Consider the following 144179-nt stretch of genomic DNA (forward strand, 5'->3'; position numbering starts at 1 on the left):
AAAAGCATGCATTCACCGACATGTGCGTGCAGCATTTCCAAATGTATTCGAACTCGCCGAGAAAAAACGTCATTTCAGTACATGTGGTACTTTGTATGCACAAATATACATATGTATATACAAACGTTGCGCGGATATGTAACCACGTACATGCGTACCGGCATAGCTATATACGAAAATATATGATTTTAAGTGACTTTTGTGAAAACAATCCACATTCGCACATATGCACGCCATGGCCCGGCAGAGCAGTTGACTCCACATTCGTCAGCGCGGACACTCGCGGATCCTTTGGCTCAACCAAAAGGTGTTCAAGCGAAAGATGCAATTAACGAAATATTCATATTTGTGTTTGTTCAATAATTTTTTGCCACATTTAAGCGCGCTAATTAAAAAATATAAATGCATGGTGTCGTTGGGAGTATTCACATTGCCACACATACACATATACATACGAGTACATATATGTATATATATATATAGCTGTGTATACATATGTATGTATGTACTGCTGCCGATCATGTGAAAAAGGGTTTAATTAAAAATACATAAAAATCGCTTAAATGAAAAAAATGCAGTTGAAAACGCACCTTTGGCCACAATAAACCGTATACCCGGCTTAATAAAGTATACGCAGACACACACACACAGAAAAGCACGCACATATTAAATTTCAACAAAGGCCTCCCTCAACGTAGGAAAAAATCGACAAATTACATAAAAATCAACTTTTAATAGATTGCAAATATTTGTAAATTTTTACATGAACTATTAACGTTGACAAATAGCCAACGCACACAATTAAATGCATGACAACAATAACACGACCGGCAACTACGGGAGCGGAGCAAAAGCGACAATGAGAAATTCGAAATGTGAAAGCAATGTTCTACCACCACCGAAGTACTGCCAGCAGGCACCCTTGCCCATATTCGGCCTTCCAACCGTTCATTCATCCAATGGGCATCGACTTCGGCATTCATTGTCACTGTGCGTGGCTCCCCTCAAAGCAGTGCGGTTTATTTGGCCAACAAGCCATTCGGAAGCGAAAACCCAAACAAAGAAAGAATTGTCAAATAGATAGGCAAACAACATGGAAATTCGATAGGAAGCCATGTAAACATTACCAAAAAGCAAATGCAAATGCAAATGCGACCCAAGATCTTCGACCGGGAAAAAATCAAGGAGCGAAGTGGAGAACATGTTCTTGATATATTTTAGATCACCAGGACTGCCTTGCAATTGCTTCTCAGTAATAAGATGCAGGAAGGCAACTGAAGCGAAGACTTCAGCGCATTGACATGCGTTTGTTTACATAAAGACAGCTGTCTTTTGTCGTGCTTGATTATGGTTTGTTGTCACTCTTTCATTCGCCGATATCACCAAAAAAGCAAATCTTAAGTAATGAATGAATGATATGCAGTGCATACTACTATTATAACGGTGTTTTAAAATGATTTTCGTATCGTTTTATTCAATCTAGATTTATCTTACTATTAGTACTAGATCCGGCCACGTGTTGCTGTGGTATACATTTTATACTATTATTCATATAATAAACTATTCAATACAGTGAAAACTTTATTTACGACTAAAGGCGAAAACGTTTTTCTAGGTATAAAAATCCAAGGGATTGTACTTGAGATTTAATTTTGAATATGTTCATAATTTAGGGCTGCATTCTCAATGTCTGGTTTTCTGCCATTCTGTCTAGTTAATAGAGTTGCCCGCTTAATACATCGTCCATTTAATAGAGATTTCACTGTATTTTTATTTATGAATGGTTTTTACTATCCTATCTCCTAAGTTGGTTCAAACTGTACACAGTGTGCTAAATTTACTAAAATCGGTTCAGTAGTTTAGGAGTCCATTGCGGACAAACAACGTGACACGTAATTTTTTATATAACGATTTATAGTAGTGCATAATATATAAGTATTTTCAGATAGAATTTGTTAAGAACATTATTCACTTATTTCGGCATTTTCATTTTTAAATTGTCAAGATCAAAAAACTCCCTGCTTTCATTCTGGACGACAGTAATTTTCTGTTTTTTATACTTATACGATTTTCACAGAATGGGTGCAAAAAGTGCCGCTACAAAATGGCCGACAAGGGTCCTTCCCAACTGAAAATACCTTCAGATATTTTCCTAAAAGTTCCTGATTTCCTTGGTTTTGTAATGATTTCTTACTTTCAATGCTTACCATTTTGGACAGCTCATTTTCCTTTCAGCTATTTATCTATCTCTATATATACCAGAAGCGGATCCAGAGCAGAATTTTGGGGCGGGAGGGGAGCTATATAATTACTTCTTCTGGTTCCATGATGATTTTTGTGGGTCACTGGAAATAATGTATAACTTTTAACTTTTGTGGGGAAACTCTCCCGTATATCCGCCCCTGATACTTACCGTAAGTATGACTCTCTAATATGCGGATGTTTGTATATGAGGTGTGTTCCAAGAATAACGTGAATTTTCGTTTATTTGAAAAAATATTTATTTATTCGTCTACCTTAACGTTGCCGCCTTCAAAAAGTCCCAATTAGATGTTATGAACTTTTGTCAACATTTCGTCGAAAGACTTCTCAAACTCGATTTTTGGTATAGCCTTTAGCTCTTTCAGGGTTCCCCTTTTTTCTCAGAATTGCTTGTAAAACGACGGCCTTTATGGCTCTCTTTATTTTTGGAAATATGAAAAAGTCACACGGAGCCAGGTCTGGCGAATATAGAGACTGGGGCATCGTTACAGTATTAATTTTAGCCAAGAATTGAAGAAAAAATTCTTTAATCCATTTATTTCAACAAATCCAAATCGCCAAGCTCTTAAAAACACGTCTAACTTAACAGCTGCTACAGACAAAGTAAGTAATGAATACCACTTAAAATTTTATCGTACTTCGGCGACATGTATATCATCAGAATAAAACATAAAATAATTGACAATTGGATCCTTCAGGCAAGAAGAATATTAGTTAAAGTTTAGAACACACCTCGACCTACTCACAAGCACATCACATCACTGACAGCATAGAAAATGCATACATTGAATGATTTTTGATTGAAATGCATTATATGGTTACTCCTTAAGCTGAATATTAAAATATACGTATATGTGTTTGTGTGGCTTGCAAATTGTTAATAAAATCGGACAATTGATATTTGTAAGGATGCATCACATGCCAGAGAAATCAGCAGCAGCACTGAGTATCCATTGTATAAATGCATCAATGTGTTGGTCATCCTTTGACAATCAAGTCGAATGCAAATTGTTATTTATAAAACTTCCAATAGCAAAAAGGATATGAGATCAACATTTAACAACTCGAATAGCCAGTGACAATGCAAAGGCAAGACAACAAACGTTAAAGGACAGGTCAGCTGCCGTAAAATGGATGCTTCTTTTCAGTAGCTACATCAAATTTACTTCTGGTGTCACACGCCATTGTTGTTGGCCCCAATGTTCTTTTACTCGCCAATCTTTAAATTCTTCAATGTTTGCATTTTGTTCTTGAAGACTCTCATTCACTTAATATTGTATACATTTAATATTGAATACATGTTGTATAACTCAGAAGGGGAGCAGAGCATCGAGCAGCATGTTATTTTTTTTAATTTATCTATAACATCTTATTATATGAGTCCTTAAAATGAAAATCAACTGCTCCCCTGTTTTCGAACTAATGAGAAATTCAATAAAACATTATTTAAATTAGTGCAATTTAAAGGTCCCAGAAAATATTTTTAACCATCTACTGAGATATTCTTCGCCGAAAATCTGTTGCCGAAATTTGTAAGAAAATCATTGTTGGAAAACTTTCTGGTGAGCCAGCACAGCTAAGTCGGCGGAAAATAGTGATGCAATGCTAAGAATAATATATTAATATAAGAAATATGGTGTGAAAGCAACAACGCCACTGGCACAACATCAGCTCTGAGCGTGCCATTTAGTGTAACTTTGCAGATATCGACTGAGTTTTGGGAGCGCCGCCATCGTGGGAACTAACATTCAATGAAGGGAAACAAGTTTTAAACACCTCCGACAATCTAATGAAATTTATGAGCACACTTTTCGTTTCAGAAATGTTCCCAAATGTTTCAGAAATGTCCCCAAATGTTTTCCATTGTCTCCTGAAGAGCTTTAGGTATAAAAAGATTTGGGTAGTATTCCGTGTTTAGGAAGTGTTGGCGCACGAGTCTTCAAGCAAAGTATAATTAAAATTCAAAATCTTCTATAATTAATATTAGTTTTTATTAAGTTCGACATTATTCAATGAATGCTTACAATTAATGATTTATTGATTCCATTTATATTTACTAAGCATATTTGGGCTAAGACATTTGTTCACTTAATTTAACACTTTAAAATAAAAAAAAGTTGCAACACACACACCCTTCATCTACTAAACAATTACTTTTACAAATTTTCCTTTACTACAAAAAATAAAAGTCACATCAACACACTTTTTCACATTTGAATGCATAATTTACATTACAAAATTTATTAGTATAATTTAAGGCGCTATAACAAACACAAACACATAATAACTGATAAAAATAACAACCGAAACATACACACCACATACATACATATATACAATAGTAAATACATAATTAGCGACGGACATTCACACGCGTTTTATAAAATTATTCAAAATTTATATTATAAAATTGATTTTTTGGACAAAAAACAAATGCGCCACTTACTCACATACAGTTTTGCTTTTATCTAAGTATATACACCGGTGTGTAGGAACGTCTAAATGCACAAATTTGAAACTTTACAAATACTATTTTGGTCCAAAAGGATATCAACTAAATTATTTGGTACAGACTATTTTAAAATTAATGTGGAAATCTACATATGTACAAATAACTGGTGAACAGAGTTTTATGCCACCTCCAGGTCGGATGACTCATCCGCATCGCTGTTATAGCTATTCGGATCGGTTTTAATGTGGTGACTAAGTTGACTGGCATAATCCTCGGCGGCACATTTCAGATTCGCCACAGCGGCCATTACCGCGCCGTTGGCGTTCACCGAGGCAATACCCGAGGCGACCGAGGCCCCTGCCGGCGTGTTGCTGGCGCCGCCGCACTGCTCCTCCTGCAACTTACGCAGGCGCTCCTGTTCCTCGCGCTTCTGTTTACGCCACTTGGCGCGACGATTTTTGAACCACACCTGGAAAGAAATTAAAAGGAAAACCTTAGAAAACAATACCATCTTTAAGCATTTGCTAGATTTTTAAGTAGAATATCTTAATATAAATATATATATAACTGTATGTATGTGTGGTAGTAATATTTACGTTTTAATATTTTAATTTGCTTACGAAAACCTCAACACCCAAAGCAACGGCTGCACTTGGCTGGCTGCTCGAATGAAAAGAATGTCTTTTATTGAAGCGCATAAATACGAAAATAATATCCGCATGGCAACGAAGCACGCAGCATATGGAATTTCATAAAACAGAAGACCAAAATTCCGGAAGTTACAACAAGAAAAGAAATATGCAACGCGCGGAGAAAAAGGCAAAAGATTTCCATTTATGTAAAAATGAAATACTCCAACAAAAAATGTCTTTTTTATGCTTTTCTTGATTTGAAGTACATCCACATACTATCTATATAAAATATATATTTATATATAACGGCAGCATTTGTTTATGGCATTACAACGATTCTGCTGAAGAATCCGTATGGCTTCAAAAACACTTTCATCCGTTTTTCAAATTAAATTTCAATAAAAAAACTTCAAATGTTGGAGAAGGAAGCAAGCAAAACAGCAAATGAAAAAAATCACGTGAACTCTGGCGGTTATGCATAAATGCCGCGTGACGCTCGCGTTCTATTCATGACATAAATGTGCGTTGAACAAAAAATATTATTTTTAAGAGCAACACAGATTTTATTTTCCTCTTCTGGGTTTACTGTATTTATGTATTTCCATTTCCTGCTGAACCGCTAACACTGTTTTGGCTTCCAACCACGTCGCCTTATCTTTGAATCCCTGACGCACAGCACCACCTTTCATACGAGGTATGTATGTGTGTATGTATATGGTTGCATACATATTTCCAAGTTCGCGCTGTTTGAAGTGTTGCTAAAGTGTGCGCCTTCAGATTTCCTGCTTACGCCCAGCTAAGCTTGACCTTTTGCTGCTCCCAGTTCCCATCATTGCCGCCACCAGCAGCCAGCGCCGTCGCTGCTCTACGCGCGTGAAATACTTTTGTAATATTTAAATTACAATTTTCTTTCTTTAGAGCTTCTTCTCGCATACTTTCATTTGCTTCCCGCCTAATTAGGCGGTTTATTATAATTGTAATTAATTTTTCTTACATTGGCTTTTGCCACTGCCTCCTTCCTCCTGGTATTCTTTAGTGCTGGCGCTGAGTTGGGTTCTTACGTTTACGCGGGATTCTTTTCTGCTTCCTGGGCATGAGTTACCATGCGCAACGTAGAGCTTTCCTTAATACGAATGCACCCGCCCGCGTTGAAGGAAGTTTTCTAGAAGCGTTCAAGCGGAAGTTGCAAATTGGTCTTTTAATTAAGACACAAAAGCGATACAAGAGGCCAACCGGGAGGCAGCGCACAAGAAAAACAAGCACAAAAAAGCAAACAACTCAACAGTAAAGTAAAAGCTCAAGAAAATGGCAAATGAAAATTCACTCTGCTCTCTCTACTCGAGGAGGGCACAAGGTGAGGGGTGTCGTGGGGATGAGTTTCCGCCCGATTTGCCTCATTTAACTGGGCCTTTTTATGTCGAGTAGGTTTGCTCATTCAATTAATTTCCAAGCACTGAAATTTGGATTAACTTTTCTTCATGTTTACCTTTCAAAAATAAATCATTTTCTCATTATATTTGTATTTTTGTATTTGTTTAAACATAACAGGGATGTGTAAATAACTTAAGGGTGAAACACACACAGTACAAATACATCCATTGATACATCAGAGTGCAGAATTGTCAGTCGGTGGCGATTGGTGCTGGCGTATCTTCCTCCATAACCAGCTGCCAGAGAACTTAAGCCATCTCCTGTTTACCGCTGTGTGGGTGGAGCTTCACTTCGCTTAAACGTTGGTGGGTGGTTGCAGGCGCATTGACCGTTTCTACAGTTATCTACTAATACATACACAATATTGCAGTATTGTCTATTTTGGCAGTTTCTTTGTAGTAGTGTACGCTACGGTTTGGTGAATTGAGCGATGCTGTGTTTAGCCTTTACTTGCCACCATTTTCGTTGTTATCTGTCGGGGTATCCGCTCGTCCCACGCTCTCTGATTTCGGCGGGCACAACCGCAACCCTTACAACCTAATGCTTGTTCACGTTCGAAACAATAAAGAAAATAATTTAAAATCAACAAAATGCTCGCAGGTATTTTTCTAACTTTTAATTGAAAAATAAAAGAGACGCTCTGCTGTTATTATTTTTATGTTACTTGTTGATAGTTATTGATGTTGTCACTTTTGTTTATTGTTGTTATCAGCAGAACTGCATTTCTGTGCTCACAAAATAAATTTTCAAAATAAATTTTTGGAAATGCCAAATCAAAGTGCAGCTGAGTGACTTTATGGAAACAACACACTAAAGTTAACTGAGCCTCCATAGAATATAAGCCTTCTTCGCGCGGAATTTAAAAAATGCAATAACTTTACTATTGCTAACAAAAAGATTTCTTTACAAAAGCAAAAACAAATATAATAACCATAACGATTCTTTTAAAGTGCTCTAATCACTAATTAAACTTGACATTTACCGTTAAATCCAGTAGTTTTTCGCTTATCCATTGTACAATTTGCAACCTCGCAGGCGTGTCGTTGCGAATGCTTGTGTTAACGTACATATACTTGTATATACATATGTCCCTGCATATCTATATAACTGAATACCGTCGACACCTTGGCAACCTTTGATGATATCAAAGCGATTGAATTCATTTCAGTATGGCGGTATGTGTGTATGTTGTCTATATAGTGGTGGTTATATTACAATTCCGTTCTACGTATATACATATATTTACAATACGTAGTGTGGTTGCATGCGCGTCTCACCCACAAATTATATAAAATGACGGGAGACTCTCAAAAGTCTTAATCACGCTGTCAATTCGCATTTGTCAATTTAAATGAATTGAAAAAATTGTGAATTTGAGGCACAGATTTATTAAATCACTTGAGCAGTATTTGCCAAATACATATATACATACATATGTATGTATGTACAATTAAGTCAAGCACAAACTGATACACTTATTCATATAAATGTTGGGCACCGATGGACCCTCAGGTCATTTGAGCTTTGGAAATGGTAGGGTGGTGATTTTTTGCTTGCAACGCATGCTCTTAGAAAACTTCTACAAACTGGACGAAGTTGATTTTTGAGACATCAAGAGCCATATAAAAATATAAATTTTGCGACTTTTTTGTTGGTTTTCACAGATGTATATATGTACATATATAGATATTTTCATATATTTGGTTGTCGAAAAAGTATTTTCGTATTTTATCAATAGATGTCGTTGCAGTCGTATATCTCCAGTGATACCAATCACATTGTATCATACCATTTTGTGTTGGAAAGGTGAGCACCCATTTAACCAAAAAAAAATTAATTGGGAGGAAATTGAAAAAAGTTACAGCTGTTCAAAAATTAGTGAAAATAATGAATAAATCCGCTATGTTTTGAAATTTTTGTACAAAAATGGGAAGAATGTGAAGTTTACGGAGACGATGCTCTATCAGTTCGTTTAGCACAGCAATGGTTCGCTCGCTTCGTTCTGGAAATTTCAAAATTTCGATTTTCACTGATGAAAGTTTTACACTGATGGAATATTGTCTCTAGCGGAAAAATGGCAAAAAGTAGTCGATCAAAATGGTACATTTTTGTTTATTTCTTTATTAGTGTCAATAAAAAAAAAATTAAGTTGAAGTTTGATTAGAAATACGAAAAGACTTTTTCGACTACCAAAATTACTTTTTATTATGTATAATATTCCACATTCGCGGCAGTACCGTTATAATAAATCACGCATTGCTCAATGCAACTACCAACAGACTAGTTTGCGAATATCCTTTATTTTATATATAACGCCATGTTGCATTTAAACATTTTTCGCGGATTTTGCTTCTTAACTATGTAAATATTTTGCCACGAACAGCAAAAAATTTAATTATATGTATTACATTATTAAGTACTTTGTCCGCATTAATTTCCCATAAAATAGTGCAAAGTTAAACAAATAAAATAAACACGCACAAAAAATATATATGCAAATATTAATTATAAAATTTGCGGCTAATTAAAAGCGGTAATATTTAAATACTTAAAGTCAGTTGATTTTTCAAATTAAACTGTGCTAAACTAAAAATCTGCCAATAAAACGACTAAGCCATAAATATGTAAATCTTCCACATATGTACCAATATTTACACATATATAAGTACATAGAATATAAAAAATCTCCGTAATAATTGCATATTAAAATGGATCAGCGTTGCAAGGTCAGTTGGCTGCCGCGAACTAATCTCATAATTTTTCCAATCAACAGAATTTTCGCTGTTTTTTCGCCATAACATGTCGCTACACTTTCTGCCATCAACACGTATGTAACTGTGTAACGGTTGTGTGCTATTGACGGCTATAATAAAAAATGCTTGACTAGAATAAAATTTTAATAACCGCAAGCTTCTGGTCAGTAAATAGGTGTAAATATACATACACACATGTGTAAGCACGTGTAACACAAACAGAACATGTGCACATACTACACATATGTACATATGTATGTATATCTAAACACCTCTATGGGTTAGTATATTTAATTCTCCGCATATGGTACATACATGCGTATATTTTTATACAGAGGCTCATGTACGGTTTGGCGCGGCCAAGTGTGTGAGTGTGTTTTGGAATAGCGGTAAGCGGCCATTGTTATGAAAATGTTGGCTTAGTGGTGCAAAATATCCAAACTCAATTTTTCAAATTAAATAAACACGAATGTTAAGCGCTTTATGGCAGCCACGGGCGTTGCGGGTGCAGCACAGTGCATTAAAAATGTACGCTATTATATACATACATACTTATATATGCAAATACAGAGTGTTCTAACTTACAATTTCATATTTTCATACAAATAGGATGATTTATATGTGACTCGTAGGAAAAAATACTGGAAATTATTGTAGAGCTTAATGTTTGTGTAAACTTTTATATAAAACATACTTATCGGTTTCTATAGAGAATAATCATAGCAATTTAAGATATCGGAAGTCAACACATCTTCAGATATTACTCTCTTTAATGGCTCTCCTCACTGAAAGCCCATTTGCATAAAGCTCAATACCTCGATGCGATTTGACAAGCATGAAAAATCTCAGCTGACTCAGTCAATCGCTTTAGAGCCGCCTGCCTTAAGCTGCGCCATTTTTCCCGCGCTTTCCACACGTTTCATCGGCGCTATTTGAATTTTTAAACAATTCACTTAACAGCGAAAACTGCAAAATCAACACGACCACCTCAGAGCTTCAGCGCTGCGGCACGGTTCAATTTGAGCGCTCAATTCCCTAAGAACAAAATACGCACCGCAAGTGATGGTGAGCAAAATGGCCGCAAGCGTTGCCATCTACATATGTACATATGTATGTATGTGCGAGCATTCGTATGTTGCAGCGTGCGTGCATACATATCGGTGTGTGATTCAAATTTTCATATGCCTGTATATGTATGTGTGCGTGTGTATAGGCGGATTTTACAACTCTAAAGCGTATAAATCGCTGATACTCTGCGCCGCTAAGTTTTGTATGCGAAAAGGCGGTGATGCGGCCAAGCGGGTCGGCGCCGCTGACACTGGCGTTGGCTGTGGCGGCAGCAATGGCAACGTGCATGAAATCCATTAAACAAACACACCCAGCAGCGGTTGATTTTTAATTAACTACTCGCCACAGCAAAAAGTAAGCAAGCAGCTTGCGCCGTCGCACAATAACCACACACAGCAACAAAAAACGAGCCAATGGATTCGATAGCGATACACGAACACGTACAAACACATATGCACACCTACATACGTATGTGCCTAGGCCACAAGCAAACAGACAAACATAATCACCATACGCTCACCGACGCTCACCGACGCCAACATGCACACTTAACCATGAATACACCAACCAACTCTGACACTCGTGCACTTTTGCCGATTTTACAGAAACGTTGTTTTAATAAAAATTCAGTGAAACTGCCTCTCGACACCTCGTCGATTTTCAGCCTAGAGATTTTGGGCCGAAAAACAAACTTAGTTACAGCTCCCACACGGGCGTGGGGCAATTTCAGCCACATCAGCACATATTGGTAGCAGCTCTGCCCCAAATGGCATCCGGTGCAAACTAAAGTGGCGCCATGGATTAAAGTTGCTGCCGATGCTGCAGCGATGAGGGTACATATATACTCACTTGAATGTGGCTTTGCATGTATGTTGCAAGTACAGCGTAGATGCATACATGACTGCCTCCAATCTAACGAGTGCAGCGCAAAAAGCTAACCACCAACAATAACAACGCCGAGGCAAAAATTACTGCCAATGTTTTGACTATATTTCGGCATTTTAGGCAAACAAGTCAGGTCGACAGGTTACATAGGTTGCACAGGTGTATGTGTATGTGTGCGCGTTTGAGTTCGTGTGCACACTGTGGTTGTGCTTTGGATGCCTAGTGTTGGTTGCAGTGCGTTGCCGCTTTGGCTGCAAATTGTCACAACTTTGTGCTTGGCTAATCTCAGCAGCTGTCATGCCACCATCTATTCAGACGCAAACAAGTAGTTTCCCCCAAAAATTATATGGAGAATAGCAATTTGCCAGCACTATTGCTGCCTCTTGCACGCAAATACACAGGGAGTACGGTCTAATTAGAAGCTGACGTCGAATAAACGACAACAAAAATGTTTACATGCTTCTTCAACTGTGCTACTTCGGCGCAAGACCCGAGCTCAAACGGTTTCATCTGATTGAAAACGCTAGAAAACTTTACTGCAAAATTGATGTGATTAAAAGTAGAAAACTCAAACTACCGCAATGACACTAGGTAAAATTAATAAATTTACATATGTATGTAAATTCAGAATTTTTAAACTTTTTCAGAAAATACGCAGATCAGCTTTATACATGTCCTTTAACGATAGATCGATTTTCGAAAAAATCAAAAAAAATTAAAACAAGAAAAAAACGTTAACTTCGGCTGCACCGAAGCTAATATACCCTTCATATGTGCATTTCCTTTATTAACTGTGTGTTCAGTTTATATGGAAGCTATATGCTAATGTAATCCGATCTGAACAATTTTTTCGGAGATTATATTATTATCTTAAGCCACGTCAAATGAGAAAGTTTTCTATACAAGCCCATTCAGTTTGTATGGCAGCTATATGTTATAGTTAACCGATCTGAATAATTTCTTCGGAGATTACATTATTATCTTAAAAAATAATCTATACCAAACTTTGTAAATATATCTTGTCAAATGCAAAAGTTTTCGATACAAGAACTTGATTCCGATCGTTCAGTTTGTATGGCAGCTATATGTTATAGTGGTCCGATCGGAACAATTCCGACAAACGATTATTTCTATGAAGAAAACTCATGACGTTTGCAAAATATCGTCAAAACGATATCTTAAAAAAGCCCTTGATTATACGACACATTCAGTTTGATGAGGCAGATATGTTATAGTTCAACATACTGATCATTTACATATACACTTTATTCGGAGATTACATTATTATCTTAGAAAATAATATATACCAAATTTTGTAAATAAATCTTGTCAAATGCAAACGTTTTCGATACAAGATAAAAGATATACTATATGTATATATATATATATATATATACATATATATGTACATATATACATATATACATATACACGTCTTATCCCCAAATCTTCAATTCATGTCATCGTCTGAGGAGCGTGTGTTTATTTGTGTTTTGAAAGGACTAAACGCGCCAGCCTATTGAAACATTCTCCACAACTGCGGCTCAATGTGGATAGGTAGTCCCGATACAAAGGGTATTAATATGTTTAACAAAGTGCACAATCATCTTTTCACAATCTTAATAGACTGTCATATTGTATATGGTATATTTGTGTATGTGTGAGTGTCTTATTAAGCATTATGGGGCAACTTCGGAAAATTTTGTTTTTTACTTCGTTGCTATTAAGTGTGTTGTGTGTATATGTACATGTGTATGTACGTACTAATGCCACTTGTTTATTGTTATAATTTTCCTTTTTTTCTTGTTTTTTTTTCTTATTCAAGCCAACTAAGCAAGGCTTAAGTAGGCCGACAAAAGGACAACAATTAGCAGCAATTGCTTTCTCTGGCCGCATTTAGGTTTTGGGCGATATCTTTTTGAAGTTTGCGCTCGAAAAGGTGTATTTGTGCACACAATTATAAAAAGAAGTAGCACCGAAATTGAAGTAAATGGACCACCATGTCGGCTGTTGTACCAAAAATAATGTTTGTTCAATACTTTTTTACTCGGCATATGTCAGTAAACATCTGTATATACATATATAATATTTATATTCAACAAATTGAATTTATTCTACAACAAATGTTTCTACAACATATGCAACTGTGTGAAAACCCTCATATTTCCTTGTTTCATTACTTTTATGGCGCAAATTAAAATATTGTTTATTTTTGTATGAATTAAATGAAATTAAATGGCAATGAGCTGGAATCAGCAGATTTTCGTTGATTTTAATAACGTAACAAGTGGCCGCCGGCAATGTGTCCACAACCTCAATCTCGCACAGCAAGGACAAAGCATACACGCGCGTTTCTCACACTCTCGCACATACACACACATACACATAACGGAGCATTCATATTTTATGCACAAACCACCACTAAAGCGACAGATCTGTTAACACCCTCACCAACAATTTCGAGCGCCCAACGTGCGTACGTATGTGTGTATGAACGTGTTTACGTTTTATTAAAGCACTTGAGCCACACATTGCGGTTTCACAATAAATGCCACTTGCAGCTGAAATTATTATTTTCATAATTTCGCTTATTTAGATCACTCTATTTCACAAATACACCCTCGCTCGCACACATACAAGCTCTGCAACTCCGATGGGATGTAAGATTAGAAAAATATACATACATACATGTCTTTGGACGTGTGTGTATGAAGCATTGAACAAGTGGATGCGTGAGTGCTTCTAACCTGCCTCCTCGGGGAGTTGCTGTTATTTAAGGTTTCGACTGTTGCCGTTTGTTTTCCTTGCAGCGCATAAACATTTTTATGGAGTAACTTTAAATTATGCCCTCAAGTGTTTAACTAACAGGCCACGAATCAAGCTTTGCCATTTACTATACTTTCAAATTCGATCCGCCGGCAAGTGCAATCCATAGGAAAACATTGACAAAGTGAGTTAATGTTGTTATTGTATTAGCTATTTGTGTTCCCAGCATTCCAGACAGAGTGCATAAATTTACACTTAAGTTAAAAATTTCCTATTTTATGTGGGAGAAATATTTTAAAACAAAATAGAGCGTTGAGTCGAAAAACGTGACAACAATTTTCAGTATCCTTAAGCCGATTCCATGCCAGTCATGAGCCATAAAATTATTTATTAGATATACTATGTATGTACATACATATATACATCAAAGCGTACATACGTATGTACATATGTATGCACATAGATACATATATACATCATCGATTTTTTCTATAAAGGCACGTATGAGGGAAATGTTTTACGGATCATTCTGAACAACTTTGCCTAAGAGACTATGGGTATAAAACCGCTTTCGACCCTGCGACTTCAAGGCAAAGCTTAAACAATTTTAATAATCACTTGTATGGGAGATACATACATATATGCTATAGTTGTACGATCTAACTGATTCCGACAAATGATCAACAGATTATCAAAATGCACCTACGTATTAAATTTCATTCGGATATCTCAAAAACTGACAAACTAATTGTTAGGACCCCTAAAAATTCCGCTTATTTGGTTTCCTGTAAACCAACTCGCTCCAATGTACATATTTAGATAAATATTTGTATATATTGATATATTTGCGTATATATGCCATTTTTAAATTTCTTCAACCAAATTTTAGTATTTACAATTTGTCTCTTATCAAAAACTGTTAATGGATACTACCTCGTATTACTAATACATGTCAAAAAGCGTTCGCTAAGCATATTCCTTCATCGTTACACATACATATAAACACATTTAATACATTTATATGATAATTATGCGAGCATTTTTGTTTCTCTCGCCACTCTGGATTTATTCTTTTAAAATACTTGAGGTTTAAATTAAAATAATAATGATTTGTGAAATCAAAATGAGTAAATAAGAAAACGTAAAATTCCACATATTCACATAAAAGCACAACTACAAATATGCAAATATTCAACAATCTCAAGAAAAATCTCCAAAGCAATTTGCATATTTCCTCATCACAATGGCAACGACGCCTGCTTCACAATGACTTGGCACTAACGGGCCACTCACTAACTGGGCATTTTCGCTGTCAACGTCAGGCAAATTGAGTGGCTAAATGACAAACGTAAGCGGTAGCCATACGCATATGTATGCATGTACATACATATGTATGTGTACCCCCTTTGTCAGCAAGTTACCCATCTGTGTAGTTGTGCATTGCTCCAACCATTTGTTCCATTGCATACTTAAACGGGAGATTTTCAATAATTATTGCCACTTATGTCAATTCCATGGCGCATTGTGTCACTACTGCCTAGGCCCCAATCAGCATACAGCCGCACAAATCTTTTTTACACACACTAGTCGCGACATGTGTGATCAGCGTTCGTGCCGCTGGCAGCTCCTGCCCGAGCGTTGGCCAAGCACCTCGCTGCCTCACGCTTGGAAGGACGGTTGAAATGCCTCTGTTGTTGTTGTTGGTCCGTGGCCGATTCTTTCTTTGCTGTTCGGCTCAAGTGGCAACACTTTTGCTTGAGTAAAATTATGCTAAACAGTAGCAACGGCAGTCACACATAGGCAGTGACTTCACTCAATACAAGTGCATTTAGGATTGTATCTGTGTGTGTGTGTATGTGCGTATATGCGTTTATAAATGATTTGGAGTACTTGTATAAGCAATTACTTCAAGAGCTTCGAAAGACCTAAAGTATGCGCTACTGTAATTTACGCGTTCATACATCCATACATACATATGTATGTATAAACGAATGTATGAGAGCTGTAAAGCTTCATACATATACAATATATGTATATACATATGTATGTATATGACATTGAGTTAATATATCGCTGTAGGTCTGTGTGAATACCTTCACAAAACATCATTTACTTTAATATGTTAATTAATCGTATTGCTGTAGGTTTTGGTGTGTACAGATTCCCATAGATGTATGTATGTATGTATATTTGTGTGAGCGCTAATATACTTATTAGCGTTGATTGCTTCTTTTGTCATCAAGAGATTAGGTTGCTTTGCAAGGTAGACGTATTTCCAGATACAATTTTCGAAAATGTTTTTGTTTTGAGTCAGTTATAGATCGAAAGGTAATTGAGATTTATTAGCAAACGTTAAAAAGCCAGCATACACATACATAATTTATATGTCAGCTCCACTGTGGCCACACAGAAAACAGAAAACACCAGAGACAAGTGAAATCCGAAAGTCATCGGTCGGCAATCAAGCATAAGAATTCAAATTCAACTAATCCTGTCGTTCAAGTGTTTGGCGTGATTTGAATGTTGACTTGAAAACATAAAAAACAGTCGAATCGTTGTTAACTTATTACTGCTCCATGCTCGTTTGTGCCGAAGAGAAGCGCTTTGCAAATATTTGTCTTTGGAAAAAAGTGAAAGAGTGAATGTGAACACAATTTGTTCTCAGCCAACGAGCCTCGACAATCGGAATGCCTTTCGCATTGACAAACAAAAATATTTAACTATGCCTAAATACTCAATACCGAAATACGTATTGCCTATATGTATATATGTATGTATGTGTGTATATTATAGGCTCATATACATATATACATACATATAAACAAGTGAATAGTGAAGGAGGTGAAAAATATTGTAAATATTGGTGCTACTGTGTGGGCTCGAACTGATCAAATATTAGTTGAATTTGTGATAATATCTAAAATCATCTATAATAATTAAAAAAAGAAAACAACAAAAATTGTGAAAAAGCCATTGGATAGAAAGAGGAATATCAATTTGCAGCAGTTAAATGATTTATTTTCATTTAAATAAGGTTTCTTCACGATCACCCATAAGAGTGTGCATTTGCGTACTTGTACTTAAACACATACATACTTACATGTATGTACATATGTGTGTATGAGAGAGCACAAACGCGAAGATCAAAGCAAACAATACAGTTGTGAGATTAGTGGTATTGTGCAGCCCTTCGACAGCGCAGGGAGTCAAACAGTAGCTAACACTTGAAGATTGACTGTGAGAAAATGCCAAGTCATACAGCTTCTACAACTATACAAACATACAAACATACATACGCATATTTTATAAGTAGAAGCAGTTTCGCATACCTTTTTGTTGACATAAAAATGCTTCGATGTCGTATTTCTATTATACCATAAGTAGCATATAACCCACCGAAAAAATATAAAAATTCTAGGAACCCTTGTTTCTAATAGCGGCCGCCTCACTGGAGATAATGATAAACCACCAAGTGTTGCTGACATGAAATCTAATATCTAGAGTAGAAGCGTGACAAAGTAATCTACAAAGACTTTAATTATTTTTTTTCGAAAGTAAGCGATCATTGGAAATATAAAATAATTCTGAGTTTGTTCCCAGGTTTACGTAATCGCCATCTAAAATAGCTTTGATCTCATTCGCACCACTAGTTCGCATCCCGATGCCACATTCATCAAACAACGACCCACTTTAGTGCACTCTCCCACTCCGCCACTTCTTCGAGGCTGTAAGCAAGGAATCGAAGTGACAAAGCTAGCACCGTAAATGCTAATGCGAAAGCTCTTAGCCTGCGGTCAAATAACATTAAACGGCGGCATTACTTTCGCACTTGACAGATTTCCGGGCCACACCCGTTGCCTGCACACCCCCACTACTCGCACACTATCAAAATTTACAAAACAAATTGAAAGTGATAAAATGCCTTTTGGCGTCTACTTAAGCATATCCTTAAATAGCATATGCTATACAAACACATTTGCTTATATATAAGTGTGTGTGCGCATCAAGATATGAGTAGATATGCTGATTACTATTAGATAAACAACACACACAACAAAGCAACTAATACTGGCACAACTTATCCACACTCAAGGTAATAAGCCTAATTACTGCACAAATGTCCACAAACGTGTTGACACGCCAACCGAAGTCAAGGAAACCCCCACCACTGCTCTGCTGGCATGCTATTTATCAGTGCGAGCAAAAGTTAGTCGAATGTGCAAGCCAAACAAATGCACACACAAAACCCTTTCACCGACAATGTGTGCTTATGCGTTGGTATGCGTGTCTATGTGTGTGTGTGTGTGAAGTTGTGGCTGCATGCTACTGCTTATCTAACATTAACTAGTTGTTAACGAAGCTTACAATCTCTGCGCAAATCCCTACAAATGCAGCGCTGAGCTTACGCCGGAGTCACAGCCCTCCGCGAACCCCGCACAAAATTTGGTCGGTGTTAAAACGTATGGTGTTTAAATGCCATTTAAACACACAATCAACAAATACAAATATGTAGATATGTATTATTGCGTACACACACACACACATGCCAGTGTTATAAACTTACAGTATCTCATGTTATATAATACAAATTGAATTGTCAACTCGGCGACCCATGTTTGTTAATTTGTTGACAAATCGTTATATTAATGGATCTATCAAATAGCACAACAACAACACGGCTAAACGTTGAGTGTTGCACGTTCATTTGTATTCCAAATCCATTTGTGGGATTTTCTTCAAATAACAACAACAATTGGCGGTGAGTAACAATGAGCATAATAACAACAGCGCTCACAGCAAAAACTCAGAAGGTTTGCATACATTTTTACGGTTTTGGTTTTAAAATAAACACATCATCCAGGGGTGGTTGAACGCCCTGCAAGCCGCATGGCCTGTTCTGCCACGGCGTTAAGCTATCCCCGCGGGTATAATTTTTGCTACTTTGCTTGTTCGCATCAAGATGATGTTGTTGGTATGTATCACTGTCGGTTTTCGCTTTTAACGCATCTTACACACGCAATTCACTCACTTATCCGCCGCTGTGTGACTGCTTGGCAACTTTTGTGTTCCGCGCAGCTTGTTTTCGCCTGTATTAGCATGCATTAAAGAGCGGGCGTATGGGTGCACTCGGGTGTTTCTGTGTGTGTGTGTGTGTGACGGTTATGCTGTGCATCCTCGGCACTCCATCTGCCAGGTCCCACGTCCAACAGCCGGCAAAGGACTTTGTTTACATTGCAAATCAAAATGCGATCTCTGTAAATTACGGCCAAGTCCAACAATCCCGACATTATTGAAATTAAGTGAAATGATAATTTTCATTTTACCATGTGCCACGTCCTACGTCCGCTCACTCCCACATTTCGAGAGCAGATTTATGCACATATACACACACATATATGTATATGCAATGTATGTGTATGCGTGTAAACGTTTGGCGTCTATCGACTCCTTTGTGGCATGCTATTTGCCATTGTTATTCTTATTATTGTTTTTATTGTAATTGTTGTCGTGGTCGGAAGCCTCTCAATTAAAGCGAACAACTAAATAAACAGAGTGATTTTCTCAAATGACTGCACTCAATTGGTTTCGCGGCGAAAAATCAGCAAACCTCGGCGGAAATTATTTCCCTGCATTTAAATGAGGGGATTCAGACAAACCTCTCAAAGTTAAGTGCTTACTAACATACATATCGCTAGCTCGATTGGGAATTTGGGCTTATATTTGGCAGTTTAGAAATTTTTTGAATATTATGAAATCAAAGCAATTCCGCTTTTTTCTTCACGTATAAAGGAGACATTTTCGAGCGAACAGATCTGGTACAAAATACTAAAAGTGCTAATGAATGATTTATGTGTAGATCTAATTCTATATGGACATTAAGCATGTGGCAGTTTCTTTTAAGAGAAGTAAAGAAGACCATTTGGAAACAATCTTAGCCACAATAATGAGTTTGGTTCTGACTTGGCATCCAATACACCACAAAGAAAGCCGCCAAAGACAAAATCTTAATGTATTGATCCACAAATAGGCCTCTATAAATAATATTTCGTAGTCAGTTATAAAAACTTTTTGAAATTTGGGCGAGTCTAAAGCTGGGCAATAATTACTAAAATTCAAACTCAGCAATTTCAGTATTGAGTAGAGTAAGCAGCGTGGAAAAGTATTAGTTATTAGTTTTCGTAAGCAAAAAATTAGAGCATATAGAAGTTTGAAACTCACCTCCACGCGCTCCTCTTTAAGATCCACTTTCAGCGCCAACTGCTCACGTAATACCACATCGGGATAGTGTGTCTTGTCGAAAGTCGCCTCCAGCTGCTCCAATTGCTCCTCGGTGAAAATGGTGCGATGACGGCGCTTTCGCTTCGGGGGCGGCCCATGACCCAAATGATGCGCCACATGATGATGCGGGTGATGCGGATGGTGCAAGTGATGCGCATGGTGGGGATGTGTGTGCGCTGCCAATGCGGCCGCCGCGGCACCGTGACCGCTGACATGTGCCTGCATTTGCGCTGCAGCCACATGAGCGACCGCGGCGGCGTGCATGTAATTCGGATAGAAGTTCGGGTAAGCAACTGCGGAAGAGTCAAGGAGAAAGCACGAAAAATATATTACATGCATGCATATGAATACGGAATGGGTAGTCAGTCAAATTAAAATATGCGTTGCAAAAATGAGCTGGCATAGGAAATTTGAGCACTGAAGAAACTTTAAATATACAAAAGTGGAGATTTTTATGCTTCTGTCGATGTAACGTGATATTTTTCGTCAAAAGTTGCAGGATAAAGAATCGACGAAAAAGCATCGCCATAAGTGCATTCACATTTATGTACAAATTTTTTCCGCCAAACTTTTTACAATTAAATTTGTGCGCACATTTAAAAGTTTTTTTTGGTTCGTTTATGTAAATCTGAACGGAAAATGCATTCACTTTTAACGTTTGAATAATTTGGCGTTGGTTCAAATTGTAAGCCGTTGTAAGCATACTTTGTATTTGAAAAGTGAAATCCAACGCCTTCTTTCGCCTGGGTAAACGTAAGTCCTTGACTGGATAATTTTAATACGCTTTCTTCGTGGCAGCATGCAAAACAATTTGTGGCATCTTCATAAATTCATTCCTTCATAAGAGCCAATAATATAAAACGTAATATTTTTTTTTCTAAACTTCAGCGATTCCACGTAAATCTGCTACCCAGCAGCATTCCATCTTACCCATAGAAAATCGTTGAAATCATCTTTTGCGGTTCATTGCATATTTACGTGTTATTAACTCAGTCCTTAAATCCTTTTCACTACGAATGCAAAGCGGGACGGAGAGGTTTCGAATTATGTTGCATAGGTACGCTAATGCCTGTACAAGTGTTGCTGTAAAAATACCGTAAACCAGAGCAAATGCCATAATATATTATAAGCTCACACTTTCCTCCCTCTAATTTGCGCTGTGCGGCATGAGAGGTGGTGGGGGGAGGATATTTGTAAGCGCGTTACTTAAGAGTTGTCTGTTAAAAGGAATATTTAAATATGCCTGCAAACTTACACGCGTAGTAAATTGATCACCGCATTACTCAGAGCAGAGACGAGAGCTGAGACCTAAAGCTTTTTATGTCTCTAGCGTTTTCATATTTACAATCGCACTCAAATATACATATTGTTTCCTGCGGCTATATATTCTGCGTTGGATTAAAAGAATTCTCGGAGGCTACAAAACTTGCAAGCTTAGTACTGCTACAGGTACATACAGAATTGGTCAAGAAGCTCAACATAATGTAGACTAGTATTTGAATTTCTTCATAAAAGTGATGGAGAAGTGCTCTTCATCAAAAAAATCGATGCATATTGCTTCTTAAGTTTTAAAATCTGATGTAAATATTTTGTAAAACGTCGTATCTTACAGTTAGTAGTCAAATCTACATACAATATTCGTTAAAATAACTAAAACACTTTCATACAATTATTTCTTCTACTTCTTCTCTTCATCTACATATGACTTTTTTGTGGTATTAGTATAAAACAAATACAGATGCACAAATCTGATTATAAATTTCTGAACATAAAGTTAGTAAATATTATTCTCAGCTCATATACTCACCTAAAAAATCGGATGGAGAGGCGGCGAATCCGCTAGCTGCCGCTGCAGCTAGATGACCTAAATGCAAGCCGGGATGCTGCAACATGGCAGGAACCCTTTGCGGCCGTATAGGACTTGTTGCAGCTGAACTCGAGTTAGAACTAGGTGAGGCGGGGGAATCGGAACGTTTCGTGCCACCGATAACTATATGACTATTGTTGGTTTTGTTGTTGCTGTTGTTAATAATATTACTATTGGCTGTAGATCTTGAACCACCTAATATACTGTCAATTGTAAAGAGTGAAGCCGCTGCTGCCGCCGCTGTAGCCGTACCAGCCGCTGGTCTGTGTGGGCGCTCGTCGTCAATGATGGTGGCGCCTGATTGCGAGCCATCGTCGGAAGAGGGAGTTTGTGATTGCGATTGCTGATGCTGTTGATGTTGATGTTGCTGCAACTGATTTTGTTGTTGTTGTTGCAATACCGATTGCAATCGTTGGCCCAAGTAACCGCATTGTTGCGAGTTTAAAAGCATTGCGGTGGTCAAATATGCGGCATTTGGCGTACTTGACGGTGGAGATCGCGAGCTTTGACGACTTTGACTCATATGTTGTAAGTTAGACGGCTGTTGTTGAAATTGTTGCTGCAACTGGTGTTGTTGTTGTTGTTGCTGCTGGTGATAATGTTGATGCTGAAGCTGGTGCTCGCTGAGCGGACTCCCCGAGCCAACTATGCCGACGGCATAACGCTTCACAGCAACTCCACTGGGCGGAGTGGTCGTCTCAACCATATCGCTGTTGTTATTATGAAGCAAACCTGAATTACTGATGGCAATGGTTGCGTTATGTGATGTCAACGGCAACGATAACGACAATGGGGGTGGTGTTGGTGGAGGCGACGTCGGTGATGGACTCGGTGTACTGACCACTGTTATTTTGAATTTTGGATGCTTGGCGCCTTTTGAATCCAATCCACCGACCAGCTGGGTGGGCGCATTCCACAATGAGGACAGAATTTTGGCGGTTTTTATTTGTACTTGGAACACTAAAAATCTGTATACTTCTTATTTACTGAGTCAGTTTCTATATTTTAAAACTTTTTATCAGCAAAAGCTGAGTTATTTTTGATTTTGTTGTAATTATTCACTTTTTTCATATAATAATCAGCATTGGTCTAATCTGGTAATCAGGTAATCTCTTACACTTTATTAACAAGAGCACACGCACTTACGCGCTCAATAAAACGACACAGTTAATTCACTGATTCTCCACTGAGCACCGTCTACATACACGCGCGTTTCAATTTAGAAAATGAAAGAATGTTCAATTAAATCCAGAAAATTGCGCGTAAATCTTCAGTCAACCAACCCTTCTGACTCGAAATTCGAAACTGTTTTATCTGTTCTTTGGCGGCGTTACAAACACTGGCATCTCGCAGCCAACCATCTATACATACGCGCCACCATAAAAGCGCCTGCTTTCATTCATATGTTAAACCTGTCAAACGGCTTCTAATACCGGACGACATCTTTATATTGCCATCCTCCACACAAAACCAGTTCGAGCACAGCATTTCTGACATTCGGTTAAGCAAAGCCAACCATTGCAACCAATCAGAGCAGCTCGATGTTGTTGTTTTATTCGAGCACAGAGAGTAAATCCGCTAAGGCACACCCATTCGTTAGCTACCATATTGGAAAATTGTTGCAACTCTCTGAAGAGAACGCCACGGAAACAAGAAATAGGGGTGGTTATTATCTTTCCCTCATTCGAAACGGACTATTATCCTATTACACAGTGGCAACAGTGATGTGAAGTTTATAAATGTGGCATAATTTCTGATTGATTGTTTTTCTAACTAAAATTTATGGTGGATCCTTCAGTGCACGAAGTTTGGGAAAGGCGTTTTAATATTATAATTATATGAAGCTTAATAAAGAATTGTAATGGATTTTTTCATATACAAGGTGCGTTCCAAAGTAAACAGGCCTAAAAAAAAAGAACAGAACAAATGGTTTTTTGGGCAAAAGCAATTTATTTTATTCAAAATAATCTCCTTCTGCTTCAAGACAGCTTTTTGCGCGGTCCAAAAGCATGTCGAGTGTTTTAGCTCGTTGGCCGGTATGGCCGTCACTATGCCGGTGCAAGCCTTTTGAGTTTGCCTGGTTAGGCGGTTTGTTGAAAGAATAATGCAACTTTCTTTCTGCTTCCATCAGAAATTTATATATTTTAAATTATTTGAAATCGAGCGATTATTTGTGACATAATAATTGCATTGGTTCCATTAAAAGGATTAATGTGTAAATAAACCACACTGCCTTGCTCTAACTCCACTCCCGTTGGTTATGATACATTTGATCCAATCTCAATTTGTAATCTACATCACTGGTTCACTTACGACAGCTGTCAAATGTTCATAAGCGCATTTATGACTTGCATGACATTATTTGGGGTTGCTTTGGCAGGTTACGCCTACTCGAGCAAACATATCTCTATGTCGCATAAATATAGCTATGCAAGCATATGTATGTATATTCCTTTTAAGTAATTCCTTAAGAGTACAAACAGCCTTACATTCACAGTAAAATGCTCACTGACTCCAACGAGTATTTAATATGAAGATTCTGCAGTGATATCTGTGAGATAACTTTACCTCGAACCAAATTGTCAACCACATCACTCTCGTGGGAGCACCGTTGCACATAATGGGCGGTACAATGCGCTCGGCTGAACAGATACAAGTACAAAGCCGTTGAAAATAACTGCTTGGATATAAATTACTGGTATTTATGTATGTCTGTATGTATGTGTGCTTGTTATAAATTGATATGTATTGGCGCCAGCAGCACTTCTTTGCGGCATTTACAGATACAAATGTATCTTTATATATTTATATGAACGACGTGCGTTCTTCTCGCCATTATCTTGCGCAAGACAACAATAACAAAGCTATACTTAAGATTGCTCAATGGCAGGGTATATATGTTCATGCACATTCTCTTCAGCTCATTGCGATTTCGGATGCTATTTATTCAAACTGAAAGCCCACATTCGTAGGTATATGTGTAGCTATACATGCAGATATTTTAATAGTATACTTTATCTCGTTCGCACCTCTCGGCCCGGCGCTGAAATTGCTTGAGACACAAGATACCCAGCTCGGATCTGGAATACGCTCCACACGTCTTAAGTAGATAATGACTAAATTAATGCTTTTATATTTTTTGGCAATGCATAAACAATATTAAGCGTTGAATCCGCCGAAGTTGAACGTTTCGCCCCTTGATTCTCAACCTATAAGGAAAGTTAGTCGGCATTGATATCAAAACATTCGTGCAGATGGCAAACGTAGATTATTGGCGTGGCAGAAATTCGCAGTATTACTTATGTATGTGCACATTAAGTACAAATAATTTGCAGGAGAACACTAAAATTTCTAAACATAACAGTCTTAACTTTCTTTAACAATTCTATAAATGTTAGTTACATTTAAATATCCAGAGAAAAAAATCATATTTTCAACAGAATTCGTAATACATTCTGAAATTAAGCACGCAGGTTTGCTTAATGTTTAAAATGGATGACTAAATATTTGGATCATATAATACAGCTGTTGACAACTAATTAGAAACGCCACTTATTTTGAAGTAAATGATGTTGTTTTCCAATAAATCCCGTATTGTTAATATGTTTTTACTCATTTTATTGATACTTATTTAAACTTAAACTGTTGTAGTAAATTTCTTTTTAATTCGTTTTTGTTAGGAAGATTTCAACAACAGCATATGGAATCAAAGATTTGAGTGCGACAACTATAATAATTAGAAACGAAAATATTTTATCAGCAAAAAATAATAATATAACAAAAGTTGCTTCTTTTCAGTTAGTATTTTGCTGTTTAGCTTATACTTTAACATTGCTTCACATGTATTGCGAATTGGCATTATAAGACTCTGACAGGGCACCACTGGTGTTGCTTGCCATGTCGTCCTAATTTCATCAAAAAGAACATCCATATTTGGCATATTATTGGTACTTACAGCTTTTTTAAATCACCCCAAAGATGTTCTATAGTGTTCAAGTCTGGGCTGGACGATGGCCACTCCAAATCATTGTTGGAATTTTCATCAAAACACCTTTTTGTCAATTTTGGCGTATGCTTTGGATCGTTATCTTGATGGAATTTCCATATAACGGGTAAAATTTCCTCAGCCCATGGCAACAAGCCTTTTTTTACAATGTAGAGTGTACCAACACCACACTTCACTTCGCGTGAAACAAAGCGGGGATCAAATTCTGATTACCTCGAGAAATACATCACTTTTAAAATGCATATACATTTTTTGGTTTCTGATGATCCGGTAACGAGTTGTAATGTTCACCACTTTTTTCAAAGCGCTTCTGGAGATTCACCGTCACAGGTTTATATATTAATATTTCATTGAAAATTTGTTCTAATATACTTCAAAAGTTGTACAATAATATATCATTAAATTTAATAAAACTATATTACTAATGTCCTTTTTTTGCCTTAAAATTTTTTTTTTTTTAAATATCTATATACATATGTATGTATATACATATATGTATATCTTCTAACTTACTTATACTTCCAAAAAGCGACTTTGCCAGAAAATAAATAATCTATGCTCTAGGAAATTTTGTGTGGAGGCCCCCTGTCCCAATTTGAAACAAAATCAAGAACACATTTTACTGTGCTTATTAATAAAATATTGTTTGAGAATCTTAAAAAATGCCATCACAGATATTTACATTATTTACTTATTCCTCATTTTTGTACATCGTTAATTTGTTGGTGTTTGTGTACATTTACATATTTAATAAGCTGAACGGGTAGCGTCGCCATGGCAATTTGTAGATGCATTCCAATATCATGTTTATCTGCATTTATGGCAGTATACCAACGCTCCTATACTTATGCATGAAATAAACAGATTTTTTATTCAACCCAACCTCGCCCGAAAATGTAGATACCGAGAATATATGTAGGTATGTATCTTTCTCCGTTTTGAATAATGTATTTGCGTGCTAATTAATTAAGTTGAAAAGGCATTTGGATGCTCTTAGTTTCATTATGCACAACAATATGTACTTCATTTTTCAATATATCAAATGCAAATTTGTGCCTGAAGATATTTTATATAATTGAAATGAGTAATGTAAACCCGTTTTGTTTGTTTATTACGAGCTATATATTAATAATTATATTTATATAAGTATATGATAGTTGTTGTGGGATTACGAATTATTTGGTATACAATGACATCGAAGAGCATTGAAATTATTTTTAAATTTGTTTACGGCAAAATTCGGCAATTCTGACTTGACTGTTCAGGAATGAATTCACGATAGTTCTCCAGAAATATTTTGAGGTTTGTTATAAATACATTTTGCTTGCAAATAAAATAAAATAATTTGATAACTGAGGAACTTATACAACAATTAGATTAGTTATCATCGATCGCATGGATAAATGTGCTCGTATGTTGATTAGCTAAAAATAAGTATACCATGAACAGGGTATCAAGATTGCCACGATGTTTGTAACGCTCAAAAAGAAAACGTCGTAGACCCATTAAGCATATATATAAGTGATCAGCATCTGTCCATCAGTCTGAAAATATAACTGATCTCAAAGTTGTTGAGACATTGGTCTGAAACTTTGCACAAGTGTGAAAACTTTTTTATTTGATGAGGTATCTGCAAGATATTTGACAAAAGTTATTGAAATTGCTCAAATTGGACTACAATAGCATATAACTGGCATAAAAAGTGAAAGATCGGAACCATGCTTCTATGCAAAAGTTTTCATTTGACGAGGTATTTTTGGTAGATAGTGTTACTCAAGGCATTGCTATAACCTCCACAGATTTTGTTACGATCGGACCAGAGACCATAGCATGTAGCTGTCATACAACTGATCGATCAAACTCAAGTCCTTGTCCGAAAACTCTTTTATTTTTCAAGGTATTTAATGGATTTTTGCACTTATTATCCAAGGCATTGCTGCGATTTTCGAACATATTGTTCAGATCGGATCACTATACCATAGCTTATAGCTGCTATATAAATTTAGCAATCAAAACCAGAATAATATCTTTGTGTATCCTTGAATAATAAAAAATACAGTTTATTGGATTTTATTGTTAATAAAAGAATTGATTAATATTTGTTAATAGCCTTCCCTCCACATATCTAGTAATTATACAACTTCACTAATGTTAGCTTCAATGTACGGACACAAAATTAAGCCCCAGTCCAGATCAAATCGAATAAGGCAAACAATGCTGATCTATTGCTACTTTTTTATGCCGCCGATACCCCAACGGGTTCACATAAAGCAGCGCAAGTAATTTGTTCGCAGCGCACACACGATTAATTATGTAAGTCCAGGGTAACTAAATATCAAAGTTACAATCATGCTTAATGCAGTTAATATATCAGCTATTATACGTATTATTATTGCTAAATGCCGGGGTTTCAACTGAGCCGGCAGGGATTTCAACTAAATCCGCATGATACACCATTGGATTAATGTCAATGGCAGATCAGCGCTTGTTTACCGCTAAATTTACGCCTCACCTCTTACTGAACACACGGAAACGAAACACATCCACTATTTATGCCTTTAAATGTGTTTATTAACACGGGCGCTCAAATAAGGGATATGCCTATAAAATACTAAACATGCACACATACAGGCACACACGTATATGTGTATATAAATGTAAATAGACTTTCCCGCGCAATCGAGGGTATATACATATGTTATAGTACATCATATACAATGATATAAATACATATGTATATGTATGTATGTGAGCATTAAGGTCGAGCCTGCTGCAGCTTACGTTTATCCGTTGATCCATGCACATTATACACACAATTATTTTTTAACAATGCATTGCAGCATAGGTTCTATGTTTGCATACACATTCACATCTTAAATCCAGCTAATATTTTTGTTACACCAACATCGGAATCAGAAATTCTATCGGAACAGCAAACAGGCGAATTCAAAATGGTGGTAGCTTATGTATATATGTATGTACAATGTTATACATATGTAATATTTACTTGTGCTATATTGGCATAAAAGCATATTTTTAATCCAAAATTTAGACGGTGGAGCCTGTTGATCATTAGGAACTGTTTGTAACGGCTTAAAAATAGTTCCCTTTGTACCCCCGTATTAATACCCACCAAAGTGACTGAAAAATGTCTGAAGACAAAAGAAAACTGGGCGCTAACAGTACAACTATTAATGTTAGATATTTAAATGCACCCATATGCATAAGGAAGCTGAAGAAAAATGGCACTAAATCTAATATTGGATCTTCGTACGCTGTATAAGAAGTAGGAAAAACTTTTTTAATCATTGTATAACACAGATTATGTACATGTGAATGTATGTACGTACATATATAGTTTTTAACAAATTCTAAGACTTCTAAGACAGAAAATATTATTATACGGTTTTTAGATTCTCTGCTGTTTTTTGAACTAAATTACAAAAATGACCCAAGCCGTCATTAATATACATATACATATGTATATCCAAAACTAATCTACAAAGAATTATTTTTTTCCACTATCAATCATAAAATCTGTTAAATACCCTTAACATAAATGGAATATTTCTGTTCCCACAAACTCAATATAAGATGCGTCGTACATACATACATACTTACATACATTGTATATAGTCTGTCATGTAATTGAACGAATGTATGTCCGGTCCTTTGGTCAACCCTTGCGCTTTTGACATTTTCTTAACAAATCAATATCGCATTCTCTTTAGATTAAAGTTTTCTCATTTGGTCTGTAAATATGGCGGCGTCGAAAGAAAACAAGAAGAAAACTTAATTTCCTTCAGTGGCGCTTTCTATTTAGCAGCTGAGTGCAGTCCTTCTACTCCATGAACATCCGTACGAACAAAAAATCAAGTTTCTATGCAGATTCTTATTACTGGCATTGAATCAAATCAAATTGAAGCGAATTGAGTTGCGCACCGCAAATCGTCTAGTAGAAAAACCTTTTATTCCGCTATGTTTACTTAGCGCTGGCAATCGAACGGCAATCAGAGTGACTCGCCAAATCATTGCCAATTCGTGGAAGAAACTAAAAAACCTTTGCTAAATAAACAAAAAATTGGAAACATATCCTCTTCGACTCACGAACACTTACGCACACAACCTCCTACACTCTACATTTGCGGTACAATGGCGCTAGTTGAGCCACAAAGGTAGCGAAAAATCCATTTACAAATACCCCAGTTAATTTCATTTTTTATTTAAAATTCAATCTAACAACTAAAACAAAAAGTTCCAGCGGCGTGGTGCAGCGCTTTCGCTATTTTCGTTTCGTTCCGTTGCTTCCGACAAAAAGCGAAAAATGTGCTTAAACCCCACTAAATAAAAAGTACTTAGAAAAATCGCCTTTGGTACTAAAACAAAAGCCGAACGAAAAAATAAAACAATCGGAGCGAACTTCAAGTAAAAAGTGATCAACAAAACACACTCGAGCACATAAAATCTGGAAAACTTTTAAGCTTCTCGTAGAATTTTCCCAATGACGAATTCATTCCCCCACAAGATTGCCATGGTCCGCATTACTCACATAGTTACATACGTAACAGTTTATTTCCACAGAATATTCTATTTAATACAGGCACAGGCACACACACATTCTCGTAGTCATACATATGTATGTATATATGTGGAATAGATGGCCCAAAGCACACGCACACATGCATTCACACTCACCGACACAGTCGCATAATTATGGGTTAAAGGAATTACGAAAAGGTCAATACACGCACACAACCAAAGTCGAGCATGGAGTTGCTTAAAAGGATGCAGAAGAAGCAGAGAGGGTAAATAACTCTTCCCATTACGGCAAATCACTTTTTATTAACTACAAATATGATTCGATTTCCATGAGTTTATTTCCGTTTTTGTCCTTTTTTGTTTGCGCTTAACAGGAATTGCTTTCCATACCTCAGGCGCTCTTGGCACTCCAATCAGCTTCGGTGGCAACCAAAGCTGCAACTTCGACACACGCACATTTGTCTTTCTTGTTACTTACACACATATATGCATGTATGTGTATGTGAATTGTCCCCAGAAAAGCAAATATGCTGGCGACATGCAGTCAAACTGAAAATTCTATTAGCGACTTTAGTCGTCGTCGGTACACTCGATGAATTATTGAGTAATTTCTGGCAGTCAGTTTGAGATTTACCGCAAGTGCGGCCACATTGCGCTCTGGAACAACGACACACTGGCAGAAGAAGGTGACGAGTATGAAAGCTGGTGGTGCTTTCTTTCTTTATCATAATATCAATCACTATGATACCGAACGAATTCTGAAAAATACCACTTAAATTAGTTAGACTCATCTAGAATATATCGATAATCCTTCGATATTTCCTGAGTACTCAATTAACCGAGCGACGTCCTTCTTATTACAAACGTAATATTTTAGAAATAGGTATATATTGGGTCGTTCACTTAGTACATTCATTTGATGACATCAGCTGATCGTATCGATTTTTTTCGCAGCCAACTTCACACTTAACCGCTTTACCGCTCGCTATGTATTTTGTAAGGCTTGTTTGAGGATGCACAACGTCCTGGAAGAACCCTTAAAACTTGGCATATGTGTTCCTCATGTGCTTACAGAACGGGTTCGTCGCATTAACGACTGTAATTTGCTAATCAAACGTCGAGGAAATGATCCATTTTTGAAGCGCATTGTTACTGGCGACGAAAAGTGGGTAATTTACAAGAATTGAAAGCGCAGGAGATCATGGTTACTTTAAAGGCCACCATAAAAAATGTTATGTTTTCTGTTTAGGGGAATTTCAAAGGGATCGTTTATTTAGAGCTTTTGTCCGCCAATGCCACGAGTAATTTTCGAGTGTATTATGATCAGCTGGACAAATTGAGTTATGCACTCAAACAGAAGCAGCATGAATGGGATGTGCTACCGCACCCACCATATTCTTCAGGCTTGATACCTTCGAACTATTACTAGTTTCGTTCTCTGCAAAAGTTTTTGGACGAACCTTTAGCTCAAATCAGGACGTCAAAAACCAATCGGACCAGTTTTTTGTTTACAAGGAGGATCAACTTAATGAGCGTTGAATCAATCTTTTGCTCGAAAAATCGCAAATGTATTGGATCAAAATGAAGAATGTATAATCTCATCAAATCTTGCTTAAATTACAACTTAAATTAAAAAAAAACGAAATTACTTAGTGAACCGCCCAATATCAGTAATCTTACAGGGTTTGTTCGGAAAGTAATAGGACTCAGCATTGAAGGCTTAACGGAAGGCATTCTCCGGAATAGCCTTGAGAGCCGAGGTGCATGTTGCTTGGATCCCCTCTGTCGTCTCAAAATGCTTGCCTTTCATCTGCGAAAGCGTTGGGATGCCGCCGGGGCGTGGTCGTGGTGCAACTCAAATGTTCAAGTGCTCCATCACAATGTCATGAGCCACAAATTTTGATAAATTTAACATCTGGGCAATTAAACGAATACTTAGTCGACGGTCTGAGTTCAAAACTTTGGGTCCCATTGTCGGTGTTTGTCGAAGTCGCTGGTCTCCTAGCACGGTCTTCATCAGCGACCTCTTCCGGGCTCTCCATAAAAGGCCTGGCGCCACCGAAACACACCACTTCTTGCTTCTATGCCAAAGAGAATATACGAAATAAATAGATGCACGGAGATGCGTCTACTCTGGCTTGGACCGTATTCACAATTTATTAATTCATATTTATGTTCATGTTTTATTTGTCACCCAATTGTTAAACATATGTACATATTTAGGAATGTAATAAGCAATCAAAAGCAAGAATTGGACATATGTAAGTATGTAAGTACATATCTTAGTACCTCATCTAAAGCAACAAATACGAAAAACAGGACAATGGAAAACACCTTTTCATTCTCCAACTGTAATTCAGCAGTGATCGACCTAAACGCATTAAATTTTTTGAGAATTCTACAATGGCAGCATTGTTTTGGTTGTAAATCAAATATTTGTTTATTTTAACTCTTTACACACAACTACGCCAGCGCCGAAGAATAACAAACGATTAAGAGGACAATGCTTGCAACCGGAATATGGGAACACTTTTTCATTTGAAGCCTGCCAAATTTCGCCTGGGGGTGTGTTTGTTTTTCAAGACCCAGCAGCTATCAAAACGATCAGCGAGCAGACACCACATTTTCTCTAATGGACTTTTGAATAGAGACATTGTGAATGCAAACGTGCAAAAAGTTCTCAAACAAAAATTTAAAACACAGCAAACAGCAAAAGTATTGACTAAATAGTAATATGTACCAGCTTGGAAGTGCAAGATCGAACTAATCGCTTGACTTAACTTACCGGGAACTTTGAAATAATTTTCTAAGCTTTTCCATAATCGTGTTAAAATAGCTAGATACATATGGATGCATGTATTTATGTATGTATGAACGATTATATGCCACCAATACTTATTAATGGTAATTTCTAAGTGTTTTGGGCATGCCTGTTTCCCATATACAAACAATAAATGCCCAATTTATACAAAACCGAACTCACGCCACCGAAACAAACTGAAGTGGAAAAGTGCAATTACTCAAATCCCATGTTATCCCGCATGTTTGCACTACCTTGTGCCAGCTGATAATGATCTGCGCAGCTTCTGGTCATTTTCGTGTTTGCGGCATAGCCGAGAGAAAAATTTTACGCTTGATCTACATTGGCCGACAACGTTTTCAATTGACCGTTAAAAAATTCTGTATTCATTGTTTTTTTTTGTTTGTAAGAGCTGAGAAAAGTGTATTGTTTTCGACTTGCACGTCTCTTTCACTGCTGCGTGTTCGAACATATTCTCTCTAACGGGATCGCATGCCGCGCCGGTGCCACTTTGTAAAACATGGATGAACCGGGATAAGCTGTGTAGCAAAATATTGCTGTCCTTTGTTTACCGCTATTTTTGCTCCTTTCAAGCGTTTCTCGTCAATAGAGCATAAAGGGCAAATAAGAATAAAACGGTAAATTAAAAAACTGCGTTGATGCGCATTTGATCGTTTGAGCGAAGGATTTTCGCAAGCAAGAATTTTGTAATTTCCTGTTTTGGATTCATAAGTAGTTTTAGAATGCCATAATTCTTAGACATATGTGTATATATGTACATATGTATGTAGGTATATGCACGTACATACATACTTATGGTGTCCCATGTATTATAATGCCGCATCAGCTTTCGTGCAAGATTAAAATATAAAAGTATCAACGTTGGATTTAACTATAAAATTATTAATCACGCACCATCAATTTACAATCTGAGCGCTTTGTTCTTGAAGACTGTTACATCCTTTTGTTCAGACTTTGGCAAATACATATGTATGTGCGTCAAGCACAGTGTATATGCAAGCCAGTATTTATGAGACGCAGTATGCAGAATATTGTTCCAGCTGTCCTTCCCATTTAAATTCACTGAATTTCCCTCAACCTCGCAGCGTCCGCGTCCGCATACTTTTATTTCTTCTTAGCCACTTGCAGCACAATTAAAATCCAAAAATTGATTTCAGCTTCGCTCATATCTGATTTCATGCCATGAAAAGGCGCGTTAGCGAATATCCTTTACGCCAAACAAAGCGTTGTAATGACGGCTGTTCTTGTGGGGGGTGTGAAATGCTTTCCAATTAACACTTCAGCGCTGCACTTGAATGCGTCAACCACTCAAGATCTTGTTATTCTGTCAGTTGCAAGCGCTTGGCGTTGAAATCATTAAGCTACGATGTGGCTAAGTGTGCTTTAATATGTACATATGTGTGTATGTATGCATACTCGTAAGTATGTAAGACCATCTCAAACACCATGAGCCATCATAGCCACCGCAGTGCGCAGATGAAGATATTTATCGACAATGCGATAATTGGTAGGGTGATTTGGAGCTTCACCACGCCAATATGAAAGAGCCTAAAACCCTTTTTGACTTTTTAATTTTTACCACATGTAGTTGTAATTGTAGCAGAATGGGTTTGTGCATCTAGGTGCCATTTTTTAATTGTTTCAAACAGCAATTATATTCGAAAGTATAGCCGGTAGAGATTGAAGAACATGCTGTCTGGACAGTATGCCGCACGATATCTTCCTAATCAAGACATAACCCTCATCATTTCTCCGATTTTGAATGACTCTATATACAAACCATCTAAATATTTCATGACGAAGACGCACGTTAGCTATCAACTGGAGATGTCTACTTACAAGTATAATCCCATTCTTCTCAAATGTTAGATTACGCCTGGTAATACAATGAAGAAACATGTCGTTCTCAGTATTAGTTCTTCAATCATTTTTATTACTTAACTTGTTCGACTAGTACTAGTATAACTGTTTGCCACTCTCCAATAAAGTTTTAGTGTTTTCGTCTATAGTTTGAGAAATGCACTCGTCTAATGAAGTATAGAGAAAATGAAGAATTTTAGACAGTCTTTGCTGGGAAATGACCGCAGTACTTACCGACGCACGCAGCGTATACTGATTGTTTGAAAATCAATTTGTAACTTAATTGAAATCCTTTTAAAAGTAATGAGATCCTCCTGCTACTTTCGCACACAAAAACCCTTTCATAGACATACATACATACAGATCTCTGCTCAGCAATTGCTTTAGTTAGAGTATAAGCCGGGATGGTATTTAAATTAATCCACATATTCTAATCTGTCGCTAGGCTAACATGTCAGTTATGATCCTTTTAGGCTCGACACGCTCATTTACCGGTGGTTAGGGTATTTACAGTAAAATACATACATACGATTTTGGATTTTGATGTTATCATTCGTTGAGTGTATATGTGTGTATGTACTCGGATATGATCTTATAAGAAAGAAATGCTAATATGCATTTATGTATATATGTATGTACATACAAGTATGTATGTAAGTATGGACATGTAGTTTGCTTTGTGTACGCGCTTGCGCATTAGTATTTGGAGCGAGCTTAGTGTTTGCAAAGACATTTTATGAACGCTCAGCATGACGTATTTGTTTGGAGATCAATTTATTAACTAATTGAAATCCTACTTTACAATAATGGTAAACGCCCACTTTTCAATACAACGCCGAACCTTTCTGAAATGGAGAGATCAATCTTTGAAAGTTGAGGTTTGCAATGTTTGGCGCACAAAGCATCACTAAGGTTTAATTATATACTTTACTATATGCAGAGGTACTTCAGCCTGCAGCTGCCTCACGCGGTCACACACATACACACTACATATGTACATATGTACTAGTTATGTTAATACCCTGCCGTTGAACTAATTGTGAACTGCCATTGCAACAAGTATGGGTCGCAAGTCCTACTGCTAATTTAGAGCTCTATATCTTATTTTAGTGCTTAATTATGGCACTATTTCATCCAGCCATCTAAATTTTTACTCAAGTTACAGCTGGTACGTACCGTCGGGCAGACGGACAGACAGACAGCTAGTCACACGGATTTCAACTTTTCTCGCCATCCTGATCATTTATATATACATACATATGTATGTATGTTTATAACCATATATTTATCTCGCAGACAACCGTTAGGTGAACAAAACTATTATACTCTGTGGCAACATGTTGCAAGAGTATAAAAATGTGTCAAATCGAAAAAGTCAGACCCTACTTATTTAGAATGGTACAAGTTTAGTCAGGAGTACTTACTCGGCCCATGGTATCCCATTCGCTTGCTAAATGTGAACTTTGCCAAATTGTGCTGTCAAATAAAGTACTTATATGTATGTATGTATGGATGTGTGCGTAAACGAAAGGAAATCCTAACCTGCAGTTATTTTTCCTAAACAATATTACATTTTCTAAAGTAGTGGAATAAAATGTAGCAGCTAACCCAAGATAATATGCCTTTCGATTTCATCGCGACGCGACAATCCCTTCAACTTTGCTATTATTCGCCGCCCCCAGAAGGAAGGAAGGTGGCTAAGCTGTGCAGGACACTTTGGGCAGACACCCAAACATATTTACCACACACACACACACGCGCATTTATATAATAGGAACATTCGTAATCATATAGTGATGTATATACAAAGTATACATACATAGAATCACGTGTGTAAATTCCAGTCAATTGAATTACAATATGAGTACATCGAATCCCGTTCTTCTCCAGTCTCATTCTCAGATCATTGTTCTCTGAAAAGTTTTTTTCGAAAAATTTTTTGGAATTCAGGGATTTACAGAATAGCGTCCAACTGATTTAAATAAAATCTGTATTTAATTTTCGAATACATTTCGGGATTGCTAAAGTTTACCATTCCGCTATATTAGCGGGATTTTCATCTTACAGTGGTCCCGGATGGGAACGTGATGCTTTTGCGACACTATTTGAAACTCTGGAAACCTGGTGCATGATTAAATTTTTTTCTCTTACATATGTACATATACCGTTGATCTCTTTTGAGCGCGATAGCAGTGTTTTTGTTTTTCGCCGACGAGGAAAGCCAAAGCCGGTCAGCGAAAACAAACTAAGCTGAGTTGGAACGCCTAAGGACCATGTGTGAAATTAAATTGAGATTGCTGTCGCAGGCTCTCTGTTGCTTAGCAGTAACCATTTGCGTATGAATATTTCCTTTGAGCCAAATTGTTGGGCGTAACAAGTGAGTAGAACACATTTAATCAATTGAGTGGAGCTGCCCAATCTGGCAGATTTATTTAAAGCTGCTCTATTTCCAACTGTGCACAAAAATTAAATCGACAGGCAGCGAGGGGAAAGGATAGCGTTTTTGGAGCTCACTGTTCATATATTCATTGATGAATCTGCTTATATAAAATATAATTGTTGTTCTCGTATCTATGTATGTACCTCCCTTCTTTTCCAATCACATAACCTAGGACTACATAGGCACACTCTTATAAATGCAAGGGTCATGCTATGCGCGTATAAAGGATGTGCTTTCTGCTAGTAGGATAAGTAAATTTCAGGGTTTTGTGTCGCAAGTCGACTTGATTTTAACTTGGTTTAAGAGGCAACCAGTGACCACCATTTCATTCAAAAAGCACTCGCTTTTTTCCATTTTCATATTCTCAAGTTCTTGTTTATTATTCAAATTTGTTATTAAGTACAAAAAATGCATTTAGAGACAGGTATAAAAAAATGGCGCATCTGGTGACATTGATCCTGACTCTCCTGGTGGTCTGAAAAAAAAAATCAAAAGAAATTCTTAATCAGTAAGGATGCTGTTTATATATAGTGCCCTACCGCAGGGAACACGAAATTTTTTTTTTTTTGAAAAAATGGCGACTGCATGAAAATAAAAAACGTTTTTACGCTTTTTTTTTGAAATTCCTGAATTTTTTTAAAATATTAAAAAGAAAAAATTTTGACACGATGCTTGTAGGAACAATAAAGGATTATATAATGAAGGTTCACGGAAAATTTCAAGTAAATCGGTTGTATAGAACTTGAGATAATGCCGGTACCGTGTGGAACCTAGAACTAGAACCTTTGAACAAACAAGGCATGAAGTGCTGAACACAATGCTCGCGACACGACATGGCAGCACGGACAGTGAACTGAATGAGAATGGCGTCGTGAAGCCTACTATATGAACATTTGTGAGAAGCCGGCACACACACACTGTCCATTTTGCAAGTACACAATTTCGTTGTGGCTAATCTATCTAATACTTGACTTCAATGAAATTTTAATATTTTGTTCAAAGTGAAATTTTTTATGCAAAAAACAAGTAAATATTTTTTTTTAATTATCAATTGATCATTACAAATGATTATATAATATTAGAGCTATTTATTTTATGCTTTAATTTGTAAAATAACTTCAAGTTTGGTTTAGAGCTGTGAATAATTTTACATTTTACATATTAGTGGCATCCCTCATTCTATCTTCCATTCTCCTGTCAACTACTCCTGTCGGTCCTACGCCGTTGGCAAAAAACATAATTGAAGTTAGCGAGAACGACAACTGTCGGCCTGCAGTCGTGTAGTCGTGCAGCTGTCAAAATAACAATGTCCATAAGAACGTGTGTATTTTAATATTTGACAGATGTCGTTTGCGGTCTGTCGCGAGCATTGGAGCCGTCACGAGTTCACCACGAGTTGACGCAACAAAAGTTTTCATGATAATTTACATTATATATTGAAACCGAGCCAAGCTGAAAAGTTTTGTGTCTCAAAATTTTAAATAAATTAAGATATCTTAATACAATTAAAAAAATACACTTTAAATAAATAAATAAAAATTTCTGAAAACATTTCCAATTTATAAACTATTTTCTTCTTCGCGGATTTATACTAACACTATAATTATGGAATGAAGTGTAAGTAATACGGCATCTATTACAATTCTGTTTTGAACTGCATTATCCACCTAAGCTACTGACAGTTGTTGACGCTCTTTCACTCCTTTCTTTAACGTCAACTTGCGATTCTGTTTGCGTCGCACTGCTGGATTATTAATTCTTCAAATTATATTGTTAAAAAAACATCGAGTGCTAGAAAATGTCGCATATGGTGAAAATGGAAAATGGTCAAAGTCAAACTATTCAAGAGATGTTAGGGTGCATTGAACGGTAAGTCAAATTCTTACATTTGTGCAGGTGGATATACAAACATAACCTTAAACGCTGGTTCTGCTCTCAAATTTTACTACAGGTACAACCCGGATCACCTTAAAACGCTGGAAGCTTATGTCGAAGATCAAGCTAAAAATAATACCTACGATTTGGAGGCAAATCTGGCAGTGCTCAAACTATATCAGTTCAACCCACATATGCTTAACTTCGACATCACATATACAATACTGCTGAAGTGTTTGACAAACCTGCCGCATACAGATTTTGTTATGGCAAAATGTTTATTATTGCCACAACAAATGAAGGACGGGACCGTGCAGACCATAATTGATTTGGCCGACATATTAGAGCGCACAGATTTTACATTGTTTTGGCAGCGTGCTGAAGTAAACCGATCCATGTTTCGTCATATTTCTGGTTTCCATGATTCCATACGTAAATTCGTATGCCACGTTGTGGGAATAACTTTCCAAACTATCAGGAAGGATTTGCTGAAGGAACTCTTAGGAGGAATTGAAGGTAATTGCTGCTGCTGCTTTTTTCCAATGTAGATAAAAAAATATAAATTACATTACAGATTCGACGCTTGATCAGTGGATTAAGAAATATGGCTGGAAACATCAAGGAAATTTAATTGTCATCGCTGTTCAAGATGAGAAAATTAAGACGAAAAACATAACTGAAAAGATTGAGTTTGATAACTTGGGTGGTTTAATGGCTCAATGCTTGTAATTACTTAAATTTAATTTTCTTTCTATTTATGTATGTAATTGTACTTCATGAGAACGAAATATAAAGTAAAATTTGTAAGAAAGTGATTTCATGGAATATTTTGTTTTGTTAACGAATTGCACACCCATTGAGAGCGAAATCGGTTCTTAAATCCACAATTCGTGTTTTAGGTGTGTTGGAAAATAACAGCAGAGATTCATTGATGCCATCTCTTAAAATCTATGTGAAATTAGAATAATAATACACGAACATTTTCAGTTTATTTTATATATATTAAACGAAAAGCTAAATTAATTACAAATATTAGAACATGCCGTATAAAATTAGATTATATTTATATATTACGGCTTATAACCCGTTGCTTCTAAATTTAATATACATACTTATTAAATAAACTATAATATACACTTATCTAGCTTTCCACACATACATTATGTAAAACTTCAATGTATAGAAAAGAAAAACTCCCTGATTCATCCAAACGCAAATGCATGGTTAGCAACCAAACGTGAGCAGCGAAGTCATTTAATGCAAAACTCTTTTTGCAATTGAATTAATAACTTCAGCGAAAACAATAAACGAACTGTTATGTTAAGATTGTTTTTTGAACTTTTTAAGAATAGGAAATATCTTGTCGAATGCTTCATAGATTTCCTGTCGTACTTTTGCACCAGTCAGCACCACTTTACCGGACACAAAAATTAGCAGCACTATACGAGGTCGAACCATTCGATATATAAGTCCAGGAAATAACTCAGGTTCATAAGAACTGAAATTACAATGGGTAAGTACTAGACCTTCCAGGCGAATAGGAAATTTCACATCACATGACCCGACCATGTTTTGGATTTTGAAATCACGAAATTTGGCCTGCAGAAGTAAAAACATTTGAATATATTTTTCATTTACACATGCATGCCATCATCCCCATTATATTACCTGAAATCCTAATTTTTGAATGATACGTGCGTACTTTCTTGCCGCCAATCTAGAGTCATCCTCACTCTTTGCTCCGGTACATACCATTTTACCCGAGGAGAAAATTAATGCTGTAGTACGAGGTTCCCGAATTCGCATAATCACTGCCGCAAAACGTTTGGGATTGTACTCCGCATTACGGGCGTGAAGAGCTATTTTTTTCAAATCCAATTTACAACACAAATTTACTGTTGAAACAATGTTCCTAAAATTTGTAAAAAATTAATAACATCTGGATAACTAAATATTTATCATTAGATTTATGTATACTTACTGTAGTTGTGGAACAATTCCGGGGTCAGCGGAACCGGGTGTCATTGGTGTCATAGGGGTGGCAGGACCCATTGTCTGATGTATATTGCTTAGATTTTCGGCGCGTTCACTCATCGGTACCATTGGTGACATCAAACTTTGCTGAAGAACATAAAATAGATTTATCGCTCCGATATCTATATAACATAGTACTTACTGGTGTTTGTGGTTGCATTAGACTTTGCGGCGCTCCTCCGTTTGTCATTAAAGAACTGGAACTCTGAAATGATTGCATTTGTTTATGCGCCGTCGGCATAGTAGGATGCGAATTGCCAATCATGTTGGCATTATTTGTTGTTGCTGGTGAGTTTCCACTATTCATTAACGAAGGCATTCCCATGTGATTTAAGTCATGATTATCCGCGGCAGGGTGATAAACAGGATTAGGCACAATCTGTTGATCTGCATCCATTTGATGAAGAGGTGTTGCGGAAATGCTGGGAATGGAAAACCCAGGACTCAACATTTGATCCATATTTTATTTACTATGTTCTTCTCAAAGTTATTTAAACAAATTTATCCACAGTCACAGAACAACTTTACAAAAGTAAGATCCAAACACTTAAATTCCGCTATAATACAGTAGCGAAGTGTCAATAATTCTTTTAGCATTTTCAGCAACAGGGTGATTCAAGTTCAATGAAAAATATTTTTTATATAATACGCATTCCGCAACCGGAAAGTTGTAATACCAAGTGATGACATTTATGTCATGGCAAGCTACATAATTTTTATTTTAAATTAGATATTTTCATGTCAGTTCCATTTATTTATTCTGCGCTAAAGAAATCAATGGATATGATGGTTTAATGTAAAACCAAACATCGCTGATTTAGTATGACGTGAGGAACGGATCAATGCGACTGGCAAGTAATTGTGATCGGCTTAACTCTACAAAGAAGAAGAAGAAGGCTAAAATGAAAATACAATAAAAACATATAAACGTCAATTGAATTTTTACATTGGTTGTGACCGAAAAACGAAAATAATTGAATAAGTTATTTATAAATCAATTGTAAAGTGATCTTTTGAAACAGCAACAAAGAAAGAAAACATGGGATCCGAAGATACGGAGATAAGTTCTGGAGATAGAATCCAAAAAGGTTTTCAAATAAATTATATGATTCTTCGTGACGCGGATTCTGGAAAGGTAATATGGCAAGAAAATAAGGACTTCTCTTCACCAGATGTAGAACATGAAGCGCGTGTACCTATCAAAATATTGGATTTAAGAGCCGTGTCTCGTGAAATCAATTTCAGCACCATTGAACCAATGGAAAATTTTCGTCTCGATCAAAAGGTGCTCTTCAAAGGACGCATAATGGAAGAATGGTTTTTCGAAATGGGCTGGGTAGGTGCAAACACTACAAATACTTGGCAATCGACAATCGAAGCTGCACCTGAATCCCAGATGATGCCAGCAAAGGTCTTAAATGGTAATGTTACAATTCAAACAAGTTTCTATGACAACGACACACTTATCACCAAATCAATTGTGCGCCTATACTACATTTAAACAAGCAAACAACAATTCACACTCAATCTGCCCACAACTTGGCATTCTTTTCGTATTTTCATAACATGGGATTTCCAAATAAATACTTGCGATGACGCATTTAGGCAAGGCTGTTTAACTTTAATGCATATATCGATTCATTAATTTTGAAATTATTCCAAGAAATTTTGGAAATTGTTGTAAATTGTATCGAGCTGATATATTTAAGAGCCTGAGCATTTGTGTATTGCAATTGTTATTAATTTATAAGTAGATATAAAAGAGTGAGGTGTAATAAAAACGTACATTTAATATGCAACTGAAATACTAAGCAAAGTGAGTCTTTGATATGTGCAATAGTTCATATTATATCCATTTTATTCATACCACTTTAATCAAATCGGATATGACAAACTAAGTTCTCTAGCTTAAAGTTTATTAACAAATTGAACTTATGATATGTACGTAGGCTACGGATTCTACAAATTACCTCTACAACTATTTATTGTCTATTATTATTTAATTTATCTCTGACTTTGTAAATAACAAATTAATTAAAATAAAAATAAGAAAATCGCTTATAAATAAAAAACAAGTTTTTTTTACTAATACAATATTTAATCATGTAGACGGGATATTAATTAATTCTTCCTACTTCAGATTGTTTAAAATTTTAAAGAAAGACATTGAATGGAAAAATATTATTAGATACGTTTAAAAAAAAATTGCATTAAACACAAGACAAAAGATAAGGATTTACTATGACGAGATATGTGCTGAACACATAGACTTCAAGCGAAATCTGCCAAATATTAAAATACACACGTTCGTATGGACAGACAGCTGCACGACTGCAGGCTCTCAGTTGTCGCTCTCGCTAACTTGAAAATATTTTTTAAATTTGCGGACGACAGTAGAGAGGAGTGATGCCACTAATATGTAAAATGTAAAATTATTCAAAGCTCTAACAAGCCTGACGTTATTTTACAAATAAAAGCATAAAATATCTCTGTTATATCATTTGTAATAACAATTAATAATTTAAAACAAAAATATATTAATATATTTTATTTATAACAAAAATATTTACCACTTTGCACAAAATATTAAAATTTCATTGAAGTGAAAGGTATTATATGGCGACAACGAAATTGTGTACCTACAAAATGAACAACTGTTATGTCGCTGCCTTCTTACAAATGTTCATGTAGTAGGATTCACGACTCCATTTACAGTTCACCGTCGTGCTGCCATGTCGTGTCGCTTTCTATGTGTTCAGAGCAATTTGTTTTTCTTTCATGAGGCTCATTGTGAACATTTTAAATAGTAAGGTGTAAGAAGAATAGTAGTGTTAATAAATTGTAAATATAAATATTACTAGAAATGATTATTTATGGGGTGTATATAGTAAGTAAATCCGGTGGCCTAATCTATAATTTGGATAGCAATGTGCCGAGAATAGAACAAGAACGTTCATTTACGTATCCAATTGATTTAATGCTGGACTATGATCCGAAAAAAGTATCAGTAGTATTTAATAGGAAGGATGGAATTAATGGTTTGTGCAATATTATGTTTATCTTTTGGTTTCATTAACTAAATGTATTCTTTAATAATTTGTTCGCAGTTGGACATGTTCTAACAGCTGTAAACGGTATACCAGTGAACGGCAACACGCTTGAAGATGGACGTGACGTGGAAACTATGCTGGAAAACTCCGAAAATTATCCAGTGAATTTAAAGTTTTGTAGGCCTAAATTGACAACCAATGAAAAGATTGTACAAGCTAGTACCTTTTACCCACTATACGCATTTGCAAGTCAACTTAGTCCAGAGCCTAAAAGTTCCGGCATCGAAATATTGGAGGCCGACACATTTACTTTGCATTGCTTTCAAACATTAACCGGAGTTAAATTCATTATTATTTCGGAAACTGGCCTTAGTGGTATGGATATGTTACTCCGCAAAATATATGAACTTTATTCAGACTATGTTTTGAAAAATCCATTTTATGCTCTTGAAATGCCCATACGTTGTGAATTGTTTGAAAACAAACTTAAAGTATTACTTGAGATGGTCGAAAAAACTGGCATAAATAATCTAGATAAATAGGCTCTTCTTAAGTCACAAAATTTATACCGATATGAAAAAATACAAATTTTTGTGCGGGGTGCGTGATTTATTTTATTATTGCAAAGCTTATCAAATTAAAAAATGCTAGTAAGTTTTTTTTGTTTCTTATTAATATATTGCACAGTCAATAAAACAATAATCTTAGAAAATAAAACTATAAATAAATGAACACACCTACACATACATGTACGTGTATCAATTATGAGTATTAACTTCTCCTTAGTCGTCTTGTCAAGACTGACCCCAAACTTTCTTTAATGAGTTGTAAACCATTCAAAATTAACAATAGGTATCTTCAACTTATCTTAACATAATCATGATAATAAGATAATCGATTAAAACATGTGTGCTTCCATATGTTAGTTAAACATGATGATTTGTTTATAACTGTAGCGTCTACTTATTGACCAATCCACGAGCTTTGGGATAAGCTGATGCTGGTTTCTTAAGCCCCATACGCCCAGTCGGTGGGCGTCTATTTGAGTCAATAGCAGATCCAGGAGATGCTATACCACGACCTGGTTTAATATTACGTGCTCCGGCAACTGGCACTGGGGCTACGACATTGGGAGTTATAGTACTGTTATTAACAGAAGCTAAAGCCGCTGAAGCATTGGCACTAGCATTTATTATATTCTCAAGTCGACTACGTATGGAATTAGTATGCGAATCAACTATGTCAATGTCATCGCCGGTTTGCATAGCTTGAGCTAATACTGCTTGCAACGAAGCTGATACTTTTGGTGAGCGATATTCTTGTGTCGTGCGACAAGGCATTTCTAGTTCATAAGATACAATATTTTCATTTTTAAAACGCAAAGCACCGGATGCATTGGTTTTAGCTTCCATTAGTGCATATTCTGAGATGGGACGACGGCGTTGAGGATGAGAAACCGGACGTTTTGTTAAGCTACTTTGATCACCTACCATTGGTATGGTTGAGAATTTCCATTCCTCTTGCTCCTCATCGTATTTTGCTTGGGTATAAAGACGTTGCTTTACTTCTACTGGTACAAAATTATCTATGATTAATAACTGCCGTTTCAATTCTTTCACAAGTTCATTTTGGGCCATTTCCAATTCCCGTAAATCTTGATTATGGTCATATTTACAATCATTGAGCTCCTGTTGTAGAGCCAAGTATTTAGCGTAACATTTGGAAAGTTTTCTTTTCTTCAATTCTACCTCTTGCTCCAAAGACGTAACCGTCTCTCGAATTTCTAATGTAGTCTCCTCTTGCAATTCCAACTGCTGCTGAATTTCGATTTCACGTTTTTTTCTTTCTGCAATCTCAACAAGCTTCTTTTCAAGTTCTAATTGTCGTTCACTATATGTATCCAACAAATTTTTTCCACCACGCACTAACTGTGATTCGAGTTCTGCCAATTTAGTAGCCAGTTTAGCTGTCTCAACACGCTCGCGTTCTAATTCTTCATTTGACTTCGCTACTTCCGCTTCATTTTCTTTGTCTGATTCGGGCTCTTCATCACTTTCTTCTAATTCCAATTGTACCACTTCATTGCTTATCTTTTCTTTCTTTGGTTTGCGTTGTCGTTTCTTGCTTATCTTTTCAGTGCGCGGTTGCTTCGGTGCAATCAAGCGTTTCAACCTTTCGATTTCCTCCTGATATTCTTTAAGCTTAGCATCCTGTGGATCTTCATTTTTCACTGGTTTGTTTTGTATAGTTTTAGCACGGGATGCATAGCGAAGAGTAGTTAATGTTTCGTTATAATTATATGCCGATGGACCAATATTGGCAATCATAATTGTTTTCGAATTTCCTCCCAAAGAGTCCTGTAACAGGCGAGTGAGCTTCGAATCACGATAGGGTACATGCGGTGAATTCTCTGCCAGTGCTGATATTACATTCCCAAGAGAAGATAGAGCAAGATTTATTTTGCTTGCCTCCTTTAATCGTTCTGCAGAAGCACCTGTTTTAGACTGGCGTTCACTTCCTGCTAAATCTATCAAATTCAGTTTTCCCACTTTTATTGTGTTTGTCTCAATATCACACATCTCTATTCTTATCATGAATATAGCATGCGATCGTGAACTGTGTTCATTCATATTTGTAAAGCCCACAGTGCGATTCTTATTTCCAATATGCATTACATTTAGCATATCATCAACACTTTTGCAATTTATGGCATGCAAATTGGGTACATAAACACCAGAACCACGCTCTCGCACTTCTAAATGTTTAGAATTCGGCTTTAATAAGTCGCGCAACTCTTCCATGTATATTTCCAAATAGCTGACATCGACGAGAAATTGAAAGTTTTCCGTCCGATTAATGTGTAGCCAAATTTGTTCAAATGTTCTAGGAATGATTCCCTTAAGATCCTCATTACCTCTAACACCTTCCATAGTAAATGTTTTTCCAGTTCCAGTTTGTCCGTACGCAAATATACAGCCGTTAAAACCATCTAGAACAGAACTTACAAGAGGAAAGACGACCTCGTTATATAAGTTGATTTGTGTCGCACATGCATCATACGCTGCATCGTAAGTGAACATTTTAGTTTGCTCTTTATTTGCTTCGGTCAAGTTTGTTATTTCTACGACCCCTCGATTAGGATACACTGCCACCACTTCCTCGGAACCCTCCGATTGTTCTTTGTTGCTTATGGGGCGACATCGAACCACTACTTGCACACACTCATTTGGAGTTTGGCTATTGGCAGTACCAGGACGTCTTGATCGGGCACTCATTCTATGTCACTTTCAAAAAGATTTCGAGAATGACTCAAGAGTACTTAGTTAATGTTACCTAGAGAACGAAAAATTATTTAAATAATTCCATATCACGACTTTTTCAATAACTTTTATTCTATATCCTCAAATATAAAGTTTGTTATAGATTCTTATAAAATAATATAAATATTTGTTTTCAAATAACTCCAAAAATATATTTTTACCAAACAATTTAATGTCGTTTGTTGTTTTTCTCACAATTATACTTCAGTTAAAATAGATCGATTAATGTTGACGTAATAGTAAAGAAACAAATACAGGGTGACCGATAAAATTTAATGATTTTACACAATTTTTTTTTTCGTTTTTTTGCAAAATTAATAACAAGAATTATTTTTTCTAAATTAAACTCTTAGTTTTTTTTTACGATTATTAAATAAAGTTATGAACCAAAGATCAATCTAGCCTACTATAAAGGAAATGTTGAGTCAATTTATACATGAACGTTTATAGACCGTCCTGGTAATATAAATCCGAACCGTTTTATGGGAGCGGAGGATCAGACTAAAGTAGACCATTGTGACTCGTAAGCCCTGGCGAGTGGTCATTTGTCATCTTCAAAACAACAAATTTTATTCGTTGTTAGTTTATTATTTATAAAATAAATAAATGTTCCTTTGTTCAAAACACTCTGTGGGAATTCATTTCCACTGAAAAGTTTTATTATTGTTTTTTGTTTTTTTTTTTTTTTTTGAAAAATATAATTTTGAATGAAATATGAAATCCGCAAGAGAAATTTTCCAGTTGCTTTCCAGAGCACAAAGAAAATTGAAACTTAATTCTCCTAAGTTCCCAATTTTGATTTAATGTGAAGTGAAACAACCAACTCAAATGAGTCTCAAAAGTGATTGTTGTGTAAATAAAAACAATTGTGATAGTTGAATCAAATAAGTTGGTTAAAAATGTTTAATATTATTTTATACATCTCACAATTGTAATAATTTATATATTAGTAAATTATATATACATAACTCAAAGGAGCAGCGCAAGACATCCGAGAATCAAGATTTCAATTAAATGATAAACTGGATTTGTCTGTGTAGCAAGAAGAAGGGTGAGAAGAAACAAATTGTCGGCGCCAATTGTTTCGTATGGAGCACTGAAGCAAAGCGGTAGGGGGTGTATAAAGATCGAGCATTGCTCGCGCTGTGCGGTTCGTTGCTCGGTTTTCGCCTTGGCAGAGCGTCCAATGTGCTGCGGCTTTTAACGTTCAGTGGTTGTTTGGTTTTGCCCCGGTTGTTTGACGCACGCTGCGCGGCAAGAAAATTGTTGTGGCAGTAGTGAGTTTGTTTTATTTTTACTTTAATATTTTTTATTTCGCCACTCTTTTATATATATTTTTCTTTGAATTTTCGTTCGCATATCGCCTGAAGAAAAACAAGTTAGCACGCAATGGCATGGCTATATGTTGGCAGTGCTTGATTCAGTGGGCACAGGTAAAATCTTCACGGGAAAAATAATATCAAAAGCATTAATAAAACAACAAAAAGCAGAGCTTACTACGTGAGTGGTTTCGGTTTGTAGACGGTGAACTTTTATTTTTTTATTGCTTGGGTTCGTGCTGCTTGGGTGATTCAGCCTCGAGATTAAGACAAGCATAGTCTGCAGTAGCGAAAAGAAACTACGTTCAACATCTCAGCAGCAGGCAAAGAATTTGCCTTCGTGCAACAAAAAAGACGAGTTCGTAGACGGTATCATCAATTGTGGCAAAGGCAAAGCCAGAAAATCGCACGGCTAAATTGAAAAATACATACTTATTTACATTGAATATGCCTCTTCGTCGTGTTAATATAATTTCTTCTTAACTCAGATCTGGCACCACGTTCGCTGTTAAGGAATTCACAACTAAAAACATGTATGTATGTACATACTATATAACTATTCCAAAAATAAAATGAATATCAATAAAAAATTTCATAAAAATAATAAGGCAATAATATTATTCTACTTATTAGTTTATTTTTTATTAATATTTATATGATATTACTTTATAGATTTAATAATTTAATATAATGTTTTTTGGTTTTATTTAGTACATGCAAATATATAAATAAGTAATGGAAATCCTCATGAAATTAAAATGCTCACCATCTGTACCGAACCACGGCAACAGCACCACACACTCTACTCTCAAAGTCGTTGACCATCATCATCAACTAACTCAGCAGCACGCAACATTACCAGCACCTGTAACAACAACCCCACCAACACTCATTCGCTTGCCATCACAAACAAACGTAACTTATGGCTCCCCACCATCATTGCCGACAATCGCTATTCAAACCCTACCCAGTGTACCATCTAAAAGACCATGTTTGAATTATTCAAAGTCTTTGGAGTGCTGCAACATTACCGCTACCCAACAGGGAATTGAAATATTTAGCTTACCATGGGATCAGCAAGGTCGCCGGAACGTTACATACGAAGTTTCAATGCAAAAACCTCCATCTTGTTGCACAGATATCAACGGCAGCAATTTGTACGAAACACCTGCTTGTTGTAGTACGTACGGCACAAATTCGACTGCATCTTATTCAACTGCCACGACGCAACTAGCTCAACCTCCGCCACTACAGCAGGCACCTACATTGCATCCTCCCCCATTGACATTCCAAATTGCTTCTTCTGAAGATTTGTCCGAAAATGATTCAGTTGCAGATTTAGATAGACATTACGAATATAAGGAACCGGAAGAAAACTTTATCTCGATAGAAGATACTAAAATAAAAGGTTTTTTGATAAAAATTGGCCGAGAATGTGCTTTGCAGAAAAGGAGGCAAAAACCCACAGATCGTGTAATTGAATCTGTTCATAAATCAAATGAGAATCAAGTGGATTTTGAAATCATTAATTTAGATGATGAGGATGACCGGGAAGAGCTTCGACAAATAATGCATCAGGTGGAAAAAGACACTCTTAAAAAAGATTCACGATGTGATGTTCAGCATATCGCTTTGTCGGATTTAAATATGTCTACCAACAGTAGAGATAATTGCAGAGCCAGACTCAAATCTCCATGTATTAGCCTTATTCCAAAGAGTCCGCCCCTTACATCAAAATCTGCGAAGGTGATTTCTCAGAAGAAAATCGAACTCTCTAAGGAACGTATAATTGCACATATAGAACTCTCTGATACCAGTGACTCTGAACCAGAACAATGCGAAAATATTACTGAGAATATTCGGAGTACAGAAAGTGCAGTGGTTGCGGTTGGATTCAATAGCGATGACGATGAGGATGAGCTATCGTTCGCAGCTGCAGCTGTTACTTGTGAACTGGAATGTGACGATGATGACATTGACAACATTGAGAAAATTTCCGACAATGCAAAGACGAGTACAAATATTTCAAGCAACGAAGTTGTTGTCCTGCATTCAGACGATGAAAACATTGAGTTCATCGATAAACCAGAAAAAGGACAAGAATTGAATTGGGAAGATTTAGATAGACGTGAAAAGGGTCGACAATTTTTCGAATGTTATTTATGTGGCAAAAAGGTGCAATCAAGTTATAACTTGAGAAGACACATGATGATACATACAGGTAAGAACGAAAACGCGTTGTTTGATTTACACTATAAATAATTAATATTTCTTTAAATGTGTTGTTATTATTATAGTATATGTATATTTTCTATTCTTCCAAAAACGTGATAACTTTCAAACTTATTAAATTGAATTTTTACTCTAGTCGACGAAATACATACATACATACATACATATAAAATTTTGTTAAATTTTCAAGATTTTATTGAGGTTTATCTTCGTAATCACAGGTGAACGTCCATTTGGTTGCGATATGTGTGATCGGAGATTCCGTGAGTTCAGTGACTTGAAGAAACATCGCCGCCGACACTCAAACGAAACAAATTTCGTATGTATGGTATGCCGTGTGAAACCGCCCATGATTCAAGATTCAACCCGTTGCAATGATTGCGATTCGAAGACGAGTGCAATAACAGCAGCAATGCGACCACAACTTTCCGCGTCACCTTCTTCTTTACCAGATAAACCACAAACACCATCGTTACCAATTCCGACGCTACCACCCCCACCACTCACGGCAAGGCCTTTGCTGTCTACTGAGAGATTCCATGATACATCAGCAACAACAAGTTACACCTCAATTGAAAATTCTGCTGAGACAAGCAACAAGGAAACGCCCAAAATTATAGGAAAAATTACACTAGATTTTGAAGATTCTACCTCTTCCTCGAAGCGCTCAAATTCTACACCTTTGCCCAGCGCAGATATGCCGTCCTTAGTGCCGATAAATGCCCCGTTTACTGTTAATAAAACAACGCCAACTAGTACTCAATTGTTGCTTGACAATATTCCGGTAGTTCATCGACCTAACTATAATCAGTTAGGTATTGTAACTCGCAAAGAATTTCCTTGTCCACTTTGTCAGCGTCCATTTGGTACGCGACACAATCTAAAGCGTCACTTCATGATACATACGGGCGAAAAACCATTTTCTTGCAATAAATGCCGTAAACCGTTTCGAGAATACTCAACCCTAAAGAAACATATGGCGACACATCAACGCGATCGATATTATAAATGCCTTCATTGTCCAAGAAAATATCGTGACTACTTAGAGTATAGCGGGCATAAGAAAACTCACACAAACGAGGAAGATGATGACGATGATGACGACATGAATTTTGATCAGCAACAGTTGAGCTCGTCCAGCACCACGTCCAGTCCACAAAAGAAAGTAAAAATAAATTGTGACAGTAGCTACGATTCAAACGAAGAAGACTCGTCCAGTGAAGATTGGCTGGAATGTTGCGAGTGTAAGCAGCGCTTCACAGAAATCGAGGTGTACACTAAACATTTGAAAGAACACGATCCTATGGTGTATCTCTACGAATGCTATATCTGCAAAAAGACCTTTGAGCAGCGTGATGAACTAATCGAGCATGTGAGCGCTTGCAAGGAAGAGTTGCGCGAAACAGCATTACAACGTGCTACATGCTTCAATTAATCTTTGTAGTACTTCCAAAAGTGATTTAACTATGCAATATATGACCTACAAAAAATAATGTTAATACTCCAGGCGAATTAGTCTGTCTCCAATCAACAAATTGGATTTGGAAATATGTATATAAGGTATTTAAAGTACTTAAACTTTTCTATATACATAATTGTGTTATACCCAGCAATGAAAATGCAGTTTAACTGTTAGGTTTTTCTTAAGGCAGAGATAGTTTATACATGAAAATGTGTCTCCTTTTATTCCAGTGACATTCCATTATAGTATTTTATTTTATATTTATGTGTATTTGTTTATTTATCTAGTTAGTAGGATTCAAAATACCATCCGCAACAAATTGAAAAGTAGAAGTATGATGAGATTGCATATGATAAGATATAAGAGTACCTACATATATAATACAGTAACGGAGTTGAGGCAATGCTGCTAAATGTATCTATGCATTTTTGACAAACAACTTTGAATCAAAGCTGTTTAATATAATGGAACGACTTTAGTAATTAAAAATATGTATTTGGTTGAAATATTGGTCATTAGTGGCATAATGTTGCAATTTGGTTGTAATGTCAAAATTCCACATATAGTATCTTAACGATTCGATCCGATTTTAGTGCAATAAGTTCTCAGTAGATGTATTATTAGTTAAACTTTTTACTCCCATGTTCCTTAAACGGATAAAGCATACAGCTTTCACATCGTACTCTTTTCCTTCAGTCTCGAATGCTGTCTTTTCAAATACAAAAAAAAAAATTAAAAAGCTTGTGATTCTCAACAAACCTTTTGGTATAAAATTAATGATAAGAATATATTTTATAGAAATGTGTATATTTATACCGCGTTTATATGTACAACATGATATTGTAAATTCTTTATAAAATAAAGTACTCATATTTTATTGAAATTAAAGTCGTATTTATTTTATTTCTTAAAGTTACATGAAGCAAATTAACTGATATTTTATGTGTGATCCTTTGCATACATCGCAACATTTTAACTATAGATCATACATAGTCGTAGATCAGAAAATACATTTTCTTAATTCGCAAGATAAACACCATTTTAAGAGTTATAGGAGCTACAAAGTTATTAACAATCACGACGACAATTATAGGATTAACCTAAATATTCACCCAAGAACTATTATAAATATTTTAAAAGCACAAAATCTGTATCTTGCAATTCAGTCGAAGGCTTTCCTCTAGTCAAAAATTAACTAACCCATATGCAATTGACTATTCAATTTATTTTACAAAGCAATCATGTATTGGTAAAGTGTCACGCAATTTAATAAATATATTTCATAAATCAGATATCAGATATATCAAACAAAAAAGAAACAATTTTCTTCATATCAGTAAGTGAAATTCACTTTTTGTTTACATAAATTATTCTAATTTATATACATACATACATACATTACAGACTTAAATAACAGTAATTACTAAATGAAAATGAAATGAAACGATTGCCAAATACTCAGTCTGATTAACAGACAAAACAATTGGAGTAAGTGGACTATGACATGAATTAGAAAAGACAACTAAACTCTACAAAAATGAGTTGATAACAATAAATGATGGCGGGAGAACATATTTATATCAACTTAAAACCAAACTTTTTTCTAAATTCCTAGTACTTTAATGCCAACTAGTTTTGTAATATCAAGGCAAAATAAAAAACTTCGAGAAAGCAAAAAACAGAACAGAAATCCTCCTCGGTCAATTATAACTTAATTTATTGGGAAAACGGACAACCTCTCGTTATTTACGAACCATTTGTGCATGATGAAGAGATAAAGTCCGATGCGCTTACTGTTAGAGTAGAGGCGTTAACGTTGGTGCTAGTTGCGTTAATACTTTCGGTTGGTTCGCTGCTTATACTGCTAACAATGAATTTCTTATTACCAGTTAAACCCTGTTTGTTGATGTAAAAGCTTTTTTGTACTGCCAGCGGACTTGTGCTAATATCATCAACGTTCAGTCTATTAAGGAAGCTTGCAGCTGCCTTGGAGGCGCTGTCGCAGGAAGATGACTCGATGCTGATGCTGGAGCAACCCCCGATGGACGATGTCTCACTCTTCATGTCATCCAACAAGGTAGCATCATCCTGTATGTCAGTGGCCATTGCTTGAACTTCACTGCCTGTATTTGTATCTACACTGCATCCAGAAGAACCACTGGTTGTTGAAATTCTGTTATTTCTAAGTTTTTCGTTATTATCTGTCACTGAAATGCCTTCATCCATTCCCCCATTTCCAATGCACATTGGCTCGCTGCCACCAGATATGGAGGAAGCCGTTGAAGAGCCAGAGGAGCATATCCCTGAGGTAGTTGTTGAGTCGATGATCCCTCCACTTATACTGCTACTTGGTGATGAACAAGCTGAATTGTTATTTGTATTATTGGTGCATAACTTCGATATGAATAGCTTTGGTGTTATTCGACCATCGTATGTTCCAGAATCCGGGCTGGGGCATATTGAAGATGGTGATTGACAAACTGGTGAAGAACCTCGACTGGAAAATTTATTGAAATTGAATGAATATGAAATGCGATGAAATATTGCAAAATAAATAAATCTTACCTTTCCGTAAATATTTTCTTCAAAGGTGGTTGAGAATATACATTCCAATTACTTCCAGTACCACCACCATCATCCAACTCAAATTTGCGCTTAACGGGTCCTAATTGTGATGGCCGCATAGCGATTGGTGACATTGATCGTCTAGTAGCGAAAGTACGTCTTGTTGGTGATGGTGACAAACCGTATGGTAGCCTCATCCCGGCACGATTACTGAAAATATGCTCAAATTTATAAAATACTATTACGAATTTTCGTAAAAAAACATACTTTGTTGGGCTCGGACTCGAACAACTCGTAACTCCAGATGGCAAGGAAACCTGTAGTGGATTACTTAAGTCCTCTGATTTACAAGACCAATTTTCAGCAACCAAAGTCAAGTCCTCCCAACTTTGGGACATTTGCATGGCACTATGTAATTCACGTTCATGATTTGCTTCGCGAGTATTTAACATATCTACGCATTCTTCTTGTCTCAACTGGGAGACACGTGGAGTGAGGCAAAGTGGCAAGCCATTTACTGCAGTCGAGTTGCCTCCAACGCTAGCTGCCCCATGAGGAGTATAACTGGCCGAGTAACGACGGGCACGGGGTGCGAATATGTTAAACACTGGCGCCGGTGAAACTTCCCTAAAATAAATGAGATTAAATATATATTAATTGAAAGTCTCTTTTTCATATTTCCAATCAAATGAATACCTGGAGGAAGGATTTGAACGTGGTATTCCAATATGTATATTGTGTCCAAAGTTGTTTACAGTTGATACGTCGCCAACCGCCTCACGTTTGTTAAAAGTTTGATGTTTTATAGGTGTTGATAGTGCCTCTTTTGGGTTATTTACACCTACAGGATTCGCTGTATTTCCAACATTTCGCATGGCCATAGCTGCTGCAGCGGCTCGAGTAGTCATTGATGTGAAAGAAGAGCCAGCGGGCAAAATTGGCACGCTCAAACAACGTTTTAGTGTTTTGCTGTTATTTAATGGTATAGTTAAGCCAGAAGTGTTTTCAACTTCCACGCTTTGGTCAGAACTGGTACCAATGTTGGTTGTTGATTCTGCGGAGTTTTTAATTAATTCTGAACTTATTGTTTGTGGTGGTCCATCAGCTGTTTCAATTATTTCTCCTACATCCATTGTAGGTGTGCTATTTGTGATCTTTTTATAGTTTTTTTGATGTATGACACGCTGCTGTCACTTAAATAATGCTCACATATATTTTCTGCTGAAATATTTAATGAATGAACCGAATTATTTCTGGGACTATATACGACTACACAAATAATATTGGGACACCTAGATGAGGGTATACACAGGCTACCATTCGGTCGGTTCTCAACCTGCTGAGCTGTTAATTTACACCCGACCCCTCTCATATAATCAAAGTGTTTCGTTTACGTTAGTATTGCCACACGTTTTTTTTTTCAAAAACTTATTTCAGGTGATTTTTAACACATATATAATGATGGAAAGACAGTTTGTTAAGACAAAAATTACAACCAATCCTCAGGGAAATAAGTACTTTGAAATAAGATTCATTGGGATTAATAATAAAATTCAACGTTCAAATAATTTTAAGTATATTTAAGACTCTATAAATAAGGATTAGAAAACACATTCAGTTGAAATTTTATTTCAAATAAAATAATTTTAGATTTCTTAAATAAAAAGCATTACTGAATGGTAGTATGTATTAGACCATGGTCTTAGTATGAACATATATTAATAACCGGATAAGGCATTGTTCGAATAGTAATATTCGGTTTGCAGAATCCGAATCTACGTATACAAGTTTGTAAAAACTTTGCAGTACATACGTATACAATGGCATTTTAACAAATGTAAAGCAAGCAAATATCAAAGGCTGCTTCGATTTCAAACAATTTTCGTTTATTCAAATACCTGCAGCATTCGACTATTCGGATAGTACTAATCGTTTAATATTCCTACGGATGGTTACAAACCGAATAACTGAACAATTGGGTTTTCAGGTTATTCGAATAATTTTAAAGAACCCTAATATATTTGTATACTAATATTGGGTAAAAGTTGGAGATTTTTAATAGTAATTCTCCAAATCATGGCAACACTCTTTACATTGACGAATGTCAATTGATTTCGTGTGGCGAGCACCATTTTCAATTATCAATATCTCCACAAAAATAAGCTTATACCATTAAATTTTAATGTTTTTAGTAACTCCACAGAATATATTTTAAAATGGTTTAATTTTTTCGACATTCTTTAAACAATTGTAGTAGAAATTTACCTGTGAAATGTTATCCTTTCTCCGTCTTTGCTTACGCATACGCACAAAATCTTTCTCGTAAATACGTAAAATATCCGACCACACGAATTTCACTGGTAATTTTCACTGTGTAATCGCATAGTTCTTTTCAAAAAAATTATTCAGATCTTTCACACAATATCTAAAAAATGTTTAATAACTATAATCCATAGAGAACTTGCACGATTTAATTACTTTTTTCGCCTTTGAAAAAATGTGAAAATTTCGTGGCTGCTGACATCTCTGCTACTTATTGCAGTCACTCATAAACTTCTATAATACAGTGGCTTTCAAAATGTCAATATATGGTTCCGTTCGAAGCTTGTTAGAATTCAGCAAATTTAAAATGCTTTGTTCGAATATAAATGCGGGTGATATTGGTTAATGTATAGAAAAATCATTTGCTTAAAAAATTTTAGAAGCCGATACTCTTTGGTAAGCTGTTATTATGACACAAGTTATATTATTTTCATTGTTTTATAAAAATTGTATAGCTAATGAAATACTAGTACTCATTCCAAACAAGTAGTGACCCATAGAATACAACTGCAAATATGTATACATATCTGTATATGTAAACACATAATTGTAAATACATTTCCAATATCCCAATATTTTGCTATAGACTGGACAGATCTCTAATATTTCAATAAGTAGCAATAAAAGCTGCATATACATAGATAACGCTGCTAATAAAAAATAAAAAGCATTTTTTAGTTTTATCAAAAAATCGCTGCATTTAGGTGTGGCAGCATAACATATGTATGTACCATACATACATACATACTTGAAACCTATCACAATTTTTGAGTAAAATTAGAACTGATCATAAAAGCATTAAATAGAAATATTGCCAGAGGTTGTCAATATCGGGGGCTTTAAGTATCGTATTAGTGTTCCTATGCCCTTTTCAACTTACCGAGTAGTAAACACATCAATGTGTATGTACATAATTTTTTTATTTGTGGTTAATTTAATAAAAACTTACCATTTCCGAATGAAAAATGCTTTTGTTTATTACACATAGAGGTTTATTAAATTATTTTGAACATACGAATGCTTACATGCATATATGATATAGTATATGCATAGTTATTACAAAACATCGCAAAAATCGCAAAATACTGAATAATATTTTCGTACAGCAAATTTTTATGAACATAAACATTTTTACAACCGAATTCACGAAGAAAAGTATGCCGAATTCAATGCTACACACAAACAGTTATGTCGGTGTAAAGTATTTTAAACTAATTTAAAAAATATATAACATTTATTGTGTTATATACTATATGTACACATGTTTGAAACTGAGATATAGTAAACTATATAACGATATTTTATGCTTTTGACGGTTGTTTGTGAAAACAAGAGTTAGAAATACTTCCATAAATATTTAGATTTATTGCATATTATTTTCTTAAAAGTGTACATATACATATACATATGTATAATTAATAAGTGATTACGTACTAATAGTCTTTGGAGTCAACATAAATAAATTATTTAAATTATTTTAACTATTTGTATAAAAAAGTATTTTTTTGGTAATAAATTCAGTATCTATGAAATCACAAAACATTGGTTTCTCCAATTCTATAACACAGCTTGCTTAATATTGGTGTATAGTGCTTTAATTCAAATCTTAACTAAAATTTTGAACTCTTGTGTTTCATGCAAAGTGTTGGTAAACCACTTCTGCAGCTTTACCTTGCAAAGTGAGCCCCTTCCTAAGTAATTGAATATGTAAATCCAGAAAAATTAGAATAATTTTGACTTTCGCGACCGTAAACATTACTATCTATAAAATAATTGCTTAAAATAAAAATGCCACCATGTTGCATACACGTTTTGCATTCAATTGAAAGATCGAAACATATTCAAACGGTTAATTTAGTTTACATTATAATTCATTTATTTTTGATTTTAGTATTTACATTTCTAAGTTGTTTCTGGATGGTTTTCGGTTTATTTGCGAACTCGCGAATTGATAAATTTACCATATTGTTATAAGTGTATATTATCTTACGTGGTGTTTTATAAAAATCTTATTCTATCGCCATTTTTTTGCAAAAAAAAAAAATAAATAAACATGGAAGGTATATTTATATTAAGCTATGTATATGTTTTATATACCATGTATGTATATATGTATATTGTATGTGTGTATGAGCAAACCGTATTGGTAATACAATTACAAATACTATTACATGCTTAACAACGAATTATCTTTTTGTGGCAGCTTCTTAACGAAAATCGAAAATACCGAGTTCAATAAATGTTTAAATGTATGTATGTACTTATGTGTGCCTAGTAAATAAACTTAATTATGAGTGTACTTTTGGTCAGAGCAAGGACCAGAACTGCATTCTTCTTTGACATTTGTGTTTTTGTTTTCTTACACCGCTTGTGTACACAGATGCAGCAAGTGTATAGCCATTCAACCGTCGGAAAGTGCTGGAGTTACCCAGCCGTATTTTTCGTGTGTTTTTACCAATGAACGGAATGCTTCCTCCGCTGTTCGTCTGTTAAAATGAACAAAAACAAAAGTTATTTATATTTTGTCATTATAGATTTTAAACGAAGTTCTGATGTGCATTATATGTATGTCACGCATTTAATGGAGCAAATTATGTGTAAGAGATGTCTGTGCATTTTTACTCACCTACTAAAATCCTTTGAACCCTTTGTTTTTCGCACAATACGTCCCTGTCCCTTAACTAAGCTCGCTGCAAACTGCATTAAGACCGCCTCTACAGTGTACGCTGAGGCCCAACCGCGTGGCGTTAAAAGTTCCATGCAAATTGCTCCACCTTCCATTACGAAGCCCTTTTCGATTCTCGGTTCGACTACTCGCATAAAAGGCGGTGCGAATGGGAATTTATCGGGAAATACAAGATGCAGGAGTATAAATGGAATGTTCATCTCAGCCATGTCTTTCGCTAATTTCGAATCTGGATCGACGATATGGAGTCGTGCGTACCACTCATACAGATTGTCGTTTATAAGTTCCACCTGTGGCATCAACATTCATCGCGTAACATAATCATTAATAACTCAAAATTATCCATATAATTGTTTGCTTACCGTGAATACTGGATCGTTTTTACTATTGTGCATTTTTTGTATCTCCTTGTATTCTTTCATTAGGCGCCGTGCCCGAATACTGTGATCGGGAACATGTTGAACATTGACTGACATAACCATTCTACTTGTAGCTGGTGAAACTCTGAAAAAAGCAAATTTCACCTTAAAGAAATTAGTAGAAAAAAAGAATTTATCGTTATGTACCTGTTATCTTGTCGACGTAGACGTCTACCCGGCGATTCAGCTACAACACCGGCGCCTAGCGCATTACCGTTTGAATTTTTCGCCGTCACATTGCCGCTGACATTTCCTCCAGAGATATTCCCACTTGCGCTACCCCCAGCCTCAGCCGTTTTATCACCACTGCCACTGCGACTTCTACTCTTGTTGAATTTTCGTATAGCCGCGGTCACTTTCTCCTTAAGACGGGACGACATTTTTCAATTTTGCACTCGCCTATATTTATTGTTATTGTTATTTAACTTAAGTCTTTTGTTCTTCGGAGTAGGTGTTGGAGCTGCCCACAATTGAAACTTTATATTTTCGGTGGTTTTCTAGTAGTTTCCGAATGCTTGCTCAGTTCCACGTTCTCATTTGAGCACAACTGTTTCTTCAATCTTTCAGTCTTATACCTATAACACTTTTCATCTCGAGAAATTCAAATTGTTGCACAATGCACCTGGGTGGGAAAGAAAATCTAAAATCAAAACATTAAACAATTTTTTTTATATATTATACATACTATATTAGAGATACAAGCTTAGTAAAATGTAGTTTAGCTGATTTTATTATTCTCAGAAGATAGAAAGAAAAAATCTCAATTCAATTCTACAATTTAAAGTTTCCAGAAAATTTTGTTTTTTTGTTATAAGATAGCAAGTAAGTTTAACTATGGAAACAGGAATAAAATGAAATATATAAGAAAAACTAAATAAATTGTAATTAATATTGAATAGAACCGATTCGATTTAGGTATATATTCAGACTATACGTCAGACGCGAGAATTATAATAATTTATTGTTGATTCGTTGATAGAGAGAGAATAGAGGAGATAAATAAATATGTTTGATGAGTGTGATTGCACCAGCAAAATAGTCGGTAAAAGTCAACAAAGGAAAACAAGAATGAGCGGATATGAATAACAAGCAAATACACTTACATATGCAAAGCAATATTCATAAAAATGCGAAATTAAACATTTTGTAATTAATACTAGCATAAGTTTATACTATAAACAAAATGGAACGGTCTTATATTTAATAAAATTTATTTACTTGCACATAGTAAAATCTATCCAAGCATTGCCGATTCAAGAGTTAAATTGGGAAGACATTTTTGTATAGATTTGTTTGAAAGAAATTAACACAACTTAATTCATAAAGCGTTCTGTTTTTCAAAGGTTAACAACTGATAAAAAATATGAAAATGTAAAGGGACAAGAAAAAATATATCTTAATTTGTTGTTGAACACGTGAGGTGCGTGTACATGCAACATGCATCGGATGTATTATGTAAATCAATGTATACGAAGGAGGTGCACTCCAGCAATAGAATGGGTGAAGTATTTAGTTTATGAACCCCGCAAGCCAAGCTGTGATGTTTAACGATAAAAACCACCCAATTTATTTGCACCCCCCTTTTTGTTATATTTAATTAGATAATGTAGTTATTGGAGATTTGATTTTATTTCAATTATTTGTGGAATAAATTAATTCAGAACAGAACCAATAAAGTTTGCAATAAATATTGTCATATTTAGAAACCGGACAGAGAGAGATAAAATATGCTTATATTCACTTATTTTTTAATATGTACATATGTATGTTTGTATATGCACCAATACACATTTGCGTCATAGTAAGTGCATTTTCACGCGCCTGCACAAGCTTGTGGTAGCAATTATTATATTTTTATAATACCCGTAGTGTTATGTTCCTGCTGTCAACAATTTCCTATTTATAGTGTTCGGATTTGCAAAGGTATGGCGGTGGTCTGAATTGTTGTTGGAAGTATTTAAGCGTAGCAGACTTACATTGATTCAATATTTTTTAAGGATTTGTTATTGAACTTATGGTATTTTACTAAAAATCACCAGATTCCATTATTAAATGTTCCCGAAAAACTAGTAAAAGAACACCTTTGAGCGAATAAATAAAATTTTCTTCAGCAGAGTCGACCGATTTCAGTACGAAGTATTTCTGAAGGAAATTTATTTTTCTGCTGTGAAAATGTCAGATTCAGTAAGTTCAGGAATAGCTCAGTAAGAAATAATTTTTATAAATATTTGAAAGTATAGCACGTTGTATGTATGTACATACATATTATCGTAATCCATAATGAAACACATGTGTGCATACTTTTAAAATAAAGTAGGTGGTACATACATACATATGTATATGTAAGTATGTATACGAAAATATGCATTTAATTATTTAAAGCACTCGTATGTCTATCTGCCATTCAGGAACTCAGGCTGCAATTATTTAATCCCATTTCTGGTATTCTTGATTAAATTGATAAACAACAGAACCACCAACAACGGTGCGAAATATATACAAAAGAGGTGGCATTATCGTGAATTAGGCATACTTACATACTCATTTATTTCATTTTATATGTAAACATACATACATATACATATATGTATGTCAGTTTAATCGGTTTAAAGAGAATTATCTACCTGCAAAAATAATATCGTAAATTCTGTTTAAAAATTGATCCTCGAGATGGAATCTGGGGTGACATATCGGGTTCTTCGGGAGCAATACTCTTATTGTTTAAAAAGCAGTTTTGAAGAATATTCCCATTAGTAATGTGGACCAATAAATAACACTGTTAAGATACAAAATAAACGAATCCACACACATATACAAGTATACATACGTACATATGTATGTATATGATGTATATGTACATATATGTATTAGAACGTTCGACTGATATTCTAATTATCAGAAACAAATTCTATTGTGCACAGCACTCTGTGGACGCATTTAGTAGATGCACTTGCGGCATATGGAAATAAGTATATTGATTTACATTTAATTGCGTAGTGCTTTTGTATGAATATACATACATATGTATATATGTATGTATAAGTACATAAACTGCTCTTTTCGTCTTTTTTTCAGGTGGGACATGCAAATATATTTCCTCTCTACATGTACATAAGTGCACACGCGTATAGTACAATAAACGTGCATGGTTGGGAACAAACAAAGGCGGATAAAACTTGGCGTCTTTTCTTTCAAGCGATGCAATGTGCATGCAAATAAATATCCGCCACACACACATTAACAAAGGTGCTATAAAAGAATATTGTAATCTGCAAGATACGACAGATGAAAGTAAGTAAAAGTGAATCACTCACATTAAAACTGCTCGCTGTGAATAAAAGCATCTATAAAATGCAAGAGATCGCCATGTATACATACATGTATGGTAAACGAATAGTTCGTCGACATGGGGAATATTGAACATGCCTACATATGAAAACCTACTTATTTTATTTTATTTTTTCCATTTGAAATGTATAGTAAATTAATCCGCCCATTGTTGTTGCAAAACGCATATGCAATTAAATATATGCGTATGTGAATTTATTTATCGATTAAGCGTATGTCAACAATCAGCGAATTGCCGCTTGCAACTAATTTCCCGAGTAAATAAATAATAAATGTACATGTGTTTATGTACATAGCATATGTATAGAGCTAGTTGGTTTATGTTCGCAAATTGTTGCTCAAACTGAAAGCTTTCGTTTATTATATTTATAAAAAAATTAGTTGAAGTTTGATTAGAAATACGAAAAGACTTTTTCGACTACCCAATATGTAGAGGTATCTAAGTATGTATGTACCATACATGCAAACACACGATAAATGAATTTTTATTGGTGCTTCCAAATTGGCAATTCTTTGTCCAATCTTCTACGCCTACTTAGGGTGGTCATCTTAATGCCACGTGTCAATTGGATGGTCTTAACTTTTGTGTATTGCCTCCAAACAGCTGATGGATTTGTTGAGGAATGTTGGTGTTGTTGCAATGCATCGCTCAAAGTTTACAGTCAATAATAAGCCTTTGTTTATCAACGCTGCCATGGTGGGACTCGGACAGCTGCTGCAGTGCTTTGAACTTTTGCCAATGACGCGATATACATTCTGACATATTTATGTACATACATATGTATATAATAAATTAATGATTCGTAAGAACTGATGCTGTTTGTGGGTTTTATGGCCTCGATGGCAACAACAGCTAGGAAACTGAAGACTTGCCAAGCAAGTGAATGATACACACACGCGGATTAAGCAACAGCCGCTGCTTCATCTTTTATTGTATGCGCAATTAACGGTGATGGCTAAATTGATATGATTAAGTAATGCAATTTGAATGGTTAAGCGTATCTGGCTTCTAATGCATTTATAAATTATAAGTTTGCCATAATTAAGTCAGTATCAACGAGGGTGAGGTCCACAGCTATATGATACATTTGCTGGTGATTTGGTACTTTTATTTCGGAAGTCTTTTGCATGAGGCAGGCCTTGCTATTTTAAAAAATCCAATTGTCCCGTTATTGGGCATATTGATCGTTCTGAGCTGAGATAGAGGAAAACGTACAATTAAATCGTAACAAACCTTCCTTTATTTGCTCATGATTCATTGATATTAGACATTATGGAACATGGACATAGAGAGCATTATAGAGATTTTATATAGCCACCCTGTATAATTCGAAAAGCCGAGTTTGAGCACCAAGCAAGCGCTATACCCGTTTGTGAAGCTATGTGTTTGTGACGTATAACACATATGCTGATAAAAATAATATTTATGTGCATATAAGTATTTATTGTGAGAGCGTAGGAGTGGATGAGATACGTTGGATACACGCATAAATACACTTCACGTATTTGTTAGAGGCTAATGGAATGCGAACATTAGTCAACATTGTGCTTATTATCCTTACTAGTAGATAGTCAATTTATTTGACCTTGAAATAAGTGTTTTTCTGCTGTCCTTTAAACACATACACGACATACCCGCAAGCCCATAGAGCAAACATAAATACATAAATAATATAATAAAATATATTTTTGCGATTTAATCTCATTGAAGCCCTCAAAATTGCCTTACTTGTGAATAAATATGTGGAACGCCTAGTTGTATGCAATGTAATATTTTTCAGATTTTTTCTCATTGAGATGTAAACATAATTCACAATGAGAACGGAAACCTATGCATTTTACAACAATGGAAGGAAACCATTAGGCAAACCGAATAAAATAGCATCCTTCTATTACTTACATTATCTTGTGTACTCCGGAAGTATTTAGACTTATGGCTTCAAAATCTTTCCATGCGTGTATGGTAATTGAATGAGTATTTCATTGAGCTTTTAAAATTCAACACAACATTAATTTGTTATAACTTTTTAATTTCACATTTAAGACGAATTTTATGTCTGCTGATAGAGATTATAGAGGCGAAACCCTTATCGCTGTAAAACATCTTGCACGTACACACACAGACGTCATAAACACACATATGTACATATGTTATGTATGTATATTATTGAATAAAATAACTCCCTCACCTTCCGAGTGCTAATCATTGAACTTGAAAATTCCAAACAAACATGTGTGCTCTTGAACAGTGTATTCGACTAATATTTAAACATTATTACATTAACTAAATAAAGCCAAATTTTAAATAAGCCAGTCAAGCATAATAAATGAAACCTGATAGGCCTTGATACTGAACGTTGGTGTGTTGTGGGTTCAAGTTTTGATCGAGCCAAAATCTCCAACAAGGCATGTCTATTTTATACATACTGCAGAAAAAGGGTATTACAGAAAATGTGAGGAGTTCTAAATTTGTGCAATTTTCCACAAGTTGTTCTATTGAATATATGTACATACGTATCTATTTTTGTATATACATATGTATGCACATGTAAGTATGTAAGTATTCCTATTCTTCGCCGCTCAGCTTGTGCACAGTGTCGTTTGCAATGCTTTACTGACCTTCTGAGTAGGCAAGGTGAATATGTGAAGGTTACTTCTTTAATTATGAACTTCAAAGGAGGAAATAGGCTGTTACATGAGAGTAACATTAAAGATGTCCTCTAAAACCAACAACTAAGAGGTTAGTTGTTTTAACTATCAATATGAAATAATTAGAAATACACGCTTATAAATAATTTCACAGCCTAATTGACTAAGTTCAAAAATCAAAATTATAGTAAGGATTTCCTTAATTACATTTCACTTTATTTCGTAATAAGAACAGCATCACTGAATATATTGGCTTCTTTCGAAAGTTTCTTAAAAAGTGAAGCTTCACGAGTAAGGGGCACCAAATTGTTCTTAATCCTGTTATTATGTTATAATTTACGTATTGTTATACGTGTGTAAAGATATGTATCTAAAACAGTATTTCGTTACCCATTACTTACGGATGTAAATATGTTTCTATATGTATGTACATATGAATATTTGTATATATGTAATGGATATTTGTTTTGATAACATATTAAAGTAATCACGTCCTTAGAAAAGGATAGATTATCAATCTCTTAGTAATTGTACTACTATCGATATGAGATGATTTGCAACATTCTTAAGCATCTAGATTAAAATTAATTACAAAAAATGGCTAAAAGAAATTTTATGCACAAACAAATATAAATACGCCTAGTAATTTACGAATGTAGGGATTACATACACATAAAATTTGTTCTTCGCATGTACATACATGTGTACATATTTTCGCATAGATATAAATGCATGAATTTAACAGTATGTAAATATGAAGAGGAATGCGAGCTTTCGTTGACAATGGACCAAATATTAAATCTACGAATTTTATGTGTTATAACTTCGTAGTTTGTACTCACCGTCATTCAAAGATAATTATCCGCGATTATGTGAAAGTGAAGATCTAGTTTTATTTTTTTCCTCTCCACCCTTGTGAAACTGTTGGTTGCCTTTGCTGACTTTATTCTTGTGACAGCTGCCCTATCCGAGACCAATACAGATGGGTAAAATCAATGCTTGCAGCTCAGATGCTGAATACTCGTTAAGAAAGCCAATTTTGCAATTTTAATATAACTTTTATGCACTCATTATGAAAATTTATACAAACATATGTCGGCTAAGAGCTTGAACCTTTTGTTTTGCATAAATTCTTTAGTTTCATATATCCCCACTTCCGTTTTGTTTGTAGCTGTTTCGCATTTTTTTGTTATTTTATTTGTCCACTGTGCCACTCACCGCATCATACAACCGCTCGTAATGAAATTCCGTTAACTAGTGTTGCAAAAATGCAAAATTTGACAGAATCTACCACAATTGCTGATTTATAAGAACATAAAACAATGGCAAGAAGTCCAAACAGGGTGATTCAGAGAAATTTGAAATAAAGCGTTTTCCTATTTATGAAAAATCATGGTCGCCCTCTGCTGGTCTTACTAACCGCCGGAAAGCAAATCACAAATTTTAAAATGCATGTGAGCATGTCCATATGTTAGAAAATATGTGAAATGTTGTAATGTGGATTCCTTGATGAATTTTCGCCTACATTTACTGTATATCCTTGTTTATTTTTAAATTAAACGAATTCTATGGTGATATTTTAATATACTTGTTTTACTTTTATTTCTTTCCAGGAAGCTACATATACATATGTAGGTATATAGGTTACTGATATTCTTCCCATATTTGTACATTATAAAGTGTTTGAAAAAGAGCTATGTATCTACTGTATTAAGAATTTAATTAATGTATGTATGTAAGTATATAAAGTACGTAATTGGTTTTCACTTTTCTAATTTTTTATGGAATCAGGAATTGAATATTCTGCGCTGGTGAAAATACCTACTAACGCACACGTAAATTTTTTTGAGAAATCACAAGAATTAATGTCGATATTTCCTCCTAAGCACGCTATGTATTGCTTTGAACTGTTACAATTAGTTTTACGTTTTTCCAAAATTTCTACCATATATACATACATCTACGTGTAAATGTGAGTATATATTAGTGTTTATACTTTTATGTCCACAAATGTTTTGTATTCTTATAAATCAACGGGTTTGAGTATATAGTCGTGGATATATGTATGTATATAGCTAAAATATTGCTATTATAAACTTTTATAAATTTTTACTTGTATGGAACTGCCTCTCAGTCCAACAAGTTAACAAAAATAACACTACACAATCGCACCAATAATATTTGGTCAATTCATATACTATACTTCTTTAATTTTAATGTAACTAATTTACTATTTTACTTCATAAGTTAAGGGATCCCTCTAGCGTTTTCATACAATTTTTTTTAGTTATGTCCGCATAGAAATATTCCCTTGCTAATATACCTTTCTAAATAATTAGCAATCCGAAGAATGTAAAATAATTGGTGTTAACATTATCTGGATAATGAAGAATGAAAGTCACTACGGCATGCGTATTATGTTACAGATATTTACGTACTATTTAACAATTTGTGCTAGTATTTGATCTTTCATGTATATATATGTATGTATACATATGAACCAGATTCTTGGTTCTTTTGTGTAATTCTAAATGTGTTTCTGTATCAAGACATTTTTATGATTTTACATTTAATTAAATGCATGCTTACTTTAAGCAGATTTTCATAAATTCTCTGAATACTTTTATCATTCAAATTACTCTAGATGAGGAATCTCTAGTTAACGAATTATGGAAGAGTATTTGAAAATTACTACAACGAAATACCTAACAACTGATCTTGGGCGATCTGAATTAAATATTCAACTGATTGGCTTGAAGCTGAGTTTCCTTGTTAAAGGAACATAATAAATGAAATATGAATTCGTAATATAGAGAGGAATTCTTAACCAACAACTTTTTTTAACTGTATCTAACGTAATATTAGTATTTGGACATGTATGTATGTATATACAATAAATACTGCTTAGCATTTCCTAAAAAATTGAACTAAATATACATAGCGCTACTTTATGTAAATAGCATCTTTCTCTAAAATTATTCACAGATATACTTCTACATTAAAAAAAAATATTCATGATGAGAAAGTCATAAAAAGTTTTGAAATAATGTAACTTGCGTAAATATAGTACACTCTTCAGTTTACCTAATTCAAAAATTAGCTGTAATATTTCGATAACTGATTTCAAAATAAAAATGTTTGCCATGCTAACTTATTAAGGGCGTATGTACATATGTATACGAATTTATCTTAATCCTCAAAATTAAACATATATTTTAATGCTTCAAATAAGGAAAAAGATATTTCAATGGAAGTTGTAAATTTTTATTAGAATGTATAACACTTATTTTAAATCTAAAACTAAATTTTATAAAAAGAGCTATTTTCATACATTCTAAATATATTTTACATTAATTTACAAATACATAGTTACTTAATTTAAATAAATTACAGTTGAACCCCCGAGAAACAACGAAATTTGTCTAGTTTCATAAACTCTAGAAACAAGAGTCCAGTTCACACAATAAAATGAGGAAAACGTAAACTTTCCTACACTCATTCAAGTCTTAAATACCTGTAAAAAAAGTATGGTAATTTTGATATTTCTATATATTCTCTATGTCAATACCACGAATGTTCACGCCAATATCAAATAAATGTATAGATAAAGTGTGTAAAAGATCAAGTTTTAGATGATCGCACAGAATGCCGAATTTCAGAATTTACCTTTTTTCAAATCTTCCGTTCTGTATAGGCATTGTAAAGTATTAAAAAAAATTCGGATTTATATGATAATCATGTACATGTGTTTGAACAACAAAGTGATCAGCCCAATTAAATATTTCAAAACAGTGACTAGCAAGCTTGCAAAAAGAAACTAATAGATAATCGTCATTAAACTACGAGATGTATAACATGGTCGTATTTAAATAGAGTCAGCCGAGGCATAATATTTTCAGACCGCGAAACTTCAGATAAGTATGGCACTCTAGGCATTAGTTCTTGGTTTGTATCCCCCATTCTTGCCACATGGCTATAAGATAATTTCGGTTGATCTGCGTTCCTGACCAAAGAGTATAGGGTCACAGTTGAATGCCTCTGTAGAAGCAGGTGAAAATTTGGAAGTTCGCTTCACTCGACCACTACTGGGTGCTGATGCGGTAGTTACCACAGAGGCGCCGTTACTGCCACAAATGGCCGTGACAGTTGAGACAGCGTTTAGCGATTGCAATGATATCTGCTGTGGTGTGGCTGAAGCTGTGGAACTACCAGCTGCACTGTTCATTGGTGGGTATTTGATAATTGTTGTAATTGATGGGGTCAACGTGGCCGAGGAACTATCATTACTTCCATGTCTTGTACCCTTTCGGTGTTGTAGTTCCGACCCTGCAAAATGTGTATAATCGTTAATGAAAAACGTCTATTGAGTGTATAAATTTTTACTTACCTTGTGTTTCTGTTGGCCGCGCTGTTGGAGGTTCGTGTAGAACGGCCGTCTTTCTTATAGTCTGCTGAAGGAGCGAGTTCACATCGATCGCTGGCCACGCGACCAGCGAAACACTTCGTCATAAATAGCAGTCCAGAGGAGAAGTCGGGCGTTTATGACGATGATGTTTGGTGTAGTGTTTGCATGGTTTTTTACCAAGCTCTCCTGAATCAACCGATTTATCTAAATTACATTTAGATAAAGTTTCGGCTGTGTTGATTTCGCTTGGTGTCTTTATTGCTCTATGAGTAGGTGTTTCTGTAGGAGAAAAATGGCTATGCTGATTGTTGGAAGAGAGTGAGAAATACTCTGCAGATTGGCTCGGAGAGGAGCAAATGTCATCGGCTAAAGTATTGGTCAAACTGCGTAGGGTTACATCAGCGTCTTCCGCACCAGGCGTTGACACAGCGGATGAAGCATTTGTTAATGGTGTCAGTGTACTTGAGTGTTCTGCATCAAATTCGGTAGCCGATGTTAAGGCTGTGGAGGGATGGTCCCTCGCGGTAAGCATCTGACCAGTTGTTGAGTCGCCGTCGTCCTCAACAACAGCTGCGCAATTACATTCACAACAATAACAACTATTTGAATGACAGGAGCAATAACTTGCACTGCTTCTTCGACTCGTATGCGCAGAACTGTCTGTAGCATTGTTATCCTGCATGGATCGCTCCGCATGCTTGGTAATTTTTGCGGTCAATTTATCTTCTGCACCACCGTCCTCCTCTTCTGCTTCATCTCCAGTTGACGTTGTAGATGCGTGGTGAAAATTGCAGCGATGACATTCTGCTGAGACCACTAGTTCATGGGGTGCGATCCGTCGTTCCTCATCATGGTCGTCTGCATCCAATTCATCAAAACTACTGCAACTAGTGGCATCTGCATTCTGGCAGGAACAATCTGAACAATGTGAACAAGTGCTGCAACATTCTTCTGCTCCACTCGCCTTGAATTGTTTGCGCTGAATTCTAACACATTCGTTATGCGCCGCGTCGAGTTTGTTGGCCTCTCTACTCTTGGCCCGACACTGAGAGTCCTTACAGCATGATAAGTGTGGTATAACAGTAGCTGCATGTCTATCGATATTAGATTCAGCCCAAATTGGAGTGTTATCACAATCTGAAAAACAATGTATATGTATATAGTTCATATGATATTCTCTTTTTTTGAATTAATTCAGAATGATATGATGGATAAAGGCCATATTATGACTTACCTGTCTTCTTATGTTTCACACCGGAAATTCTATGAGACAATTCATCAGTTTCCCCAGTACTGCTTGAGTTCATGGAATCACTTCGATGACCATGATATTTTCTCCGTTGTTTCTTGTCATCCTCATCGTTATCGTGTATTGGCGCCATTATTATCGGCGCTATGTTAGCCTTCGCCATTTTATACGCAAAATTTGAGGTGGCAGTGCTTGTGTTATCTTCAGTCAATGTGGCTGCATCAATTTCAATTGCAATCTCTTGCAAACGTTCTTGCGGATTTTCAAGGCCAGATTGTTGTAGATCATCACTGGAATCAAAGGAAGACTTACTGTTATAACCTGGAAGTTGGCGGATGGGTTTATCCTGTTGCTGATATTCCGATTGCAAGTAACGATAGCGGTGATGCCGGTGCCTATGATGGTGAGAATGATGATGTCGATTTTTTATTCGATTATTACACCCACATGGCTTATTGCTGCGTTTCTCTCCGCCTCTACCACTACCCGGGGAATAATGGTGACAATGATGTGTGATGTGGCAGTGAGAAGACATTTCACCGGATTTTAAATCACCACTTATTAGGCTGCAACAGTCAGTAGATTTTCTATTTCCACAACAATTAATTGATGCGCTATGACTGTGACAATTTATCAATTGACTGCAGTTTACTATAGAGCCTGGTGTTTGTGTAGCGTTATGACGCTGCCGCACTACATCATTGTGTTGACACCGACATCTGCGACGTGCTCTGCCATCAGCTTCCACGGTCACCGACCCCATATCAATTGGAAAATCAGATCTCGATCGACTGGATGAGTTTCTCAGTATGCCATTGGAATTTTTGACAATTACCACGGCATCTAATGCGTAGTTTTCGTCAGTTGGCATGACATTGGATAACCCTTTTATTTTCGAAAGTGTATTATTATTATGGTGATATTGGAAGGCTCTGTTATCATGATATTTTTTATATGCGGTATTTCCATAGTCGTTAAAATGTTCATTATCGGCATTTGCGGTCAGTAGATGATCATCCCCGCTACTTGTAGGGCTTATAGCGAGAGATTGGTTGATGTCCGTGGTATTGGTTTGAGTGTGAATATCATGTGGATTGTTTTGTGTTTGTTGCGGTTGTTCTTCGGGGGCAAACTGCTAATCTCCGCGACGCATATCTCGTGCCTTGGTATTCTTCCTATAGAACCACACTTGCAGAAGAATTGCAATATCTAAGCTAACCTACAATAACAATTAGAAATACAAAAACAATTAGAATTGGTTTGTGGTTATTCAAAAATATACTTAAAAACAAAAACAAAAAAAGTTAAATGAGTATGAAGGCCAAAAGATGTAATAATAATGACACATTTTTAAAGAAAAAATAATTACAATTAAACTGTGGATAAACATAATCGAATAATACTACTTGTTCACTCACCTGAAGTGTGCCACAAATCCAAAATTGTGTTGGAGATTCCCTAACAATAAAATAGCCAGTCTTAAACATATCACCTAGCGTCCACATGATGACCATTTGGATGCTCATTCCATAAGTTGATTTATTCTTAAAGTTTCGTAGAAATTGTGGCGCTCCTACGTAAATAAATTTCAATATTCGTTACATTTTTATAACTGATAATTTACTGTGGGTTTGTATATACTCACCTAACATAGCCTCTGTGAAAACGGCACAAAAGCCAACTGCCTCCATAAACCACGTAATTGATAACATTAGATATGTGATAGCTGCCCCGATTGCCCAAACAACGAGCATAAAGTCTAAATACGATTGAAAATCGCTCCAATTCCAAAAATATTTGTAGTCGAGATCTGAAATGATTATTTTGGACAATATGCTTTGAAGTTAAATTTTAGTTGATAGGCATACATACGCAGGTGCGTACTTACCGTTTAAATAGTGCCTCGAGCGAGCACGTTTCAAAACGCCGGCATCTGTGGAAACTGAACCTGCAGTATCAGTGTCGGTCGTTACTTTTGGTAGACGCAGATCATCGGCTGCGAAATAAGTCATTATTAGTTCGAACGTTACTTGTGGCCATATTGAATATGGCCAGCTCATAGTGCACTTACCCGAAAAAGTAAGTTCCCTATTTGAAGCATTCATTCTTTTCACTTTAACGCATAGATGGATCATAAGGAACATGGTTATGTTCATCACAACACTTTGAACAAGAAGCGGAAGCTCATATTGCTTGGAAAACCTGCAACCGAACAACAAAATTTTTTTATTTATAAAATCTTTTATATATACATATATACTATTCTAACAGGCATACATATGTATGTATGTATATAAGGCAATTAAAGTACAATCGGCTACAGCAATTTGGAAAGGAATAAATTCGTTTTGCTTTATGCGGTAACTTTGCTATTTTACCTTATACAAGTAACTATGCGTACCAAATACTAATGTGCATACATACGTAATAAATATGTACAAATGTATGTATGTATTAAGCCACGTGAGGTAGCTATGTCGTAACGTGTGAACGGTTGCGTGCACAAGAGAGACCTGCTGCAAGCATTTTTTTTATTTGCAGAACACACGTCTAATTAAAATAACTTTTGTTTAACATCACAAAATGTTAATAATTTATTTCTAAACTTGTTTCGATTTATATAAGCAATCGCTCTTTCGTCTTTAGCATTTTAGAAATGTGTGGTTTCAAGGGACCCCCACACGCATGTTATATACATACGTCGCGTTTGGGGACCCAAAGGCAATGTTTGGGAATCTTATATCTATTTTTATAAAGTCCCCCACTTGATCGTAGAAGGCATCACTTAGCTTTGATTATAATATTTCAGGATTGTTTGCCGGCATTTAGGTGCATTTTTGACAACGAGGAAATCATTTGATCTTTCGATTTTTGTATACATAGTAAAAAATAATGTTAGATATTTATGAATAATATTATCTCTTCCTTATCTCGATAGATCACCAACACTCGCGACCGCCTGTTTCTGTAAGGCAGCTTTTAACACACCAAAGTACTGAGACGATGGTTAATCAAGATTTAATTAAATGTCAGCTTCCTATTTTATCTTTATGACATGGTCAAATACATATGTACATACATACATATAATTAAAGCAAATATTGAGTAAAATACACTCTTTGCTTAGTTAAAGCTATTTATTATGATGGCAGAAAAGCTGTTATAACATTATTCTGTTGTCTATGGGTGTAGGTTATGTATGTGTTTATGTGCCTGATAAGACGGCTTTATGTTATTTATTAAAAAAACATGCTTTTGTGTAGCCGTTTGAAATGATAAGTCATGTGAAAGGGTTATCAGCAAATTGAAAAACGGAAGCGCAGACAAACGGAAATAGAAGTGATTGTATTTACACCAATGCATGGGCATATATTATTATATACACAAGAGGAATTATTACCTCCACATACCGGTGACTTCCAAAGACGAATTTTTATGAATCCTTTTCATGTCTGAAACGGAGATTTTCGGGTTTTTTACCCGCGTCGCGAGCATAAAACTGTTGGACGGCAATATTAGCAGCAATATGAAGTGAGACAGCCTAGTTTGGCGCAAAAGCAAAAGTGTGGAGACTCAGACAAAATACTGTTACACACAGCTATATATGCATACATATGTATGAATGTGTGTTTTTTTATGTATAGTGTGGCTTTGTAGAACGATGCAATAATAATACTCCTATGTAAAGTGTACCAGCGAGAGCGATACGGTAGAATAAGTAAACTGGGTCAAAACGTCAGTTGCCGCATTCCAGTGCAACATTTGCACCCCTTAAAGAGCGCGCCTAAAAATATATGCCAACACAGCAGCGACGGTGTTGGCTGGCGTTAAGGATTGCCCTCGACGTTTTTATGCACATTTTCAGTTGTAAATCAGGATATATCGCTTTAAGTCTTGAAATGCATGTTCGTAATGAGTCGTGAATTATGCTGGTAAAGTATATTTGTCAGCATGAGTACGGTTTGTTTGTTAGAAAATTTGTTGGTCTTGACTGAAGCACAGATCCAGGTTGAAAATATATAGTAAGCTGCCCTCCGCGATAATTCCACTTTCACAAGCAAGGCAAATGCTTACTGAAATAGCACGTTCAACACCATGTGGTTGTGCGAAACATTAGACGTTCGCTTCTAAACCGGATAAAATGTCTATACGGCTTGCAGCACAAAGTATATTTGTATATCCGAGCCGTTAGGTGAGGTCTTGTACACAGAAAATCGATAGATGCAAATAAATGTATGTAAAAATAGGCTATGCGCGCACTAGTATTATGTGTACGACTGACAATGTACAAATATACATATATTTACATACATATGTAAGATATACATCTGCGTTTAGGGAGCGCGTTTGAGTCAAATAAAATGATTTGAACACAGAAATAAGGTTGAGGCGCGATATAAAAACATGAATTAAATTACATGTTAAGCTATGTTCGTTCATGTGCGCAACCGATAACTTCAGTTAAAAATTCCCATATCTCGGGCATATCAGATAAATTGGCATTTAAGCCCGGTACAACTCGGCATGTGGTCCATCTTCGACACAATAAACATATTAGTGTAACCGTTGGAAATTACTTCGAAATTATCGGGTATCCAAGGGTCTTGTGAAAAATTGCCTACAATGGAGTATAAACATATACTCAATTACAAAATTTAAAATTGATAGGAAAATTCTTAGAATTCTTCGAGTTTATGTCTTTGCACGATAACTTTACGTAATTACATTAGTTTAAAATTAATTACAGGCGACTTTCTGATGCTACGACTTTGAGCTTGTATGGACAACATTCACACATTCGTTAATGTAGGTAATAACAATTTGGAACAGCTTCATTGTCCATAAATAAGTTGCCTTACAACCGAGTGTATGCTTACTGAAATTGTGAGTATTATCATTGTAGTCTAATTATAGCAGCTATTAATCTGCAGACACTGAAAAACCAGAAGCAAAAGTCAATTTCGCCACTTTCTCACTAGTTTTTCTACCTAATCAGAACATTTTTGTTTGTAATTCCGAAACTTGAGTATGCACAGCACGAGGGTAAAGCTCCTTCGTTATTAATTTATAGCTCTTATATGCCTTTTTAGTGCAATATTTTAACAATCAAGACATTTTTAGTGACTTTGGGGGGTAATTAATGCAAAAAAGTTATGAAACGGAATGCTTTCTTAAGCACATAACAATAAGCGTAATTTAAATACTCGAGGCTGTTGCATGGAAATAAATCCAGAAAGCTGTGTACATCAATCTCAACAGGATATCTTACGCTCTTACGCGAATATGGGAGGTGAGAAAACCTCCTGTGGTTTGTGGTAATGCTAATGCACTGAGATGCCACATAAATAGCGACTTTGTTATTCAATATTTGTGTGAATGCGCCGTTGTCGTTTACAAGGTTGTTTCCTGAGGCGCCCACGCATGGGGCCGCTCCCATGGCGCTTACACTTGAGAAAACTGGCACTTGCGCCCACAAGCAGGCACATAAATAGCATAACTAATTTTAACAAAGCGAAAGCGTATTCGAGAGATATATTTAACTAACTGTAAATCTTAGTTTGAGTTGAAAGCAACATATGCAAACATACACACACACAATTCCATTAAATTACTACAGTTTCGCCTAAATTTTTGTTCATTTGTATCGACGAGTTTCAAGGGTTTTTCTCTTGCTCTCTTGAAGGTGATGATGAGGAGTATTCACGTGGAATGTCGTCAAAAACCAACCTATGCCCACACGAATGCCGACAATGGAATTTATGTGTTACATTATCCGCTTCCATACCGCAAGACCAAGTACGCAACGTCAGTCAACGCTACAAACAAACTTATAGCGTATTTTCAAGTACGTATATCTGTGCCAAAATCGTCGTGCGTTGGCATCACACTCGCTCTACATTATTAGTGCCTATTGGTTATTTAGAATTTTATATGCTTCAAGCACACATTACAATTTATCCGCTTCATGTAGAGGATTCGTGCGTTCTTCCACATACAATATATTTATTCGACGTTCGTGAATGAGTTTTGCATGATGAGCTCGCCGCTAGATTAATGTGGTAAAATGCTACAAATACATGCACACATAAATTGCAACTTAAGCAATGCTTTGGAACTGAACTGAATGCAGCTATTTATTGTAGAGCGCTTTGCGAATGGTGGATTAGCAGCGGCGCTCTTTGGTGCAGTCACATAGTATTGTTTACCTAAGTGCACACCAACACAGAAAGAGAGAATCCACATTAATTGCGGCTAGGAATTTTAAGTATTAATCAGCAAAGCTTTAGGTTTCATCCACGTACTATAATCGGTTCATGTACAAGCATTCCACAGTAAACTAAGGCATTTGGTAAGCAAGTGGCGTAACGATGTGTATTTAACTCTGAATAGGTATGTAGGTGGCGAATAGTGGGAAGAGGGTGGGAATATGTGAGGTTTGTCTCATCATCCATCATATCATATAGGATATAGATAAATCTATACTGCTTCATTTGTCGCTTCTTCAAGACTCTTTTTCCAGCTTATTTTACTACAAACATTGGAGCATCTCTCATCTGAGACAAAGAAACAAATGAATCTTGCGTTTGGTTATACGAAATTTGTCTCGAATTGTTTGGTGCACACCCTGCTTGTCCTTATCGGAGTATTTCCGGGAGATAACTATCGCATTGTCCAACAATTTACGTAAAAATGATGAAAAGCCATATTGAACAGCCCATTCATTGTTAGTACTCCAGCGTTAATGTATACACTTGTTATCACAGATTTATTACTCTTGCGCTGAGGTTTTCTTTTCTGAATTATCTACTACATTATACAGCTATTTATCACTTATTATTCTGGTGCAAGTTAAGAATAGAGTTGAGTGACGCAAGAGAGTGCATTGTATATGTACAGATGCATGCCATACATTTCCATATACATATGTACAGGGTGTTTTTTTAAAGGTATAGGACTTTTATTTATAGTAAAACTCAGATGACGACTAATTTTCCAAATAACTAACCAAAGTGAGATTATCAACACAGACGTCTGGTCTATAAACATATATCATAAGACCGAAGAATTGGCATTTTATATTTATGATTCGGTCATCAAAAGTCAATCTCAATGAATTTATGGTTTTATGCGTTGGACTGCTGTTTGCGCCTGATGGAACCATTCAGCACTTAGACGCTTGATATTGACGTGAGGAATGCAAGATGTGTCTATTTTTCTGTGCCGTTCACCATTGACTCTAATACTGGTACTATTTATGTTTGCAATTTAGATTGATGGAAATATAAATATCTCTAAGGCATTATATGCCTCCGAAAAGAATACCCAATAAATACAGATCCTTACATATACATACATATGTACAAGGTGCGTTTCAAAGTAAACAGGACTTTAAAAAAAAAAACAAGAAAAAACGTTAACTTCAGCTGCACCGAAGCTAATATACCCTTCACAGGTGCATTTATTTTAGTAACTATGTGTTCAGTTTGTATAGAAGCAGTAATCCATGTTAAATTTCGTGAAGATACCACGTCAAATGAGGAAGTTTCCCATGCAAGCATTTGATTCCGATCATTCAGTTTGTATGGCAGCTATATGTTATAGTGGTCCGATATCGGCGGTTCCGACAAATGAGCAGCTTCTGAAGAGAAAATGAGGTTTGCAAAATTTCAAACGATATCTTAAAAACTGAGGGACTAGTTCGTATATATACAGACGGACAGACAGACGGACAAGGCTAATCGCCTCAGCTCATCATTATGATCATTTATATATATACTTAAATGGGGTCTCCTACGCTTCCTTCTGGGTGTTACAAACTTCTTGACAAACTTAATATACCCTGTTCAGTGTATAAAAACAGAACAAATGGGGTTTTCGGCAAAATCAATTTATTTATTCAAAATAGTCTCGTTCTGCTTCAATACAGTTTTTTGCACGGTCCAAAGGCAGTCGAACGAGTGTTTTAGCTCGTTGGCCGGTATGCCGTCAATATGTCGGTGCAAGTCTTTTGAATGGCCTACGTCTGCATAACGTTTTCCTTTCATGTTCAAATGCATTTTTCCGAAAAGGAAGAAGTCGCACGCTGTCATATCAGGTGAATATGGGGCGTGGTTAATGGTTAAAATGTGATTTTTCGTCAAATAATCGTGTTTCGAATGTTGGATTCTAAGCAATTGTTAGTCGTCAGTCAATTTGTGCGGAACAAACCGTACACACACCTTTCGTAAGCCTAAATGTTCGGTCAAAATGCGATAAATCGATGTTTTGGAGATGTTCAATTCCATTTCCACCTCGTATGTTATATACATAAAACACACGAGATTGACCGGCTAACTTGTGGTTTTTAACATATTTCAAGAAAACTTCATGATTTCTTTATAATACGGAGATGTTCTCAAACAATGAAAATCAAGTAAACATTTCTCTAAATGCCTCGTATCTTATATAGAGATCCTTACATATACAATGTTACATGCATAAGAATATGATATTAGTGTCATATTTATCAACAATTCGCCAGCAGATACACGAGATTGACCGGCTAACTTGTGGTTTTTAACATATTTCAAGATAAGTTCATGATTTCTTTATAATACGCAAATATGTAATTCAGTGACGCCTCTCATGAACAATGAAAATAGAAAATAAATCTGATTTAACTGTTCTGAGAAGTAAAAGCAAGTAAACGAGCAAAATCTCGAAACTAATTACTAAATTAATAATCTCATGTAACCCCAAGTTTATGATTGGCATTGCTCATGGTGACTACTAAGGGAAGAATTTCACTTGGTTTAAGAACTGCAAACATTTATAAAATATGAAATTGTGGTTATAGAAGCTTACGTGCTATTCTTTCTTCTAATTATAATATAAATGAGGCATAATATTTCGAATCGGACGTACGTGTGAAAAACTCCAAGCACATAGCAATTACAAATGAGCTGTGAATGTGAGTACATATGTCATCATCAATTTCTAAAATGGGACGTCGACTGTAGCCTGGCTATATGGAACTTCGATTGTTCGTTTGGTTTTGATAAAAATGGTATGCGATCAATATTCTTATCACATATAGCAGTCCAAACTAGGTAATAATGCTAATATTTGGAATATAGTAATTATGTGTATCATAAATAGATTCTACTAAAAGTTGGAGTTCGGATTTTTCGTCAAATAAAAAGGCTAACATATTTTCGCATTCTGAACAGATGGAAAAAGTAACTTTGAATGCTATTCACACAGCAACTGAAAATACCAATTTCTTTCAGATACCGATGTAGTGGAAATATATTGGTAACTGCAAAATTTCAAGCCCACTCCTGCAAATTTTTAAAACTTTACTACCTTCGTACATTTTAATCTGGACGAGGACAGAGTGCACGCATTGAACTAAACATTAATTAATTAAACCTACACTGTACACTGTAACCTGCACATAGAATGCCATGTGTATGAGAAATTGGAAATAAGATGTTTTTATCACTAACCCAACTCACCCCTCAAATCAACAAACCATTTTAAAGTAACCGAAATGAAAATTAAAAAGAAATACACACATAACATCCAACGTCAAGGAAAGGTAAGTCTGCGTAGGAACGTGAAGCACCAGCCACGTGAACTCTGGTCGAACCGTGGCGGTAAGAATGTGTGCAATTTCGCTGAGCTTGTAACAGGTTCACGCCACACTTGACAGCTCATGTGGCATGAGAAAATCGATGCGGCATTGCAAATTATGGACGCGAAAATGCGCGATTCAGCGAAATGGAAACAAAACGTACAAACAGCAATGAAAATAATCGAAAAAATACTACAGCATTAAGTAAAAGCACAAAAATAAAACCATACAAACTTTGGACATGGCATAAACATTTCACTGGACCTCTGTTCAATTCTCTAGCGTTGCGCTATGAAATTGGATGTGTTGTGTTGAAAAGCTGATTTTAAAAATATACATTTTGTTGTTATGCAAAAATGAGCTCATTGGCTCTTCTAACCAAAAATAGTCATAATTACATATATTTGTTACTGATTTTCTATTAATACAACTACATTATCGCTACAACCCAATGAAATCTGAAAGCGCAGATAAAACCACATCTGTTGGCATTTAGTAATTACATTTATAAGGAAATGCAAGATTCATATATTCTATATACAATGCACGTTTGGCCAAACGAAAGATGTTGTTACCATATTTTAAATGTCGATGATTATATAAATTTCGAATATCTTTGCCTTTTAAAGCCATTCTATCAGCATTGTGTATTTTATAGACACAAATAGGTTTCATTCAATATTTTGAAACAAATATGTATATTTTATGTTTTTTATAGAACTTTTAAGCAAAAAACGAGTAGTATTGCATAAAACACACCCGTCCAAACATATCTTTGCGTGTTTTAGTATTTGCTGGCCTTCTTGTTTCATTAGAAAAATCGCGTCGGGTAGAGAAAAGTAAGCCGCTGGCACACTTTTAATGGAATCACAATGACAGAAATTAACCTCGCCCAAGTAGCGCCTACCAAGGCACTCCCATTTTATCGCTTAAAAGGAAAAAAGCAAGAAATATGTTTAGAAATGATTTGTTCAAAGCTGACTCCTTGCGATTGACCTTGTAGAAAGGTCAGCACAAATACAAATGCATATTTTAATTACCTTTAAAAAAAGCTGATAAAAATAGATAACATCTAAATAATAAATGAAATTCCAGTAATGCGCAAATGGATTTTTGTGTAAATACCAATCTTTTGGCTTAGTAAGAGGCTCTAACTGTAGAGTAGTTCAAAAACAATACTCACAATCCTAGAGAAATACATATGTATAAATATAAATATATACATATATAAAATACGCAAATATCAATTCTAAAATTCTCCGACATATAGGTATGTACAAGTATGTATGTACTCAAACTGGCTTATAGTCAATATATCGATGCTGCTTCGTAAACGCACTATTTATAGCGACAGCGCCACTGATTTCCGACACAAACTTCAGTTGGACGAATATGGTGTGTTGATTAATATGAAACATGTTTGGCGCTGACTAACTGACAACAACGAGTGGTGGAGACCGGTTTCTGAGTCATCGCTAAATGGCCACGCTTCTTTTCGTCATAGAAATTGCAAGCTGCCATGGTCAAGTGCAATGACAGTCGCCCGACGTTATTGGCGCGCCGACAGATATTCGTAAGCACTTACTTAGGAACAACAACAGCTAGCGGCAATAGACCGATTGGCAGACGGTAGAATTGCGCCGATTTTAGTCAACAGCTTTACGCATACGCATGCACCATGTTATGTCATGTTATATGTATGTGTGTATGTACGTATGTAAGAAGGCGTCTGATAAATTTGTTAATGTTCATAACCTTTTATTAACGCAAATAAATTGCTTATACTATATTAATTGAGTATCGATTTGTATCGGACTTCTGTGCTAATGGTCGCTAAACTTCGATCAGAAAATTGTTTTGAAATGAGTTTAGGAAGGAGACTTGTTTTCAATTGCGGACTACAAATACATATGTATGTATGTATGTATGTGTGTATATATGTATGTATAATATCTTGTATGTATGTATTTTATCGATTGTTTTAGTATGGTAATATAGTTTAATTTTATTGGAAATATTAATTCAATATTGTTTGTTATTTCTTATATTCATTTAATTCGTTCAAACGCTGTCATCTAAGTTTACTTAACACTTTTGTTTATGTATTTATGTACTACAATATAATACAAATAACAATATAGAGATCATAGAGTGCCAGTTAGAAGTTGATAAAAAGCAATTTGCTTCTTATCATTGGTCTGCTATCTAAGGACAGGCAGTGGAAATAAAAACCAACAAGTTTTCAGATAAGAGTCAGTATAATTTGAATGTGTATGCAATTTTTATTTGATAAATATTGCTGGGCAGTAACTAGAAAATGGCAGACTTAATAGTTATAAAGGCCGCTGAATTCATCGAAATGAGCAAACAATGTTATTATACAATATAAGTACATATGTATGTACATATGTGCATATACATACATATATTTTTCTACATACAACCGAATGATCTTTTTTGTAATACACATATACATATAGTATATATATGTATGTACATAATTACATACATGATCAATTGATTTTCCTAGAGAAATCAAAAAATACGGTATTTTCATTTATCAAAAGAGCCAGATAGTTATCGTTTGAATCAAGAATATGAGTATCCAGAATGTAAATATGTATATTTACCTTCTAAAAAAGTAGATATGTATTTATGTGTGGAAAGCGAAATGTGAATAAATACAAATGATAGATGAAAATAGGGTAATTAAGCAGACAAATGTTAATGAAATGATAGAAGCAAACAATAAAAGTTTTTTTTGTTGTTTTCGACAGTTTTATTGACGTTTATATAAAATGAATGCGTAGTTAAGTGCTACTGTGAATTATGTGATAATATGGAAGTGAAAACCTGAGATAATATTATACGAAACGATAGCACGCTCCGTAGACAGATCACTTTTCCTGTTATACACATGTACATATGTATGTTTGTATTCATATCCATAAGTATGTATATATGGTTAATCGTTCCATATATAATTGCAAACATACTAACATATGTACATATGTATTCACAAAATTCATTCTATTTTGTATATTTTTTATTACTTTTCTATCAGCTTTTCTTATAACAATAGACGGAAGTGTTTTTGACACCAACACTTTTGCCCAAATTAAATATTATATGATCAACATTTAGGCACTCATGCATACACATGAACATACATACATATATACCTGTATGTAATAATATGCATATAACATTGTTTGTGCAACTCTAACTCGTCTTTGTCGTGCTTGTGCTTCAGAACCTCATGAGATCATCAACCTGTGCGATAAAGCGAGGGATTCAGCAGTCGATTATCTTTCGCCGCAACCATTTTGTATTAACGTGTGCGCATTAATGTATTCTTTCTGTTTACTGTCGTTAGCCTGCTAATGTGTTCGTACGTACACGATGTGAATATATAGTAGACACCTATGTAGATAATTGTGTTGCATGTCGATGGAAAATACGATAAGGTTTCAGAAACGTATTCGAACTATTTACATACATATGTATGTATGTACATACTCATATTCAAGGCATCCTTGCGAGAGAATTCGGGCTAGTGTTTCAATAATATAATTTATTGAACGAATAGAAGATCCTTGAAAACGATCTAGATTTTTTTGCTTTGATAACCCCTACAAAATTAAATGTAGAATGAAATGTTTACATTCATTTTGTGAGATGTAGGGTGCTCGCGACAGGTTTATGTGTATGAGTTGAAAAACACAATGCGATAACATAAACATAAAGATGGTGTATTTAGCTTCAAATACTATTTAGGTTTTGAGGCTTTTCACCCGAAAGTACATATTTACTAAACCCAAATATGCACATTCTCACACATGCGTAGCAAATAAGATTATAGTATATTGATAATGATACAATTGGAGGTGCGTAAAGCTTTATCAGTTCGCGCTTTTATAACACCATATTTTATAACTGATTATAGCTGTGGATTTCGTTATTGTTTTCAACGAAAATCGTTCAAATAGTAATTTTACGGATTTCAAATGTAATGCCTATAACTAAAATATTTACAGTGAAAAATTATTTGCGTAAAGTAATTGAAATAAATATCCTCTAATATTCAGCTATCGTTTTCAAAAGCAAACCGTACATAGCATGATAATGTGAATGTGAGAAGAATTTCAAATGTTAAATTAGCAAATATCAAGTGAAGAAATACACTGCAAAAGGGAGTGTTATCAATATGGGTACATAATACTCATACTTCACCAAACAGGATTTCCTAAATACACTTAGCAATTCGCATTGAACCTGTCATACCTGTTTTATTGTGCTTATACATACATATGCCTATGTTTGTATGTTAAATTCCCAATTTACTTAAGATAAGTTTAATATGATTTTGTGAAAAAGTTATCAGTAAACAAATTTAGAGATATGTAGTCGTTATCATTTTATAAGAGCATAACATGTTTTTTTATGTTGTACAAATTCGGGCACGCTCTGTTCATGTTGCCTTGGGAACGTCATACTAATTATGTCAAAAACTGACCACACTTACTAAATGTAACGAGTTCGGATGCTAGTCAAAAGGGAGTGCGCGAGGACTCCAGCATCGTAATTTACAACAACTATAGGCACGTGCATAGGTATTTACCTGTCATGCGCTCTACAGTCTTACAAAAATTACTGACTACTGCTACCTAATCATTTGGTTCAACATTATTCTAAATAGTCAATGAACACCTCATCGATAAATATATTTGTATTTTATGTATATTCATAGAAATGAAGTTTTAAACTTACCAGAAAAAGATCCTTAAGGAATTTGCAATCAAAAGCGCAAGACAAACATGAAGCGAAAATCCGTCTGCATCTTGTGTTTTCTTTATTTCCAAATATTGCGGTACATAAGGTATAACACCGCCGATTACCATAGCAGATGCTGCGGCTCCACTGGCCACATGACCGACAGTGATGCCGAGTTCATCATGAATAACCCAATCCATTGTTTCTTTAACAAATGCTTACGTGGTGCCGAAATTTTAGCAATACTACTTATTTTATAAAGAGTGGATAATACTTTTAAACTTTGTAGCAAGTTAGAAATTTGTATTATATGATTAATAACTTACAAAAGTACGTCTATTTTGCATTATAATAGAATTTTTCTATCGTAAATAATTAAATTTTTTATCTTCGTATGCATTTATTTACGACTTAATTTTTATTAGAATTGCAATCGGATGGATATGTTTGATGTTGCTTTGGTTTATTTGATGTAACTACATATGCATGTTGTTTTGGAATTAAAGTATTTTATTTTTGTTGGTTTCGCTATAATTGATTGAACAAGCTAATGGAAGTTCTGCCGTTTGGCCGGAGGTAGCGTGCTTTTCGTTACTTGTGCAGTATTCGCTCCTGCTTAATCTAAAAAGAAAGGTCAACTTACACATGCAATTCACTTCACTTAATAACATTACTATGAAATAACAGATTTTTTTTTATAATAGAAGGTACACTCTTGATTAAAACAAAGGAATTAATATATGAATGTAAAGAAAATACTAAGTAAAATTGCGGACGTTATTTCGTGTACACAGTTATTTTTTTCATGATCTACACTTAAATGGTCATTTCGTTTTTTAATGGTTTCACTTCAATAATATATACATATATACATATATATGTATATGTATATATGTATATTCATATTTTACAATCACTTCCAAATATGTTCTATTTGGTTGTGCAAATATTTATTGAATTTTCCTTTATAGGGTGCAAATGGTATATTTATAAGTATGTACACACATGTATGAAAGTATGTATACTCAAAGATAGCAAGCCACATTCAAGAATATCATACAGATGCATTTTCACACTTCCGCTTATATTTGGTATGTATGTAGGTTTATGTCACGGCACAATTTCCCATTTTCCACTTTATATTATGTACAAATTATATTTATGCCATTATTTTCGCGACTATTTACTTCAATACCAAAACTTTTCAAATATGTATTTTTGTAAATGTTTATCTTCCGGATCCACTTATCTTTGTGATAATTATTTTTTGTTCTGTTGTCTAAAATCATCTTAAATATTATAATTTTCACACTCACACAATGATGAGATTATGGAACTACGGCGCGCACGCACACGTCCATTGCTCATTCTGGTTTACAATTTTCTGATTCCGATTCCGACACCTATTTTAACAATCTCACAAAATTGACAACGTAAATTCTTCATATATTTTTCATTCAAAACGAAATGAGAAAATGGCGAATGTCATACGTATGAATGGACGCTAAATTATTGCACAAAAGTAATTACAAATCATCGTTGCCACACTAAAATTTTACAAGAATTTTCGACATTTCTGACTTCCGGTATTATAAGCCGTATTCATTATTTGAAGGATAAAGTATTTCATAAAGTTTCATGTAATATAACTGCTGATTTAGAACGATTAAAAAAATTTTCTTCTTGAGACATATCAGTCAATTTCAGAAGTTTTTTGACTGCTGTTCATAACCAATGTAGAAAAAGTGAATAACCCTACCGCCAAACATGTGGCAACATTGATACGGAAATCAGCTGATTGGATATTTGGTGTTGAATGTCATTCATAAGTATTTTCTGTTATTGCATCCTATTGAACATAATTAGTATATTTGGAAATTAAAACTTGGTTAAATAATTTTATAAAATGGCTCAACTAGTTATTTTTCGACAAATGCTGAATAAAACTGTGAAACATCAAATGTGCCGCATGATCACAATTCATCAGTCAGCTAATTACCAAATGCGAAAGGAGGAGGAAACAAGCCGGTCCTTGCAAGAATCTAAAGGGCGAACTGATATATCCACAGATGTAAGGCCCCTAGGTGAAAAAATTAAGGAAAACACAAAAACCGCCAGTTACACAGCGATAATTCTCGCTGGTATTGGGGTGACAGGTGTAATGTTTTATGCAATTTTCAGGGAACTATTTTCAAGTTGTAGTCCGAATAATATATACTCCGATGCTTTAGATCTCGTAAAAGAAGTAAGTACAAAGAATATTAATATATCGAATTTTAAAAGTATTTTAACCATTTAGGATCCACGAGTCCAAGATGCACTGGGTGCTCCCATAAAAGGGTATGGCGAGGAGTCACGTCGTGGCCGCCGTCAACGTGTCGCTCATTCCACTTTCGAAAGAAACGGAGTACTACATGTCCGCATGCAGTTCTATGTGCAAGGTATACGCAACAGAGGAACAGTACACTTGGAGTCACGTCAAGTAATGAAACGTAATAATAATTAATTTACTGTTCCTTAATAACTTTCCTTACAACTAATAGACATCATCGGGGAAAATGGAGTATCGTTATTTATTTATGCAACTTGATTACTACCCTCATACAACTATTATTATTGAAGATAATCGTGCTTATGATCCCAAACCTGCGTCGGCTGATATTCCCCTTGATTCTGGAAATCTAAATTTCACGTCGTTTCAGAATAAATGATAACACATGTTCAGGACATAAAGATGTGCAGATGAAGAATTTTATTAAAGTTCTATATTTTATAAGATACCACATCAATCAGTGTATTCTTATAATTTATCCAAATTTTAGCCAGTAAAGATCTTAAAAAGACAGATTTGTTTATTGTCAAATCGTAGAGTTGTAGACATTTTCTGTAAAAAAATTAAGATCAAAGTGGTTTTGTTATACTCGCCAATGTTTAAGCAATACATTAGCACTTTGTGGATGCAATAATTAAATTAATTCTACTAAAAATTTATTGTTTTTATTAAGTTAAATTATTATTTAAATAGAGTTAATTGTATAATTATTACTTGTGTACAGTAACGCCAATTTCTCGTATTAACATTAGGGGATACTTTTACCCGCATGTTTAATTAGTACATAACCGAAGTTGAGAAATCATCCAAATCAATGCAATCTCGCTGCGGTTCGTGTCAGTAAAGTTTTTTCCATGGTATCACTTCCCAAGCCCGAATTATGTGCTGGCCAAACAAATAGTCTTTAACCTTGTTCATAACATAGAATGATATTCCGAAGAAGGAGGCAAAATATAACCAAAATTGCCCCAGTCGCTCCCAAACACTCAAGTGATATCGTGCTGGCACTTGCATTACATCCAAATCTAATTGTATTCGAAGAGTGTTTCCTGGTTCTTGACGAAAGTAAGTTTCTTGCTCCGAGAGCTGAAAATATGCCGGATTCTTCTTTAGCTGTTCAAGGAGGGGCTGTAATTGGAAATCGCCCAAGGCGACGTGACTACTATTAGAGCTGAGATTCACATGATGGAACTGGGTTTTTATATTGCGTCCCGGAAAAGGACATGTAAACTCTATGTATTGTTTTAGTTTTAGTTCAGCTTTCAGTAATATGGTACCAGAGCTTAATTGCATTCCTGATGGGATAACATTATGATAAGTAAGGAGCGCAGGCGGTGAAAGTGAACATTTGTGCTGTAAACAAGCCAAAAAGTTAAAGCAATTACTAAGTTTTACGTTTGATTATGTACTTTACCTTCAGCTTTGCTTCAAAAAAGATGGCCAAGTCGATGCTTCTGATTCGACCCGGAAGTGATTCTATCTGTTGTTGGAAATGGGCTCGGTCAATTGTGCCATCATGATCAAAATCATCGGTCCAATACTGTAAAGAGTTAGTAACACTGAAATCCACACTGACAAGCAACTTCTGAATCTCTTGCTTACCTTAATTCCTTCACAACTATTGCCATGTTCCATTACGACAGAATTTAGCTGAGGCAAAGTACTGCAAACTACCAAATTAACATCTTGCTTATTATTCATTGCTTCCCCTTCCGTGTCAGCAATTAATATGCTTTGGAATTTGAATTGCAATCGCGGTTGCTCGAAAAGAATGCGTGACTCAGAAATACCAGAATATGGACTAAGTAGCGACACCAGCAACATGGGAATCATTACAGACAATATAATGAAAATGAGCACGATAATGCTTGCGGAAGAGCATAGCGAGTTTTTATAAATTATAGATGTGTTCTTCGTGTGCAAAGGTATGAACTTCATTGTTTTCCACTTTTTTCGACTTCTTTGTTTGATATTAAATTATTAATGTTATAACTGAATCTTATTTTGTTATTAATTTAATTGCAATGCACTTGACGTCACGGACAGACAGGTATAAAGTTTTCATCGTTATAACACTGGAGTTTTAAAGTTTCCTTGGCAACGGTTCGTTGTATACCTAGCGCAAGCAATTGGAATTAATGTCAGAATCTAATTAATAATAATAAAAGTAATTAATTAATAAAGGAGTTCTTACTTTAAATACTTATTTGTTTACTTACGCAAAAAAGATCAGGAAATGATTTCATTTCAATAAAATTTTCAACGTTCTTTGACAATTTCCTTAAATTGCCAAAAAGCTAAATGTTTTCAAAATCAAAGATAGATGTCGCTGAACATATTTTTATGATCCTACAGAGGTCACTGCAAAAGGTTAAGATGTCATACTCCACACTCTTTAGCTTAGATACGAACCACCGAAAAGTTTCTTACGCTTTTCACCAAAAATAATACCCAATTTCGAAGAAAAAGGTTTATATCGTAAGAAAGCGGCAGAGAACGTTTATCAGAGAACGTTCTCTGCGTTTATCATACGTTCTCTGAATGCGGATTTCGATGTTACGCTCCTTGGAGAAAGTATCTACAGAGAACGTAAGCGAATTTAGTAAATAATAGATATTTTATACATCATATCTGTTTGCCACTAAACGCCACATATTACGGCAATCTATCTAACATATTAGTTATACAAGTATATTCCTTAAGTTTTTGTAGCTCTAACGTAGCGATATTATAAAAAAGTCATACAAATGTGTGAAAATAATCAAATAAAATTATTTAACATTTTTCCTTTAAAAACCGCAAGACACTCTAGCACTTTTGTATTTCACGCAAATGGCACCGTAAAACAGGCGATAGTATACGAAAACAGTTAAAAATATACACACACACACATATGTATGTATGCATGTATTAACACATGTCTGTTTTTGCCAAGGGTACTGGGCGTAGCCAAAGAGAAATGCGTAAATGCACAGTTTACAGTTTTTCACAGTTCGCTTTGTCCTCAATGCGAGAAAAGTATTAACATTAGGCCGGGAAACCGCAAGGAAATTCGTCAAATTGCTTGCGAGTATGTTTGCCGAGGCATGTACATATGTACCATATACATATAAATATGTCTGCAGGGAAGGCCTCACGCACATTTCAAAATGCCAACTAATAAGCCTTAAATGATCAAACCGCAAATTATGAATACATTTGATTACAAAAAATGGGTTATAACGGTAAGTTTTTCATATTTTTAGTTTTCTGACTTTGTGACAGCTTGCAAAGAAATACTTATATAAATATCATTGCTCATGTCGTTGCTTGCATTCAAATATTGCAGCATTTTTTCTATATTTCGAGCAGAAAATAAACGCTTATCTTGTCATATCATAAATGTACATATACCACAGAGCTATGTACATATGTATATACCCCATACATACGTATGTATGTGCGTGTGCCTGTTTGCATTTGAAGTCCACTAATGTCCAGCACGCCAGCTTGCCCGCCGCAGCGATATGCACAAAACGCTATCCTTAGAGACGAGACACCGACGTTGTTGTTGTATATGTTATTTCATGGAAGCTTGTTCATGTCCACCAAAACAGGTGTTGGACGCCTCAGGAGCTATGGCCAAGCATAACAGCACGGCAGCAGGGAATCGCTTTGCGTATTTTACTTTTTGTGGAAAACTGTTAAAAAATTATTTTAAAAAATATCCGCTATGTTTTAAATATTCACAACTAAATATTCACAATGTACGCGCACAACTTTGAACGGATAACAAACTGTCAAAACTGTTCGCCATTTTATGTGTTGGCTGGACTTTGCAGGTGCGTCGCTCCTAGTCCAGCGGGAAATCGGAACTTGTCACGAGTCACGAGTGGTTTTTCTGTGTGTTTTGTGGATTTCTCTGCCTGTACATAATCTAAACTTTTTCCGCGGTTTTTTTTGTGCGAAATTGTTGCAAATTTTTGACAGTATCGCCAAAGCACGCATTTTGTGTGAGGTTATGTGTAAGCATAAACAGTTTTATAGTTGATTTTAACACTTTTATTTTTATCACTTTCATTAAACGTTTAGCTAATTTTTCTAACAAGATTGTCTAGTAACAAATTTACGTCACTGTTGACAGTCATAACTTCGAAGTTGTATATAACTTCGTCTTGGAACCAGTATTAACGGCAACAGCAATGTCAGACTCGAAATCCTACGCAGAATAACTCTCGCCAAAAGGCTCTACTTCGGACTAAGTAGGCAATTGAGAAGTAAAGTCCTCTCTCGGCGAACAAAAACCAAACTCTATAAGTCACTCATTATTCCCGTCCTTCTATATGGTGCAGAGGCATGGACGATGGCACAATCTAATGAGATGACGTTACGAGTTTTCGAGAGAAAGGTTATGGTCCTTTGCGCATTTTTAACGGCGAGTATCCCATTCCATGGAACGATGAGCTGTATGAGAAATATGACAACGATTGACATAGTTCAGCGAATCAAAAAACAGCGGCTACGCTGGCTAGGTCTTGTCATCCGAATGAACGAAAACACTCTCTGAAAGTATTAGACCGACAGTACCGACCGGGGATAGCAGATGAAAAAGAAGACCTTCACGCCGCTGGACCGACCAGATGGAGAAGAACCTGTCTTCACTTGGAAACTCGATCCGGCGCCAAGCAGTGAAAAGAAAGAACTACTGGCGCGCTGTTGAAAACTCGGCTATAGCCACCTAAGCGGTGTCTAGGCCTGTAAAGAAGAAGAAGTACGAGTATCGCAAAAAAGAATTTCGTTTCTAAAACTTAAACAAAAATGTGTTGAATCAAAAGTTAAGATATGTTGAGAGTCTATACTATCTCTTCAAAGATAAGGCAATAATTCTCCAACACAACTTTCTCTAAGCTTTCTGTAAAGATGCTCGTCAAGCATGGAGATTCGGATGTGAATAAGGACCAATAACTATATGTTTAGTTGATTGCTCTGCTCTTTAATTGATAGTTTTGTTATCGCCTCTAATTGCAAACTGAATTATGTTTATTGACTGTCTAAAGCTTTAGCGAGAATTGCCAAACTTATGCCCCTAATTGGCTTAAAATTATCTCCCCCTCACTCTATTATGCGCCAAACAGTTTCCTATACCCCAGAGTAGAGTAGGGTAGAGTTGTAGCGCAAAACCTCCGAGTTCCTAAAATGATCATTATCTTTATTATAACAGCAAAGCTACTTCGTCACTAAATATGATCATTACGAAATGTCAACAAAGAAATCGGCAACATCCGGTGTCGCTTAGAACGAAGACAACCTAATAAAACTCAACTGTTCTTCACAATTGCTTGAAGAAATTGCGCTTACTCATCTCACCCACTTTTCCAAAGAACCAAAAGTGCTCTCACACAAATGAATACATACCATGTATGCATGTGTGTGAGTATTTGCGGTATGTTTGCATGTGTGCGCAAGCAGAAAAATGGCGGCAAAAATGGCTCCCATGTCTTTCATTAAAACTTTCGCCAAATTATCGGGTAACATATGGACGCTGTCACACACACCCAACGAAGCAAACCCAAAAACCAATCCTTTGCGGCTTAGAAGCATCCGACAACCGGCAGATGACGTTGGTGTTGGGGGTGATGGCGTTCATAAGGCAGCGGAGCTGTCTAACGACGACATTGTCGTTCACTTCATCATCGTTCATGCCTGTCAGTCTGCTGCAGTGTATAAATGAACAGCGAGACCACGAGACTGCGATTGCATGAGGCGGGGGAGTGGCGAAGTGCTGGATTCTAAATGAAGATGAAAATGTCGTCGCGCTGTTTGGGTGGCGTTCGGCCAAACTGCTGCCAATATGGGGGTCGAGATGAAGTGGCTGCAGCAGTCATCTGCGTCTACAAGCGTAGATATCTTCGCTCACCTTAATTATGTGATTTCCTTTGAGAGCGGAAATGAAAAATTTCCCCTTTTTACAATGCGAATGCTGTGTGGGTGGGTAGCTGGCATAGGGTGAAGAATGGATAGTGGGTAAGAAGGGTGGCTGTGTGGCGTGTTGAAATATTGCGGCAGCCTTCGATGCTGTAAGTATGTATGCCAGTGCTTTGTTGGGTTTTTGTTTGATACCTTGCTCGTTCTCAGGGGAAATGCGGTTTTTTACGCAGAACTGAGTTTGCGCGATTTCAATGGTCGGAAATGCGTTAAGGGGTGTTTGTGGAGCAGCGGAATGAAGCATGGACAGATAATAGCATTTACTTACAAGACAGTGAAACGCATTAGAACTGTGAGAAAAAATCTGCAAGAAAAAATTATTGCAAATACCTTAATCGGATTGATTTATGATCGGAACTCTGTCATCTATCGCTTTAGAACTTCAAACATTTTTTTTCACTAAATAACCCAATTTTTTTCTTTATAAAGAGTAATTCAATGCATTGTCGATCCTGAAAACACTGAGCGAAATACTTTTCTCAATAATATCCCCACTGTGCAGAGTTTGTATTGCCTTCTCCATATTTTGTTGTACAAGCATGTAAATACATATGTACATGCATAATAAGTAGGTATGTATGTATATGCATATAACGCGCCAGCATCCGCCAATACATCGAATTGGTGTTGACACCAATTGTACTCTTTCAAGCACTTCCGGGGTCCCACTACACCGTTCACAAGCCATACAAATTTATGTGGATCCTTACGCGATTGACAATGTGGCACATCCCAGGTCGGCCATTCCACGACTAACTCCGAGCATAACTAACATACACTCACGGTGAAAAAGAAGCGTCGCCTTCCGCGCGCCAGAGTCTGTGTTTGTGGCGCGTTCACTCCTAACGACTAAGCGCCCTCACTACCGTTAGCAAATTTCAGCGACACAGCCAATATTTTTCCACTTCTCTTGCAGCTTTCTCTGGAACTGTCCTTGCTGTTGCCGATTCCGCGTCCTTACTACATTTCCTTGCTTCTCAGTTTTTTGCTTTCGTTTTTGGTTTTGTTTCTCGCAGTTGTCGTCGTCACTGCGGTGTGCTTGTGAAAATTTGCCACTTCAACAGCTCTTTTGTGGCGCATGGCGCACACCAACAACGGCCACATCAGCGCCGCGCAGCAACATCAAGCATTGCCAGCAATGTGCTGCAGCATCAAGCATTCAACATCGGTGGCACGTACAATTTGCGTTAATGTGTTGGCGGCACTGCTGAATGGCAAATGGCAACGACGTTGACGATGGCCGCTGCGAGGGCAGTGCTGGTGGTGGGGGGCCGCCGTGTTGGCAGTCCGCCATGTCAATGCGGCATTCGAGAGTTGTGGAAATCTCTATATATGCGCTACATATGTATGTATGTATTTGTGTATGTATGTATGTACACCTGTAGACTTGGACAAAGCGGAGCGTTGCACGGGCAGCAGAGATGTCTGGGTTGGGACAGTATGCTTTGGCGCTCGAGTATGATATGAAAATTGTGAAAAAGGATATAAACGGCTGCTGACGCGCATAGAATATCAAATACGCGCCACTACATAGCCTCTGCTTCTATCTAATATATGGAAAGCAGCCGCCTGGGGTTGGCGACACCCTTATGTAGACTTTATGCTTGCGTTCAAAAGTACATAAACTGACAAATGGTAGAAAAAGTGGTAGAATGGCTGGGGAGAAGTACACTGTGTTAACGCAAGAGATAGTGGAAAACATAAAGAATTCTGCTCGAAACATAAAAAAGTCGCGTAGTGGACGACGAACGGAATATCGATTTTTATGCACCAATCGTGGCATTTGCTTAAAGTTTCACGGGATCGAAGTTGGTGCAAAATTTAAGGTAAAAAGTAAATAGGCACGCATAAGTAACTGAAGAATTCGATATTTATATATCCCATTAAATTTTCACCTTCCCGTTAATATTTAAAGCAAATATAATTATAGAATTCGGCTGTGTGTTGAATTAATCGTACTATAGTTCCACACATTCGTATAAATTGGGTAGTCGAAAAAGTCTTTTCGTATTTCTAATCAAACTTCAACTTATTTTTATTTATACTGATAAATAAACAAACAAATATTTACCATTGTGGTCGATCAATTGTTGTCATTTTTCCGCTTGAGACATTTTTCCATCAGTGTAAAATTTTTCTGGTTTCTCGGCGAAAAACTGCGACAAGTAATTTTCACAGGCTTCTCTTGAAGCCAACTTTACGTCATTAAGGGAGTTCTGCTTTTACAGAAACAAATGGTAGTCCGATCTTCCCAGCCAAGCTCTTCCAGTTTTTTGCCGAGTCATCAAAGATGTGTGTGGTCTAGCGTTGTCTTGGGGCCCTATTCTGTATCTCGATTCGTAAATGTAGTCTATTCGAAATTCGGATCTACTTTATAATTATGCGAAAGTTGAACCACCCTATGCCAGAATAAATACGTACAATTTTCGTGTTTACTTTCTACAACTCAAAAGCTAACGAATATTTTATTCGAAAATTGGCTTGAAAATCCGAAAATCGAGTTACAAAATATAAAAAATCTAAATTCGAGCAAATTTTTTTTCGAATCGAGTTACAGAATAGGCCCCCTGATGGAAGACGAAGCCCTTTCCTTTGATCAGTTCTGGCCGTTTTTTCGATTGCTAGCTTCAATCTCATTAGTTGTTGATAGTAAAATGTAGAATCAATCGTTCGACCAGGCTGAAACAGCTCATAGTGGATGATTCTTTTCCAATCTCACCAAACGCTCAGCATAACCTTTCTACGCGTCAATCCTGGCCTTGCGACTACTTGTTGTTTGTTTCACCACGTTTGAGCCAAGATCTTTTTCGCACATTATTGTCGTATTTGACCCACTTTTCGTCTCCTGTTACCATTCGCTTCAGAAATGGTTCGATTTCATTTCGTTTCAGCAAAGAATCGCAGATTTTAATTCGGCCCAATACATTTTTCACAGACAATTCATGTGGTACCACATCACATGGAGCTTTTTTTGTAGCCAGCCTTTTTTAAATGGTTCAAAACCGTTTGATGATGAATGTTAAGTTCCTTAGCGATGTCATGGCTGCTTATGTGACGGTCCTGGTCAATCTTTTCCATAATTTCATCGACTTTTTCAACGATAGGTCGACCAGAGGGAGGTGCATCTTTCCAGAACAGAAACAAGCGATCCATTGTTGTACTACACGAACTGATACAACTTGTACATAGCTTGGCAGTCTACCCTTTTTATACAAAAATTTAAAAATATGGTGAATTTCTTCATTATTTTCACTCATTTTTGAACAATTGTAACTTTTTTTCAACTTCCCAGAATTTAAGTTTTTTTTTGGCATGACCCAATGGAATTGGTAGCACTGGAGATATACGACTGCAACGACAAAATACGAAAATACTTTTTAGACTACCCAATATATATGTACACACATACATACATATGATATGTGTTTTATATGATTATTATTAACAAAATACAATTTCTCGGTTCATCAATCTCACTTTTTCATATTATTTGTTTCAATGTTTCCAACATATGTGTGTGTGAAGGGTTTGTATTTACATATGTGATATTGGAAGACATTTTTCGTTCAGTTAATGGGTCTATTTGTGTTAAATATTCGTGTGACATTTGATATGGTGCATTTGACAGACTAAATAATTGGTAACTACAGTTATATTTTTGACATGTGTTAATAAAATAGTTTGTTTGTTTTTCGTGACATGTCAACCACGATTGTCAAGTTTGGCTCATGTTTTTATCATCTCACGCGATTCCACTGAAATTTACTTTTATTGAGTACAAAATTAAAATATTCCATAAATGAGCCAAAATATATTGTATATGTGTCTTTAGCTTATCTACTTTTGACATAATATTAAAATTTGATTGCTTCTCGTCTCTAGCTGGTAGAGAGGTAGATGGGGTGGATGCCTGGCGAGGCAGCTAGGTCTTTGGGGGCCGTTATATTTATTTATTTAAAGGCCCGCGTTATTTGGCGATCGTTTAATCGGCCACTTTGAAGAGGCTTTTATAGCACTTCTTGCTCATATGTATGTTTGTTTGTATGAGGCTGCTTGATCCTAGCTCAATGCCGCAAGCGCTGTGTGCGGGGGTGTGCTTGTTCAAAGGCCGTGGCGGTTTTAGTGTCTGAGTGTAGTCGTCATAAAAATCTCACTCCATTCCCTGGCGTTTTATATTCTATGTGGCCAGCATTTATTGTAATACAACAAAGGCGATAATACGAGCCTTGCCACACGCGTGCGACACACTAACACGCTTGCAAATGGTTGCCGGCGCTGCGGGTTGCAAATCGTTAACATCAAATTGTAATCCAAAATTAAATTCAAATTTCTCTAAAGTGTATGTATACATACATATACAGTCACACATGCACCGCTTGCTTGTATGCGCTGTACTTCAGCTCTTATCAAATGAATGTTGGCCGCCAGAGATGCTTATGTAGGCAATGAAGTTCAAATTCCCGATGTTTTTAACGATACTAAAAAGCCGTTTAACATAATAAAAGGTTGTAGGCCAAGTTATTGCCGCCTAGCCAATATATAGTATGCTGCAGCAATGCAATGAGTGCGATAGCTAATAATCGTGTGGCAAGTGACTTTGTGGTGGCCAGCGGCTGTGTTGTTAACGACACAGTCAGCGTCAACACCGTAATTCCAGTTGAATTGTGTGACTGACAGTTGCTCGCTAAGCCGCTTGTTGTTTTTGTAGTGTTAATGAGAAGAATATATGAAGAAATTCATATATTCATATGACTTTTACCACACGCTCGACAGACCGTTGAGGATCCCCACCTCCCGCGGATACACAAAGTTTCCAAACGTGAAAATTTAATGACTCTGTTAAAATTAAGGCCATTCGACATGGGTTTTGGAAGGCAGATATGTGGTGGCGTCATTTATTGGTAGTAAAAAGTCGCTTTGAATTATTCAAAAGTTTATTTTTTACGACAAATACATTCAATATAAAAGCAACTTTTTAATATTTTGGAATTTTGGGTTAAATATCATCGACATAGCGTAAAATTAGGTTTTAGTTATCATCATTGCATAAATGCTACGAGAGCGTCATCAAAATTGTTAGTAAAGGAAACAACGAGCCAATAATATTATATAAAATACAGTTCTGTAAATAGTTCTCATTGGGAATCAAGAAAAAACCAGAAATAGCCAGATAAGTCGAATGAACTGTCTGTTCTTTTTTCTGCAAAAAAATATATTTTTGGTGAGAGAGTTTGCGGCATCTGATTTGCTCACAATATCAATCAAAGCGTGTTTGATGAATCCATTTAAAAGTTTGAGAGCCTCGGGTATAAATCGTTCTATCTTTTAAGTTGAATCACACTGAACACACGGTGCTAGGTTTTACTAAAATCGGTTCAGTTGTTTAGAAGTTAACCCCGGAGAAAACTAGAAACGTAAGTTTAGCTTGAACAGGGTATATTAAGTTTCCTACGAAGTTTGTAACACCCAAAACAGAAACGTCGGAGACACTGTTTCCCCAATCGACGGAGCAGACGTTCATTTGCCCGACCATGAAGAAGTTCGAATAGCAATTACCCGTCTGAAGAACAACAAGGCGGCGGGGGCCGATGGATTGCCGGTCGAGCTCTTCAAATACTGCGGCGAAGAACACATAAGGAGCATGCATTAGCTTCTTTGTAGAATATGGTCAGACGAAAACATGCTCAACGATTCGAATTTAAGTGTGCTCGGTCCAATTCACAAAAAACGAGACCCCGAAAGGGAGCTGCCTATATGTCGCGATGTCTAAATTTGGTATCCCTGCAAAACACAAAAAGCTCATTTAGTATCGGGAAGGACCTCTCAGAGCCGTATGATAGCAAACGAGGTTTCAGACAAGGCGACTCCTTATCGTGCGACTTCTTCAATCTTCCACAGAAGAAAATAACTTGAGCTGCAGAATGATTATGATATTGATATCATTGACTCAACACCCGAGCTGTTAAATCTGCTATCTTTAGACTGAAGAAGCAAATGGGTCTGGTAGTAAACGAGGGTAAGACGAAATATTTCCTGTCATCAAAAAAACAGTCGTCGCACTAGTGGCTTGGCTCCCACGCCACGGTTGACAGTCATAATCTCAAAGTTGTAGATAATTTTGTATATCTTGCACCAGTATTAACAGCAACAACAATGTCAGCCTTGAAATCCGACGTAGAATAACTCTTGCCTACAGGTGCTACTTCAGACTGAGTAGGTAATTGAGAAGTAAAGTCCTCATGTCCAGCATGTACGATGACAACATCTGATGAGACCACGATACAAGTTTTCGAGAGAAAGGTTCTGCGGAAGATGTATGGTCGTTTGCGTATTGGCAACAGGGAATATCGTATTCGATGGAACGATGAGCTGTACGAGATATACGAGATCAGACTGAGAAATGCTTAAATCGAGTATTGATTTTTCCAAAAATTTAAACTTTAATTTTCGCATTTTGCCAGAACTCGTTTTTCGCGATGTCGAATTTTTCCCAAAATATCGATGAACATTTTTCCCACAATTATTTTCACACTTTCAACACGATCCCAAAGGAATTGAAATTATATCTGCATACGATGCTTCATATGAAGGATAACTGTTTTACCGCCTCCCATATACCCAAATCTCATCACTGCTTAAATTTTCGTGAGAAAAGTTTCGTGCACTTGTTCCCCCGCATACGCCCGCAGCAAGTGCACAAAGGTGGCAAAGACCAACTACCGAGCACAGGTCATAAATTTTTTCGGAAACATTTCAATTTGTGGCAGTGCGACCGCATTAATTTTATGCCCATACGAGTGTGTCAATGGCCATTAATTCTCGCCCTCAATTGATTGAATTGAAATGTTCCGCTCTGAATCAAAGCCCAAGCCGGTGTGTCAATGCCAGTGACAAGCAATGTGAGGAGAGAACGACCCACCCCAGCAAACAAAGTGCTCATGTATTGATTTGTCATTAATGTCGTCATACAACACCCTACACACATGATTAGTATGCTTGTGTGAATGTGCAGTGGCAAATTCAAAAATAAATATGTGCCCAAGCATTTGATGCGAATCCCGGTGTGGCAATATCAATAATTGCGCAAACAAGTGTAATATGCCGATGAGGGGGAGGAGGAGGCAATTGATATATTGCGAAAAATTTGCAATACCGTTAACTAATAAATTACAAAGACAATGATATTCTAATAAGTGAACTAAAGCTTGCTTTAACTTACAGATTCCGTCTGCTCTGCAACCCTTTTCAAGTTGAATCCTTTCGGAACTGTCAAAAAGTCGACATTCCGCGTCATAATTGATTGTCATAATTTTTAAGAGATTAATTTACATTCTCTTGCCAATGCATCACAGGAAGACAACTGGTGGCAGACGAAAATAGTTCTTTAATTATCATAATCCCTCCCCGCAGTCCAATCGGCCACGACTACACTTGTTTGTGCCCTCTCGTGCATACTTCGAGTACGACCAAGTTTTTTGGCAGTTCAAGTAAAAATTAAAGATAATTACGTTTTAATCATCTTTATTGCGCTTTTTACAACTTTTAAACAAATTGCGGTTACTACGCATAGCTCCTGTCCCTGTCCCGTCTGACTGGCTGTCATATGCCGCAAATTTCCTGGCATCTCATCATGGCAATCATCCCTCAATTAGGGGATGGAACTCAGCATTGAAAAGTAACGAAAAGTTTCACCACTTAACCGCAAATTAGAATGCTTGTATGAGAGTTGAACGAGTATGGCACACTGAGCGTGCTTAACCTAACTTTTTATGAATTGCCAATAATGGATATAAAAATAAGCATTTTCTTCTTAATACAAACGAACCTGAAGTACACTTTTTGTGACAATGTGGTAAATAAGGTGACTGAAATTGCGATAAGTTTAAAATATCATACTTATTTTTTTTTTTTTAATTTATAACGAACTTTAATGAACCAAATATATACCATTTTGGTCCACCACTTTTTGCCATTTTTTCGCTAGAGACATTATTCCATCAGTGCACAAATTTTCTGGTTTCTCGGCGAATAACTGCGACAAGTAATTTTCACAGGCTTCTCTTGAAGCCAACTATAATTCATTAAGTTAGTTCTACGTTGAGTGAAATAAATGGTAGTCCGATGGTGAAAGGTCGGGGCTATATGGTGGATGCATCAAAATTCCCAGCGAAGCTCTCTCAGTTTTTGTCGAGTCATTAAAGAGGCGTGTGGTCTAGCGTTGTCCTGATGGAAGACGAAGCCCTTTCTGTTGTTCACTTCTGGCCGTTTTTTTAGATTGCTTGCTCAAATTTCATCAGTTCTTGGCAGTAAAATGTAGAATTAATCGTTCGACCAGGCTGGAGCAGCTGATAGTGGATGATTCCTTTCCAATTCCACCAAACACTCAGCATAACCTTTCTACGCGTCAATCCTGGCTTTGCAACCATTTGTTGAGCTCCATCTCCCTTGGACCATGATCTTTTCCGCACACTATTATCGGATTTGATCCACTTTTCATCTCCTGCTACCATTCGTGTCAGAAATGGTTCGATTTCATTTATTTTCAGCAAAGAATCGCAGATTTTAATTCGGTGCATTACATTTTTCACAGACAATTCATGTGGTACCCACACATCTAGCTTCTTTTTGTAACCAGTCTTTTTTAAATGGTTCCAAACCGTTTGATGATGAATGTTAGGTTCCTTAGCGATGTTATGGCTCCCTATGTGACGGTCCTGGTCAATCATCGACTTTTTCACCGATAGGTCGACCAGAGCAAGGCGCATCTTTCACATTGGAATTTCCAGAACAGAAGCAAGCAAACCATTGTTGTGCTACACGAATTGATACATCTTGGTGTTTAAAATCTCACCTTTCCAACACTATATGGTATGACACAATGTGATTTGTAGCACTGGAGATATATGACTGATACACGACCGACATCTCTTGACGAAATACGAAAATACTTTTTCGACTACCAAATAAGTATGTATTTTTGAAGAAGTTCATTTTTGTTTTCAGAACTCCGTTATTGATTTGGGATTCTTTGAATAATTTTTGGTTGGAGAATTAAATGAATTTTTATGGCGAGAATTGTCATCAATTTCGCTTCAAATGGCACTGCATCCCTGCGTAAATCAATTGGTATTCGCCAAAGCTTTGGGAAAGCCGGAGATGCCATACTTTTTGTTTGCCGACCAGCACACGACTTGTTCACGCTGTGTTGCACAGATCTAATGAAGATTTACTTTTAACGATTTTACACAAATTCCAGTCCAAATATGCCTTACTCACACACACACATATGTTCCCGTTTGGACATTTGTTTTGTGTGTGCGTGTGAGTGGCGCAGATGTTGCCGCAATTCATTTTGTATTTCTAACGGCAACGCTTGCCATTGACCATTCCGTAAAATATGGCGGCGGTCAACGTATGTCGTACTGAGTGTTCGCGTTTGTGTGAGTGTGTGCCTGGTGTGTTTTCGTACATATTCGCAATAAAAGCATCGAAATGCAAAAACAATAATCGCTGAGCTACAAATCCTACAAGCAATTATAAATGTTGTAGCAAACACAATTTTTGTACACACGCACACAGACACACACACATAAGCGACACATACACTTTCGCATTTATGGCCATTTTGCCAGAGTTGTCTGCTGCACGTACACGGTATAAGTTGGAGAGAGTGAAAGCAAATCGCTTGCAATTGCCGCATGTCGCATGCCACTCTGATGTGTATTCTAGCTACTCCAACGACAACAACAACAGCACCGCCGCATGCAACAATATTGCAGCAACACTTTATACGAGTTGCCATTATTCTTTTGCATTGCTGTTTTTGTTGTTGTTGTTGCCGCTGCCATGTTGTGCTATTGCCAGATTTATGTGCACTGTATGCGGATATAAATTCTAAATACGCGATCACAAACCCATTTCCTATGCGGCAAACTCGGACCAACACTTTTTCAATCGCCGCATCCGCCTCCGCCCGCATCACACACACCCCCACATGCCTGTGTATTTATGCACATTTTGTGTCCGACTGCTGCATGCTTGTAGTTTGGCTTTTATTGTCACTGTTGTGTCATGGCGCTGCCACTGATTGCGAGCACAGAGGGTTCTCTGCCGAGCTTTTTTCAATTAGCATGCTCGCATTGATAGTTTGCCATGAAGTGATTCTTCTAAATTGCTTCATTGCGCAATTATTGCAATTAGGATTGCACACCCGCAGCACTTCTCTTTGATTGTGGGAGGGAGAGGCCGGTGGGTTGCTGCAAATCGACAAAGAGTGCCCGTAATCGCCGCTTGGTGGTGGCGGCCGCTGCTGTGGTCAGTTCAAGTGTTTACAATTCGCCCCTATAAATCAGTCGGTTGTCTTTTAATCCGTTTTAATTGCTTTTGGTTCTCGCTGGCAACCATAAACGTGCAAATGTTTATTATAGAACATGCGTAACGCTGTTATTGCTGTTGACTGATGCTGACGATGTCGCTGCGGCAGGCTATTAAACGTGTCCATTTCAAGCACTTGTCCATTATGAAGGATCTTAGAGGCAGGAGTCTCCCGGAACCGACGAATGCGTCCGTAATAAAGCCCTTGGGATTTTGGGTTTATCCGTCTTTTCGTGGTGAATTTATTCAATTAAACTTATTTTCCAATAGTTCATATTTTCTACAGAATAGTATCTAACCTCCTCAGAAAACTTCGTGTTCCGAAAAATTCAAAATTTGATTCGTAGATAATTTGAACTTAGTTACATGGGGTCATTGAATCCCAATATATTAAAAAAAAAACATGTTTGCTCCATTCGGCTTTTGTTGCAAAGAGTTAGCACTGGACACATTGTGTTCTTGTGCGGCTTCTGTAACTGTTTTTTTGTTGTTGCTGCGATGTGGCGACATTTTGTCATTTTTAATTGCTGCAGAAGTAGCATTTGTATTTAACGATTGTCGCTATTGCCCTCAGCTGGCGCAAATGGCAGGGACTCTGGTGGGAGGGCTCAACTGCGACTCACACGCCCACAAGTACTCGATAGCCACTGCGACACATATTTTATCCATTTATTGCCGCAACGCGTAACATACGGAAACGGAAGTGCTTAACACACATACACATACATGAGTACGCACATTCCAACTCTGTCGCACGAGCGTGTGGTCAACACGCATTTAAATTCAATTTGTTGCTGCCACTGGGCTCCCATGTGTGCCATGGCGATTCGTTGTCCACACGCTCACCCACACATATGCTCCTCCATCCATTCGTCCATCTGAGCTGCTGTTTCGATGGCCATTGCTGCTTGCTGACTACCAGTATGGCTTGCTGCTGCTGCATTCTTTGTTGTTAGCGGAAGACAAATGTGCCGGAGAAGAGCAGCGGCGAGTGTTGTCTCGGCTATATTGTTTCCCAGGAATGTTTGCACTGCACGCTCGCAAGCGATACATGAAGAATTGCAGTGCCGCCTAATCCTTGCGATGCGTGTTAGGTTGCTGCTGTCTTTTATTGCCTTCCAGTAGAGTTCACTTTACTCCTTTTAGCGCGAGCATGCCCAGCTGTGCTAGCAAATTGTCCATTAAAATATGTATGGAGTACAATTTGGGGTGCGGGCAAGCAAGTTTTGGATTTAAAATTCCTCCCATTTAAGGATTTTTACTTAAAATGAAAATATTCTGAAGTAAATGGAGATTTTTGAACAATAAAGGTGAAAGGAAACTTATGAAGGTTTGTTTTCATTTTGATGGATATACGAGAGATTTCAAAATATTCGGTTTTACAATTATTAACTGAAATTGAAGGTCTAATAAAAATTAAATTAAAAGTTAGTATGTCGGTTTAATTTTTATATGGAAGCGCTCATATACATTTGATCTTATTAAAGCCTTTGAATTACCAATTAAAGCAGCTGTACACACAAATCTGAAGGACGGCGCTCTCCCACACCTTGTCCACTAAACAATCGAAACTATGCGCTTCCTCATTTTTATGTTGCTTTCCTGCAATACAGCCCACAGCCGTCGGGCATAGCCGCCGCCGCCTCCGACTGTCACCACGGCGCATTGTCGTCGACATGTTGAAATCTCACCAATTTAGCGCCTGTCAGAGAGTGCCCGGCGATCTCCGCAAGCGCACAGCATTGCCTGCCGGTCAGCCGTCCACCGCCGCGCGCCCTTTATGTTCGTATTATATTCATTTCATTTAAACGAGATTGTGTGGCATTAAAGCGCATTGTTGTAAGCATGCCTTCGGCTCACGGGCTAACGTGTTGCATAAGCCACATATTTATGACATTTTGATTTGCGTGAAATTTGCTTTATGCACGCAGGCGCGTCGTCACATAAACGCCCAGCAATTCAACAGTCTGCTCGCTGATTTCATATCGTTAGCTCAACGTGCAACAAACACCTCGCTCTGCGTTGTGGAAACTACACAAATACGAGTATTAAATGAATGCGGCTACACTTCACTCGCATTTCTGCACCTTGTTTGATTCAAAAGAAAATCATTTTTAACTTTTTGCACCTTTTCCCGGTACGGAGGCCACCTCAGCGAGGCGATGGCTGCTGAAACTGTATCACTGCGTGTCGGTGGCGCACATGCGTGCGGCACATGCTGCCATGGACTGCCCTTCTGACATCCTGCTGCTGCATTGGAGGTGTTTGTGGCGCGCGTGCGCATGCAGATCGCTGGTATCAACGCCACCCTCCCGATCTTCGGAGCCGGCTGCCTGCGACTGCAGCGTGTTTGCCTTGCCAATTAAATGAATATATGCGTGCATGCGGCGTTAAGTGTGCAACAGACGCCAAGCGAAACATGCAAAAAAAAAAGAAAATACACAGGAGAACGTAGCAGAAAAAAACCAAACTAAAGCGACATATTTTTGACATTTTTATGAGCGCTGCGCACATATATCAATTTGCACCCGAGTGTTGTTGTTAGTGTTGCTGCTGTAGCTGGCGTGCATTAAATGAAATTCCACATAAACGGGCGCCCACGATGCCATTTCATAAATGTCCATTGAAGTAGACACAGCGGCACGGAGGCGCGCTGGCGTTGATGGCCAGAGGCGCCTGCGCTGCCGTGTGGCTGACGCTTCTCTGCGCGCTAAGTGCCGTTGCCGAAGCCGGCTTTCCTGTTGCTGATGCGCGCTGTCCATTCATTTTCGCGGATCTGCACCCTTCCTTACACCAGCTCGGGCCTGGCAACGCGACACATTTCGTGCGAATATTATTTATTTGCTGTAGCAGTGCCAGCAACCAAGCAAGAATCGAAAAGTCGAAGAGTCTGAGAGTTAGGTATTTATCACACTTTCGCATTCACATTTTTAGGCCGCTTTGACGCGTGCGCTACAGAAGGTCTTCAGTGGTAACACACCTTCCGCAATGGAACAGAAATTGTTTGCTTTCATTTGTCTCACACTTGAATATAATTGTTACAATTACTTTGTATAGAATTATTAAAATAGCAAATAATTATCTACAACCATCGACCGGGTTCAATAAGTCGCTCGCTTTTTTCCCAGCAATTTTAATCGTATGTTAATTTGAAAAACAAACCGATTTATAAAACAGCGATTGCGACAGGCGATCGCATTAACTGAATTATTATAGCAAATACGGGCGATAATTTGCGGTGGAGCTCGGTGATTAATGCGGCAATCAACAGTCAATAGCAATAGTTCAAAGCGCTTAAAACTAGCCATAAGAATTAACAACTAATTTTCTATAATAACTAAATTGCACGTACATATGTACGCATGTTCAGGTGTGTGCACAGGCGTCGTTGTTGTTGTTGTTGTTGTTGTAAATATCAACGAGTTGTTGAATTGAAGTGATGACTTGCAAATCAGCATTTCACAGCTTTCAAGTGACGATAATTGCAACAAATTACAGTTTGCCCGCGCGCATACCGCGTTTACCGCTCGCAACGCAACGCATTAACATAAACATAACTATTTATTTGCATATGCACATTTGAGCGCGATTAGCGCAAGCCGTCGCTAATTGCCAGCTAACTGTTTGATTTAATGGCTAACGGCTGGTGTAGCTCACCGCGCGGCGTTTTATGCCGCTGCAAACTGCGCCTGCTGTTGTTGTTGTTCTGGTTGCTTTTCGATTTCACTTCTGCGCTTTTGCGCTTTTATTTGAGTAAACTTTGACTTATGAACGCTGCACCGATTGCGCCGATTTTTCAGCACGCTGCACGAATGCGGCGCTGTGGCGCTCGGCGCATGCGCATAAACTACACACACCAAGCTGTAGGTGGTGTTGCGTGTGCTGCATGATGCGTTTGCTGCGTGTGCATTGTCATCTCCCGTTGTTCGGCGTCTCATAAATTTCTGTTTTTATGCATCGATCGGGAAGACGGCAGTCTGCTCGCTTTATTTGTTTGTACAGCAAGTTTCGACTGAATTATGGAATAATGCAAAGATTTATTTGCAGAAATTTAAAGTGTCAAAATAAAGCTGCGAAACATGGTCAATACAAATTGCATGTGGTAGAGGAAAGCAATCAATAAAAATGTTATAATTGAAGAGCGACTTTAGCGCAGTTAGAAAACGAAGGTGTCGTGAATGCCACTGATATATATTAATGGCCTATCATCTTCTTTGGACCTCTCACTATGAAGCAAAGTATTAAATATATTCCCGGTGTCCAACTAAAGAACATCTATAGGTAACTACAATTATTAAAAACTGAATAGATTAAAGTTATTTCAATTACACCCCAAAAAGTCTTATATATTTGCCATGTTGCCAATTTTCCACACACTGTGCTGTCTGCTTATTATCACACATACATCAAAACTCGAATTGTTGCCTTACAGTTGACCTACTGCCAAAAAAATAGAGGCCATAATTGCTCGCATGTAGTGAAGAAGTTATCGGAATATAGGGAAAAGAAGTGAAACGGAACAGCATTAAATTAATAAGAATGTTTAGGTTTCCCAAAACCTTTGCTGGAAGCATTATTCGACAAAAAAATCATCTCATAGTTTCCGATGGCTATATGAGCGGCATCTTCAAGCATCAGCGATCGCTTTCATCATCCTCACCATCATCAACATCAATGTCGGTGTCTTTATCGGCAGCGGCATCAACAGCACTGGTAGCCACAACATCGTTTGACCGACTGCCGTTCTGTCGATTAGCTGTCCATCCATCCGTTCGCGCAGCCGCAAACGCAATCATTTCTTGCGTAGATCATCAAACTCGCACGCCACGCAGTCTGCCGAAACGCGATCGACAGCAATTGCTGCACCTTCATTTCAGGAAGAGATAGCTGGGAGAGGGATAGAACGCATTCTGGTTCTTCTGATTTTTGATGGTCCACACATTTCGTCGGTGCAATTATTTATGTACGAAAACCCAGACATAATTACAGGGCGGCACACAGTTTTCGGAGTTAACACTTTCGTAGTTGGGGAAAATGCCGCTGGCGTATTTTATTAATGCAACAAGCGGCCGACAAGTCGACTAATATAACAGATGAATACTGCAACACCTCGTAGCGCTTAGCATATCTGTGGCTAAGAGTTCTCACTGGATGCTCTGCTTTCTTTCGATGATGGATTTTTGCTGCTGTTCCTTTAAATATTTTATGATTAACGTGTCGTTGAATTTGGTGTGTTGCACGCATTGCTTTGAAATTTGATAAGCGCGTCGAGTTGGTTTACGCGCTATAGAGCCTAAGTCGTTAGAGGCTTTTTGACGGTGTGGTTGAAGTTAAGGCATAAGCATTCAATGAGCATCGTGAACTCTGAAATGCTTGTCTAACGCCAGTTCTTTTAAAAAAGGCCATAAAAATGCAAAGTGAAGGAGCCTTATCCCTGGACTTGGATTCCGAAGTTCAAGGCCCGTTTTGTTGGGTAACTCTCCGCAGTTTCCTCCCCCCGTGGATCCGCACCTGACCATAACGACAGCATTTATTAAGAATTAAGAATAAGCACTGATTACAATTGAGCACAGCAATCTCAGAGTTCTCTTAATCGAAGTGTTCGCGTACCGTACAATGAGAGCTTGCCTTACAAATCAAGCCTTATCAGTGCCTTCGAGTGAAGCCGCGCTATATATACATATACTTGTATATCTACAGGGTATGAATAACGCAGTCATCATTTGCAGGCGGTAATAATCGCTGCCTTGTACTACAATAACAAAATGCAATCAAAACGAATTGATCGCGAGAAATATTATAGACAAGAGAAACCGATTTTAGTACCCTGTTTATGGCACGCCGAATGCAGCAACAATCATCGCCTCAACACGTATTTATTTCAGAGCTTATACATACCGTTGTTGTTGTTGTTGGGGCCATCGAGATGTTTTTGTTTGAAGCGATCATTGCTGCGATTGTCGTCTATATGTATGCACATATGTACATATTCACGGTGGTTGTTGTTACTTGTCACTTCTCTCAGATGTTCACTAATTGTTGTTGCTTAACGCGGATATTTTAACAACTTTATTATGAACAACCAATTAAACCGCATCGAGTCGATTTGCAGTTAAAGGTGAAAATTACACACAAGAGTGGTGGCAGAGCCAGGTGAAGGCTGGGAAGGGAAACAGAAACAGAAACCAAAAAGTAAAATTTGTTGTTTGCCTCCGGCAACATTTTGCCATCTTCATTCACCATTCACCAAACGATGGAGCCATTAATGTCTTGGCACATGTCACCAGCGAATTTATGCACCGAATGAAATAGAGTTTGCAATTCCAATGGAACGGTTGACTGGTGTCCATACAAGTGTTGCCTCATACCCATTTTTAAAATAATGAAGACTCTGGCAGAAATTGTTTTCAAAAAAGTTGAAAAATTCAAGACTTGTGGAAGCCCATAGTGAGATCAGCGTCAAATTTCGATTGAAAGTCGGTTCTACTAATTCAAAGTGCGGGCTGTTTTGGGCGCAAAAAGGTTGCTGAACAGTGTAAGGCGATAAGCAAGAAGCTGGGAATTTCCGCGAAATTTAAATTTTCTGACTTCTGTGCGCTTAGTGCTCGTTGTTATCCGCAAGTGAGCTGACGTACTTGCTGCCGCAATAATGACTAAAATAGGTGAGATGAAAGTAATTAAATTTAGCAAGTAATTAATGTGTTTTTAAATGCCTCAATTAGCTGTATTGTTGCTTGGTTTGTTACACCTGCAACTCACGAGTAGTTTGGATCGTCAAAGTCGTGTTGACTTCGCCTTGAATTTCTTCAAAACAATCTCAACATATCAGCCAAATGAGAACATCATCGTATCTCCCATCTCGGTGCAAACCTGCTTAGCGATGACCTATGTAGGCTCTGAAAATCAAACGGCAGCTGAAATGCGACGCGTGCTCTCTCTGGAGCGATTTGGCAGCAAAGTGGACGCAGCCGTCGAGTTTGGTGACTTCATACAAAACGCAGTCTTAGCTCCCCAAAGTAAACTAGAAATGGCAAATCGCGTTTATATTGATCAGCGACTAAATATTGTACCCGATTACTATGAGTTAATTAGCAAATACTTTCGGTCTACAGCGGTATTGGTAGATTTCGCAAGGAATGTGCAAGCGGCGCAAAAGATCAATGAGTGGATAGAGTCCGCAACGCATGGAAAGATAAAAGTTTTATTGATCCATCCGTTTTGACCGCAGACACGGCTATAGTACTGACGAATGCAATATACTTCAAGGCGGAGTGGCTTTACCCATTCGATCCGTCGTACACAGTTCCACGAGATTTTAATTTGAACTCGGCGCAGAAAGTAAAAGTGCCGATGATGTATCGGACAGACGTGAACATAAAATATGCTGAAGTGCCTGGGCTCGATCTGGTTGCCGCGGAGCTGCCATATAAAGGTACAGCGCTCCGCATGTTGATACTGCTACCAAATCAGTTAGATGGTGGAGTTGTCAGATTGGAGCAGACATTTAGTGGGAACGCATTGCAGCAAGTGCAGCGTTTGTTGAGAGAAACCACTCTGGATGTCGTGCTGCCAAAGTTTAAAATTGAATTCGATTTAAGTTTAGTTGAGCCTTTGAAGACGGTGAGTAATTCTATTTTGAATAGTGACTTATAAAATACTAATACTAATAATATTATTAATACTAATCGTATTATTCAGATGGGCATGAATTTGTTGTTTTCTAATGCTGACCTCCCAAATATGGTAACTGGTGCCAGGGGCCCGCTTTATGTCTCAGAGGTTAAGCATAAGGCATTTATTTCTGTGGACGAGAAAGGTTCAGAGGCCTCAGGGGCCGCATGTAAGTACAAAATAGCTTTCAAGTGAAACATTACTGAGTCCTCCTCTTTATTCTCGCAGACTCGCAAATACTAGAGAAGTCAGGGCGCTTCTTCCAGCCGCACTTGAATATCGATCGGCCATTCGTATTCATCATTTTGGACGATGATGCGATCTACTTTACTGGGCATGTGCTGAAATTCTAAGACGAATGATTTATTGGCTTCCAATCACCGATGTGGCGCCAACTGGAGACTAGTGATTGCTGCGGGCAAATTTCAAATTTATAGTTAGAACCAAACGCATTAGCGGCATAAATGTGGAAGAAAGGAATCATGAAAATAAAGAGTGTAGAAAATGAGAACTCAACAAATGATTGACTTTGACTTCTACTTGATTACTCACCAATCAGTTGAAACTGCTAACAAATTAACGTTAATCATTAATTATTGACTGACGGTGTTGAAGAATCGCCGTTGAACTACACGGTTGTAACGACCTACGTGCATGCGGTGGGTGCGAATCAACTTGTTGCCGGCCCTGTAAGAACGATAACTCGAAAAATGTTAGATTCTCATTTAACACAAACATTATGATGGTTTCTGAGAATATTTTATTTATTTTTATTGAAATTATAAAATGTGAGTGACCACAGTCCGCAGCTTGTTAAACTCTCTACTCACACTGCGATGGGAGCCAAAGAGAAAGTTGCATGTTCCCGCAGGGCAATGTCTGCTGAAGACTGCACTGTGGGGAGATTTCTAACGCTTTCGTCATCTGACCGGTTGATCGGGTATTGACTGATTTGTCTGATCTTCTCTTCGTCGTCGAACGCTTTTTTATGAAAGTGATTGAAAGTATGTACATATGTGTGCTTATGAGTTTTTGTAAAAAATTCGACAAATGATTAATCTCTCGCTTACTACCTCCCTCTCTTAATTCGGGAATAAATTACCCGAAGAAACAACTTCATTTGTGTGCGGTTAATGAGAATTTCAGTCTGTGACGGTTGATTTAGTTTATGAAAATGGATTTTTATGACGGCGCCAAAGTGTGGCGACGATGTTGTTACTTTTGTTAAGGTTTACTCATAAATTAGGCATAAATAATTCATTTTTTTATTATGAAGGGGTCAAAGTTTTCATGGGTAGTCTATACCAAGGAACGTTGGTTGATGCTTTAAATTTGTGTGATATTTAGATACAAATAAGCCACCATCCATCAGTGCATTCAGCAAAATCTTAAGTTTGTTGCCGTCAAAGCTTTAAGCGCCAATGTGTTGAATGAACTGTCAGAAAAATCATTTATTTCCCACTAAAAATGTAGTCAAAGTAACAATGTTGCCATTTTATGACACCGCCATTGCAGGCACACTTGCCAACATACACTCGTGTGCCACAAAAATGTCGAACAGATGAAACGAGATGTGATTTAGAACAGCGGCAGCTGGCACGCCGCATCGTTTGTCGGTGATCAGTGTCGGCCCGGTGCAATTTTCGCAGAATTATGTGTTTTTAAATATGCAACTTTGACACAAAGACGTCTAAGGCAGTGATGCTTTGTGAAGTCGCCAACATTTCGCAGAAAAATTTAACGCTTTCGTACAGGACCGACACCCATACGCATGCATCACTCACCCACCAGCTACTGCTGTCCATATCTCTGCTTGTTTGCGACTCTATAAAACCTTTTATGTACAAAGGAATTAAGAAAAAATGAGAAACAGAAACTCTTAGTTTGAGATTTGCGAAAAACGCCGCCCGCTTTCGCTCCCCAGCGAAGATCAAAGCAGACGCACCCCAAGTTGGAGTCGTAAAATATCAGAAGAAATACTTTTAAATTAACAGCTGAAATTTTTACTACAGTCCGAACCATAAAAAAGCTCGTTGGTGGCAGACAGGCAGAGGAAACGGGATTTTTTAATTGTTTATGAATATATTAATGTTGCGTGCGGTGATTAGATTAAATCGCGAACGATTATGATTATTAGTTGAAAATGAAATTTTATTTGGGCGCGTTTTTTTATTTGTTTTTAAGAATTTATAATTTTCAGACGCAAAAGCCGTAAAACTGTAGAAATCACAGATTGACCTCATAGTTTTGTTATCGAAGCTGAGCTGTGTATTAAACTAAAGTGTTTAACGCATAACGTGGACCTAAAGGCGTTGCTTGTTTCGAAAGACCTGTGATCTGCTCTGAGAAAAACAACCGATTTTAAAGAAGGTCACATATAATGCTTAACTCTTACACGACGATGTTACTGAAAGAGAGGTATTTCATGAAAGAAAATATCTTTTTTTAACGTATTAAAGTGCCTTCCTATCAGAAAGTGGCTGGCAACATAAAGAAAGCTTCCATATGTATGTAGATATATTGTATGTATGTATGTTGGAACATTTTAACCTAATAAGACTTACAAATAAAACCGCATGAAAAGCATATGCCAAAATTGTTGCATAATTCAGCGAAAAGGGGCGTTCAATGACTGCCACGGCAGCCAAACCCGCTTAGACCGTGCGTCGCGCCCCTTTTTACAGCCCAGCAATCGCATGCGAACGTGGCTGAATGTGTGGCTGCGGCTGCTTGAAAGCCAAGCCGAAGACACACGCAACCGCTGATCATCAGCATCCGAGCATCATCATCAACATCATCATCCTTGCGATCCGCATGCCATTTAGGAATAACACAACGCCGCAACATCGTATGTCATGCCGCGTGTTTTGAGCGCTAGCCGACATCCTTATGTAGGACTTGCTTTGACAAGCGGCCGGTTTGGAAAGAGCGTCTTCTGTGCAAATCCGCCTTGCCAACCTGACGACTTCTTCGATCCGTCTTGATATTATGATTTTTTAATAGCCAGCAATTTTCTCACCTCGCAAAGTGTGAATATTATGGTGTAATTGCATCAACGCATCAACTCCTACCAATTTTGGCCAACGGCGACGGCGGCGGCGACCAGCGCTGTGTGTGTAGCTGAAGCTGTGGCTGCAGCAGTGTCCGATGGCGTTGTTAATCGCGTTTGTCGGCAAGCCTGACTGTTGCTGGCGACCTCGCTGCAGTGTGCAGAAAAAGGCGTTGAGGCTGCGTGGTGAATGATGTATCCTCGAGCGATGAATGAGGAAGCGCGTATGAGCAGTTTCACTCCTCTGCTGCCGCTGTGTTGCCGTTTTGCTTTCGATGTGAACTTTTGAGTTTATTTTGCTCGAATAATGCTGGGCGTAAGGCGCAACACCTACTGGCTCTGGCTTTGATCACTGTGACCAGAGCTTGAGTGTTTCGGCTGTTCCTATTTAATTGTACGACGTTGTGTTCGTTATAGCAAGACTTAAATTGTGGCAAAATGCATAATTATTTTTGATGTTTCACTTCTTATGCGTGGCAGATGCCTTTGCGGGCTTCAGGGGGTGCTGTGATTTCCAAACGTTTAACCCGTTCGCAGACGTCTGCCGAAAAACTAAAAACCACTTACTAATGATAATCATGTAATTAGAAAAGTTAGCAACACCCCAACAACACAAATTTAATCTGGACAATTTTCGGTCTCATGTCTTGTTTAACCTTAAGAGTATCTTATTTTGGCACTCATCGGCCGCCGCACCACAAAGGGTTAAGATCATCATGTACATACACGAGCAATTATAAATCACGCGCTACACAGTTGCCTCGATGAATGAGTGTTGTTGTGGCACTTTTTGCGTACAGTGTGTGTATTTTTTGTTGCTGTTGTATGTACTAGAGTTGTTGTGGAGCATGTTTTCAGCCCACTTGTATCTAAATTTGCCCATCAAGCTCCGCATCGCCGCAACGTATATTGTCAGAGCGGCAGCACTGAACATCACCTTTCTGATATGAAACCAATTTGATGGCATAATTTCAACGCACCCTCGAGCGCTATTAATATGCAACATGACAACAACACAGCTACATGCCACACCTGCTGCTGTCCGGAGTAGTAGTGTTCTTGTGTTGCTGTTATTGTACAACAACTGCCACAATTCTGCTTTTTTTATTTGTCGGCGGTGGCAGAGTGGCAAATTTATACTCGGCCCACTTGTCGGCCCAACGAATAAGCCTGGTTCCACGGCGGCCACGGGGTCCAACTGGGTGCGACGGCGGCTGTTATCAGCACAGTGGATGCGTGGCCAATTAGAGTTTGCCGGTTTGTATCTATGCATATTCAGTGCATAAATGTATGTATATACAAAAGTACCTAGGCATATGAATGGAAGTATAATGATGGACCGCGGTTCGTTTTTGAAAAAGGGCGGTCAATTTTCTTTTATTGCGCTGTGAAGCCTATGAACACTCAGCAAACGGATCAGGCCGTTAACTTATGAATAACAATATGGAAATATAGAGACATTTTCATAAATTCATTTGTTCATAAGCTGTTAATTTCAACGGCTGTGTCCAACATTGGTTTGCTATTAATCTCACGCGTACCTAGGTGTGTGTGTGATCATGGTTCGCTGGCGTTTTTGAGTTTGCTTGATGACCGCCGGAGGTGTTAAAAATTGGAAAAATGCAAATGCGCGCATAAATAATATTTATTTCAGTTTTAAGTAACCATTTCGTGGCTTTTATGTTTCTCGCAGCCTAGCCGCCTGTTGCAGCCGGGGCTTGCCTAGCTGGCGAGTGCAACGCCTCTTGCACTCGAGCTGACGTTTGCGCAAATCCTTGTGCCCATATCCACTTGTATGTAAATCGGCAAGATCTCCTCCAGAGGCTTAACTCCAGTAGCTCGGCGAAGAGTAGTTGCAGCGGCGGCGTTTGTGCCACCATGCACTGTGCACCTTCCACAACCGGCACTGTAGAACATATTTTTATGGCTGCGCATGCGCGCGCACAGTAGCCGACACAGTTGTCACTCGGTGGCGCGTCGCAATTTCGCGCCTTGCATTCATTCATTTACCCACCGCCACAGCCGACACATAGGCGATGGTCGTTGTGTGGAGGAATTACGAGTGCAAGTGTGGTGGCGGCGCGCTTTGTCGGCGCTGTGAAATTTCCACTGACAGGCTTGCACACACGAGACGCGGGCAACCGCCAAGGGCAGGTCGCCAAGATTTATGCGCATGTTTCCAATCGCCAGCTCGGTCGTTGAAGGAGTGCAGTTTGTTGTTGTTCTTGTTGTTGTGCCGCAAATTTGTTATGTGTGAAGTTGAGTGTGCAGAATGCAATTGGCAGCGGCTGCTTCGGGCGCATTCAAGACACAGTAAACCAAACACGCCGAGCAACACACACACTCGGCAAAGGCACGTTGCGGCATATACTCCCGTTCATTAAGTTGCCGCCAAAGTTTTAGTTGATATTTAAACTCACTAACTAATCGTAAATACCTACGCAGGCACAGAAGCGCCGTTCGCCTATTATTGGCCGACACTAAAAATGTCAAAAGTTCACCTTGAGCCTGTTCCAGCGACCGTGGGCTACGAGTAGTCCGTCGCAGTTGAGCTTTTAATTAAAATTGTGTATCAGAAAAACCGAGTCCACGGACATAAGCAACACCTGAGAGGTGTGGAGCACCGCAGACAGAATGCCGATACAGCTGGGAGTAGTGCGACGAAATTGAACATTGCCATTTGTGACTGTTATAACCCACAACCCGGAGCGAAAAGAGAGATAAGCTATTCAACGGCTTTCCTATGCACATTTTATGTGACATTTTTTGAAATTTTTACAAAAATAAAATGTCCTTATATTCGGTAAGCTGTACTGTATTTTTATTAGAGCTTATATTTGGGGAAATATATTAGAATAGATCTGCTTGGGGAGTTGCCAACATTCATAAATCCCTTTGAAACTACCGAAATAGAACTGACGCACTCCTACAGTTCTATTCTTCTTTAAATAAAGTTCTTAAATTAAATATTTAGATATTTTTTTGGAAGAAAGCTTATTTAAGACCCGTAACTATTTACTTTTTGCAGCTATTAGCTTCTAAAATTCTACGCGCTACGTGCTTGGTATATAATATACATAAGTATATAAAAGTATGTAGCGTCATCAGTGGTTGGAAGTCATTAGACTAGATCGTCATATCGTAATTTTGGCTAATTACATGGCAACAGCGAGTTAAGTGAGTCGAGAATTTTAGCTCTTCGCATAAAATAGCTTCAAAAATTAGTTCACTGTGGAGGAGCGGAGCGTGGGGAAAGGGGTGAAGTAAGTGCCGCTTAATTTTATGAAAATGAGTTTTCACAACATTCTTACTGAGTGACGCAACGGCTGGTGAAATTATGCTACGCACACAAATACACACATACAGACATATATACTAAGTGGCAGGCGGGCGGAGGATTGTTAAAAATGTTAATTTTTATATAAAGCAGACATTTTACAACTGGATTATCTGGTATCAGCCGGAATGGCAGTGTGCGCGCAACGCCCTCGCACCCACGTACATACTTTTATATATGTATATATATAATATATATGTATGTATATGCTCATACCAGATACTCGCGAATCCCTTTCGCCGACGTACATTTCGCAATGTCGGTACCTACAATGTGTTATCTACTTTTCGGTAAGTAAGCCAAAACGCGTGTGAGTGCCTTTGTTCGTATGCGTAACGGCACATTGTGAAAACCCCAAAAAGCTCACTAACACTTTAACAACTCAATGAGGCGGCGACGCGAAAGACGAAAATGTTGCGAACGTTTTCAACTCCACAACTTTGCTGGATGTAACCGTTATGCCGCATAAGGCTACAATGGGCTCGATGAGGCGGCAGCAAGGCGTTGGTGGGCGCAGTGGGCGCGGCGGGTGAGCATTGCGTTGAAAATAAAATAAAAATTAAGTTGTTGGTAATTTGTAAAAGAGCGCGTCGAAAAGTTTTGTGGCATGAAAATGTGCGCAAAAATATCCAAAGTACCTGCCGCAGCCGAGCGCTCGAGTGCGCCGCTGTGCAGCAAGAAAGTGTTGGCTAATGCGCCATTTTAGGTATTGTGCGAACGTTTCGCTGCGCCAACTTTTTCCTTTTTCTTTCAAAAGCCATTTTCCGTTTAAATTCACATTTTAACGAGCGTCCTGCTCAGCCAGCGTATGCGTGTTGATGTGCTGCCGTACGTGGGTGGCGCGTGGTGTAGGAGAGCGGGCAATAGATTACTTTGTGTGCGCTTGCTGGTAGTTGGGATGGGGGGCAGCAGTATTTTGATAAACTTTGCGCCACGTTGTTGTTGCTGTTGCTGCTGCTGCTGCCTGCGCTTCGCATCGCTGACTGGCAGTTGCAAACTTGCTATGGCCGGAGTGACGGGCGAAACTCGCTTTAGACTCGGTGGCGTCGGTGTGGGTGAAATTTATTTTTATGATGAGCCATATAAGCTGCAGTTGAATTTTCAAATCCCTTTTCGCCCCGTTACGCTGCTTTTTTGTTCATCGATACTTTTTCCTCGGCCTGCCTATGGGTGTGGCTGACTGCTGCTCGCCGCTTGCTGGCTGCGAACGTGTAAGCATGTGTTGGTGAATGGGTTGTCAAAGCGTTTTGGGTTAACAGCAAATAAGCAGCACAAAATTACAAGGATTTATGTGTAAACGCTTTAAAAGTTCGCATAGATAACGTTCATTTAATTGAGTGAGCGCCGGTCTGGCCCTCAGCGGGTGCGGAGCTTGCTGGCGGCTGTTTAAAATTTTTTAAAGCCACGCATACATATGTACTTGCTTGTGTAGATACTTTCCTCTTACATTGTGTATGTGTATGTGTGCGTATTGGTGTTTTTATGTGCGTGTGTGTGCGGCGGTTGTAAAAATAATGGCGATTTGTTTTTATGAACTTGCGTACACATTTTTATTTTATTTTATTTCGGCGGCTTTGTTGAGGAATATTTTTCATATCATAAAACAAATTATTACTTGCCAAGCTTTTTATTTCGCATGGCTGTAAAGGCTGCTTAGTGAAGCACACGGCCAGCGCTGAGCGCCATAAAAATAGAAAGCCGAAATGTGTAGATCCATGTCAGCACATTTATTTTCGCAATAAAGGGAGAAATAAGCCATAAATATGTTCACATAAATATGTATGTATACTGTAATCTGCAACTGGGATAAAGCGCAGACCTTTTCGTCTTTTATTCGAGATTATCTATTATTAAAAATGTCGAAGTTACAAAGTGAAATGGGTCATAATGTAAAATTTCGAAACTGTGAACCCACATAAAATTATCATAAGCTGTGCAAATGAATGCATGAAAGCCGCTCTGCAACATTCAGCACAAGTTAGGTGTGCCCCTAATGTCTTAATACGCTCACAATATTAAACGGTAACAAAGTTCTACAAACCGAAAAACAAATATTGAACATAATTCAAAACAACATTCATTCAATAAAGTGAAGAGCCCACTTCCACGCCATTCATATGAGCCATTCATTCAGTAGCTTCCAGTTATTAAACTATGTGGACAATGGTTTGACTCAAGAACACTATAACTATGGCGCGTGATTTGTGGTTGTCTTGATGTCTCAATTGAGCGTTGGTTTTGAATAGTGTCTACTTATTGTCAATGTATTTTGCATGCGAATTGCTAAAGAGTGATTGCCCGAAAATACGATAATCCCCAAGATTAAGAAGATTGCTGGTACCGTTTTAAGCTCGATCATAAGCAAATTATGTAGATATGTAAACAAAGTCTCACCCTCAGAATATTTAGCACATTTTCTACTAAAACCCAAGCCATTTATTGAATATGATATATGCATGAAATAGTATAGAAAGTAATATTTTTTTGTGCTGCCCGCACCGGTCATTGTTTTAGATTTCTAGATGCCTACCTGCGCCTAAAACATTAAAGCCGACTAGACATAATAAACACATTCAACATATTTGCTTATTCTGCATTTCTTTATTTTGACGATATAAATATATGTATCACACGTGACCAGATTTCTATAAATAGAAATATATATTCCAAGTGTATGTGTGTAACTAAAGCGAGTGTCAATAACTATTGTCCGTTTGATGTGGACGGCATCACTAAAAATGTCAAAATATTGTCCAGATCGGTGTGGTGGCATACAAAGGGAAGAGAGCATCAAATGATTATTTTAAAAGTCAGTCATGCTGTCTTGAGACATCATTGTCATTCAAATGTGTCAGGTTTCACCGAACAAAAGCGGCAGGCGAGGGACAGAAACATACAAATAACCAGTGAAAAGTAGTAGAGGCAGGGGGACTAAAGCTGGAGTTATGCGCTGAACTGTAAGCGTGACAAACAGCAACCTATGCCAGAAAACTTAATGCACGGATTAAATCAATTGGATGGTTTTCAATGAGATTGTCAAGTCTGAATGCTGGTGTTGGCGATAAACTATGTGATTTTAATGATTTCAACAAAATGTTCTTTTTATGCCCACTGCGGCTCATGGATAGTGTGGATACATGGATAGTGGCTAAAGGCACTCAAATTTCGATATTTTTTAAATGCTGCCAGTTTGATGAAATGCTGGTGAATAAATATAAAACACTATAAAAATGAAAAAAATACCTATCATCTCGAAGAGCTCTTCAGGTATTGGATAACAGAATTACATATGCTACGTACATAGAGACATAGAGTCAAAAAGTGCTTCTAACTTCCAGAAGCTCTGAGCTTAGGACAAGTACTACTCAAAAAATAACTAATACACTGTAAAGTACAAAAAGTTGATACGATGCACAACCTGTCTGGCAACCTCACTTTTTAACAACAAAACCAATATACTTCGTTGCATATTAAAAGCAAGCACCTCGCCGACACTAAAATCGAATGATCAAACGCCCATTAAATGATCATTCAACGGCAATCAACATAAGCATTTACAATAACGGCGTTCATTATTGAAACTTGAGGCCGAGCGTTTGAGAGACAGCGCACAAGAATTTCGTTCGTCACAGCGTGTTGGTGTTGTGAAGTAGCAAACGGAAATGAGCAGACGTATCCACGATCGGTGGAAATTTGACATTCATGGGCAGCGCTGGCACAGAGCGGGAACACGACGATTAAAATGTTAAATCAACGTTTAAAATCGTGTTCATTTAATTTCGATATTAATGCGATACAAAAACAACGGCAACTGCGCTTGAATGTGGCTTGGCAAGCGTTAAGCCAGCAGCAACCACGATACATAAGTATATATCCAGTTGTATACTTGTATATGCACTTTGATGTGTGTAAATAGTTTGTGGCCGGTTTCAGTGGGTCGTAAAATACTTAAATTATCAACTGAGAACGAACACGTTTGGCGGTGATGAACACTTACGAACATAACGAACGTAACGAAACGTCATGGCACATCATAAAAAGCGTTTAGAGATACAACAAAGCGCTTGGCGAGATAAAGATCGCGCTAGAGCAATGCACGCTAAAGTGAAATATTATGTATAATTTATGGGAGCAGGCCGCACAGCAGCAGCAGCAAGAGTGGGCAGGAAACAAGTATGATAACATAATGACGTGTTTGTATATTGGCCCCTGCCACATGGGAACATGTCTATAAGACTATATAATGTAAAGAAACTATGTTAATATATAATAAAAAAATATTAGTTTATATGTGGATAAGAAAATACTAAATTTGCTCTAAATACGAGAAGTTGTTTTTCAATCTATAGCGCTCAACAGGGTGTTTTATGTTTGTCGCGTACGTAAAATCCAGAGAGAAACGTCAGAGACCTTATTAAATATATGCATTTCTAATGGATCTTGCTTTGGGTTTCAAAGGAGTGCCCACAACCTTGGTATCGATAACGGAATGATGTAGAGTTTCGCCTGATGAACAGGCAAAGTTAGCCTCATTGGAGTTACAATGTCTACCAGCAGGGAAGATTGTGGCATTACTCGATCGAATATCATTATGAAGATAAAGAAAAACATGCCTTTACGTGGACAGAGACAGGATGGGTCCAAACTAGATAATCGGGTGAGAGGTGCTGTCTTTTCAACAAAAGTAGACACCAAAGTTCCTTCCAGACCTTTGCAATGTTTTAAAAATGGATATCACCACAATTAAAGAAAGATTTCTTGTTTTGACCAGGGGTGTACTCCAACATGGAATATATCTGTATGGTATACATATGTATAATCAAGCAGCTTTAAATCATCTTATTAGATCTAATATCCCAATTCACGTAAAATCTGCAATGAGTTCGTGGACATAATAATATTCCTGGCAACTGTTAAGCAGATGAACCAGTTAAAACAGGCACCAGACTACAATAAGACCCGGAAAAGAGAAAATTTATACTCGTATACCTCTGGCTACTTGAAGATATTTTATCGACAAACATGTTATACATATAGCGGAGTCTCGGTGGAGGCGATCCTTAAGTTGAACTTGGAAAGTTCTATATAGGAAAAGAAGCGCAACCTTCTGTCGGGGATTTCTTGACAATATTTCGGAGCTTGCACAGATAAAACTTTTTGTATTGATGATCTACATCAGAAACACAGGGCGGTGCAGAGAGAAGACAATAAACTGAAGGGAGTTTAGCATCGCTGGTCACAACGAGTCTGCTAAAGGCCTAGGTGCGTCGGCAGTTAGCCGCTCTACATACCTACTTATCTACTAAAGCAAGACAGACGAAAAAAGTTCTATAATTTTAGGTATTGCACGTCACATATTTGATCCAACCTTTCTTCGGCAAGTAGTCCCGCAAACAACTTACTCTTCGAATTGTAAACCAGTGTGTTTGTACTTAATTGTCAAGTGTTCGCAACACGGAACAGAATTATTGACTTCCGCAACGCAGCAAAGATTGCAGCCTACATCCAATCCCAGCCTTTATCCGCTTTCATTAGCGGCTCGACAGCATTTGCACGCGTTCGTAGCGCCTTCGTTGTTGCTGCTACTGCTACTGCCTGCGCACGTATCATTTACAATGCCAATTATGCACAACAATTTCTAATTACAACACGATCGCCGCCACGATCAGCGCACTGGATTCGCACCGTATGTGCTCCCATATCGCTAGACATGTATGATTTACACCGAACTACATACAAATACTAAATAAATGTGTATGTGTGCGTCGCTGGGCGATCGCGTGGTGCTGCTGCTGCGCTGCCGAGGCGGTTGGCCGTGAACGAGATCGCCAAAGACATGATCGTGCAACAAATTGCAATAGCCGCCACAAGAGTGGCAGCAGAGTGCAGACTAGCGGTTACAACAATAACAAAGCGATCACGCTACGACAATGCTGGCTGCTGGCTGCTGACAGCCGACGGCCGACAGCGTCCGGGCGGTCGTTGCAATGCGATAATTATGTTTTTAATGTGCAGTTAATTGTGTTGCAATAATTTGGTTATAATTGTTGTTGCTATTGCTGTTGCTCCACAAAATGCTGCCATGGCACTGACAGTGGCAATGTGGGGAGCTCGAAGTATTTTAATTGCGTCTTATGGCGTCGCTATGACTTCTATGTGTACGTTTGCATTTATGGAAATGTGTAAGTATGTATGTGTGTGTGCATGATTTTTTGTTGGATATCTCCAACTTCTCAACATCTCGAGACATTGTGTTGGCTCTATCAAGAATTGCACGCCACACATACACACACGCACTTGCAACTGAGCGGCCAACAAGTGTTTGTTGCGATTTGGCGTGTTGTTTTTGTTTTTTCAACAGCTGTTAAATTAGCTCAACACTTTGGATGACGTATGTTCCACAAGCATGACACTCGACTGACAGTTGGTAATCTCTGGCATGTTGGCAATTTTGACGAAGTGACGTGCGGCGCAGCGACTTCGCTATGAGCTGTGAGGCGATGCAAACTTTGCTGCTAAGTCTGCGACTATGCGCCGCTCACACACACACATATGCAGCCATTTGCATTGCTTTGTGGAAGCTTCATTAGCAGCGTCTGGTAGCCGGACTGTTGCAAATGAATTTGTTGTTGAATTAAATATTTAGTTCCTGCGTTGAGCGGTGCCAGCGGCGATCGGCTGAAAAGTATTTACTCGTATGTGGTGGCAGTTGCATTGAACATGAAGTGACCGTACACGCGCAGTGTGATTGTGTGCAACTGATTTGTGGCGGCGGCTGTGATGTTGCCCCCTAAAGGTGACTAAAGGTGTCTGCAGTTTAGGGGACGTCGTCTGCAATTTGATGATATTATTACAGTGACAGTTACATAGATGAGTGGGACACGAACCAAACTCGGGTTCGTGTTAAGCAAATGAATGGGACATGAACCGCAGTCGGGTTGGTTTATCAAACGGAGCATTAAACATAGTGTTTTGGAAGGATTTGTGTTGACTTTTGGGCAAACTGGGTAGCAATGCTCCCGAAAAGTGTTGAAAAAGCGGTTAAGGCATCTCATATGGTTCACCGAGTCTTCTTACTTATCTATGATTTACCTTCCCACAACAAAAATTCCAAACAAATTCAGAATCTTCCTCTGAAAACATCGATTCGCCTTTTGATGACACATCGGGGAACTTAATCAACTTCAGCTCCACGTTTAATAATTTTAAAATCTCTTTTGGTTAACAAAGGAAATATGCAAGCAATAACAAATGTCAAAATCGGCAATTGTCGAACAGCAAGCAGGTAGGCACCGAACCAACAGCGAAGCGCCAACGATGGCAGCCAGTGACAGTTGACTGTAGGAGAAAACACGAAGCAGGCTGTCGGAGCTGGGTTTTAGCCACCTGCTGTGCCTGTCATAAGCTACAACAATCACTTGAACAGACGGCAAAAAAACGGGAGAAGGCAGCGTAAGAACAACGCATGCAAACAAAGTCAAAATCTTTAAAAATTTGCAAAATTAGCCATAAATAATAAAGAAAATAAGCAATAAAGCAAACTGCAAAGAAAAAACCAAAAGTAAAACCGATGTATAACAGCCAAACAAGTGCAAAAAAGAAGAGCTAATCAATAATAACTCGACAGGGGCAAACAGCTAAGCCCATCAACACTTGCAACCTGGTGCAGAAGTTTTACGACGCTTTCGAATTCCGGAAAGAACTTAAATTTCGAAACGAAACAGTGGTAGAATACATATAAAAATGTCAAATGATTTGTGCGCGAAAAATATGGGTGATCATTAGTGGTTGCGAGCACATACACACACGGACCTCTGTGTGATAAGCAAGTACCTGAATAAGCCAAATATTTGACTGCTGGCACGATATCCTTTACATGAGGGTTGGCCCTTGTAGCCTGGTGCAGTGCTTACCGCTTTTAGTTTTTGGCTGCCCAACATTGCGGCAGGGCTCCGGCTTAGCCTTTTACTACAAATGAGTGTGTTGACAGCGTATTAATGTACGGCCATAACTCTCGCTTACTTCGGGGCTGGCTGAAGATCAGCTCAGCTTTAACAACAGCTTTGCTGTTCCAAAACGCCAACCGCTGACCACAAGTCGGCCGGTTGAGTGCTTTATATGAAAGCTGTTTCCAGGTCAAATAAATAAAAAGTAAAATTGTCTTATGAGTCCGTATGACATCCTGGTTGAAGCCGAGCTTTTTGCTGGATATGCGTTGTGTTAATAAGGTAGTTGCCCCAATGCAAAGTTTGTACAGCAGTTAAGCTCTGGCCATAAATTGTGTTTGGCCAGCCTCAAGCTAATTTCTTTCCATTCGGCTTTTATTTACGCTAAATGGTGCATGTGTATGTATACGGGACTTTATGGGTTTAGGTCACTTTGGTAAGACCAACGAATTACTTTGTAGCAATTGAAATCTTTAGCGCTTTTTCGTCAGATGCTTCGTAAAGTGAGAACGATACCATGACTTTATGTACAAGAGTAAACCTCAATACCTCTCTAGGGAAGGCTTAAATCCAGTTCACTTTGTAGAAACGTTTATGCCATATTTGACTTGTTGCTTTACAAATTATTCTTTTAGATCGACATTCACTTTGATTCCCATACACGAAGCTGTTGGGTATTCCTCTCGCTTAGATGAAACATTGTCTTTAGAAATTATAATTATCAGTTCTCTTAGATGCCGCCGACTCCGTTGGACGTGTAACTGAGGCAGCAGGGAGCACTTGGACAGAAATAGCATCGCAATTGCTCGTAACTATTTAGCAACTGTCACTTCCCCTTGGCAGCAATGACAATTATGACAAATAAAAATGTCTAGCGGAATCTTTTCAAGGAGGCTGAGTGTAATATATACCCATTTTGGGGTGACGCTGTGAAATATAATAGAATGAGTTGCTTAAGCAACTGAGATTGACACAACGTTCGCTCACCATTAAAATAAATGACTAATGTGACTGACAAAAGTGTCGTCTGTCAATTTGACACTTTGACTTAAACATCTATGTTGAATAGTAGGGCTGGGCCGCTGCGAGTACCAGTGGTAGGTTTACTACTTAGGAAAATCACATTGCTATAAGAATTCACGTGTTTTATGAGTTGCTATTGACTTTTTTCGAAGCGCAAAGCATTCGTTCTCGTGTAAATTAGCAAATTAATATCGCACTGAGCGAGCAGTTCTGTGCACTTACAACATGTGCACCACTTCTTCCGCTTGCCATTCATCATTTCACATGGGCCCGAACGAAGAAAGTATCAATAAAGTGCCTGCCCCCAGTCTCCTCGTCTCCTACACCACTGTATGTGTTTTCCGACGCTGTAACGAGTTGGGTGTGTGATCTTGGCGGTGTTTGCCTGCCGGCTTGTCTAGAAGACTGGCTCTTCTTCTTCTTTTTGTGCGCCTCATTCCTTGTGTTGTGTGTTTGTAATTATTGCGCCTCTTTAAGTTGCGAAAGTGCCAAGTAGTGAATTTACTGCAATGCAAATGCAATGAGACGCAAATGTCATTCAAACGGAACACCAGCCAAGAAGCGAGCAAATAAATCATTCCAGCTTCTATGTACATATGTATGTATTTGCGCGACATGTGTTGCGGGTAAATGTGGCAGAGGAGGCGCTTTCTGTTGTTGATTTTGTTCGAATGCGCTGCCATGAGATTATTTACGAGCTGCATGGCAAACGATGTGGAAAATGATTTGTTCAGGACGAGCAGAAAGGTTGTTGCCGCTGGGCATTTTATCGAAGCAGCAAATGCTGTCAGAGTAAAATGTAACGAGAATATCTTCTGTTTGATTTGGTATGCAAATTTATTAAGTGTTCCTTTGGTGTAATAGTTTTTATTTTTGTTAACTCAGAAATAGCAATCATCACTGTTATTTATATTCGAAATCGATATTCGAGTTTTGGCCTCTTCAAATTGGTAACTTTTACAGAACAGTGTTAAATGTGGCCTCATTGCAGTGTGTAGTCTCCATCTGAGTCGAAGCTTTTATATCTGTTTTCTCGAGGAATTCTTCTTTGGTAAAACTGATATGTCTTCTTCTTTACTGGCGTAGACACCGCTTACGCGGTTACAGCCAAGTTAACAACAGCGTGCCAGTTGTTCTTCTTTTCGCAATGGCGCCAATTGGAGATTCCAAGCGAAGCCAAGTCCTTCACCACCTGGTCTTTCCAACGGAGTGGAGGTCTTCCTCTTCCTCTGCTTCCCCCGGCGGGTATTGTGTCGAATACTTTCAGATCTAGAGTGTTTTCGTTCATTCGGATGACATGACCTAGCCAGCGTAGCCGCTGTCCCTAAATTCGTCGTCGGTTATCTCATACAGCTCATCGTTCCATCGACTGCGGGATTCCGCAGAACTTATCTCTCATAAACTCGGAACGTCGACTTATCAAGTGTTGTCATCGTCCATGCCTCTGCACCATATAGCAGGACAGGAATAATGAGCGACTTATAGAGTTTGGTATTTGTTCGCCGAGAGACGGCTTTACTTCTCAATTGCTCACACAGTCCGAAATAGCACCTGTAGGCAAGATCTCTTCTGCGTTGGATTTCGAGGTAGAATTGTTGTTGCTGTTAATACTGGTCTAAGATAGAAATTATCTACGACTTCAAAGTCATGACTGTCAACAGTCTCGCCGGACCCAAGTCGCGAGTGTGCCGATGGTCTGTTTGAGGACAGGATATATTTTGTATTGCCATCGTTCACTACCAGACCCATTTTCTTCGCTTCCTTTTCCATTCTGGAGAAAGCAGAACTAACAGCGCGGTTGTTGAGGCTGATGATAACAATAAATCAAAATATAAACATTAACTTCGTTTGCACCCTTCGTAAATTGTAAAGATTATTTTGAAGAACTTGATTTTGACCGGTCTGATTGTATGGCAGTAATCTTCTGCTAATTTTTAAGAAGAGATTAACCACCCAGTTGAGCTTCTTAGAGACTTCACATAGTTCTGAAGTCTATCTATGAGGTGGCATCAGTTCTGTCCTTGAAGCATTGCCAATAAAGTGTAAAATATTGGCGCGAATATGGAAAATGGATCGTGGGAATAAGATGAAGAAATGTTTGACATGAGAAAAAATGGTCCAAATGACTTTCGTTGCGCTTCTGCTTCATGGTGGGCCCATTAAATACCACTTATACGCAACAAGGTGCAATAAAACGATTTCACAACCACAATTACAACTAATCAAATAAACACTCTTCTACTTAGAGAAAGTTAATTGAAAGCCGCAAGAACGCTTCACAACTAGCAATATCAGGCACACGTAGAAATGAGCGCCCTAAAACTTATAAACCGAAAACGCCGATCGAAATGGATCGTAGCATCGATTTAAAATCGATTAACCTTGTTTCGGATTTCGGCTTTTATTCAAATCTAATTTACACTGCTGTTTGTGTGCCTAAGTATGTGTATCATTTACATTTTTATTACACTTCTTGCAACACTGCCTAATCATACAAACAAATACTGGAACAAAACGGAGCAAAAAGTGATGATCATTATGTTGATCGTGATTTTGATGCTTAAGTTGATGTTGATGGCACCGCTGATGATGCCTCCATCGCCTGTCGTCGTCTCGTGTACAGGGCAACAGGTTGATTTACGGCGAATGCCCACATAGCAGCCACTAAGAAGGGTGAGCACCGAAGAAGTGGCGGCGGCAGAAGATCAACTGGAGTTCGGCATTAAAACAAAAGAGCGAAGGCACAAGCACGGGTGCACATACCGATGCACATACACAAGTTGGTGTCGTTGGCTGGCAAACCGACAGAACGTTCAACGCTAATAACGCCCCTCTTGGCAGTCGGTGGCTGAATGGAAAGGAGCCGAAGGAAGAACATGCAACTATTAACTGTCAGCCGCCACAGACAACGTCTGCAGCATGCTACAGCGGCATTTGTGTGTAGAAGTGCGAGATACCACATACTTGTCTGGTGATATGAATATATGTATGGATGTATGATCGTATGAGTATGTATATTTATGAGAAATTAGCTGCCGGCCTTACCGCTGAGGTGAGAAAATGTTTGATTAGGTTTCTAGCTGGTGTTCGAAGCTCCAGCCTGGGGCTATGAGCATAACACATGAAATCAACTCCGCTCACATGCCATGTCTCAGGTATTGGTATCATTGTATTGGTGGATCCGCACATATCATCGTTGGCAATGGTGTGCGTTTGCTGGCGGTGGCAGTGCGGCGCACTTTCATATTTCAGTGGGGCTGAAAGAAGGTGGGGTAGCTGATCTGATGATCTTCGCTGCCTGTCGATTGCATGTCAGCAGCAACAACAAAATCGTATAGGCAAAACACTTCTTTAATGAGTCGGTGTTAGTAATTAAATTCGTTTTATTTCGCACTACTTTTGCGTCTTCTTCAACTTTGTTGAGCCGGTGATTGTGTTTTCGCATTCGCTGACGCTGCGGGCAGAGATGAGCACTTTAAATCGATACGCCGCTGCGATACTTTAAATCGGCAAATTTAAAATCTCAATTTCACGCCTAATACTTCAAAAGTTTTAATTTATTTAGCGTAACAATTTTATAAATTGCTCATTTCCTCAGCCGGCGACACGGTGCGGACGTGTGGACGGAGGGTGCGTTGATGGGCAAGGAAGTGGTTGGCAGGACGTAAGCGAGCGCTCTGCTCCTTCGTGCGTAGCGCAATGAATCGGCTACACACACAGGCAAATACATAGTTGAGTGTATGTGTGTGTGTGAGTGCGCGCTAGTGTGCGTTGGCGAAAGGGTTGTTAATCCGGCGAAACAGCGTCAGCTTCGGAGGCGCTTTACCCGCCAGCGCTGCGCAACGCGAAACGCGGAACCGGCAGCGCTGAGCACGTACAGCGGCCATTCGCCGTCGGCAGCGTTATAGTGCCAACTTGTGATATTTCGCACATTATTTTTACCCTTCTTCGGCTGGCTTGTGTGGCAACGCAAATAAATGGAGATATTGCGGCGCTAGGCCTGTATTCGCAGTCGATGTTGTTGCCTTTGTTGCCATTCTTGTTCATTTGCCACTTTGTTGATGCTGCTGGTGTTGTGTGCTGGGGTTGGGTGGTGTATCTGGTGATTTCATTTCACACACACGCACGCACGCATGGACTGGCACTTAGTTGATTTGTTAGGGTTCGAGTTGACAGTTTATTTTGTTATCTATGGTCTCATTAACTGCGTAACAAAGCAAATCAGGTTAGCGCGAGCGGTGAGTCAGGAGGTGGTGGTAAGTAAAAGTCAATAGCGGCGAAGTCAGTCATGTTGAAAATCGGATTTTCGGGTTAACTGGGTGAGCATTAAGAATATGGGTTAGGAAAACTGAAAAATTGTTGAAGATCGTTTCAGCTTCTGTCTAAATAATGTACATTTATATTGTATGTACATACATGAGAGGTGTGCATTAATTCATTTGTCCTTAAATATATCTGCATTCCTATTTCCGTTGAGAGGTTGTCCAAATTACTTACAGTTAAAAAAAGCTCTCCCATTTTTGCCGAGTCATCAAGGATGTGTGTGGTCTAGCGTTGTCCTGATGGAAGACGGAGTCGACACTTAATGATATGACGACTGCAACGACATCTATTAACAAAAAACGAAAAGACTTTTTCGACTAACCAATATTTCCAAAATACCGGGCCATTCAATATTCGATTAAGAAAAGAAACTTTAGAATTGTGTTTTTATTGAAGGTGAAGAGTCAAGTCAAGGGGTAAGTCGTGCGTCACACGTTTTTGTAATTCAATGGATCAATGGTCGAAAGAACTTAGGACGACAAAGCGCGAAGGCGAGGGAAAAACAACATAAAGGAGAAGACAAAAAATTGGTTGCTCTTAGAGAAAAGTCGGACTCCGGCTGTAATTTCATGCAACTACTTTTCATTCTTTTGTCTTTAAATCGAAACAAATACCAGACTTTGCTACAAAAATTATCACAATAATAATTTCGCCGTTCGTGAAGCGCTTGGTAAGCGCATGCGAGGCTCTCAACACATCACAAAACAACGGGGTTTGTTGCAAAACATTCAATTACAAAGGAGAACAAAGCAGAACAAAAGATTCGGCCAGTTGATGGCATGGTGATATGATTGTTGTCTAAAAGCTGGCCAGAGAAATGGACAGATAGACGAACAGATGTTGTAGTTTCGTGCCGCAATTGTTGAAATGAATCATGAATTAGTTAGCAAATAATTACAAAGCGAAAATGGCAGCCGCCAAAGAATTTTGTACATTTATTGCACGAAAAGCAGCACCGTGAAACACGCACATAAGCATGCATATAGCTACATACATATGTATGCATGTGTGTGTTCATTTCTGCATTTACATATTAATATTGGCTTTCAGCTTGGCAACGTGGCCGCGAGAAAGTGTGTTGCAGCCACAACCGCTTTCAGAACACATGTTGAAAGACCAGAAAGTAGATTAATTGACGACTTGTACGATCGACGAAGGACGCGCGCAATGGCGCTGGCTACAAGTGAATGCCGATAAGTAGCTTTCGGCTGCAGAAAAACAAACAAATACGAAAAGCGGAACAACAACAATTGCTGACACTTGCAACAACATTTGATGGTGCACTTCGTGCGACTGCTGACGTCTGGTGTCATTTGCCTCCTGAGCTGCGGAAGCGACAATACACTTTGTTTTTTGTTGTTTATGATATGACACCCATTGCGGAACGTATGTGTGTGTGTGTGTGTGTGTTTACCATTTTAGTCGTTTCTGTTTGTTGTCGGCAATGTTAATGATGCTTTCGCGTGTTGTCAATTGTATTATTAACGTTTGCCAGGGCAGAAGACACATTAAAACTGAATTATTAATTTGCAACAAAAGTTGGCAAGTTGTAAAACTCCACACATACATACATATGTATATGTGTAACTGCTTACATATAAATGTGTAAAAGGGGAAGAGAGCATGCGGTATTTAGCCCAAAGATACTACAGACTACATACATACAAATATACAAATGCTAATAATACAATAATGCTACATACATACTGATATATACGAAGCTTGGTGCATTGTGCCATCATTAAGCACGAAGGAAGCGCCGAATCGAAACAAGCGCTAATAATATAGATAAATATTTGTATATAAGCCATGTTGCAAGTACAAAAACGATACTTGACAATCGAAACTGATGGGAAAAATTAACATATGCGCCACTTCCCCTTGCGCTCTTTCGCCTTCGCACCAATCACGCCCAGTCTGACGATGCCACTTCATTATGCCACAATTTGACAAATTTACATTCGCATGCGGCATATAATACTTCCACTCACAAGCTGCCTTGTCGCATTGTCCTGCGTTGCTCTCTACAAAGCAAGGCCTTGTTAACACTTCGTAATTTTCAAATCAAAAAAAGGATGGAGTCAAAATAATCGTAACAAAATCAGTCAGGCGGAAGTGACAACAAACAAGCCGCGCAGCAAATCCATTCTTCCAATTGTTCTTCCAATGGCTTTAGTGCTTGTGTGTGCGTGTGCGTGAAGTCCTTTTGGGAAATTGTCGGCAGTGAAGTGCGCACATAAATCATGACATTGAAATCGTTGAAAAAAATCGTGTATATAAATTACTAAAAATTAAAATAAAGTGACAAGAAGTCAAGTTTGTTGACTGTCTCATTTACCTAACTAAGTAGATTTTTTCCAACTCAGCTCACATAGCATGTTGTTAGGCTGACAAACGCGTATGCTAATATGAAATGAGGTGTGAAATGAGTATGAGTAGCGTTCCTTGGGGGCAGCTCTTTAACAACAGTTAAGATTTGAACAGATGCTGCTTGTAAACAAAGCCATGCATATGTTGCAAGAAGTGGCATAATGGTGAATTAGATTTTTCAAATGCACGTTTATGTCAATTGCGGCAATTTAATTAAAAAAATTACAATTCGAAATTACACAACTATTTTAGAATGCATAAATGTCTTTATTGTGTAAGACCGGCGCTTTTTCTATTGATGAAGTCTGAAAACTCATCGACACCCTAATGAACTCGACATTTATATAAAAGTTCACTGAAATTTTTAGTTTTTCTGAAACCACATAGGAAGTATATACGTATTAAAGTAAGTATATACATATATTCATATTTAATATCATTATTTCCATCGAAAATCACATACAATTTTTTTACAAAAAGAAATATTCGTTTACCATCTTTAACGCTCATAAACTGCTTTCACTTGCTGCCGCACAGTGATAAATGTCTACCACAGACCGCAGTCCAGTTGATTTGCTAATTGCTGCAAATGTCTCCAGATAATCAATGTTCAAGATTTTGACATTTCTTCGAAGAAGCACAAACAGTAGTACTAGCAACAATGCCACGCCGACACACTTGCAGGGCAGTTATGCATTTCTTACAAGAAATCCAACCATAAATAAGCACACACTCGTGTATACTCGTGAACGGCATTCCTTGAATGTCCTTCCTTAGTGGACTGGGTAGACTGTCAGCTGTTGCGTTGACCGCAACTTCGATGGCCCGAAGTGTGCTGCTGTCAATGTGTATGGGTTGGCTCGGGGTGCTTTCATTGTGTGAGACATAAGAAAGTCAGAACATTAGCTGTATTGTCATTGGCCCTGCAGTGAAATCAACTAGTTGTAAACTACTTTAAAACTGGTTCTGCCTTCTCTCCATATAAGCAACAAATTTTTAGACCGTGATACGGTATATTAAGTTTGCCGCGATGTTAGTGGCAAATGTGTAAATGGTCAGTGACAAGCTGAGCCGATTAAGCCATGTTCGCCTGCCCGTCCGTCTCCTGGCCTCCAGTCTAGAGCGCTATGGAAGCTGAAGTGGTAGTAGTTTCGGCTACGAAGTCAAACCGGAGACTTAATTCATGTACTGCGGGGAGCAGGAGCCCTTTGGAGTTCACTCCAACCTGCTTATGCGGTTTGGTCGTTCGGGGAGTATCGTGTTGGTTGTGGTTGAAACCTAAATGCAGAAAGAGTGCCTTAGGTTAGTCAATGTGGAGTTGCATTGCAACCGGTTACCGTACCCCATAGTATGGCAGAGGTTTTAGATGGGCCTCGAACCCTACCAAGGTGGTTAGGTGGTTAGTGTCCATTTTACAACAATTCAGGATTGCATTTTAATCGACGCATTGCATTGTTCCATGTGTATTTGTGCACCTTAAGGTTAGGCCGTAACTGGCAGGTACTCATGCTAATCATTTACACCCTCTGCCCGTTCGTCCGCCTATATAAATGTGAATTAGTCCTTCAGTTTTTGAAGTATCGATCGGAAATTTTGTCCCTGTACTTTTCAATTGAAATTATTCAGATTCAATCACTATAGCAGATCCCATACAAACTGAATGATCGGAATCAAGTTCTTCTAAGAAAACTAACAAATACATAGCTGACTAGCTCATATTGATTACTAAGGAACAATTTTGAGTTGAACTTTCCGTGTGATTCGTCGAAGTTGTTGTTGTATCGGAAACATAACCGGTTGTGTAGGCACAACTGGTTTACGAACGAACTATCTGAAAACGTAATTGACAGAAGTCTGATGCTTTTCCGACTGCTTCGGTTTTAGCCAGGGAATACTCACTGTAAACTAGTTTTAGCCTGACAAGTCTAAAGTTTCTCCACAGGGTTGATTTGCATGCATATGACAAGCTTCAAATAAGGGATTATCTATGTGTGTGTGTGTGCATTTAGAAAGCCACTGGCAGTCTTATCAAATGATGGAAAGCCTCAAGCGTCGGTCAAGCGCACCTTTATTTAGCCCACTTATGCTTTTGTCAATTTGTCAAGTGCGAGTGGACTGTAATTTTGTGGTTTCGTTGCGGTGAATTCGAATTGAGTACTTGAGCGGCTCTGAATGCGCATTCACCTGGCCGTAAGTGTATGTATGTATAATGTCGGATTGACCACATAATTAATATTAATTTAATTTGCTCAAATTAAAGGCAGCTTCTTGCTGCCCCGTGTATTCAAGTGTGGTGGGACAAGAGAGGTGGCTTTGTGTGCCGTGTGCCAGAATGCGAAACGCTTGAGCAAAGCGTTAAAATGCAACATACATATTTACGAAATGCCACATTTGCAGCCGAGTGTAGCGAAAGCGCCGATGTGGCAACAGCTGGCAGCTGAAAAAACTGGTGGAGCTCACGGCTTTGATCTTTTCGCTAACAACAATCATAAATAAACAACAATAAATTGGCGACGAAAACAACGAAAATTAAATCATGAAAAGGAAAATAATATTAAGATGAAACGGCGGCAATTTCATTCGTCAGCGTATTATTTGGCACGAGAGCTCAAAGCGCTGAAAATCGTTGACGCCATGCAACATGTGAAGTGCGACAGCAATATTTCGTAGGTGCATTTGTGTGTGTGAGTTGGCGCGCCTGCTCATCATCAGGGCATCATACAAGAGACTCATTTGGCTAATTCGCAACCACTAAGTATATAATTATGGTATTTATATTGTGTAGTCGAAAAAGTCTTTTCGTATTTTCAGGTTTTTCAAAATTCATATCATACACGAGGAAAAAAAGTATAACCAGAAGATTAGTTATGTGAGGGGTTTACTTTGTACATATATACCGTTGTTGTTGTTGTATGGATCGAAGTTTATCTTTTATGGTCGAATACATATGCATACGTTTCCCGTTTGTTCCACAAATTTCAAGGCTTCTGCTGACGTCTTTAACAAGTGTCTTGGAATTTCTATAGAAATTCCGGTTAGACACTGGCATCTTTTTCGGAAGACGAGGCTAATTTTTCGGACTGTACCTTAACCTGTTTAGATATTAGTTCAGGTAGTGTAACCTCCTTGCATAATTTAGACTTAGGAATTTTTTACTCACCCGGAAGGTTTTTTTGTATCTACAGAATTATCGTTGAGCTCGCTGGGCCCTCAAATTTAATTAATCACATAACTCCGCGCTAATGAAAAGGAAAGGGCGCCGTGAGCCGTTCGTCTGCATGCCATACCTCGCATAGTCAGTCGCTCCACACTAGCCGCGCACTGTCGACGTGACAAAAATTTCGCCTGATTTTGTCTTAATTAACGCCAAACGCTTGAATTGCAGTAAAATATGTGCGTGCCGCATGTGGCACTCTCAGCGCTCGACTCGGTGCTGGCATCTGTGCTGTTGCTATGTTGTTGCTTCTGTTGTTGATGGCTGATGAAGTGCAACGAAAGTGGATGCTTTGGTGTGACACTGTGACAGCGTGACAAACACTTGTTTCAATTAATCGGCTTTGCTGCAAATGAGCGCCGTGCTCACCGCCGTCGAGCAGCCGCGATGCTTTGATATGAAAATCCCCACTTAATTTGGCGTTCGTATATATTTGTGTTGATTTGCCGGTTGTTGCCGGATTTTGTTTGTCGTCGATGCGCGTCATTCAACACTTTCAGCATTTCAGCATTCACCAGCGGCGGCAACAAGCGACAACATGCAATGCTCTCAACTTTGGCCCTCTGCAGCAGGCTGCGCGTGTGGGCCTATCAAGCGGCCGACAATTGGGGCGTGGATGGGGAGGAGACACAATCGTATATGCCAGCATATGTGTGCGTGTGTGTGTGATTGGTGTGGCACATTTCACGCATCATTCACACATTGGCTGCCGTTAAAAGTTTCGCCTTTAATTGGACCACACGCACACGCGGTCGGGAGCTGCGATCCGCCTGCCGAGCGCGGTGGCATTGTCCGTGATTGCGGATCTGGCCGCAAACTCGGCGTCAGATCAAATTCTTTGAAATGAATATTCGGCTGTTTGGCCGTGTCAGTGAACTTCAAACCACCCAAATCGGTTGACAAAAGATTTATCGTTATCATAAATAACGAAGGCAGCGCTAATTTCGTTGAAAGTTGTCATTATGGACCGAGCAGCTCCCACATCCTCCACACATTGTGCTTTGAAAAGTGATTTTGCAGTGCTTTCATAAAGCCAAAAATAAATATACAGCCGAGGTAGGTGGGCCCCTGATTAAAACGATTTCTGATTATGCTTGTGAAACATTTATTTAAAATAGGTGTCTTGGCTTAACATTAAATTTATAATTTTTTCAGGTTGTTTATCAAATCTTTTATCTTCATATTTCTTTTGCCAAAATGCAAGTGCAAAAAGTCATCAATTTACTTTCTCTTTTCCCATTCAGCATTTGCTGCTGCCTCCTTGCTTGGTGCCGTCTTCATTGTTAGCGTTTTTGTGGCCACGCGTGTCGCTTTGTCCTGAGCTCTGCTATGGATATTAGTGAAATGATAAAAAATGTTTTCAATTTTCAGTATCCGATTTTCACGGTTGTCAGTGTCGCTCTTTGCGTCGATTAGCATTCCTTTGCGGTAATAATGGGCGAGACACGTGCCCTGTAAATGAGCCATATCATTTGTTGGGCGGTGTGCGCGCATTGTCTTGTCTTCCATTGAGGGGTGGAGACAATCAACGGTACATATGAGTTACAAAATAGTATGACATTAGAAATTGCTCATTGCATATGTCATGGGAAAGTAATCGCCTTAAATGTTGCACCAACAAAAAATTATAGTGCTATGACGAAAATAGTGGCATATTCCATTTGATATGTATCTTGAGTTTCGTTGTTGAAACGTTTCCATACTGAATTCAAGAAAAAGCTCGTTTAACAGTGATTTCTTACTTAAATACGAAAAGACTTTTTCGACTACCGATATATTGGGCATTCGATGGCCAAAATGAAAAGAAAATTTTTGCTTTGGCATCTTGGACCTGCTAAATACTACAGAAATATGTGTAAATAAAAGTAAAAAGTAATAAACCTAAAATATATATACATATTGGGGCCTCTTAATTGCTTATGCATTTTTCATAAGTTCATTATTACGAAGATGCCTATCAACAAATTCATAGAAACGACTTTGCGAGCTGCAGACAGTGAAATCAACATCATTAATTAGAATACGCGCGTGTGTGTGTGTGTTCAAGAGTTTTCCAGCAAACGACAAACGAATGTCAGTTGTTGGCTGTCAGAAATCATAAGCAAGATCACTTGTCAGCGCGCTGCGAGCTGACAGCCAAACAACATCTGTAAGCTTTATTGGAAACAAAGCGGGTTAGGGGGAGTCGAAAGTAGCTAGAAGACTGTGTGGCGAGCACTGTGTTGCATGATTTTCGAACTGCTTCTTGAAGCAGAACAAAAAATATTTATTTCTAAAATTGTTGAGAATGTCAAATGAACAAAATATTAATTAATGAAGTTGTCAGTAGAGCGTCAGTGTCAACTGGGTAACAAGCAGAAATCCGAAAAAAGAGGAGACGATCATTGAATACTCGTACATGCAATCCTAAGAAATCATTCAAGTGATGAAATTAAGCTTGTGTTAAAATGAGAAACGAGGTTGCGTATTTCCTTCTAGGAGCGCTCATTGGCTCTTCAACGCAATTTGTTTTCTTTTCTTTTACAAAAAATTCATCTGAGACTAACTAAAAATGATCAGACGTGTCTTCTTATGAAGTCTCCCGTTTGCTCTGCTAATACTCGGCATCAATAAATTGTAAATTACGCGCTATTTGCAACACTAACTACACTTCCATTTCGTTTCAACGCCGTTTCTATTTTATCCTCATGAGTCATCGCATAATCACCGAGTGATCGATCGATCGATCATCGTCTCATATCGCGCGCAGATATGATAAGTCATAATTCGTTAGAAAATAGTTATTAGACATTTGTGTGCGCTCGCACTCACCATTTAAGTGCCAAAATAACAAAAACCTTTCGAAACTATTGTTACACGCGCTTAGAGCTAGTAAACGCTGGAGCATGGTCAGCCCCCCACGATCGCTGGTGAGCGCATAGCGCTTAGAAAAGACCATAAATCCGTGACTGCATTGTTTGCGAGGTGTGAAAATATTCGAGTCGCTATACATAAAAATTTTAAGCTTACGAGTACAAAACTGTTGATCGCTTCGAAAAGTATGATTAATGATCAATCAATCCGGCAAGTGAATACGCGATCGGTGTCGAGTGAGAGGCGATCGTCGATCGCCGCAACAAAATGTGGGCGATAAAAACTTGAAAGAGACACACAAAAAAAAAGCCACAAATTGTGAATGCAGACCTTATAATTCAGCGTCACATAAAAGCGACTTTGAATGCAACAAGTTGTCCTTTCCCCACTAAGTCACACATGCGCGCATTCGGGGTTTACTTTATTATATTTTCAGATTTGTGTTTTCACCTTTTATGTAGTCAATAATAAAAGTCATTTCTTGAGGCGCAGTAAAAAATTTATTGAATACATTTTCTGACCCGCATACATAGAAATGTGTACATGTGTATATGGTATATGTGCGTCTACAAATTATGCTCGCAGCACTGTTTATTCGAGGTATTTCGAAGTGCTCAAATCTACCAAATTATGTCCGATAGGCAGCGTGATCAATCAAACATGCAGATGCGGATATCTGTCTGATGTGCGTGTAGTCAATGCGCATGCGCTTGTGTGGTTGTGTGTGTGCACGCCATGGGCATTGTGGAGCGCGCAATAAAATGTGACACCTTACTGGCGAACAATGAAATGATTTGTGGATGCCACATAATAAAATGTCTGCCGTTGAATGCTGCGGGAATGCGCTCAACACGCAATTACGTACGCTCGTAGAGGTGTAACCAATCGCGGGGCAAACGTATGGTAATCTGCAAGAGAAATTACAAAAGGTCAAAATGATGGAAAAATATTTTTATTGATAATAATTAAAAGCGGTGAAGTGATAAAATTTTAATTTCTTATGTAACTTGTTCTATGACTTATGTCGAAAATACCATAATTTATGTCGTAAAATGGGTTTCGGATAAAATTTATGCATTCCAATGCACAACAACAATGAAACTGGCTAAAGGAGATCTAATCTGTAAGTGAAGAATACGAATAAATCGCTTTCCCTCATCGGTAGGTGTGAGATCTTAAAGTGAAATAAACTTTGCTGCGAAACAAAAGAATTAAGCGAGAAACTTGGTTTCATCAAAAAAATTGAGAAAAGAAAAAATTTGGTGCTAAAAATACTATCTAATCAATATTCCAAATATTCCAATAAAAAAATATATTGTGGGTAACACTTTATCCCTCTTTATTTTTATACCCTGAACAGGGCATATTAAGTTTACCACGATGTTCACTGCTTCGCTGTGGCATCCAAAATGAAACGTCGTAGACCCTACAAAGCACCGGGAAATTTTAGTTAAATTCTTCGGGCAAATGATATTAAAAAAAATGTTTTATGTTAAGTTGGTAGCACTGTCCTTGATTACTACGCCTAATGTGAGCGCGATCTGTCAACCAGATTGTTTCCAGCAGCTGCTTAAGTCGGTACACCTCGGTAGTGCGTTGCGATTTTTACAACGGATAAAAACATCGAACAAAGAATTTGTCTCAAATTTTGTATTTCTAACCAAATTTTGTGTGCGGAATCACTCCGAATATTGGAAAAGGCTTACGGTGATTCAGTTTTACCAAAACACAAGCCTAAGAGTGGTACAAAGCCTTCATAGATTGTCAAGAGATAGTTGAAAACATGCCTCGTTCTGGACGACCTTCGACCTCTTCAACTGTTGAAAATATTATAAAGTGAAGGATATGGTGCTTGAAAATCGGCAGGCAAGTGTGAGAGATATGGCAAGAGAGCTCGACATCTCTCGCGAGTCCGTTCGAAAGATTTTGGTGGGTATTTTGGGTATGAAACGTGTTCGAGTCGTCCCAATAAAGCTTAAATTTTTTCAAAAAGATTACTGTAAACAGAGAATGCTAAATTGTACGAATTCCGATTCAACATTCATGGAGAGTATTACAGCTGCCGATGAGACATGGGTTTATATGTTTGACATACAAACAAGTCAACAAACAATGGAATCGAACTCGTTTTCAGTCGATCAAAGAGATAAAACAAAATTCGCTGAAGGAGATGAAGGTCATCCTAAAAAATTCGTCCGTCTATATACACGCGATCTACTCACTCAGTTTTTGAGATATCAATGCGAAATTATCCACACGTCTTTTCTTCATCAAGAAGCTGCTCATTTGTCAAAACGAACCACTATAGGATGTAACTGCCATAAATATGACCGTTCCA

The 144179-nt window shown here is 37.5% G+C and overlaps 12 protein-coding genes and 1 pseudogene across 20 annotated transcripts; 6 read left to right on the plus strand and 7 right to left on the minus strand.

Moving 5' to 3' along the window:
* Nucleotides 1–4269: 4269 nt before the first annotated feature.
* Nucleotides 4270–23672, minus strand: LOC126752062 (homeobox protein goosecoid). The gene is made up of 3 exons (XM_050462606.1): nucleotides 22336–23672; nucleotides 20469–20821; nucleotides 4270–5183 (listed from the first exon to the last, which is right to left on the minus strand). Exons 1-3 carry the CDS (start codon nucleotides 23099–23101, stop codon nucleotides 4893–4895), a joined length of 1410 nt encoding a protein of 469 aa, XP_050318563.1. The 5' UTR covers nucleotides 23102–23672; the 3' UTR covers nucleotides 4270–4892.
* Nucleotides 23673–39750: 16078 nt separating this feature from the next.
* LOC126752739 (eukaryotic translation initiation factor 3 subunit K) lies at nucleotides 39751–40751 on the plus strand. Its single transcript, XM_050463699.1, has 3 exons — nucleotides 39751–39930; nucleotides 40013–40452; nucleotides 40511–40751. The coding sequence occupies exons 1-3, from the start codon at nucleotides 39860–39862 to the stop codon at nucleotides 40663–40665; spliced, it is 666 nt and encodes a 221-aa protein (XP_050319656.1). The 5' UTR covers nucleotides 39751–39859; the 3' UTR covers nucleotides 40666–40751.
* A 356-nt stretch (nucleotides 40752–41107) lies between these two features.
* Nucleotides 41108–42547, minus strand: LOC126752738 (TATA-box-binding protein). Its single transcript, XM_050463698.1, has 4 exons — nucleotides 42113–42547; nucleotides 41918–42057; nucleotides 41605–41848; nucleotides 41108–41535 (listed from the first exon to the last, which is right to left on the minus strand). The coding sequence occupies exons 1-4, from the start codon at nucleotides 42428–42430 to the stop codon at nucleotides 41257–41259; spliced, it is 981 nt and encodes a 326-aa protein (XP_050319655.1). The 5' UTR covers nucleotides 42431–42547; the 3' UTR covers nucleotides 41108–41256.
* A 321-nt stretch (nucleotides 42548–42868) lies between these two features.
* LOC126752115 (probable cGMP 3',5'-cyclic phosphodiesterase subunit delta) lies at nucleotides 42869–43775 on the plus strand. The gene has a single exon (XM_050462685.1). The coding sequence runs from the start codon at nucleotides 43010–43012 to the stop codon at nucleotides 43469–43471; it is 462 nt and encodes a 153-aa protein (XP_050318642.1). The 5' UTR covers nucleotides 42869–43009; the 3' UTR covers nucleotides 43472–43775.
* Nucleotides 43776–44762: 987 nt separating this feature from the next.
* LOC126752114 (trafficking protein particle complex subunit 4) lies at nucleotides 44763–45766 on the plus strand. Its single transcript, XM_050462683.1, has 2 exons — nucleotides 44763–45008; nucleotides 45078–45766. The coding sequence occupies exons 1-2, from the start codon at nucleotides 44834–44836 to the stop codon at nucleotides 45560–45562; spliced, it is 660 nt and encodes a 219-aa protein (XP_050318640.1). The 5' UTR covers nucleotides 44763–44833; the 3' UTR covers nucleotides 45563–45766.
* A 16-nt stretch (nucleotides 45767–45782) lies between these two features.
* On the minus strand, nucleotides 45783–48573 carry LOC126752113 (kinesin-like protein Klp68D). Its single transcript, XM_050462682.1, has 2 exons — nucleotides 48502–48573; nucleotides 45783–48353 (listed from the first exon to the last, which is right to left on the minus strand). The coding sequence occupies exon 2, from the start codon at nucleotides 48293–48295 to the stop codon at nucleotides 45980–45982; it is 2316 nt and encodes a 771-aa protein (XP_050318639.1). The 5' UTR covers nucleotides 48296–48353; nucleotides 48502–48573; the 3' UTR covers nucleotides 45783–45979.
* Nucleotides 48574–49209: 636 nt separating this feature from the next.
* Nucleotides 49210–54241, plus strand: LOC126751953 (uncharacterized). Of its 5 annotated transcripts, none has more exons than XM_050462427.1 (4): nucleotides 49210–49228; nucleotides 49711–50192; nucleotides 50371–51880; nucleotides 52113–54241. In XM_050462427.1, the coding sequence occupies exons 3-4, from the start codon at nucleotides 50395–50397 to the stop codon at nucleotides 53324–53326; spliced, it is 2700 nt and encodes an 899-aa protein (XP_050318384.1). In that variant the 5' UTR covers nucleotides 49210–49228; nucleotides 49711–50192; nucleotides 50371–50394; the 3' UTR covers nucleotides 53327–54241. The 5 variants fall into 5 exon arrangements, with proteins under 5 accessions (XP_050318384.1, XP_050318382.1, XP_050318386.1 ...); XM_050462425.1 differs by lacking the exon at nucleotides 49210–49228 and adding an exon at nucleotides 49235–49617; XM_050462429.1 differs by lacking the exon at nucleotides 49210–49228 and adding an exon at nucleotides 49235–49391.
* LOC126751954 (uncharacterized) lies at nucleotides 54226–58460 on the minus strand. 3 transcript variants are annotated; one of them, XM_050462432.1, is made up of 5 exons: nucleotides 58184–58460; nucleotides 56615–57136; nucleotides 56186–56545; nucleotides 55919–56128; nucleotides 54226–55850 (listed from the first exon to the last, which is right to left on the minus strand). In XM_050462432.1, exons 2-5 carry the CDS (start codon nucleotides 57049–57051, stop codon nucleotides 55100–55102), a joined length of 1758 nt encoding a protein of 585 aa, XP_050318389.1. In that variant the 5' UTR covers nucleotides 57052–57136; nucleotides 58184–58460; the 3' UTR covers nucleotides 54226–55099. The 3 variants fall into 3 exon arrangements, with proteins under 3 accessions (XP_050318389.1, XP_050318387.1, XP_050318388.1); XM_050462430.1 differs by having other exon boundaries at nucleotides 56615–57139; XM_050462431.1 differs by lacking the exon at nucleotides 58184–58460 and having other exon boundaries at nucleotides 56615–57255.
* Nucleotides 58461–59821: 1361 nt separating this feature from the next.
* Nucleotides 59822–68596, minus strand: LOC126752378 (ubiquitin-conjugating enzyme E2Q-like protein 1). 3 transcript variants are annotated; one of them, XM_050463123.1, is made up of 5 exons: nucleotides 68185–68596; nucleotides 61493–61967; nucleotides 61289–61430; nucleotides 60867–61216; nucleotides 59822–60726 (listed from the first exon to the last, which is right to left on the minus strand). In XM_050463123.1, exons 2-5 carry the CDS (start codon nucleotides 61723–61725, stop codon nucleotides 60642–60644), a joined length of 810 nt encoding a protein of 269 aa, XP_050319080.1. In that variant the 5' UTR covers nucleotides 61726–61967; nucleotides 68185–68596; the 3' UTR covers nucleotides 59822–60641. The 3 variants fall into 3 exon arrangements, with proteins under 3 accessions (XP_050319080.1, XP_050319078.1, XP_050319081.1); XM_050463121.1 differs by having other exon boundaries at nucleotides 61493–61985; XM_050463124.1 differs by lacking the exon at nucleotides 68185–68596 and adding an exon at nucleotides 62031–62047.
* A 3251-nt stretch (nucleotides 68597–71847) lies between these two features.
* On the minus strand, nucleotides 71848–88808 carry LOC126752030 (uncharacterized). The gene is given in 8 exon segments (XM_050462554.1): nucleotides 71848–72884; nucleotides 72982–74215; nucleotides 74415–74569; nucleotides 74642–74806; nucleotides 74885–74992; nucleotides 75068–75198; nucleotides 87383–87630; nucleotides 88702–88808. Coding segments are annotated over 7 exon segments (3033 nt in total). The 5' UTR covers nucleotides 87586–87630; nucleotides 88702–88808.
* A 383-nt stretch (nucleotides 88809–89191) lies between these two features.
* LOC126752960 (mitochondrial import inner membrane translocase subunit Tim21) lies at nucleotides 89192–90228 on the plus strand. The gene is made up of 3 exons (XM_050464012.1): nucleotides 89192–89630; nucleotides 89685–89867; nucleotides 89929–90228. Exons 1-3 carry the CDS (start codon nucleotides 89292–89294, stop codon nucleotides 90094–90096), a joined length of 690 nt encoding a protein of 229 aa, XP_050319969.1. The 5' UTR covers nucleotides 89192–89291; the 3' UTR covers nucleotides 90097–90228.
* LOC126752959 (uncharacterized) lies at nucleotides 90106–91833 on the minus strand. Its single transcript, XM_050464011.1, has 3 exons — nucleotides 91320–91833; nucleotides 91132–91257; nucleotides 90106–91070 (listed from the first exon to the last, which is right to left on the minus strand). The coding sequence occupies exons 1-3, from the start codon at nucleotides 91653–91655 to the stop codon at nucleotides 90555–90557; spliced, it is 978 nt and encodes a 325-aa protein (XP_050319968.1). The 5' UTR covers nucleotides 91656–91833; the 3' UTR covers nucleotides 90106–90554.
* Nucleotides 91834–112608: 20775 nt separating this feature from the next.
* LOC126752989 (serine protease inhibitor 42Dd-like) lies at nucleotides 112609–114246 on the plus strand (annotated as a pseudogene).
* Nucleotides 114247–144179: the final 29933 nt, after the last annotated feature.

The sequence above is a fragment of the Bactrocera neohumeralis genome, chromosome 3 (genome assembly GCF_024586455.1).
Source record: "Bactrocera neohumeralis isolate Rockhampton chromosome 3, APGP_CSIRO_Bneo_wtdbg2-racon-allhic-juicebox.fasta_v2, whole genome shotgun sequence".
Taxonomy (NCBI): Eukaryota; Metazoa; Arthropoda; class Insecta; order Diptera; family Tephritidae; genus Bactrocera; species Bactrocera neohumeralis.

What these genes read in the sequence shown, in the direction of transcription:
- LOC126752062 (XM_050462606.1), bottom strand. Translation starts at nt 23,101, where the DNA reads ATGGTTGAGACGACCACTCCGCCCAGTGGAGTTGCTGTGAAGCGTTAT. An exon ending in CTCTCCATCCGATTTTTTAG is followed by an intron (nt 20,822 to 22,335) that starts GTGAGTATATGA and finishes ACTCTTCCGCAG; the next exon opens with TTGCTTACCCGAACTTCTAT. An exon ending in TTAAAGAGGAGCGCGTGGAG is followed by an intron (nt 5,184 to 20,468) that starts GTGAGTTTCAAA and finishes ATTTCTTTCCAG; the next exon opens with GTGTGGTTCAAAAATCGTCG.
- LOC126752739 (XM_050463699.1), top strand. Translation starts at nt 39,860, where the DNA reads ATGTCGCATATGGTGAAAATGGAAAATGGTCAAAGTCAAACTATTCAA. An exon ending in ATGTTAGGGTGCATTGAACG is followed by an intron (nt 39,931 to 40,012) that starts GTAAGTCAAATT and finishes ATTTTACTACAG; the next exon opens with GTACAACCCGGATCACCTTA. An exon ending in ACTCTTAGGAGGAATTGAAG is followed by an intron (nt 40,453 to 40,510) that starts GTAATTGCTGCT and finishes ATTACATTACAG; the next exon opens with ATTCGACGCTTGATCAGTGG.
- LOC126752738 (XM_050463698.1), bottom strand. Translation starts at nt 42,430, where the DNA reads ATGGATCAAATGTTGAGTCCTGGGTTTTCCATTCCCAGCATTTCCGCA. An exon ending in TAATGCAACCACAAACACCA is followed by an intron (nt 42,058 to 42,112) that starts GTAAGTACTATG and finishes TATGTTCTTCAG; the next exon opens with CAAAGTTTGATGTCACCAAT. An exon ending in GGAATTGTTCCACAACTACA is followed by an intron (nt 41,849 to 41,917) that starts GTAAGTATACAT and finishes TACAAATTTTAG; the next exon opens with GAACATTGTTTCAACAGTAA.
- LOC126752115 (XM_050462685.1), top strand. Translation starts at nt 43,010, where the DNA reads ATGGGATCCGAAGATACGGAGATAAGTTCTGGAGATAGAATCCAAAAA.
- LOC126752114 (XM_050462683.1), top strand. Translation starts at nt 44,834, where the DNA reads ATGATTATTTATGGGGTGTATATAGTAAGTAAATCCGGTGGCCTAATC. An exon ending in TAGGAAGGATGGAATTAATG is followed by an intron (nt 45,009 to 45,077) that starts GTTTGTGCAATA and finishes ATTTGTTCGCAG; the next exon opens with TTGGACATGTTCTAACAGCT.
- LOC126752113 (XM_050462682.1), bottom strand. Translation starts at nt 48,295, where the DNA reads ATGAGTGCCCGATCAAGACGTCCTGGTACTGCCAATAGCCAAACTCCA.
- LOC126751953 (XM_050462427.1), top strand. Translation starts at nt 50,395, where the DNA reads ATGGAAATCCTCATGAAATTAAAATGCTCACCATCTGTACCGAACCAC. An exon ending in ACACATGATGATACATACAG is followed by an intron (nt 51,881 to 52,112) that starts GTAAGAACGAAA and finishes TCGTAATCACAG; the next exon opens with GTGAACGTCCATTTGGTTGC.
- LOC126751954 (XM_050462432.1), bottom strand. Translation starts at nt 57,051, where the DNA reads ATGGATGTAGGAGAAATAATTGAAACAGCTGATGGACCACCACAAACA. An exon ending in CGTTCAAATCCTTCCTCCAG is followed by an intron (nt 56,546 to 56,614) that starts GTATTCATTTGA and finishes CATTTATTTTAG; the next exon opens with GGAAGTTTCACCGGCGCCAG. An exon ending in AAGAAAATATTTACGGAAAG is followed by an intron (nt 55,851 to 55,918) that starts GTAAGATTTATT and finishes TAAATTTTCCAG; the next exon opens with TCGAGGTTCTTCACCAGTTT.
- LOC126752378 (XM_050463123.1), bottom strand. Translation starts at nt 61,725, where the DNA reads ATGTCGTCCCGTCTTAAGGAGAAAGTGACCGCGGCTATACGAAAATTC. An exon ending in CTACGTCGACAAGATAACAG is followed by an intron (nt 61,431 to 61,492) that starts GTACATAACGAT and finishes TGCTTTTTTCAG; the next exon opens with AGTTTCACCAGCTACAAGTA. An exon ending in GGTTCAAAGGATTTTAGTAG is followed by an intron (nt 60,727 to 60,866) that starts GTGAGTAAAAAT and finishes TCATTTTAACAG; the next exon opens with ACGAACAGCGGAGGAAGCAT.
- LOC126752960 (XM_050464012.1), top strand. Translation starts at nt 89,292, where the DNA reads ATGGCTCAACTAGTTATTTTTCGACAAATGCTGAATAAAACTGTGAAA. An exon ending in CTTTAGATCTCGTAAAAGAA is followed by an intron (nt 89,631 to 89,684) that starts GTAAGTACAAAG and finishes TTAACCATTTAG; the next exon opens with GATCCACGAGTCCAAGATGC. An exon ending in TACACTTGGAGTCACGTCAA is followed by an intron (nt 89,868 to 89,928) that starts GTAATGAAACGT and finishes TACAACTAATAG; the next exon opens with ACATCATCGGGGAAAATGGA.
- LOC126752959 (XM_050464011.1), bottom strand. Translation starts at nt 91,655, where the DNA reads ATGAAGTTCATACCTTTGCACACGAAGAACACATCTATAATTTATAAA. An exon ending in ATAGTTGTGAAGGAATTAAG is followed by an intron (nt 91,258 to 91,319) that starts GTAAGCAAGAGA and finishes AACTCTTTACAG; the next exon opens with TATTGGACCGATGATTTTGA. An exon ending in TTTTTGAAGCAAAGCTGAAG is followed by an intron (nt 91,071 to 91,131) that starts GTAAAGTACATA and finishes GCTTGTTTACAG; the next exon opens with CACAAATGTTCACTTTCACC.